The 134,097-nt window shown below is 53.7% G+C and overlaps 3 protein-coding genes and 1 long non-coding RNA gene across 4 annotated transcripts in view; all 4 read left to right on the forward strand.

Moving 5' to 3' along the window:
- The window catches only part of LOC144953336 (uncharacterized), a 16,718-nt gene extending 14,515 nt beyond the window's left edge, over positions 1 to 2,203 (forward strand). The window contains exons 4-5 of the mRNA XM_078883898.1: positions 405 to 493; positions 1,733 to 2,203. Of these exons, the coding sequence (XP_078740024.1) occupies positions 405 to 493; positions 1,733 to 2,172 (529 nt within the window). The 3' untranslated portion in view covers positions 2,173 to 2,203. The remainder of the gene's footprint in view (positions 1 to 404; positions 494 to 1,732) is intronic.
- Positions 2,204 to 42,158: 39,955 nt separating this feature from the next.
- Positions 42,159 to 102,010, forward strand: LOC144953337 (uncharacterized). Its single transcript, XM_078883900.1, has 25 exons — positions 42,159 to 42,443; positions 53,235 to 53,589; positions 57,521 to 57,691; positions 57,995 to 58,228; positions 58,783 to 60,243; positions 61,991 to 63,772; positions 64,253 to 65,259; positions 65,291 to 65,686; positions 69,905 to 70,592; positions 70,995 to 71,257; positions 74,171 to 75,427; positions 79,020 to 79,142; positions 79,685 to 79,830; positions 80,301 to 80,397; positions 82,573 to 83,142; positions 83,447 to 83,539; positions 84,946 to 85,433; positions 86,443 to 86,564; positions 90,103 to 90,159; positions 91,312 to 91,696; positions 92,136 to 92,344; positions 94,396 to 94,727; positions 95,464 to 95,629; positions 96,115 to 96,226; positions 100,936 to 102,010. Exons 2-25 carry the CDS (start codon positions 53,250 to 53,252, stop codon positions 101,729 to 101,731), a joined length of 11,295 nt encoding a protein of 3,764 aa, XP_078740026.1. The 5' UTR covers positions 42,159 to 42,443; positions 53,235 to 53,249; the 3' UTR covers positions 101,732 to 102,010.
- A 7,650-nt stretch (positions 102,011 to 109,660) lies between these two features.
- Positions 109,661 to 110,813, forward strand: LOC144953315 (uncharacterized). The gene is made up of 3 exons (XR_013640797.1): positions 109,661 to 109,733; positions 110,357 to 110,394; positions 110,724 to 110,813. It is a non-coding gene; the product is annotated as an uncharacterized LOC144953315 (long non-coding RNA).
- Positions 110,814 to 117,787: 6,974 nt separating this feature from the next.
- LOC144953350 (UV excision repair protein RAD23 homolog B-like) lies at positions 117,788 to 133,376 on the forward strand. The gene is given in 11 exon segments (XM_078883916.1): positions 117,788 to 118,111; positions 123,517 to 123,598; positions 124,176 to 124,255; positions 124,868 to 125,202; positions 125,620 to 125,666; positions 126,791 to 126,918; positions 127,695 to 127,935; positions 130,526 to 130,659; positions 132,683 to 132,736; positions 132,738 to 132,878; positions 133,224 to 133,376. Coding segments are annotated over 11 exon segments (1,425 nt in total). The 5' UTR covers positions 117,788 to 118,045; the 3' UTR covers positions 133,341 to 133,376.
- Positions 133,377 to 134,097: the final 721 nt, after the last annotated feature.

Genomic DNA, 134,097 nt, shown 5'->3' on the forward strand with positions numbered 1-134,097 from the left:
GGCACGGCCATCATAAACCCACCCACCAACACACAGAAACAGCATTCGTGAACCCACCACCCCCAGAGACACGGCCATCGTGAATCCACCCACCCACTCACAGAAATGGCCATTGTGACCCCAACCACCCACAGACATGGCCATCGTGAACTCAACACCCCACCCACAGACATGGCCATTGTGAACTCAACACCCCACCCACAGATACGGCCATTGTGAACCCACCCCCCTATGGACACGACCATCGGGAACCCACCGAACCACAAACACGGCCATCGTGAACCCACCCACCCTCACGCCCATTGTAAACGCCCACCCACTAAATGTGCCATTGAGAACCCCACTGAAACGGCCATCTTGAACCCCCTTGACATCGCCATTGTGATCCCCTCATTCCTCCCCAGGGCGTTCGTGGTGTCCGCTGGGTTTCCCTCAGCACAACACGCAAGGCTGAAGCGACGACCCCTGCCCTTCGATTACGAGATCGGAGAAAGTAACCCTCTCACCTACCTGCTCACCTACCTACTCACTTACCTGCTCACATACCCACCCTCACCTTCCTGCTCACTTATCTACCACTCACCTACCCACTCACCTCTCCAGGCTCTCCTACCTGCTCACCTACCAGTTCACCTACCTAACCGCTCACTGACCCACTCCACACCTACCCCTCACCTGCCTGCTAACCTACCAACCTGCTCAACTACCCACCCCTCACTTACCTGCTCACCAGCTATTGTTCACCTACCGACCAACCACTCACCTATGTGCTCACCTTCCTGCTCACCTATATACCCACTCAGCGACCAGTTCACCTACCTACCCACTCACCTACCCACCCTCACCTACCCCTCACCTACCTACCCACTCACCTACCTGCTTGCCTACCCGCTCACCTACCATCCAGCTCACCAACCCATTCCTCACCTACCTGCTCACCTACCTCCTGACCTTCCTACATTTTACCTAACTACCGCTTACCTACCTGCTCACCTACCCCTCAGCTACCTGCTCACCTACCCACCCACTCATCTACCCACCCTTCACCTACCTAAAGCTCACTTACAAAGCTCATTAATCTACCCACCTACCCACCTACCCACTCCTCACCTACCTGCTAACCTACCCACCCCTCACCTACCTGCTCACCATTTACTGTTCACCTACCTACCAACCACTCACCTACATGCTGACCTTCCTGCTCACCTTCCCCTCACCTACCTACCACTCACCTACCTGCTGCTCAGCTACCCACCCCTCACCGTGTCTCCATGTACCTCCCTGTACCTTCCCCTGCCTCCCATTGTCTCCCCGCATCTCCACGCGTCTTCCCGTGTCTCCCGGCATCTCCTCGTGTCTCCTGGCATCTCCCAACATCTCCTCCCTCGCATCTCACTTCACGAGAGTCAGCTACTTCCCCGCTCTTCTCCTTCTCAGCTTCCTGCCGTGTCTACCAGCGCCTCCCAGTGTCTCCCCGTGTCTCCACGCGTCTTCCCGCGTCTTCCGGCATCTTCTCGTGTCTCCCAGCATCTCCTCGTGTCTCCCGGCATCTTCCCAATGTCTCCTGCCCCGCATCTCACTTGACGAGAGTCGGCTACTTCCCCGCTCTCCTCCTTCTCAGCTTCCTGCCGTGTCTACCAGCGCCTCCCCGTGTCCCCCCGCGTCTGCCCCCACTTCTCACTTCACGAGATTCGGCGACCTCCTCCCTCACCTCCCCCCTTTCCTCCCCCAGCCGGCTCCCCACAGAAGCTTGTGCGCCGGATCTTCACGAACAGCCGCGAGCGCTGGCGCCAGCAGAACGTGAATGGGGCCTTCTCCGAGCTCCGTCGCCTGCTGCCCACACACCCCCCCGACCGCAAGCTCAGCAAGAATGAGATTCTGCGACTGGCCATGCGCTACATTGACTTCCTCGTCGCCTTGTTGCGTGACCAGTCCACCACCGGCTCGACCTCATCCACCACCACCTCATCCACCTCCTCGTCCACCTCCTCATCCATCTCCTCAACAACCTCCTCCTCCTCTTCATCGTCCACCATCAATGCGGTAGCGGCAGCAGCCGCGCTCGTGACATCGTCCACCACCTCGTGGAGGGGTGACGTCGCAGGAGGAAGAGGCGGAGGAGGTGGAGGAGGTCGCGCTGGGGATATGACCGTGGGCACTGGGTCACCATGACCTTCGAGGTGGTGGAGGAGGAGTTGGTAGAGTTGGCGGTGGAGGAGGTGGTGGAGAAGGTGGTGGAGGATCTGGTGATGGAGGAGGTGGAGGTGGTGGAGGTGGTGGAGGTGGTGGTAGAATTCGTGATGGAAGAGGTGGAGGAGGTTGTGCCTGGGCATTTTGTGTCATCAAACACTCCACCCCTCAACTCCCAATTGGTGATGGAGCAGTTGTGGAGAGAATGGAGAGGTTTCCATACCTGGGCAATGTGTTTATGCCCAGCTCCCGTGCAACAGAAGAGGTCTCACTCCGAATCTGTTAGGCGGAATTACCTTTTCATCGGCTGTGTAACGCTGTGTGGAAGCTTCCTAGTCTGTTGCTCCACATGAAGCGTTGGGTCTTCTCGTTCACGGTCATGCCCTCCCTTATCCATGCTTCTGTAATGTGGACCTCTATAATGGAACATCTGCACTGGTTAGAAACATTAAGGCTGGTTTGCCTATGATCCATCCTGAGGTTAACCAGACTGGATTGTGGGAGGAGTTCACAAATCCTTGACAGGTCTGGACTAAGTCCCATCAGTGAGCTCCTCTGGCAGGCTGCGTTGGCTGGGTCATGTAGTCCACATGCCCAGCCACTGCTTGCCTAAACAGTTTTTGTTCGGCTGGATAGAGGGGGCTAAATGGAAGTGGCATGGGCTAGAGAAGAGATAGAATGATGTGTTACGAGAAGATGTGGAGCTGGGTGTACTTGCCAATAACTTGCACCAGCAGTGGAGCGACGGTCACAACAACAAGTGGAGTACCGGGTGGATAAAACACAGCAAGTTGGCACAGTAGGGGGCACAGGTGGTGCATCGGCCAGTCATTTCAGTCAGTCAACCCATGGGACTTGCTGGGTCTCGTCCCACGACCTCCTGCCAGTGGGCCTGCGACACTTCACGTGTGTTTAAAGCACACTTAGACTGGCACAAGCGCAGTGGTCTTATCACCGCCACTTAGTGGTGAATGGCAGTTGTTGTTGGAAGTGGTGGTGGTGGATGAGGTGGTGGAGGAGGTGGTGGAGGAGGTGGTATGCCATGGACAATCGTGAGGAGACTTGGAGACAACGAGATTCAAGACGGAGACAGTGGGAGTGAGGGCATGGGGTTCACAATGGCCGTATTGATGGGTGGATTTCACAATGGCCGGGTCAGTGGGTGGGGTTCACGATGGCTGTGTTGGTGGGTGGGTTCACGATGGCCATGTTGGTGGTTTCATGATGGCCGTGTTGGTGGGTGGGTTCACGATGGACGTGTCGGTGGAGTTCACGATGGCCGGTGATATAACTGCTCGACCCGAGCCATAAATGCATTGATATTTGCATTGTCCTTGTAATGGTTGCCTTTTGTATGTTTGTACGTTGTGTGACTGTATGTTGTATGTCTGTATGTTGTATGTACATATGTTGTATGAATGTTGAACTTCTTTGGCACCGTACGTAGCCAAGCGTGCTAATCGCAGGTGCGGGGGATGAACAACAAACTAAACACAACAGCAAGAAGCAGCATGATAGCTCCCAGTGGCTTCCTCATATCGGAAGGAAGAGCGTTCCAGACGTCTGCAGAAGCAGCGCATCTGAAAGCGCCGCGCGACCACCGTCTTTGTTCGATGGCTGAGGGAAAAACCGTTGCTGCTGCCAGGATGAGCGGAGTTCGCGTGATGATGGTTTACATTCCTTGACGTGGAAATGCTATAACTGGCCGACAATGATTTAACTGCTCGACCCGAGCGTATGAATGCGTTCATGTTTGCATTGTCCTTGTTCCTGGTCGCATGTTGGGGCGTAGTTCTCTGGTCTAACGCCAGTGGTGAGAGATAGAGCCAAAGACTGGGGGGCTGTAGCTCTGTTACATGCCAATCAGGACCCTACCATTGAAACTCTCCGGCTTCTGCCTCCCACGCAGCCAAAGGTCGACCATCGACCGAATCCGGACTGGGGGTCGTGCGACCGATTCTGGGCCCGGTGTCGTGCAGCCGATGCGGCCAACTGATGCCACAAATGGGGCCATCAAAGATGAATCACCTTGTGAGCGTGCGGCCACAAATCCCAAACCATCGACCATCATTGTAATCACTTATCTGCTGTCTTCACTCCTTTAAAGGAGGAACAGGACGAGCTCCACTCTGCGTCTGAACAAATAATTCGAGTGGATAACAAACAAATATAAAATTACATCTTTAATCTCCATACAAAAACGGAAGGTCAATCAGTTACAAGGACAATGCCGTACATCATCATTATTATTATAATCACAGCTGTGTACGTTTGCATTGTTCCTGTTGCTGGTGGTCTTACAACAAGCGTGACGTGGGGTTAATTCAGACTGATTGAAGATGCCATGTAGTGATAGTCGGTGTCTATTCGGTGTTTGGATATCTTAACACTGTCTCTGTTTTCTTTTCGGAACGAGTAAATAAAGCCTATTCTGTTATTTTTCATAATCGTCTTGATATACCTTTCAAAATGTATATTTTGGGCCACCCTGTATATAACAATACCCTAATGTGTCCTGACTTTTGGAGCCACCCAGTATAACAATACCCTAATGTGTCCTGACTTTTGGAGTCACCCTGTATAACAATACCCTAATGTGTCCTGACTTTTGGAGCCACCCTGTATAACAATACCCTAATGTGTCCTGACTTTTGGAGCCACCCAGTATAACAATACCCTAATGTGTCCTGACTTTTGGAGCCACCCAGTATAACAATACCCTAATGTGTCCTGACTTTTGGAGTCACCCAGTATAACAATACCCTAATGTGTCCTGACTTTTGGAGCCACCCTGTATAACAATACCCTAATGTGTCCTGACTTTTGGGCCACCCAATATAACAATACCCTAATGTGTCCTGACTTTTGGGCCACCCAGTATAACAATACCCTAATGATAAGTTGGCGACACTCTTTGGTTCTTTCGGTAAAGTCACGTCGAAAGAAAATAAATAAATTTCAATTCAATAACAGATTATTAAATTTATTTTCTTTTTACGTGACTTTACCGAAAGAACCAAAGAGTAATTCCTGTAGTCACGAAAGCTTCAAATCTAAGTTGGTGGCAGACAATCCCCGGGAACAAACCAGGTCAAGGATGTGACCACGAAAAAGGGTGGGGGAATTAACACGCTGAGCTAAATTAACACAATTCAGGGTGGACAGAAACTCTCTGGAGAGAGCACATCCGGGTGAGTCTATGTGAATATTGAAATCACCCAAGAGTAATAACCTATCAGAGGCTGAACACAGCGTGGAAAGTAGCTCGGTTTGCTCCCCAATAAAAACACATTCCTGCGAAGGGAGCTGGTAGGAACGTTGGGTTGCTCGGTAAACGGCCAGGGTCAACGGCGGCGTGGTGTATTCCGCAAATATGCCCGACTGTGAGGGCGGGCACAAGCCGGCGTGAGTAGGTTAAACGTTGAGTTTTATAAGGGCACCACGGGGTGACCAGCCCCTCCCCACCCAGCCCCACCCTCCCACCTCCCACCCAGCCCCTCTCCCCACCCTCCCCACCCAGCCCATGACTTTCGGACCACCCAGTTCAATACACCTATATGTGTCCTGACTTTTGGGCCGCCCTGTACAATATCCCTGTGTTCTGACTTTTCGGCCATCCTGTATGGCAATTCCCCAATGTGTCCTGGATTTTAGGCCACCCTTTAATACACAAAACCTCTGTCCTCACTTTTGGGCCATCCAGTCCAATACTCATACGTATCCTGAATTTTGGGCCACCCCGTAAAATACCCATATGTGTATATACTTTTGGGCCACCTTAACAATACCTGTGTCCTAACTTTTGGGCCACCCTCTTCAATACTTGTGAAATGAAGTGACTTCGGAGACACGACTCGTAGAGGGTTCCTTGTCTATTTCTCAACACTTTACGGACAGGGTCACTGAGTAACATACACACTGGGCTACGTATAGCTGATCCACCCATACAGCTACATCGGCGACGTACAACTATATAGCTGACTTACTATCTAGCTACGACAACGATGAGGAACATATAGCGAGCGGATCGACTTTGCAGCGACAACGACGATGAAGAGATGGCAGTGAGGACAGTGATGGCAGCCAGGGCCCGTACCCCCACGTCAGCCCCAAACCCCCGGTTGCCTCTCCCTTATATATCCCCCAGCGTGGCCAAGCCCCGCCTCTGGACACGCCCCCTTCATGAACTTTCCTGCTGGTTCCAGGAGCTTCCTAATTGATCAATGCCTTGACCCTTGGCCCAGTTACGCCCCCCTTATGGTTGGCCGTTGTATAGCGCACCCATACCCGTAGTTAGCCCCCATGGTCAACAGATGGCACCGTGTCACTACACCAGCATGTGTGGCCACTTGTATATCCATACGCCCGTTTGTGCTGATTTTTGGGCCACCCAGTACAATCCCTTATGTATACTGAATTTTTGCCCACCCAGTATAACAAAACCTCTATGTGTCCTCAATTTTAAGCCACTCGATTCAATACTTCTATGTGTCCTGACTTTTAGGCCACCCAATATAACAATACCCCTATACCTATGTGTCTTAACTAATGGGTAAAACAGTGTCCTTTTGCGACATGAGCTTTGGAGGTTTCGGTCTATAACCGAAACCCTAGCTCTCAGTACTCGCACCGCTGTGGTTTAGTGTATGGTGGGGCCCCTGTTTCACACGACACACCCGATCACCATGTGCGGAGTATAACAAGGATCACTGCCAGTATATTTTCAAATAATGGCGTTTACTTTGAATAAAAAATTTCTATAATCATTCAATTGTTTAATGGTAACAAGTTTGCTACTACTCCGGGGGAGTCAAAATATCACTGACAATTATAGCAACCCAAATCACCATCATAACAGCAACAACAAACAATACAATAATACAACAACCTGACAATACCGGTTTCACGGATTTCTTCAAATATGAATGCTGACTGGATACAGCTGCGGAGCAACCATCCAGGGTTTGTATGAAGTGTGCCCCAGTTCTAGAACAGATTAAATAAAACGTTCCAAGGACAACTTGACAGTCCTCGGGTGGTCACCTCTCTTCTTCCTCGCGAGTGTCCCAGCTGCCGATGCCCCACAGCCTTCAGCATTTGCGGAGGGCTACTTTCACGGCAGCGGTGGGTGGTTTTCTGTGATGATCTACTCCTGGCTCCAAGACGAGGGTTGCTGGGATGACACACTGGCCAACAGACCAGCAGTCAACAGCAGAACCCCAGTTTCATAGGTAAGCAAGTTGTTTTCACCAACACTTCTGGCTACAAGATGATGGTTGCGAGGACGATACACCGTCATGGCTGACTCTCCTGCCGGGAACGAGGAGGCGTTTAACCGTGGTCGGCATGGTCTCAAGTCTCCAGCGCAGCGGACGCGTCAATCAAGATGAGGAGCGGAAGGGAACTCGGTTCTTGGCAGCCTCCGTGGCGGGTCCTTTTATTGAGTCACGGCCTTTGTTTATTATATCGGTAAGTACGGCGCGCTCATATGAGTCCAATCCATCATGCTCACGAGATGATCAAATCACACACCTGCAAACACTCGCACAATGCCGCCCCCTCCTTCCTCTCTGTCACCTGGTTCCATTTATCCAAGCTCCACCCCCTCTGTCAATCCTAACCCCTCCCCAATCAGGAGACACCCTGCCCCAACACGTTCCTTCGGAGTGGGCAGGTAGGAACTTGGTTGGACAGCGCATTCGTGCGATCCGTGTTGGTTACCGTAGTCGTGTTGGAAGTTGTAGCTGTTACTATTGTATCAGATGATGATTGTTGATTTATTGCTGTAGGTCTTTAAGTTAATGCAGCTGCTGCAGCAGGTCGCGCCTGTGCTGTGACGCCGCCTCCTGCGTGTACCACGCGCGCCAATCCACCTGACCTGGTCCTTGAACGGCCACGATGTTGTCGTAATGGCGCACCAGGTGCATGATGTTGAGCAGGGCGTAGACGCCGCAGTCGTAGCCGTTCGGTTGCTGCGGCACAAGCACCGTGGTGATTGCCACGGTGGTGATCGCCACCGGCGTGCTCACCGATTCGGCACGCACGACCCGGTCCACCACCGTGCTGGCGAAGGCCGCGATGTTTTTGGCGTTGCGTGACTGCCCGCATGCTGCCATTGAGTCTAACAGCATGGCAGTCGACCTTGGTGGGCAAGTGGCGTTGACGATGACCAAGATCTGCCAGTGCAACTGGTCGTGGATCGGTATGATCCACACCGGCCTGGAAGACACGCCATCGAAGACGCAATTCAAGTCGTCGAGATGGCCCGCCAAGAACTTTGTCTACAGGAACGTGTTGAACAGGTGGACGTATGCCGCTCGCGGCAGGCAGAAGAACTGCCCGAACAGGTTGATGATGGTGTCGTTCAACCACTGGCCAGGTTGTAAGCAGCGGAAGTCGCTCGGGAACAGCCTTCCGTACCCTGGAACGAAGACGACGTGTTCGACCGAGACAGGAGGCGGACAACGTGGAGTGACGCCGGGCGGAGGCGGGTTTGGTCGCCGCTTCACCGCCACAGCAGACTCTTGCGGCGTCGGAGCTGGCTCCTTCGGCCGCAACCGTTTCCCGCGCAGGACGAGTGGCTTGCGAGCCTGTGGTCCCGCGCGTGGTTGCCACATGCCGTTTTTGACAATGTCTTTTCCTCATTTCGTCGAATGTATATTCGGCCGCAACGTCTTGAGGTGTGCCTTCCGGAAGGAGGGCGCCAAAGGAAAACAACGGAATCGACACGCCTGCCGTACGCGGCTGAACATCACGTACAGAAACTCGAATGACAGATTCGGGCTGCCGCGACTTGGCTCCAGCAGGGCGATGATGTACGCGAACGTCGCGCCCTGGCATTTCCATGTGGTGATTGTGAACGACAGGTCGACCGCGTGCATCTCGTAGGCGACCGTGACCTTGCCGATCCGGATCGTCTTCGGCTTGTGTTGGATCAGTCCCGTCGGGATGTGGACCGCGTCGACACCACCGTCAGCATCGCGCGGGACGACGTTGAAATGACGCGGCCATGCGGCCACATCGACCCCATGCACGGAGACGATGATATGGTCAGGCGGCATCGGCACGTCAATGACACGGTGGACGCCGTCGTCGCCGCTGTCGCTTTGAGCACGTTTGGCGGCGATGGTGGCGTGGCGTTCGTCCGCATTGTCCCACGCGACGGATACCAGCATGCAGGGCGTGCCATTCGCGACATTGTAGACGACGTTGCCGTTGCCATTGTCGAGGATCTGGGCAGGGCAGCCAGCGACGAAGTACCCGAACAGCTCGGGATTGACCTTCTCCTGGTAGAGCAGTGACTGCAGCGAGACAGGAACGTCGCGCTTCAGGCGCCGACGCCACCGCAGAACGTGTCGACCCGTGGCGACAGCGACGTGTACAGCACGTGCAGCATTGATGACGGCCCGATCGCGATTGCTTGTCGTCAGGCACGTGGATTCCGTGAGCCAGGCCGAATCTGCGGCGATCTCGGTCTTGGTAATCGGTGACTTCAAGGCCATCGATTATGTCGTCGGTGATGGGGCGGAAGGTGTCGTCATCGTCGACGTGCGCATTCATTGCAGCGACGTCAGCGTCGTCATTGCAGATGGCGTCGTTCTCGATGGCGGCACCCTCCTTGTCCAGGCATCGGCGCATTTCAGAGGAATTGTCGATGGTAATGCCGTCGAATCGCGGATGCTTGACCCCGGTCCAGAACTCGAGCCACTGGTATGCTCCGGTGACGTCGATGTTGTACATGCCGCGAAAACGAGCCTGCGCCTTCCGCCAGGCATCACGCGGCCCGAGAAAGGTCACCTGCGGGCGTTGCACCGGGGAAACCCGGGGCAGCACGTTGGCCACCTCGACAGGACCGTCTTGCATGAAACAAATGGCGTTCCCCGTTGAGTGGTTCACCCTTATCAAGATGTCAATATTGAAGGCTCGGGCGGGTAAAATCGCGTTGAGCGTCGTGCTGTTCACTTTGGGCAGCGACCCCCGACGACCATAGTCGTGACCGTTGTAGAGGCTGAAGTCGTGATTGGCCGGATCCTTCACACAGGTCGAGCACAGGACGACGTTGTTGATGTCGGGCACGAGATCCCGATTGAGATGGTACCGGAGGTCGTTCACGCGCAGCACGGAGACGTGCCGTTAAATGAGATGCTCCGGCAGGGTACACTGCTCGGCGACTTGCTCATTGGTGAGGCGGAACGCAACGGGAAGCTGGTCGACGGGGCCGGCGTCGACGATGGTCTTCTTGGCCTCAAAGAGAAACTCATTGCACAACGCGCACACGGCGATGCGCCCCGTGCCGGGGTCGCTGGCAGCCGCACTGCGCTGACAGTGCACAGCGTCGTCGTGGCCTACCGCGCCGCCAATGGCTCGTAGGATCCGCTCGTAGACCGCGGGTCCGTTAGGCCCATGCAGGCTCTCATCATTGAAGACAAAGGCGTCGGGATGGTTTGCGCACAGGTGGAAGTACAGCAGCGCCAGACGCGGATCCTTCGCGAAATTTTGCGACTTTGCCAGGAACCTGACGGTCTCCTCACTAGGGTCCTGCTCAGCGAGAGCGGTCTCGGCCAGAGACGCCAGCATGGCGTCCTCAGTATCGACGCTGACGCGTCGCTTCTCGGCCTTCGCGACGCGCGCGCGCTCCAGTCGGGCAGCACGCTCTTCGGGCGTCTGGGGCGCGGCACGTCGGGCAGCCAACGAGACGTGCACACGCTCCAGTCGGGCAGCACGCTCTTCGGGCGTCTCGTCCTTTATTGTGCGCCCGCCGCCGTACTGTGGCCAGACGTCGCCGATGGTTGTGAACATCCCCACTTTCTCCACACCGCCGATGGTTGCACAGAACGTCTGCGATCGCGCCAGAAAACTTTTGCAGTCAAGCAAACTGCAATATGCCAAGACAGTCACAGTCACTGAACTGCGCAGAGTGCACGACAGACAAATATGCACGACAGACAGCCAAATAATCCCTGGTGGGCAGTGTGGAACCTGTTGTTCCTCCCTGTATAAGATTCAAATACTGTCAATAATAGCTGTATTATAATAAAATACTGTCAATAATCCTTTTTCACACTCACGATGTATGTGTAGTGGTGGTGTTGACATGCGCCGACAGTGATGGATTACGGGGCGGCGCGGGGTGCGGGGTTGGGCACGCATGTGGGCGTGGTGTGGACGCGCATGCCGGGAGTGAGTGAGTACGGGGCGGCGCGGCGTGGGGGATTGTGCGCGCTGACACGAGGTGAGAAAAGGGGATCGTGGGCAGCGCGCAGTGATTGGTCAAATGGGATGGGTGCTCTCAGCGACGTCCGCAGGATGGACATAAAAGAGGACGCGCGGGAGCACTCGTGGATGTTGTTAACCAGTTGAAGATTGAAGACGGAGTTGAAGAAGTAGTGCCCTGAGACCCCTAGTCCCGCTGTCTTTGTCAGGACCGGGGCCCTGTGTGGCTCGGAGGCGAGACTGTGGGACCCATGGTCCGACGCCCATGTGGGTCGGGACTGTGGGACCCAGAGTCGAGACGGACACCCCGGCTGGGTGTGTTCCGAGAGGCTACGGGGCGTAAGAGCCCGTGTTGGTGTAGCCAGGAGAACCCTGTGGGTTAGGCTGGTGTTAGCCACCCGTGTAACTAAGTGGGTGTTGGTCACCCAAGTAACTATAGCTGGTGTTAGTCGCCCGTGTAACTATAGTTGGTGGAATAAAAGAGTGTGCTACCCGTGAAGTCGTCTCCCGCCGAGTTACTACATTACAACTGGCGTCAGAAGTAAACCTGTCTTCAAAAGAAAAGAATGGATACTAGGAAGACTACCCGTACCCACGAGCGAGATCGGGAAGATGACGGCGTACCGGAGACACAAACCTCGGAAGGAGAGGACGAGGAGTTGCCGCCGATGCAGCACTTCGCGGCGATGGCCGACGCTCCGCTCGCCTCCGACACCAGCCTACAGGACGCACACTCCCGCCTGGCGGAGTTGCTGCTCGCCGCCGCTGCAATTTTGGCGGAAATCACCGTTTCAGCGGGCGGAGGGACGGCTGCGGGGTTGGAGGAGGGAGCGCGGCTGGAGGGATCCCGCCAGAAGGCGCTTCGCGCCAAAAGTTTTGAAGTTGGCGCCGTTTTTGAGGGTCCGCCATCGGTTGGCGGGAAGCGCGGACACCACGTGGGCGGAGATCTCCACTCAGCGCAGCCCGCGTCATCGGCGCGCGCCAGAGCTCTCCATCATGCGCCTGCAGACGGAGCCGACATTTTCTATAACCACAGCGGCGCGCGGGAAAATTATTCCTCGGAGGACGACGACCGGGTCTTCCAGCAACGATTGCCCGCGCTGACGGCGTTCAAGGCAGACGGGGGCGACTGGGGAGCCTTCCAACGAAGGTTCCTCGCACATCAAGAAATGTCGGGGTGGTCCGACACCACTGCCCTACGCGCGCTGCCAGCGACGCTCGACGACGACGCGCTTGCAGCCTTCACATCTGCCCCAAGGTCGTCCCGCTCAACGCTCCAGGCCGCGCTACATCTAATGGCTAAGGTGTTCGGCCCGCCCTCGACCTGTCGCCACCATTTCTACGAACGGCGCAAGGTGGTTGGAGAAACAACGCTCGCCTATCGCACGGCGCTGCTCGCCCTGGCGGACGCAGCTTTTCCCCGCATGGACAAGGAGGGGAAGGACGCCATGGTGACGGAGCAGCTGCTGGCGTTGGCTCACGACCTGGGAGTCCCCATCAATACGGCGGACGAAATGGACATCTGCTCCCTGGGGATTGCCACGAGTATTCACGCATACGAAGTCCTCAAGCGCAAGCGGACGGTCATCTGCGCATCGGCGGGGATCGCGGCACCTGCCGCCACGATCGCCGAGCCTCAGCCTGCTGCGGCTCGGGAGGAGGCCTTCACCGTATCAAGACCGGGGGAGTGGAGAACGGGAGGTCGTTCGCCCACACGTTCATCCCGCAAGCTGGAGCAACCGAAACCTACGACGTCCCTCGTCGTCTGCTACAATTGCGGCCTTCGGGGTCATGTCGCGTCCGGGTGCCGGGCTCCGCGTCAGCGCGCCACGGGACCACGTCCGGACGACGACCAGGGCCACAAGTCGTCCCAGCTAAACCCGGCAAGTCGCGGCACCTCACACGCTCGGTCCACATACACGGCACACTCGGGTCGCCGCTTCGCGGTGGGGGGACCGCGTATGGGTACCGGGGATTCGGTTCGGCGAGGGGGGTTCGTACACGGCCCGAAAGCAGTCGTATGGTCCAAATTGGCCCACAGGATGGTGGCTGCGTCGGCCGGGTCGTCCGTGGTAACGGGGTTTATTGACGGGGTTGAGGTCCGGGTGCTTGTGGACACGGGTGCGTCAGCCACTATCATTTTGGACCTTATTTATAACATCCTTCCCGTCCAATGTCGACCCCTTTTGCCGGTGGACGTACGATTTTACGCGGCGAACGGGGGATCCTTGGGGATCATCGGCCAGATTCGGGCGACTATTTGTATTGGCGATATCAAATTGGCGGGTCCTATTTTTGTATCATCATCGCTGGCAGTTCCTTGTTTACTGGGTACGGACTTTCTGGCTAAAATGCCCATCAAAATTCTCATAGATCAGGCCTGCATTGAGCTTCCATCGGGACGGCGGGTTGCATTTTTGACGAGTCCTACTAAAATACGCACGGTTTGTGCGACGGTGCAGGCGCTGGCAACCCAGACTGTACGGGTACCCCCGGGATCGCAAATGTTGGTGCCCCTTCGATTGAGGAAACCCCTCGGGGTGGATGCGGGGCGACAGGGAGTTCTGTTGGGGCCGTCAAACAGAGCTGTTGGGGGCCTCGGCTTAGCGGTGGCTCAGACCATGGTGCGGGCGGACAGTGAGCCGTTCGTTATGGTCCTGAATACAGGGTCGCGGCCAGCCGTAATTACACAGGGAACAGTGCTGGCTCACGCGGCGCCGCTACCCGTCGAGGAACAACTCGCTGCTCACGCGGATTCGAGAGTCGATACGCATCCTCAAATTGAGGAGGGGACAGAGTGGTTGGACTCGTTGTGTGCTGGGTCTAGTAACTTGTCTAGTGTGCAGTTGGGAGCGTTGAGGGGCTTGCTACTCGAATTCGCTGACGTGTTTAGCAGACACAAGTACGATATTGGCTGCACAGACCTGTTGCGCCACCACATAGCGACGGGGGACGCGGCCCCTATTCGACAGAATCCCTTCCGGCTCAGCCCAGCCGAGAAGGAGCATGTGCAGTCGGCGGTTAATGACATGTTGGCGGCCGACATCATTTCGCCCTCTTCCAGTCCGTGGGGTGCTCCCGTCGTCCTTGTTAAAAAACAGGACGGGTCCTTGCGGTTCTGTGTCGATTTCCGCCGCCTAAACAAGATTTCAATGGCCGACGCGTATCCACTCCCCAGGATGGATGAGTCACTGGATGCCTTGGCGGGAGCACAGTTTTTTTCGACGCTTGATCTGCTTTCGGGATTTTGGCAATTGCCCCTCGTTGACGAATCGAAACCAAAAACCGCTTTCCGGACACCGGGAGGCCTATTTGAATTCAACCGATTGCCCATGGGCTTACATTCCGGTCCCGCCACGTTCCAGAGGCTCATGGAATTGGTTTTGTCAGGACTCCAATGGGACACCTGTTTGATTTACCTCGATGATATCATCGTTTTCAGCCGGACTTTTGAGGAGCACCTCCAGCGACTGAGAGCGGTGTTCCTCAGGATGCGTTCCACTAAACTTAAATTTAAACCGGCTAAATGTTACCTGCTTCGGGAATCGGTCAGGTACTTGGGCCATATCGTTAGCCGTTCAGGGATCTCGACAGACCCTGCTAAGACGCAATGCGTCAGCTCATGGCCAACGCCAACCTCGGTCACTGAAGTCCGCAGCTTCATAGGATTCGCCTCCTACTACCGTCGTTTTGTCAAACAATTTGCCACCATAGCCAGGCCCCTGCACGCTCTGACGGCTAAAGGTGTGAGGTTTCACTGGGGGCCGGAAGAGGAGGCTGCGTTCTGCTCCCTTCGTGACGCCTTGGTGCGGGCTCCCCCCTTGTGTTACCCCGATTTCACGCAACCGTTTTTGCTCGACACGGATGCCAGTAACACGGGTATCGGGGGAGTGCTCTCACAGGTGGTCGGGGGGGTCGAACGGGTGGTCGCCTACGGTAGCAGAGTTCTGTCACCTGCGGAACAACGCTACTGCGTAACACGTCGTGAATTGCTGGCGATTGTTTTTTTTATACAGCAATTCAGGCCGTATCTTCACGGCCGTCCTTTTGTGGTTCGTACGGACCATGCGGCTCTCCAATACACTATGCGGGTGGCGCAACCCTCCGGCCAATTGTCCCGATGGTTGGAGGTCCTTCAGGACTACCAATTCACGACGATTCACCGTAAGGGATTGCGCCACTCGAATGCGGATGCCTTGTCGCGATTGCCACCGCGCACGGAATGCGCATGTCTGCTGGGATCGGCGCGATGTAAACCCCCTGTCGCCGCCCCCGCGGAAGTTTTGCTCACCGCCACTGACACTACGGGGGTCGACGCTCCCACGGGGACGGACTCGTTACTAGCGTTGCCTCTCATCGAGTGGGGCCGTCTCCAAATGGCCGACAGCTCCCTCCTCACGCTACGTCGGAAGGTTGATGCTCCCGGAGGGGGGGAAACGCGGGTCGGTTCCTGGGTGTGCAGACAGGGCCTCTTGATGAAGTGGGACAACATGTCTCGGCATCACGCGCTCGTTGTGCCATTTGCTATGCGGGGTAGGGTCGTTCTGGCTGCTCATGAACGACTCATGCATATGGGTTTTCACAAAACGCTCGCCCTAATCCAGCGAGACTATTATTGGCCGGGGATGGGCAACGACGTGGCGAACATCCTTAAGGGATGTGTAGGGTGCGCCCAAAGAAAACCGCCACCAATAGCGGCTAATCCACCGCTGCAATCCATTCAGGTTTCACGCAAAAACGAACTGGTTGCGCTCGACATCTTGGGGCCTTTTCCCGCTACACCTAGGGGTAATAAGTACCTGCTGGTTGGCGTAGAGTACTTCACCCGTTGGCCCATGGCATGGCCACTCGCCAACCAGTCGGCTGCGGCAGTGGCGGACGCCTTTGTCCAGGGCTATGTTTTGGACAAGGGCGCCCCCGAACGCTTGCTGACGGACCAAGGGAAACATTTTTCGAGCGTTTTGTTGCGCGAGGTGTGCGACCTGTTGGGTACAAAGAAAGTGCGTACCTCCCCATACCACCCGCAGACTGACGGAATGGTTGAACGTCTGAACAGGACGATTACTTCTATGCTGTGCCAACAGGTCTGCAATGATCAGGTTGATTGGGACTTACAGGTACCTGGGGTACTCGCGGCCTATCGAATGGCCCCTCATGCGGCGACGGGGTGTTCCCCATTTTTTCTCATGTATGGGCGGGAGGCCGATCCGGCCATGGACGTCCAACTGGGGATTTCCCAGCCACGCGAAAAATCTAAATTGGCAGACCACATCAAATTTAATATCGCCAAACTGGCTGAAGCGCGAGAGGCTGCGAGATTGAATTCGCGGTCTCGGCAGATCGTGAACAAAAAATTGCATGGACGAAGGGTGCATATGTAATGTAGTAACTCGGCGGGAGACGACTTCACGGGTAACACACTCTTTATTTTATCAAACTCGTTCACAGGTGACTAACACCTACTTTGTATCTCGGATGACAACCACCCACTTAGTATCTCGGGTGACAAACACCCACTTAGTATCTCGGGTGACAAACACCCACTTAGCTACTTGGCGACTAACGCCCACTGAGCTACTCGGATGACCAACATCCACTTAGTATCTCGGGTGACAAACACCCACTTAGCTACTCGGCGACTAACGCCACTGAGCTACTCGGATGACCAACATCCACTTAGCTACTCGGCGACTAATGCCACTGAGCTACTCGGGACACTCCCTGCCCGGGGTATCCGTCTCGACTGTGGGTCCCCAGCCCGACCCACGGGGGGCGTCGGACCCCGGGACCCACAGCCTCGCCTCCGAGCCACACAGGGCCCCGGTCCCCACAAGGACGGCGGGACTAGGGGTCTCGGGGCACTAGGTCTTCAGCTCCGTCTTCGGGTCTTCAACTGGGTCACTCTCCCCGAGTGCTCTCGCGCGTCCCCCTTTATACCCCACCTGCGGACGTCGCTGCGAGCACCCACTTATTCGACCAATCGCTGGGCGCTGGCTACGATCCTCTTTTCCCACATCTCATCGTGCCTCACCACCCACGCCGCGCCGCCCCGTCATCTGTCACTCCCGGCGCGCGCGTCCACACCACGCCCACAACGCGTGCCCAACCCCGCACCCCGCGCCGCCCCGTGATCCATCACTGTCACAGTCGGCGCACGTCAATACCACCACTACATCACCCCCTACCACATAGCTCGCAGCCGACCCGGCTGCTATAAAAATATACAAACCCCCTGTGTGCCCCGTAACACAACAGAACAACAAGAACAACAACTAACGTAACAACACAACACGACGCGAACACTACCATCCGCAACCATCAACCAATGCCACCGCGACAATAGAACAATATATACAAACCGGCGAGTGACAATAGCAATGTGTATGCAAAAAGGAAAATAAATGGAAATTTTTTTTTTTTTTTTCTTTCGACTCGTGCAGTGTCCCCTTCTTTTTCCGAGCGTCCCTACAACGGGACATTACCCCGGCAGAGGGGAACACCGGGCGAGCTCGGTGTAGAGAAAAAAACGTCTTCATGAAAATTGTTGAGCCCTAGCCCGAGTCCGCCTTGCCGGTCCGTCGTACGGCACCAGACGCGGTTGAACGTCCGGTGGTGCCGGCGGTTCAGGAAGACATCGGCCAGGCATCGAGGACCCGTGCGTGCCCCGGGGTTCAGGCTCTCGACGGTCAGCAGCCGTCAAGCCCGAGGCACCTGGGGGTGGGTCAGGTGGAGACACGTGAGGATCAGCCTGCGACACCTCCCTCCCCGAGTCGACGGTCACATCACACGCCCGGTCGTCACGGCACAGAACGGGGTCACACGGTGCCGCATAGGGCTTCAGTCGGGAGGGGTGCACGTACCAACGGCGTTTCCCCCATTTAATCTGTATACTCTGGGGTCGTGCAACCCGCACAATTTCCACCGGTCCCCTCCAAGGTCTCAACAACTTGGGGGACGTAGCCAACGGTGCATGTGGACAATGCAGCCAGGCCTTATCGCCTGGTTTCCAATCATGCGTATGCACCCTCCTTTCATGCAATTTCTCGTTCGCAATTTGCCGCGACCGCGAATTCAACCTTGCCGCCTCCCGTGCTTCAGTCAATTTGGCGATATTAAATTTGATGTGGTCTGCCAATTTAGATTTTGCACGTGGCTGGGAAATCCCCAGTTGGACGTCCATGGCCGGATCGGCCTCCCGCCCATACATAAGAAAAAATGGGGAAAACCCCGTCGCCGCATGAGGGGCCATTCGATAGGCCGCGAGTACCCCCGGCACCTGTAAGTCCCAATCAACCTGATCGTCGCAGACCTGTTGGCACAACATAGACGTAATCGTCCTGTTCAGACGCTCAACCATCCCGTCAGTCTGCGGGTGGTAGGGGGAAGTACGCACTTTCTTTGTACCCAACAGGTCGCACACCTCGCGCAACAAAACGCTCGAAAAATTCTTTCCTTGATCCGTCAGCAAGCGTTCGGGGGCGCCCTTGTCCAAAACATAACCCTGGACAAAGGCGTCCGCCACCGCCGCAGCCGACTGGTTGGCGAGCGGCCATGCCATAGGCCATCGGGTGAAGTATTCCACGCCAACCAGCAGGAACCTATTTCCCCTTGGTGTAGCCGGAAAGGGCCCCAAGATGTCCAACGCTACCAATTCGTTTATACGCGAAACCTGAATGGATTGCAGCGGTGGATTAGCTGCCAATGGTGGCGGTTTCCTTTTGGCGCACCCTACGCATCCCTTAAGAATATTCGCCACGTCGTTACCCATCCCCGGCCAATAATAGTCTCGCTGGATTAGGGCGAGCGTTTTGTGAAACCCCAGATGCATGAGCCGTTCATGAGCTGCCAGAACAACCCTACCCCGCATAGCAACAGGCACAACGAGCACGTGACGCCGGGACATGTTGTCCCACTTCATCAAAAGGCCCTGTCTGCACACCCAGGAACCGACCCGCGCCTCCCCTACCTCGGGAGCGCCAACTTTCCGACGTAGCGTAAGTAGGGAGCTGTCGGACATCTGGAGGCGGCCCCACTCAATGAGGGGCAACGACAACAGCGAATCCCTCCCCGTGTGGGCGTCCTCTCCCGGGGTGTCAGTGGCGGCGAGCGCAACTCCCGGGGTGCCGGCGACCGGGGGTTTGCACCGCGCCGATCCCAACAACCATGTGCAGTCTGTGCACGGAGGCAACCGCGACAAGGCGTCCGCATTTGAGTGTCGCAACCCCTTGCGGTAAATCGTCGTGAATTGGTAGTCTTGAAGGACCTCCAACCATCGGGACAATTGGCCCGATGGCTGTGCCACGCGCATAGCGTATTGTAGAGCCGCATGGTCCGTACGGACCGTAAAATGACGGCCGTAAAGATACGGCCTGAATTGCTGTGTAAAAAACACAATGGCTAACAATTCACGACGAGTTACGCAATAGCGTTGTTCGGCGGGGGAAAGAACTCTACTACCGTAGGCGACCACCCGTTCAACCCCCCCGACCACCTGTGAGAGCACCCCCCCGATACCCGTATTGCTGGCGTCCGTGTCAAGCAAAAACGGTTGTGTGAAATCGGGGTAACACAAGGGGGGAGCCTGCACCAAGGCGTCACGGAGGGAGCAGAACGCAGCCTCCTCTTCCGCCCCCCAGTGAAACCTCACACCCTTAGCCGTCAAAGCGTGCAGGGGCTTGGCTATGGTGGCAAATTGCTTGACAAAACGACGGTAATAGGAGGCGAAACCAATGAAACTACAAACCTCCGTGACCGAGGTTGGCGTTGGCCATGAGCTGACGCAATGCGTCTTAGCAGGGTCCGTCGAGATCCCTGAACGACTCACGATATGGCCCAAATACCTGACCGATTCCCGAAGCAGAAAACATTTAGCCGGTTTAAATTTAAGCTTAGCGGAACGCATCCTGAGGAACACCGCTCTCAGTCGCTGGAGGTGCTCCTCGAAAGTCCGACTAAAGACGATGATATCGTCGAGATAAATCAAACAGGTATCCCATTGGAGGCCCGACAAAACCAATTCCATGAGTCTCTGGAACGTGGCGGGAGCGGAATGTAAGCCCATGGGCAAACGGTTGAATTCAAATAGGCCCCCAGGTGTCCGGAAAGCAGTTTTAGGTTTAGACTCGTTATCGAGTGGCAATTGCCAAAATCCAGAAAGCAGATCGAGTGTGGAAAAAAACTGCGCTCCCGCCAAGGCGTCCAGCGACTCATCCATCCTGGGGAGCGGATACGCATCCGCCATCGAGATTTTGTTTAAGCGGCGGAAATCGACACAAAACCGCAAGGACCCGTCCTGTTTCTTTACTAGGACAATAGGAGCACCCCACGGATTAGAAGAGGGCGAAATGATATCGGCCACCAACATATCATTAACCGCCGATTGCACATGTTCCTTCTCGGCTGGGCTGAGCCGGAAGGGATTCTGATGAATAGGGGCCGCGTCCCCTGTAGCTATGTGGTGGCGCAACAGGTCAGTGCAACCGATATCGTACTTATGTTTGCTGAACACGTCAGCAAACTCGATTAGCAAACCCCTCAATGCTCCCAATTGCACCTCGGACAAGTTAGCAGAACCGGCACACAACGAGTCCAACCACTCAGTCCCCTCATCACTTGGAGGATGCGACTTAACAGTGAAATCCGCTTGAGCCACGAGCCGTTCCTCAACGGGTAGCGGCGCGGCGTGAGCCAGCACCGTTCCCTGCGCAATTACGGCCGGCCGCGACCCCGTATTCAGGACCATTACGAACGGCTCACTGTCCCCTCTCACCATGGTTTGAGCAACCGCTAAGTCGAGGCCCCTACTGGCTCTGTTAGACGGCCCCAACAGCACCCCCTGTGCCTCCGCACCCACCTCGAGTGGCTTCCTGAACCGAAGGGGTACTAACATTTGCGATCCCGGGGGCACCCGTACAGTGTGAGTCGCCAGCGCCTGCACCGTCGCACAAACCGTGCGCATTTTGGTAGGGCTCGACAAGAACGCAACCCGCCGACCTGACGGAAGCTCTATGCAGGCCTGATCTATAAGAATTTTGATGGGCATTTTGGACAAAAAGTCCGTACCTAGCAAACAGGGAACGGCCAGCGATGATGATACGAAAATAGGGCCCGCCAATTTGATGTCACCAATGCAAATAGTCGCCCGAATCTGGCCGATGATCCCCAGGGATCCCCCATTCGCCGCATAAAATGGCACGTCTACTGGCAGAAGGGGTCTACTTTGGACGGGAAGAATGTTATAAATAAGGTCCGAGATGATGGTGGCCGACGCACCCGTGTCAACAAGCACCCGGACCTCAACCCCGTCAATGAACCCCGTTACCACGGACGACCCGGCCGACGCAGCCACGATCCTGTGGGCCAATTCGGACCACTCGACTGCTTGCGGGCCGCGTACGGACCCCCCTCGCCGAAATGAACCCCCGGCACCCAGCCGCGAACCCCCCACCGCGAAGCGGCGACCCGAACGTGCCGTGTTTGTGGACCGAACGTGTGAGGTGCCGCGACTTGCCGGGTTTTGTTGGGATGACTTGTGGCCCTGGTCGTCGTCCCGACGTGGTCCTGTGGCGCGCTGACGCGGGGCCCGGCACCCGGCTGCGACGTGACCCCGAAGGCCGCAGTTGTAGCAGACGACGGACGTCGTAGGTTTTGGTTGCTCCAGCTTGCGGGGCGAACGTGTGGGCGAACGACCTCCCGTTCTCCACTCCCCCGGACGCGATGCAGCGAAGGCCTGCTCCTGCACTGCAGCTGGCTGAGGTTCGGCGATCGTGGCGGCCAGTGCCGCGTTCCCCGCCCATTTGCAGACGACCCCCGGCTTGCGTTTGAGGACCTCGTACGCGTGAATGCTCGTGGCGATCGCCAGGGAGCAGATATCCATCTCGTCCGCCACGTTGATGGGGACCCCCAACTCGTGGGCCAACACCAGCAGCTGCTCCGTCACCATGGCGTCCTTCCCCTCCTTATCCATGCGGGGAAAAGCTGCGTCCGCCAAGGCGAGTAGTGCCGTGCGATAGGCGAGCGTCGTTTCTCCAGCCACCTTCCGCCGATCGTAGAACTGGTGGCGACACGTGGAGGGCGGCCCGAACACCTTCGCCATCAGGTGTAGTGCGGCCTGGAGCGTAGAGCGGGACGACCTTGCAGCAGATGTGAAGGCTGCAAGCGCGTCGTCGTCAAGCATCGCTGGCAACGCACGCAGGGCAGTGGTGTCGGACCACCCCGACATCTCCTGATGAGCGAGGAACCTTCGTTGGAAGGCTCCCCAGTCGCCCCCATCCGCCTTGAACGCCGACAGCGCGGGCAATCTTTGCTGGAGGACCCGATCGTCGTCGACGTCGGAGAGATTTTCCCGCGCTCCGCTGTAGTTGTGTAAAATGTCGGCTCGGTTGTCAGGCGCAAAATGGAGGGCTCCGGCGCGCGCTGATGACGTGGGCTGCGCTGCGCGGAGGTGTCCGGCCACGTGGCGTCCGTCTTTCCCGCCAATCGGTGGCGGCCCCCCAAAAACGGCGGCAACTTCCAGACTTTTGGCGCGAAGCGCCTTTTGGCGGGAATCCTCCAACGTCGCTTCCTCCACGACCCCCGCAGCCGTTTTTCCGCTCGCCGGAACGGAGATGTCGGCCAAGACAGCGGCGGCGGCGAGTAGCAACTCCGCCAACCGGGAGTGCGCGTCCTGGAGGCTGGTGTCGGAGGCAAGCGGAGCGTCGGCCATCACCGCGAAGTGCTGCATCGGCGGCAACTCCTCGTCCTCTACTCCCGAGGTCGGTGTCCCCGGTACGCCGTCGTCGTCCCGACCTCGCTCGTGGGTACGGGTAGTCTTCCTTGTGTCCATACTTCTTGAAGACAGGTTTACTTCTGACGCCAGTTGTAATGTAGTAACTCGGCGGGAGACGACTTCACGGGTAACACACTCTTTATTTTATCAAACTCGTTCACAGGTGACTAACACCTACTTTGTATCTCGGATGACAACCACCCACTTAGTATCTCGGGTGACAAACACCCACTTAGTATCTCGGGTGACAAACACCCACTTAGCTACTTGGCGACTAACGCCCACTGAGCTACTCGGATGACCAACATCCACTTAGTATCTCGGGTGACAAACACCCACTTAGCTACTCGGCGACTAACGCCACTGAGCTACTCGGATGACCAACATCCACTTAGCTACTCGGCGACTAACGCCACTGAGCTACTCGGGGACACTCCCTGCCCGGGGTATCCGTCTCGACTGTGGGTCCCCAGCCCGACCCACGGGGGGCGTCGGACCCCGGGTCCCACAGCCTCGCCTCCGAGCCACACAGGGCCCCGGTCCCCACAAGGACGGCGGGACTAGGGGTCTCGGGGCACTAGGTCTTCAGCTCCGTCTTCGGGTCTTCAACTGGGTCACTCTCCCCGAGTGCTCTCGCGCGTCCCCCTTTATACCCCACCTGCGGACGTCGCTGCGAGCACCCACTTATTCGACCAATCGCTGGGCGCTGGCTACGATCCTCTTTTCCCACATCTCATCGTGCCTCACCACCCACGCCGCGCCGCCCCGTCATCTGTCACTCCCGGCGCGCGCGTCCACACCACGCCCACAACGCGTGCCCAACCCCGCACCCCGCGCCGCCCCGTGATCCATCACTGTCACAGTCGGCGCACGTCAATACCACCACTACACATACGCACGATTGGAAACCAGGCGAAAAGGCCTGGCTGCATTGTCCACATACACCGTTGGCTACGTCCCCTAAATTGTTGAGACCATGGAGGGGACCGGTGGAAATTGTGTGTGTTTCACGACCCCAGAGTATACAGATTAAATGGGAAAAACGCCGTTGGTACGTGCACGCCTCCCAACTGAAACCCTTCGCGGCACCGCGTGACCCCACTTTGTGCCGTGGCGACCGAGCGTGTGATGTGGCCGTCGACTCGGGGAGGGATGTGTCGCAGGCTGATCCTCACGTGTCTCCACCTGACCCACCCCCAGGTGTCTCGGACCTGACGGCTGTTGACCGTCGGGAACCGGAACCCCGCGGCACGCGCGGATCTCCGATGCCTGGCCCGTGCCTTCCTGGGCTGCCGGCACCACCGGATGGTCAAACGCGTCGGGTGCCGTACGACGGACCGGCAAGGCGGACTCGTGCTAGGACACAACACTTTTCATGAGAAAAAAAAAATAAGTCAGACCCGAGCTCGCCGCCGCGTTCCCCCTCTGCCGGGGTAATGTCCCGTTCAAGGGGCGCTCAGAAAGAATGGAACGCTGCACGAATCGGAATTTTTTTTTTTTTGCATACACCTTTATTGTTGTCACTCGCCGGATTGTACATATTGTTCTTGTTGTTGCAGTGGCATGTACTGATTTTTGCGAATGGGGGTGTTCTTGTTGTGTTGTTGTGATTGTTGTTGTGTTACGGGGCACACATGGGGGGGGGGGGGAGTAATACATTTTTATAGCAGCCGGGTCGGCTGCGAGCTATGTGGTAGGGGATGATGTAGTGGTGGTGTTGACATGCGCCGACAGTGATGGATTACGGGGCGGCGCGGGGTGCGGGGTTGGGCACGCATGTGGGCGTGGTGTGGACGCGCGCGCCGGGAGTGAGTGAGTACGGGGCGGCGCGGCATGGGGGATTGTGCGCTGACACGAGGTGAGAAAAGGGGATCGTGGGCAGCGCGCAGTGATTGGTCAAATGGGATGGGTGCTCTCAGCGACGTCCGCAGGATGGACATAAAAGAGGACGCGCGGGAGCACTCGTGGTTGTTGTTAACCAGTTGAAGATTGAAGACGGAGTTGAAGAAGTAGTGCCCTGAGACCCCTAGTCCCGCTGTCCTTGTCAGGACCGGGGCCCTGTGTGGCTCGGAGGCGAGACTGTGGGACCCGTGGTCCGACGCCCATGTGGGTCGGGACTGTGGGACCCAGAGTCGAGACGGACACCCCAGCTGGGTGTGTTCCGAGAGGCTACGGGGCGTAAGAGCCCGTGTTGGTGTAGCCAGGAGAACCGTGTGGGTTAGGCTGGTGTTAGCCACCCGTGTAACTAAGTGGGTGTTGGTCACCCGAGTAACTATAGCTGGTGTTAGTCGCCCGTGTAACTATAGTTGGTGGAATAAAAGAGTGTGCTACCCGTGAAGTCGTCTCCCGCCGAGTTACTACATTACATATGTATCATGTCAGAATAATTCATAAATAAGAAATGCCAAAGCTATTTTTTTCAAATTAAGAAATGGCAACCTCGTGTCTTACCCACAAATGTAGCAACTACCCAAAGCGTTGAGTAGGCACGTAAAATAAATTCATCAACTGAAATTGATTATGCTCTTGACAAATAAACAAGTCACGTGAGATTAGATTATTTACAATGCATGTACATTACATGCCAATGTTCATCATCATCAGCCATGCTCAATCTACTGCTGGGAGAAAAGGTTCCCCAATATTTTCCCCGATATTGTCACCATCCCTCATGATCTTGTGATCCACCCAGCTCATGCGCATGAGATGATCTCATTGCTTCATCTCTGTGGTGGTTATTTTCTCACACGTGTTTTCTCCATCGGTTGACATTCCATCCCAAGTTCTGTCCACTTGCTATTATCCCTTTTAGTCACGATGTGTCTTGGCCAAGCCTAATTAAAACTCTACTTGCATTTTTGCAATGTTGCATTGAGGAGAAAGTAAAGTAACCAAAAAATAACTGTATGAATTAAAATAGAGATGGTCAAAATGAAAAAAAAAAATGAAATAATGACTGTAAATCTATCACAATTAATTGAAAAACTGGAAAGTGTGCTGGGAGTGGGGGGGGGGCTCCAGTTGAATCGTAAACATGGCCACAGGCAGCCATTGCCACCATGCACACATGTCCAGATAGGGATGTTCATTGCATTTTTAAGGGTGTTGCGATAATTGCATGCACAAAAGCCTATAAAAAAAAAGCATCACCAATCTTCAGCACACCCACAATGACCGGAGTGAAATATGGTCAAAACAAGCTCAATGACTGACATGGCGTGGTTAAGCCTTCATCTAGCAGTGGCTTGACCAAGTGGTGTACGTTTATTATATTGTTTATATTGTATCTATAATGATCAGAACAATGATATTGCAACATGTGTCTGTAAAAATGCGTGCCATGCGCCGAGCAGTTTGATCAAGTACTCAAAAAGTAGATTATAGATTCCATGACTTAGGAATCAATACAATATTCCATAAGCAAACGGTACAAATCGATAATAAAAGTGCAGGAGATACAAAACACTGAGTACGCTTCGCCAGTACTCTAACTTACAATACGATATTATATGTGCATAGGCAGCTTATTCTGCGTCAAGAGATATGAGAAAAAAGCTTATCAATATACTCATGGTGTTTTTAGTGATAAAGCAAATATCTGTGGAGTCACGTACCGCCTTGAAAACTCTTAATAGAAGACTCTTAATATTTACGTTGAAGCCTATTCGCCATTGTTTGAAGCACCATCGGTGGGGGAGGGAGAGAGCACAGAGGTGGTGGGGTGGGAAAGGACTGGCACCAAGATGGCCTCGAGTGGCATGGGAGAGTTAACGCAGCGAATAAGATGCACGACAGACAAATAATCCCTGGTGGGCAGTGTGGAACCTGTTGTTCCTACCTGTATGTATAAAAAATAACTTGACTTTAGGTAGCCAGGCAGACAGCCCCCTTAACTATCGCCCCCCCTCCCTTTGGCCCCTCCCCTGACCCCCCTTCCCTTATGCCCCTCCCCTGAACACCCCCCCCCCCATATCCTTAGGCCCCTCCCCTGACCCCCCCTTAGGCCCCTCCCCTGACCCCCCCCTCCCTCAGGCCCCTCCGCTGACCCCCCCCCCCTCAGGCCCCTCTCCTGACTCCCCCCTTCCTTAGGCCCCTCCCCTGACCCTCCTCCCTTAGGCACCTCCCCTCTCCGTACCCGGAAGTAGGTCTCCACCAATCAAAGAGCTGTTTGTGTTATAGATTTATTTATGCACGACAAACAAACAGACAGTCAGACAGACAGACAATAAATCCCTGGTGGGCAGTGTGGAACCTGTTGTTCCTACCTGTATGTGTAGGGGTGTTACGGAGGGGCTGTTATATAATGGGATCAGATGGGAAAGAAACACAGTGGGCGTGGCTATGTCGGTGCACGGGAAGGTGCTCCCAGCGACGTCCGCATCGGGCAGCCTGGGGGGCTGACTTGGAGCTGGGATCCCCCGGGGCCCCACCCCTCAGCGGGGGTTTTGGTATAAAAGGGGATGAGCCGGAGGGCTCAGGGAGAGATGTTGAAGCTAACCAGTGAAGACTGAAGATCGTCGTAGATAGAGCCCTGGACTCCCCTGGATCGCCGCCCTTATCAGGGCCGAACAGGATCGAGCCAGCGGCGTGGTCCCGAGAGCCAGAGCCGGTGCTCTTGTAAGAACTGGTCTGGGACTCCGGGTACCGTGAGCCCGACTTACCAGTGTCGGGCTAGCTAGCCTCCCCTAGCCCGTTAGTGGAGGACCCAGAGGTAGGCTAGGCGTAGCTAGAGAGTGTATCCCTAGTTAGACGGGTGAGGGGGCCGATACCCCCTCCAGTGTTGTATGTCAGTGTTGTGCTGTACCGACACGGAATAAATACGTGTGTCTCCAACCCCGGCGTCCAAGTCTCCTGGAACACTATTACATATGTATAAAAATAACTTGACTTTAGGTAGCCAGGCAGACAGCCCCCTTAACTATCGCACCCCCCTCCCTTAGGCCCCTCCCCTGACCCCCCTTCCCTTATGCCCCTCCCCTGAACACCCCCCCCCCATATCCTTAGGCCCCTCCCCTGACCCCCCCCTTAGGCCCCTCCCCTGACCCCCCCTCCCTCAGGCCCCTCCGCTGACCCCCCTCAAGCCCCTCTCCTGACTCCCCCCTTCCTTAGGCCCCTCCCCTGACCCTCCTCCCTTAGGCACCTCCCCTCTCCGTACCCGGAAGTAGGTCTCCACCAATCAAAGAGCTGTTTATGTTATATATATATATTTATGCACGACAAACAAACAGACAGTCAGACAGACAGACAGACAATAAATCCCTGGTGGGCAGTGTGGAACATTGTTCCTACCTGTAAAAGCTATCCCTCTCTGACTGCGACAACGGGCCACCCAGTTCAAAATCTGTATGTGTCGTGACTTTAGGCCCACCCAGTTCAATAATCAAGGTGTCCTGACTTTTGGGCTACCCAATATAACAATACCCCTATGTGGCCTGATTTTTGGGCCACCCAGTAAAATATCTCTATGTGTCCTTACTTTTGGGCCATCCAGTTCAATACCTGTATGTGTCCAGACTTTTCGTCCACTCATATAGCTATACGCCTGTGTGTCCTGACTTTTGGGCCACCCATAACAATATCGCTACGTACTCTTTGGTTCTTTCGGTAAAGTCACGTAGTTAGGAATAAAATAAAATAAAACAAATCACAACGTTTCGATCGCAACACAAGCAGTCGTCATCAGGCAAAGAGGTCATCCTCTAAAGGCAAACTGTTCATAAGGGTTCATACTCTTTGGTTTTTTCGTTAAAGTCAAGTAGGTAAAAAATAAAATAAAATAAATGAAAACAACTAAATTAAATCACGACGTTTCGGAGGCAACACAAGCTTCCGTCTTCAGGTGGAACCATTACAGCCAAAATCACTGTAGTAAGTGACTTTACCGAAAAAACCAAAGAGTATGAATCCTTGCAGTCAAATCTAGAATGTTTATAAGGGTTTGGGGATGGGAGTAGCCCAAGTGTAACAACAACACCAGAAGGCACAGGCGGTGCACGAGTGCCAATGCAGCAACAATGCCAATAAAGCAACAATGCAAATGCAGCAACAATGCCAAACGCTGGGGATGGCGAGCGGGGGGGGGGAATTAACTATATTGTATATGAGTAAATATTGTTATTTCCGAGACCAAAGTACTCTGCAAACCTTCAGGCAACTATGCAAGGTTTGTTCATGAAGCCATCCAGATATATAAACATAGACATAAATTGAGCAATCATTGGAAGGATGTTATTAACCAGGTAAAACCTTAACTGTTTATGGTTGTTCCATCATATTTGCCGGATACTCGTCTATTTTTCCTAGTTAATCCCCCCCCCGCATCCCCAGCGTTTGGCATTGTTGCTGCATTGACATTGCTGCTACATTGGCATTGCTGCTACATTGGCATTGTTGCTGCATTGGCATTGTTGCTTCATTGGCATTGTTGCTTCATTGCCATTGTTGCTTCATTGGCATTGTTGCTGCATTGGCACTCGTGCACCACTTGGGGTACGCCCATTTCCAAACCCTTAAAAACAGTTTGCCTTTAGAGGCTGACCCCTTTGCCTGATGATGACCGCTTGTGTTACGATCGAAACATTGTAATTTGTTTATTTTATACCTATGTGACTTTATTTAAAGAACCAAAGAGTATGTATAACTATAACCCTGTGTACTAACTTTTTGGGCCACCCAGTACAATAAGCTTATGTATCCAGAATTTTGGGCCAACCAGTAAAATACCCCCATGTGTCCTTACTTTTGGGCCACCCAGTTCAATACCTGTGTAATGTAGTAGAACGACACTGCTGTGTTGGCTCGGTATGGGGGCTGTAGGCGGGTGTCACGGAGGTCGTGTCAGGCCGTGACACTGCGTGAACCCAATAGGACACGTGACCGGATAAAGGGGGGCCAAGGACCCCAGGGGGGTCACGTGGTTCGGGGTTCGGGCCTTCTCGAAGGATCGGGAAGGGGGGCGGGGCCTGGGGCGGAGCCGGCCACACCGGAGTGGTTATAAGTGGGGTGTGGACGGAGAGCCGGGCTGTTCTGCTGTGTCAAGTCTGGGATGAAGCCACCATCTACGATCCTCGGTCTCCAGCCCAGGAATGTAGTATCCCCATGTGTTAGCTAAGTTAGGAACGGTGGTTACCACCCTATGTTATCCTGTTAATGTTAAGAGTTACCCGTTGTGTTTAGCTAATAAAGTGTTGCCTCCAAAGTTCCAGCGTGCGCCTGAATGTAACCCACAACACCCGTATGTGTCCCAACAATTCCGACACTCGTATAGCCATACGCTTGGGTGTCTTGACTTTTGAACCATCGAGCTCAATATTGCTATGTGTTCTGACTTTTAGGCCACCCATTTCAATATCGCTATGTGTCCTGACTTTTAGGTCACCATGTACGATCCCCTATGTATCCTGGATTTTGGGCCACCCAGTATAACAAAATCCCTATGTGTCCTGAATTTCAGGCCACTCGATTCAATACCCCTAAGTGTCCTGAATGTTTCGCCACCCCTTACAATATCGCTTTGTGTCCTCACTTTTCAGCCACCCTGGAAAGCAATCTTATTTTTTCTTTCTTTCTCTAAAAATAAAAGTCTCTGCGTGCTAGTGAGGGATTTGGCTCTCGAACGGTGGGGTTTATGTCGAAAAAAAATTGCCAGCCAGCACGCCCCAAGCCCCGCGGTGGGAATAGGCTATTCCTTTTTCACGTCCGTCGCCTTTTAGTTAGTTGAATTAGCGTTTTTTGGCGATTTTGCATTCATTATTTATCTCCACGCCCCGCCCAAGCTGCAGGGGGGTTGCTTCGAGCAACGCACGCGCGTCATCGGTGGAGGGTGGGGGGGATTTCTCCTTCACGTTCAAAATGCACAAAAAATACACGCACCGCTGAGGTAAATTCATCCTATTGTCATGTCCTCTTCTCTCCCCCGTCACCCCAATGAGTGCACTTACTACTCTAGGGTCGGTACATACTAATTTTATAGCACTTTGATACTTTTCTTGTCGGATTATTGTCGCTCGGGCGGGGGGATGATGGGGGGGGGTAGCGGCCCAGCCCGCAGCCTGGCAACGTCTCACCTCCTCTGGCTCGCCAATCTAGGCGAGGCCGCGGGCTCTGCACGGGACTGGGAGTCACCACGCCAATTTTATTGAATCTTTTGCTAAGAACTCACGTTTATTTACTATTATTTAACAAATAAGTTTTAAAATATTACAAACATGTTTGTGTGCAGATAACAACTCTGCTTCATTGTTTACTATTATTAAACTAATAAGTTGGCTAATATTACAATTATAATGATTGTATGCAGAAAACTAACTTTTCATTATTAGGTTACTAAATATTTCCATTTTTGGTGCGTTTTTATGATGCTGCGACGGTGTACTGCCAGTCTGTGCTGTGGACTGCTGCCTGCTGATTCATTAACGTCAGTGCACTGCTACTCTATCTACACTGTAAAAAAAAAATTGCCCATTATGAGTGTATGCCAGTCTATAATCTGTTGCCTGCTTCTTTACCTCACTAATTGTACTGCCAGCCGTTCATGTCGACTGTATCCTGCTTTTTCAGCTGCTGCCTGTATTGCCAGCTTTTAATGTCCACTGTAGCAATGCTTATGTCATCGAGTTGGCGTACCCAAGTGTGCGTGTCAGTCCATGTGTGTGTATCAGTCGCTGTGTGTGTGTTCGTCGATGTGTGTGCATGGCTCTATGTCAGTGTGTAAGTCAATATGCGTTTATGTGTCTATGTGTTGTCAGTCAATGTGTGTGTGTACATCCATGTGTATGTGTGTGTCAGTCCATATGTGTGTGTAAGTCTATACATGTGTAGTGGTGATACGCGCTGGGGTAGGGATCGGGTGCCAGCGCGTAGTGATTGGCTGTGTGTGTGGTGACGCGCGCTGACGGTGAAGGATCAGGGGTCAGCGCGGGGTCGTGGGTTATGTGGTGCTGATTGGCTGTGTGCCGGTGACGCACTTGAGAGGGAGTGATCGGGTGGCAGCGCGGCGTGATTGGTTGAGTAGTGGAAACACACGCGCTGGGGGAAAACGGATCGTAGAAATAGCGCGTCGTGATTGGTTAACTAAGGAGCGATGCTCACGTCGAGGTCCGCATCCGCTCCGTCTCCCGTGAGCAGGGACTATATAAGGTGATGCACACAGGCGCACGGGGAGAGTGTAACCAGCGAAGACTGAAGACGGAGAGGAAGAGATAGGGCCCTGGGGTACCCAGTCCCGCTGTCCTGTGGGGACCGGGACTCTGTGTAACCCAGAGGCGGAGTGTAGGGTGAGCATGCAGTGTGAGCATGCAGTGTGTGTAGCCAGAGGCATAGGGTCTACACGAGACGAGTGATGCGTGTGTAGCCAGAGGCATAGGGTCTACACGAGACGAGTGATGCGTGTGTAGCCAGAGGCATAGGGTCTACACGAGACGAGTGATGCGTGTGTAGCCAGAGGCATAGTGTCTACACGAGACGAGTGATGCGGGTGTAGCCAGAGGCATAGAGTCTACACGAGCTAAGTGAAGTGTGCAGTCAGAGTAATAGAGGTCACACGTTGTATCGTGACAAGTGGTCAGAAGAATAGAAACCACACGTTGTATCGTGACAAGTAGTCAGAAGAATAGAGACCACACGTTGTATCGTGACAAGTCAAGATTTAATAAAAAGTGTGTTACCCGTCAAGGAGTTTCCTGCCGTCATTTCCAATACTTCACATGTGTGCGCCTCACTCGATGTGTGTGTATAAGTCAATGTGTGTGTGTGAGTTGATATGTGTGTGTAACTCCATGTGTGTGTATATAAAGTATATGTCTGTGTGTGAGAGTCCATATGTCTATGTGTGTGTACGCCAATGTGTGTGTCAGTCTATGTATGTGTGTGTGAGTCTATGTGTGTGTGTCAGTCCATGTGTGTGTGTGTTAGTCGCTGTGTGTACGTGGCTCCATGTTAGTCAATGTAAGTCCATTTCTTTGCGTGCCTGTAGGTCCATGTGTGCGTGTTAGTCCATGTGTGTGCTTTATTGACCTGCTCAAGGCCTATGATACCATCAGTAGGCCTGGCCTCTGGGTTGCTCTTTGTGCTTTCGGAGTCCCTGACCCTCTGCTCACGATCTTTAAGGACCTTCATGATAGTGAGCGGCCCCACGTCAAACTACGTGGCTGTGAGTCAAAGCCATTCCCTCTACACCTTGGGGTGCGACAGGGATGTCATCTGCCTCCCACATTCTTTTACATATATTTGGACCACGTAGTTCGTTAAGCCTTCAATGCCTGTACCGGAAGAATTCTCAGCTGATCGATGCCCAGGTGCGGTCAAGGGATGGCTGCTTATTGGTCAACCACGTTATGTATGCCGATGATCTGGTAATTAATGCTCACTCAAAAGAGGAGTTGCACGCGCTGCTGCTGAACCTGGAGCTTGCCACTAAGAGGTGAGGCCTTACCATCAGCCCCACCAAAACTAAGCACCTGCCTGGGTATTTTGTACCATCGGACAATCCACCCCCAAAACTCACAATTGGTGATGAGGCAGTTGTGGAGAGAGTGCAGAGTTTTCCATATTTGGCCAGTGTGCTCATGACCGGCTCCTGTTTAACACCTCCGAATCAGTCGAGCTGCATTATCTTTTCATCGGCTGCGTAACACTGTGTGGAAGCTACCTGGTCTCTGGCTCTGCACGAAGCTCCAGGTCTTCTCGCCCACGGTCATTCCCTCCCTTCTGTACACTTGCGAAACTTGGACCGCCCTAATGCAACATCTTCGCCGGTTAGAAACATTTTGGCTGGCCTGCCTACGATCCATCCCTGGGTTTAACCAGGCTGGATTGTGTGATGAGCTCACAAATCCTTTAAAGATCTGAACAAAGTCCCGTTGGCGACCTCCTACGGCAGGCAAGGCTGCAATGGCTGGGCCATGTAGCCCGTATGCCCAGCTACTGCATGCCTAAACAGCTTTTGTTCCGCCGGATCGAGGGGGCTAAACGGGCGCGGCAAAAGCTAGAGAAGAGATGAAGTGATGTGGTACAGGACGATGTGGAGCTGAGTGGACTTGTCTATGACTGGTACCAGCGGTGTCAAGATTGGCCTCTGTGGAGGAGCCTCGTGAAGGATGCTACTGGCCAGTTGGAGGCAGTCGTTCTCCAACAACAACGGAGGGCGGAGGAGCGACGCTCAGAACAATGAGCGGAGTACCGGGTGGCTAAAGCACAGCAAGTTAGCACGATAGAGGGCACAGGTGGTGCATCAGCCACTCATCTCAGTCAGTCGACCCGTGGCACCTGGGTCTGCCCCTTGACATCCTGCCAGCGGGCGTTCGACACTTCACGTGTCCTCAAGGTGCACATAGCCTGCCACAAGCGTCGTGGTAATGTCAACGCCATTTAGTGTCGAATGGCGGTTGTTGTTGTTGAGTCTATATATGTATTTGTGAGTCGATATGTGTGTGTAAGTCTACGTGTGTGTGTCAGTCGATTTGTGTGTTACTACTTGTGTGTCTCTAAAGTCGATGTCTGTGTGTGTGAGTCCATATGTGTTTGTGTGCATGTAAGCCGATGGGTTTTTATGTGTGTGGGTCGATGTCTGTGTGTAAGTCCATGTGTGTGCCTGCCTTTTTTCGCCCGGGCAACGCCGGGTACTTACTGCTAACCAATGTGTAGTGAGTTCAACTCAGTCGCAGACGTACTCTTGGAGGCAACACATTTATTTAACACCAACACACGGGGTAACTGCCCCTTAACAGAATAACAACCTATGGTGGCGACCACCAGGCTAACTACACTAATTACAACGTAACTAGCTACAACGGACTGGACCACAACTCGGGTCTAGGTCCAGGTGCTGGAGACTCGGTAGAACGTAGGACGTAGACGAAGGTTTCTTCAAGATTAAAAACAATGCCGGTCCCTTTGGGGGACCTGGCTTATATTCTCTGCGGCGTGGCTGGCCCCGCCCTTGACCACGACCACCTTCCAGAATCCTCGAGCAGAATCTGGACCCGGACCACGTGACCACCCCTAGCCCCCACTTGGGGCCCCTTTGTAGACTTAACTGGTCACGTGTCCTCTCGGGTCAACCAGAGTGCCATGGCCTTTAATAACCCCGGCACACTCACACTCTATCCTGTAGGGCTGGCACTGCACGCCAAGCATGGTGTCACCTAGCGCTATCAACCAGCGCTGACCGAGCCCCTCTAGTACTGGGACTACACCCACATCATAGTGGTGTCCGCGATGTCGTTACATCGCACGCCGTGCCTCTCTAGGGCCGGCACAGCACAGTGACATCCCGCGATGTCACTACAAATATAACAATACGCCAATGTTTCCTGACTAATGGGCCATCAAGCATAACAATACCCCTATTTGTCCCCACTTTTGGGCCACCCTGTTTTGCAATTCCCTTGTAAGTCCTTTGCCAGTACCAAAATATGACAATAGGTTTTCCCCATGATGTAGCTGCTCACCCCGAGCTCTCATTACTCTGATATTGCTTGTCTTTGTGCTGTACGGCTTTTGGCGTCCTCTGGTCTAACACCTTTTGAGACTAGGCTCCAAAGAAAACTGTCTCTGGTGTGGACCAATCAGTTTCAAAGAAAATGCATATATTATCAGAGTATGCTTTTTGTTTGCATTCTGACCACAAGTATTGTGGTTAATGCAGACATGATTCCTTGTAAAAGGTTTCAGTTTGGTGCTTTTAACATCTTAAGACCTGTTTTGTTGCCAGAAAAAAGGGGAAAACATATTCTCATATTTTGGTACTGGTAAAGGAGGTCCCATGATGTAACTGATAACTAATCTATTATATAATTACAATACCCCCCCTCCTCCGCCTCTGATCTCTGCACCTGATTGGGTTCAATGATGACATCGTCCTGCTCTATTTAAGACCGGAAGCAGGTGGATGGCTTCAATATTCTGGCAAATCGACCGATGATGCTGGATGTAATTACTAGCAAAATGTTGTACTGAAATTGTAAATGTTGTGGATTCACTTTTCAACACGCCGGTGGGCTGAAGTAATAACTATTTGTCGTTTTGTTTACGTGACAAATCCCTGACTGATTGGCCGCGTTGGGTGGTGGAGGGTTTCGACACATTTATACTTAGGTGATCTAACCCAAAAACCTTTATTATGACCTCTATGTGTCCTGACTTTTGAGCCACTCATTACAATATTGAATTTTGTCCTAAATTTTCAGCCACCCAGTATAATTCCCTATGTGTCCTGACTTTAATTCCACCCAGTTCAATACCCCTATGTATCCTGACTTTTGAGCCACCCAGTACAATATCGATGTGTGTCCTGAATTTTTGGCCACCCAGTACCATCCCCAATGTGTTCTGCCTTTTATGCCACCCTAGCAATGCCCCTACGTGTTATTAATTTTGGGCCACCCAATATAACATTACCTCTATGTGTCCCGACCCAGTATAACAAAACCCGTATGCATCCTGAATTGTCGGCCACTCAATTTAAACCCCTATGTGTCCTGACCTTTAGGCCACTCAATATAACAATACCCCTATGCATCTTGACTAATGGGCCACCCAGTGCAATTGTAGTGAGTTCAACTGAGTCACAGACGTAGACTTGGAGGCAACACATTTATTTAACTCCAACACACGGGGTAACTTCCCCTTAACAGAATAACAACCTATGGTGGTGACCACCAGGCTAACTACAATAGCTACAATGTAACTGCTACTACCGACTGGGATCAACAGCTCGGGTCCGGGTCCACGTGTTGGAAACTCGTTGAACAAAGAACGTAGACGAATGTTTCTTCCAGGATGAACAACAACCCTGGTCCCTCTCGGGACCCGGCTGATATTCTCTGCGGCGTTGCCGGCTCCGCCCTTTTCCACGCCCACCTTCCAGAATCCTCGGGAAGGATCTGGGTCCCAACCACGTGACCACCCCTAGCCCCCACTTGGAGCCCCTTTGTAGACTTAACTGGTCACGTGTCCTCCCGGGTCAACCAGAGTGCCATGGCCTTTAGTAACCTCATCCTTCGGCCGGCACTCCCACACCCTGTCCTGTAGGGTTGGCACAGCATGCCAAGCGTGGTGCCATCCAGCGCTATCAATCAGCGCTCACCGGGCCCCTCTAGGGCCGGCACTACACTCACACCATTGTGGTATCCACGATGTCGTTACATCGCACGCCGTGCCTCTCGAGGTCCGGCACTGCATGTTGATATCCTGCGATGTCACTACACAATACTCGTATGTATCCTGACTTTTTGGCAACCCTGTATAATATCCCTATTTGTCCTGAATTGTTGGCCATCCCATACACTATCGCTTTGTGTCCTGACTTTTCAGCCATCCTGTATAGCAATTCCCCAATGAGTTTTGATTTCTGGGCCACCCAGTGCAATCCCCTATGTGTCCTGACTTTTGGGCCACCCTGTTAAATATCCCTGTGTGTCCTCACTTTTGGGCCACCCAGTTCAATACTCCTATCTGTCCTGACTTTTGAGCCACCCTGTATAACAATACCCCATGTGTCCTCACGTTTGGGCCACCCCGTATAATAACAATAACCCCATGTGTCCTGGCTTGTGGGCTCCCCTGAGCGAGAGACACACAGAGCGTCGTGGAGAGAGGCAGAGAGAGAGACAGGCAGAGAGATGGAGGAGACAGTGAGAGAGAGAGGAGCTAGCAACAGAGAGATGAGATAGAGAGGAAGACAGAGAGGAGACAGGGATAGTCAGGGAGATTCAGAGAGGAGACAGTGACAGACAGAAGACAGAGCGCAACAGAGAAATGGAGGAGACCGGGTGGGCGAGAGGGAGAGAGTCACACAGAGAGAGATAAAGAGAGAGGAGACAGTGAGAGAGAGAGAGGGGAATGGAGGAGACTGAGTGAGCGAGAGGGAGAGAGAGAGAGGAGACCCGGAGAGAGGGAGGGAGGAGGGAGACTCAGGGAGGAGAAGGAGACGGGCGAGAGAGAGAGAAGGAGACACGGAGACAGTGAGAGAGAGAGACTCGGGCAGGAGGAGGAGGAGACATTGAGAGAGAGAGAGGAGAGACAGCGAGAGAGAGAGATGGAGGAGACACGGAGACAATGAGAGAGATACTCAGTGCGGAGACAGAGAGAAACAGAGAGAACCCCAGGAAGAGACTGAGAGAGCCAAGAGACAGAGACATTGAGAGACAGTGAGAGACTCAGAGACAGAGACTTAGAGAACTAGGAGACAGTGAGAGACAGAAAGAGCCTCAGAGTGAGACTCGGTGAACCAGGAGACAGAGACTCAGAGAGCCAGGAGCCAGACAGAGACTCAGAGAGCCAGAGACAGACAGAGACTCAGAGAGCCAGAGACAGACAGAGACTCAGAGAGCCAGAGACAGACAGAGACTCAGAGAGCCAGGAGACAGACAGAGACTCAGAGAGCCAGAGACAGAGACTCAGAGAGCCAGGAGACAGACAGACTCAGAGAGCCAGGAGACAGAGACTTAGAGAGCCAGAGACAGAGACTCAGGGAGCCAGGAGACAGAGACTCAGTGAGCTAGAGACAGACAGAGACTCAGAGAGCCAGGAGACAGACAGAGACTCAGGGAGCCAGAGACAGACAGAGACTCAGGGAGTCAGGAGACAGAGACTCAGAGAGCCAGAGACAGACAGAGACTCAGGGAGCCAGAGACAGAGACAGACTCAGAGAGCCAGAGACAGACAGAGACTCAGAGAGCCAGGAGACAGACAGAGACTCAGAGAGCCAGAGACAGACAGAGACTCAGATAGCCAGAGACAGACAGATACGCAGAGAGCCAGAGACAAACAGAGACTCAGGGAGCCAGAGACAGACAGAGACTCAGAGAGCCAGAGACAAACAGAGACTCAGAGAGCCAGAGGCAGAGACTCAGAGAGCCAGGAAACAGACAGACTCAGAGAGCCAGAGGCAGAGACTCAGGGAGCTAGGAGACAGAGACTCAGTGAGCCAGAGACAGACAGAGACTCAGAGAGCCAGGAGACAGACAGAGACTCAGGGAGCCAGAGACAGACAGAGACTCAGGGAGTCAGGAGACATAGACAGAGACTCAGAGAGCCAGAGACAGACAGAGACTCAGGGAGCCAGAGACAGACAGATACTCAGAAAGCCAGAGACAGACAGAGACTCAGAGAGCCAGGAGACAGACATAGACTCAGAGAGCCAGGAGACAGACAGAGACTAAGAGAGCCAGGAGACAGACATAGACTCAGAGAGCCAGCAGACAGACAGAGACTCAGAGAGCCAGGAGACAGACAGAGACTCAGAGAGCCAGAGACAGACAGATACTCAGAGAGCCAGGAGACAGACAGAGACTCAGATAGCCAGGAGACAGACAGAGACTCAGAAAGCCAGGAGACAGACAGAGACTCAGAGCGCCAGGAGACAGAGACTCAGAGAGCCAGGAGACAGACAGAGACTCAGATAGCCAGGAGACAGACAGAGACTCAGAGAGCCAGGATACGGACAGAGACTCAGAGCCAGGAGACAGACAGAGACTCAGAGAGCCAGGAGACAGACAGAGACTCAGAGAGCCAGAGACAGACAGAGACTCAGAGAGCCAGGAGACAGACAGAGACTCAGAGAGCCAGGAGACAGACAGAGACTAAGAGAGCCAGGAGACAGACAGAGACTCAGATAGCCAGGAGACAGACAGAGACTCAGAAAGCCAGGAGACAGACAGAGACTCAGAGAGCCAGGAGACAGACAGAGACTCAGAGAGCCAGAGACAGACAGAGACTCAGAGAGCCAGGAGACAGACAGAGACTCAGAGAGCCAGAGACAGACAGAGACTCAGAGAGCCAGGAGACAGACAGAGACTCAGAGAGCCAGGAGACATACAGAGACTCAGAGAGCCAGGAGACAGACAGAGACTCAGAGAGCCAGCAGACAGACAGAGACTCAGAGAGCCAGGAGACAGACAGAGACTCAGAGAGCCAGGAGACAGAGAGAGACTCAGAGAGCCAGGAGACAGACAGAGACTCAGAGAGCCAGCAGACAGACAGAGACTCAGAGAGCCAGAGACAGACAGAGACTCAGGGAGCCAGAGACAGAGACAGACTCAGAGAGCCAGAGACAGACAGAGACTCAGAGAGCCAGGAGACAGACAGAGACTCAGAGAGCCAGAGACAGACAGAGACTCAGATAGCCAGAGACAGACAGATACGCAGAGAGCCAGAGACAAACAGAGACTCAGGGAGCCAGAGACAGACAGAGACTCAGAGAGCCAGAGACAAACAGAGACTCAGAGAGCCAGAGGCAGAGACTCAGAGAGCCAGGAAACAGACAGACTCAGAGAGCCAGAGGCAGAGACTCAGGGAGCTAGGAGACAGAGACTCAGTGAGCCAGAGACAGACAGAGACTCAGAGAGCCAGGAGACAGACAGAGACTCAGGGAGCCAGAGACAGACAGAGACTCAGGGAGTCAGGAGACATAGACAGAGACTCAGAGAGCCAGAGACAGACAGAGACTCAGGGAGCCAGAGACAGACAGATACTCAGAGAGCCAGAGACAGACAGAGACTCAGAGAGCCAGGAGACAGACATAGACTCAGAGAGCCAGGAGACAGACAGAGACTAAGAGAGCCAGGAGACAGACATAGACTCAGAGAGCCAGCAGACAGACAGAGACTCAGAGAGCCAGGAGACAGACAGAGACTCAGAGAGCCAGAGACAGACAGATACTCAGAGAGCCAGGAGACAGACAGAGACTCAGATAGCCAGGAGACAGACAGAGACTCAGAAAGCCAGGAGACAGACAGAGACTCAGAGCGCCAGGAGACAGAGACTCAGAGAGCCAGGAGACAGACAGAGACTCAGATAGCCAGGAGACAGACAGAGACTCAGAGAGCCAGGATACGGACAGAGACTCAGAGAGCCAGGAGACATACAGAGACTCAGAGAGCCAGGAGACAGACAGAGACTCAGAGAGCCAGCAGACAGACAGAGACTCAGAGAGCCAGGAGACAGACAGAGACTCAGAGAGCCAGGAGACAGACAGAGACTAAGAGAGCCAGGAGACAGACAGAGACTCAGATAGCCAGGAGACAGACAGAGACTCAGAAAGCCAGGAGACAGACAGAGACTCAGAGAGCCAGGAGACAGACAGAGACTCAGAGAGCCAGAGACAGACAGAGACTCAGAGAGCCAGGAGACAGACAGAGACTCAGAGAGCCAGAGACAGACAGAGACTCAGAGAGCCAGGAGACAGACAGAGACTCAGAGAGCCAGGAGACATACAGAGACTCAGAGAGCCAGGAGACAGACAGAGACTCAGAGAGCCAGCAGACAGACAGAGACTCAGAGAGCCAGGAGACAGACAGAGACTCAGAGAGCCAGAGACAGACAGATACTCAGAGAGCCAGGAGACAGACAGAGACTCAGATAGCCAGGAGACAGACAGAGACTCAGAAAGCCAGGAGACAGACAGAGACTCAGAGCGCCAGGAGACAGAGACTCAGAGAGCCAGGAGACAGACAGAGACTCAGATAGCCAGGAGACAGACAGAGACTCAGAGAGCCAGGATACGGACAGAGACTCAGAGCCAGGAGACAGACAGAGACTCAGAGAGCCAGGAGACAGACAGAGACTCAGAGAGCCAGAGACAGACAGAGACTCAGAGAGCCAGGAGACAGACAGAGACTCAGAGAGCCAGGAGACAGACAGAGACTAAGAGAGCCAGGAGACAGACAGAGACTCAGATAGCCAGGAGACAGACAGAGACTCAGAAAGCCAGGAGACAGACAGAGACTCAGAGAGCCAGGAGACAGACAGAGACTCAGAGAGCCAGAGACAGACAGAGACTCAGAGAGCCAGGAGACAGACAGAGACTCAGAGAGCCAGGAGACATACAGAGACTCAGAGAGCCAGGAGACAGACAGAGACTCAGAGAGCCAGGAGACAGAGAGAGACTCAGAGAGCCAGGAGACAGACAGAGACTCAGAGAGCCAGGAGACAGACAGAGACTCAGAGAGCCAGGAGACAGACAGAGACTCAGAGAGCCAGGAGACAGACAGAGACTCAGAGAGCCAGGAGACAGACAGAGACTCAGAGAGCCAGGAGACAGAGAGAGACGGAACACGCGGAGGAGGTTCCACCGTGACGCTGACAACTGAGCTCCTCCTCCATCTCCTCCTCCATCTCCCTGCTGCTTCTGTCGCGGCTGCTGCTCCCCCTCGCCCTCTCTGCTGCTCCTCCTGCTGCTGCTCTCCCTGCTCGCCTCGACTCTTGGCCTCAGCAACAACAGTGGCGGCGGCGGCGGCAGCGGCGATAGCCTGGCCTTGGATTCTCACTCAAGGTGAGGCTATCTCTGCATCCTCACCCAGAAGACTGCTCATCACCACCAACATCACCACGAACATCACCGCCATCACCGTGAACTCCATTACCACCTCTATCATCATCATCACCACCAGCAGCAGCCATCATCATCAACCACAGTAACAACGGTAGCTTGGCCTAGATTCTCACTCAAGGTGAGGCTCTCGCTGCTGCTCTGCCAGAAGACTGCTTACCACCACCACCAACATCACCACCATCATCACCACCATCACCACCACCACCAACATCACCACCACCACCAACATCACCACCAACATCACCACCACCAACATCACCACCACCACCAACATCACCACCACCACCAACATCACCACCACCACCAACATCACCACTACCACCAACATCACCACCACCAACATCACCACCACCAACATCACCACCAGCATGTCCATCATCAGCATCTGCATCATCACCACCACCGCCACCATCATCACCACCAACCATCGTCATCAACAACAGTAACAGCGGTAGCCTGGGCCAGGATTCTCACTCAAGGTGAGGCTATCGCTGCTCCTCACCCAAAAGATTGCTCACCGCCATGATGACCTCCACCAACTTCATCATCAGCATCTCCAGCATCGCTTCCATCGTCACCACCACGACCAGCATCACCACGATCACCACTACCATCACCACCACGATCACCACTACCATCACCACCATCTACATCATCATCACCACCACCACAATCACCACCATCCGCTTCTCCATCAGCACCATCACCACCATTATCACCACCAACTTCATCATCACCATCATCACCACCACCTCCATCATCACGACCATCACCATCATCACCACCATTACAATCATCACCACCACCATCATCACCACCACCACCACGACCTCCATCATCACCATCATCATCACCACCATCATCAGCATCATCACCACCTCCATCATCACCAACATCACAATCATCACCATCATCACCACCATCATCACCAACATCATCATCACCACCACCGCCATTATCACCACCACTATTATCACTACCACCACAAATATCACCACCACCATCAGCATCACCATGATCAGCAACACTATAATTTTTAAGACCACCACTACCACCATCATCACTATCACCTCCACAATCATGACTATCACCTCCACCATCACAACCACTATCACCACCCCAACCACCATCATCACCACCATCATAATCATCATCACCACCATCACCATCGCTACCATCAGTACCACCATCCTTTTCACCATCACCATCACCCCAACCATCATCACCATCATCACCATCATTGTCACCACCACCACTATCATCATCACCATCATTACCACCATCACCACCATTATCACCACCACCTCCATCACCACCATTATTACCACCACCATAATCATCATCACCACCATAATTACCACCATCACCATCATTACCACTACCTCCATCATCACCACCACCTCCATCACCACCACCACCACCTCCATCATCACCACCACCACCATCATCATCACCACCACCATCATCATCACCACCATCATCATCACCACCACCAATCATCAACACCACCACCAACATCATCATCACCACCACCAACATCATCATCACCACCACCAATCATCAACACCACCAACATCAACACCACCACCAACATCATCACCACCATCATCATAAACACCACCACCATCATCAACACCATCATCACCACCATCAATCACCACCACCTCCATCATCATCACCACCACCATCAATCACCACCACCTCCATCATCATCACCACCACCACCTCCATCATCATCATCATCACCACCACCACCTCCATCATAACCAACCACCATCTTCACCACCATCATCATCACCACCATCTCCATCATCATCACCTCCATCACCATCATCACCATCAACACCACCACCATCATCAACATCACCACCATCTTCACCACCATCATCGTCACCACCATCTCCATCATCATCATCACCACCTCCATCATCATCATCATCACCACCACCATCATCATCAACACCACCACCACCTCCATCATCATAACCAACCACCATCTTCACCACCATCATCGTCACCACCATCTCCATCATCATCATCACCACCACCATCATCATCATCATCACCACCATCTCCATCATCATCATCACCACCACCACCACCATCAACACCACCACCATCATCAACATCACCACCATCATCAACATCACCACCATCTTCACCACCATCATCATCACCACCATCTCCATCATCATCATCACCACCATCTCCATCATCATCATCACCACCACCACCATCAACACCACCACCATCATCACCACCATCTTCACCACCATCATCATCACCACCATCTCCATCATCATCATCACCACCTCCATCATCATCATCACCACCACCATTATCATCATCACCACCACCACCATCATCAACACCAGCACTATTATCATCATCACCACCACCATCAATCACCACCACCACCATCAATCACCACCACCATCAACACCACCACCAACATCATCATCAACAACCCACCACCACCAACATCATCAACACCACCACCAACATCATCACCATCATCATCATCAACACCACCACCATCATCACCACCATCATCATCACCACCACCATCATCAACACCACCACCATCATCAACACCACTACCAACATCAACACCACCACCAACATCATCAACACCACCACCATCATCATCATCAACACCACCACCATCATCATCATCACCACCATCATCAACACCAGCACTATTATCATCATCATCATCACCACCACCTCCATCATCACCACCACCACCTTTATCATCATCACCACCACCACAATCTCCATCATCACCACCTCTATCATCACCACCTCCATCATCATCACCACCACCCCCATCACCCCCCCCATCACCCCCCCACCATCACACCATCTCCCCCCATCACCACCTCCATCACCCCCCCCCATCCCCCCCCATCACACCCCCCCATCACCCCCCCCCCATCACCCCCCCCCATCCTCCCCCATCACCCCCCCCATCACCCCCACCACCTCCATAGTCCCCGTGAGCTGCTGCTGGTGGTTGTGGCTGTCGTGGGGTCTGAGGGGTGCATCGCTGCACGCCTTGTGGAGGTTATTTTCGATGCCAACTCCACGGGCGGCGAAGCTCGCTGGGAGCTTGAGAATTTATGTTGTAATCGAGCTCGAGGTTAAAACATTTGTTGTTGCCCTGAAATGGTTTTAATGAAGAGATTGTAAAAAAATAAAAAAATAATCACCAAGAAGGAGTGGGGCGCGGCGGCCTAGCGCAGGCCTCGTCTAGGCGAGCAGAAGCCTGAGGCCTAGCGCCTCAGGCCTAGGCCGCGCGCCGATCCGTCGCTATAACGCGACAATAATAATGAATTTAAATTAGTGCTTTAGTTTGAGGGGAATTTGTCATTAATAATTTGATTATTTTTGTTGCGTGCGGTGTTTAATTTGTTTTAACTCCCTCTTTTAAAATCGCCAAGATGAGCGGAGTCTGAAGTTTCAGGTGAGAGGCGGTGATGGGGATGGTGATGATGGTGGGGTTGGTGATGATGGTGGTGGTGATGAGGATGGTGATGGGGGTGGTGGTGATGATGGGGGTGGTGATGGGGATCATGATGGGGGTGGTGATGGTCATGAGGGTGGTGATGGTGATGAGGATGGTGACTGGGATGGTGATGGCGGTGGTGATGGGGGGGTGGTGATGATGGGGGTGGTGATGGGGGTGGTGGTGATGATGGGGGTGGTTGTGATGGGGGTGGTGATGGTCATGAGGGTGGTGGTGGTGATGAGGATGGTGACTGGGATGGTGATGAGGGTGGTGATGATGATGGGGTTGGTTGTGATGGGGGTGGTGGTGATGATGATGGTGGTGGTGGTAGTGGTGATGGTGTTGAAGGGGGTAATGTGGGTGGTGAAGGTGGTGTTGATGGGGATGGTGATGGTGATAGTGATGGGGGTGGTGATGGGGATGGTGGTGATGGGGGTGGTAATGGTGGTGATTATGGTGGGGGTGATGGTGGTAGTGAGGATGATGGTGGTGATGGTGATGGTGGTGGGGGTGATGGGGGTGGGGATGGTGATGGGGGTGGTGGAGGTGATAGGGATGGTGGTGGTATGGATGGGGGTGGGGATGGTGATGGGGGTGGTGGAGGTGATAGGGATGGTGGTGGTATGGATGGGGGTGGTGATGGCGGTGGTGATGGAGCAGTTGTGGAGAAAGCGGAGAGTTTCCCCTACCTGGGCAGTGTGCTCATGACCGGCTCCGGTTTGACAGCAGAGGTGATGGGGGTGGTGGTGGAGATGCTGATGGGGGTGGTAATGGTGGTGGTGATGGTGATGAGAATGGTGACTGGGGTGGTGATGGGGGTGGTGGTGGTGATGGGGGTGGTGGTGATGGGGGTGGTGGTGATGGGGATGGTGGTGGTGGCGATGGGGGTGATGGCGGGGTGGTGGTGGTGGTGGTGATGGGGATGGGGGTGGTGATGGGGGTGGTGGTGGTGGTGGTGATGGGGGTGGTGGTGATGATGGTGGTGGGGGTGATGGTGATGATGGTGGTAGTGAAGATGATGGTGATGGTAGTATTGATGGTGTTGACGGGGGTAATGTGGATGGTGAAGGTGGTGGTGATGGGGATGGTGATGGAGGTTGTGATGGTGATGGGGGTGGTGATGGGGATGCTGTTGGGGGTGGTGATGGGGATGGTCGTGGTGGTGGTGGTGATGGCGGTGGTAATGGTGATGATGGTGGGGGTGATGGTGATTATGGTGGTAGTGATGATGATGGGGGTGGTGATGGTGATGGGGATGGTGGTGATGTTGATGGAGGTGATGATGGTGGTGTTGGTGATGGTGGTCGTGATGATGGTTGTGATATTGATGGGGGTGGTAGAGATGGTGGTGGTAATGGGGCAGTTCTGGAGAGAGTGGAGAGTTTCCGATACCTGAGCAGTGTGCTCATGACCGGCTCCCGTTTGACAGCAGAGGTGATGGGGTGGTCGTGATGGTGATGGTGGTGTGATGGGGATGGTGATGGGGGTGATGGTGATCGGGGTGGTGATGGTGGTGATTATGGGCGTGATGGGGTGGTTGTCGTGATGATGGTGGTGATGATAATGGTGGTGGTGATGGGGTTGATGATGGTGGGGGTGATGGTGGTGATGGGGGTGATGGTGGTGATAATAATGATGATGATTGTGATAGTGATGGGGTGGTGATGGTGTTTATGTTGATGGGGTGATGATGGGGGGCGGTGGGGATGGTGATGGTGATAACGATGGGGGTGGTTGATGGTGGTGGTGATGGGGCAGTTCTGGAGAGAGTGGAGAGTTTCCCATACCTGTGCAGTGTCCTCATGACCGGCTTCGGTTTGACAGCAGAGGTCTCACTCTGAATCAGTTGAAGCTTCCTGGTCTGTCGCTCCACACAAAGCTTCAGATCTTCTCTACGCTTGCGGAATGTGAACCCCCCTAATGGAACATCTTCGCCGGTTAGAAAAATTTAGGCTGGCCTGCCTGCAATCCATCCTGGGTTTAATTAGGCTGGGTTGTGTGAGGAGCTCACAAATCCTTGAAAAATCTGGACAAAGTCCCATCGATGAGCTCCTCCAACAGGCAAGGCTGCTTTGGCTGGGCCATGTAGCCCGCATGCCCAGCCACCGCATGCCTAACCAGATTTTGTTCGGCTGGATAGAGGGGGCTAAACGGGCGCAGCACGGGCTGGAGAAGAGAGGGAGTGATGTGGTACAGGATGATGTGGAGCTGAGTGGACTTGCCCATGACTGGTACCAGCGGTGTCAAGATCGGCATCTCTGTGGAAGAGGCTCGTGAAGGATGCTTTTGGGCATTTGGAGGCAGTCTCCCTCCAACAACAACGGAGGGGGGAGGAGCGACGCTCCCAACAACGAGCAGAGTGCCGGGTGGCCAAAGCACAGCAAGTTGGCACAGTAGGGGGCACAGGTGATGCATCAGCCACTCATCTCAGTCAGTCGACCCGTGGCACCTGGGTCTGCCCCGTGACCTCCTGCCAGCGGGCGTTCGACACTTCACGTGGCCTCAACGTGCACATAGCCTGGCACAAGCGCCGTGGTGATGTCACCACCACTAAGTGGTGGATGGCGGTTGTTGTTGGTGGTGGTTAATAGTGCTGGTGGGGATGGTAGTGATTGTGGTGATGGTGGTGATTGTGGTGATGGTGGTGATTGTGGTGATGGTGGTGATGGTGGTAGTGATGATGATGGTGATGCTGATGGTTGTGATGATGGTGGGGATGGAGATCGTGGTGGTTATGATGGTGGTGGTGATGGATGATGGGGCTGTTGGTACTGGTGAGGGGGGTGATGGTAGTGATGGTGGAGGTGATGATGGTGGTGATGGTTTTGATTGTGGTCGTGGTGATGATGATCATGGTGGTGATTGTGGTGATGATGGTGGTAGTGATGATGATGGTTCTGATGATGATGATGGTGGTGGTGATGCTGATGATGGTCATAATGGAGGTGGTGATGATGGTGATTATGGGGGTGATGATGGTGGTAGTGATGTTGATGATGTTAGGTCTCTTTTAGGTGAGTCTGTGGGTTTCTGTGTGGTGAGTCTGTGGGTTTTTGTCTTTTTGTGAGTCTATGGGTATATGTGTGGGGAGTTTTGGTCTCTGGTGAGTCTGGGTCTGGTGAGTGGGTCTTTGTGTGGTGTTTGTATGGTGAGTCTTTGGTTTTCTGTGTGGTTCGTCTGTGTGTATCTGTGTGGTGAGTCTGTGGCCCTCAGAGTGCATCTATGGGTCTCTGGTGATGGTATAGCTCTGTGGTAAGTCTATGGGTCTTTGTCTTTTGTTGAGTCTGTGGGTCTGCGTGGTGAGTCTATGGGTCTCTGTGTGAGTCTGTGGGTATTTTCTTTTGGTGAGTCTGGAGGTATCTGTGTAATGAGTTTGTTGGCCTCTGTATGGTGAGTCTATGGGTCTCTGCAGTGCATTTATGGCTCTCTATGTGGTGAGTATGGATCTTTGTCTTTTGGTGAGTCTATGGGTATCTGTGTGGTGAGTGTGTCTGTGTGTAATAAGTGGGTTTCTGTGTGATTAGTCTGTGGGTCTCTGTGCTTAGTCTGTGGATTTCTGTGTGATGAGTCTGGGTCTCTGTGTGATGAGTCTTCGTGGTATTTGTCTGGTGAGTCTATTCGTCTCTGTGTCGTGAGTGTATGGCCCTGTGTGGTGTGTCTAAGGGTCTCTGTTTGGTGAATCTATGGGTCTCTGGTGAATCTATGGGTCTCTGTTTGGTGAATCTATGGGTGTCTCTGGTGAGACTATGGCTCTGTGTGGTGAGTCTATGGGTCTCATTGTGGTGAGTCTATGGCTCTGTGGTGAATCTATGGGTCTCTGTGTGGTGAGTGTATGGCTCTGTGTGTTGAGTCTATGGGTTTCTGCGTGGTTGCGTCTGTGGGTCTCTGTGTGTCTCTCTGGTGAGTCTGTGGGTCTGTGTGGTGAGTCTGGGTATCTTGTGTGTCTGTGGGTCTCTCTGTTGAGTCTGTGGGTCTCTCTGTTGAGTCTGTGGGTCTCTGTGTGACTCTGTGTCTTTGTGAGTCTGTGGGTCTCTGTGTGATGAGTCTATGGATCTATGTAAGGCTTGGTGGTGAGTGGGACTGTGGGGTGAGTATTTTTTTGTGTGGTGAGTGTGAGATTTTGGGGTTGTGGTTGCTGTGATCGTTGTGATCGTTGTGATCATCGTGGTAGTGATCGTTGTGATCGTGGTGGTTGTTGTGGTTGTGATTTAATTTCTGGTTGTTGTGATAATTTTGGTGGTTTTATTGTTTTTGTGGTGGTTTTCATCGTTGTTGTGATGGTTGTTGTGGTTGTTGTAACCAGGTAAAACAACCCCCTACCTCTTGACTTAAAGCTTTAGTGACTGCAGGAATTCATATTATTTCCGTCTTTAGGTAAAGTCACATAGGTAGGTTCAAAGAAAATAACAAAAAACTACGACAATTCGATCGCAGCACAAGCGTTTGTCATCAGGAAGAAAAAAGAGGTGGGAAAGCTGCTGAGGCAGACTGTTTCAAATGTTTCAAATGGGTGTAGCCCAAGTGGGCCGGGCTAGTGATGTTAATGTGAGATATTAGCATGTTAATGTCAGATCGGAGGGCGATGTCCATGACGAGTTGCACAGGTGGCTATGTTAATGTGAGAGATTAGCATATTAATGGAAGATCGGAGGGCGATGTCCATGACGAGTTGCACAGGTGGCTATGTTAATGTGAGAGATTAGCATGTTAATGGGAGATCGCAGAGCAGCAACGTCGAGGTCTGCGGGCGAGGTGGCTGTGTTCATGTGGGAAATTTAACCCCCCCCCCCTTTTTCCTGATGACGACTGCTTGTGTTGCAATCGGAACGTCGTAGTTTTTTGTTATTTTGTTATTTTCTTTGAACCTATCTACGTGACTTTACCGAAAGACCCAATAATTTTTGAAATTTAACCTGTTAATGTAAAATCAGAGAGCCGAAATTAATAACTAACATCGGAAGGTGGTAGGATGGGAACATCACAGCCAGTTATGGATGGCTTCATGAATTAATCTTTGTTGATAGCCAGTGAAACACGTTAGGACCAATACCTCGGCCGTGGCTGATCATTGTTTTAATGCGGGTGGGCTCACACGAAATAGATTTTTCGAAGACGAAGTTACTTTGCAAACCACTGGCTATCAACAAAGATTTGTTCATGAAGCCATCCACATATACAGACACAGACACAACTTCAATTGTGAAGATGGGGATAATTCTGAGTAATCATTGGAAGGACGTTATCAACCAGTTTAAGTCGTAGCTGGCTGTGATGTTCCCCTCCTACCACCTCACTCACCGAGCTTGACGCTGCTACTCTGCGATCTCCAATTAACATGCTAACCTCTCACATTAACATAGCCATCTCCGCGCTCTCGTCGTGGACATCGCCCTCCGATCTTACATTAACATGATAAGTTCTCACAGTAACATAGCCATATCCGATTTAAAGCTTTCGTGACTGCAGGGATTCATATTGTTGGTTCTTTCGGTAAAGTCACGTAGAAGGGAAATAATATTATTTTATTATTTCCCTTCTACGTGAATTTACCGAAAGAACCAAGAATATGTTGAGTCACATCCGTGCCCTCGTCGTGGAGGCCGCTCTCCGATCTTACATTAACATGCTAATGTCTCACATTAACATCGCTAGCCCTGCACACTTCGTATATGACCCTTGGGCTACACCCATTTTAAACCTTTAAAACATCCTGCCTCAGCAGCTTTCCCCCTCTTTTTTCTTCCTATTGACAAATGCTTGTGTTGCGATCGAAACATCGTAGTTTTTTTTATTTAAAGCTTTCGTGACTGCAGGGATTCATCTTCTTGGTTCTTTCGGTAAAGTCACGTAGAAGGTAAATAATAAAATAATACAATTTTCACATAATAAAATACAACTCTCACGACGTTTCGGCCACAACGCAAGCAGCCGTCCTCAGGTGAAGAACAGGTCTGAGCAACCGTCCTCTTCAACGTAAGCAGGACGGCTGCTTACGCTGTGGCCGAAACGTCGTGAGAATTGTATTTGGTTATGTTTTATTTTTATTATTTTATTATTTACCTTCTATGTGACTTTACCGAAAGAACCAAGAAGATCATAGTTTTTTGTTATTTTTGATATTTTCTTTACGTGACGTTCCCGAAAGACCCAAAGAATATGAACCCCCCTACCTCCTCGGTGGTGCCGGATGGTCATTGTGGTGGATGTAAGCAAAGCCACGGAGAGAAGGCAAATTCAATCGACTGTTCCCCTCATGGCTCTCGTAGCCACCACAGTGGCCAACGGGGCTCTGGATGGGTGTGAGAGACTGGTAACACCTCCAACTTTAATTTAATGACCACAAAAACACGTGCAAAATATCGAACTAAGCTTGTGAGGGAGGCTCTGGGGGAAGCCACTAGACTCAATCTCCACCCTTGGGGTTCCTCCAAAAAAGGCAAAAAAAAAACACTGCGGGTGGATTTTTAGAACGCTCACTGCGGTGCAGAGACTGCTACTCCCCTGTTGGATGCTAGACCGGTACCGCCTGGATCTCTGTGGCATTACAGGAGGTCCGGTGGACTGACTGGCTCCAGTCACCATGAGGGGTGGACGGTCCTTTACTTGGGGCAGGAGACTGCCAAACAACAGGCAGTGGCTCTTCTGAACAAAACAATGAAGGGGGCGTGGGAGTATGGCGGTGAGGTGTGGGAGGCTGTAAGCCCCAGGCTTCTGTGGGCTCGCCTTCCCATCAATGGGAGGCGAGGAATGGTAGTGGTTGCTTATGGCTCCATCGAAGATGAACATCAGGCAAGCTCGATAAGTCAGAAGCATTCGAAAACTAAACTTTATATTTTAGCAGGTAAGGCTCACTGAGTTATTTAGCTTTTTTCCAGAAGCAACCTGGCCACAACAAAGTAGTTTACCATGTGGAAATGTATATCAACCAAGTACTCTTAAATGCACGTTTATAAATGTAGTGGGAAAAACCGGAGGACCTGGATAAAATTCCACTGGACTGCGGGCAGCACATGCAAACTCCAAATATTGAGACGTTGAGGTTGGGATCGAAACCACAATCTCCTGGTTACCAGGTGAGGTAGTTAACATCTCCGAGCCACCGTGCCACTAGCTAAAGTGGTGCCTCAGGATAGTTGTTGGTGTGATCGTTGTTGGTATGATTGTTGTTGTGATTGTGGTGATTGTTGTTGGTGTGGCTGTTGTTGTTGGAATGGCACCAGGACGCTGACTGAGTCATGCTGGACGATGACCCATCATGTGACCTGTCACATGACCCCACCTCGTCATCCACCACCACCACCTCCTCCTCCGCTCGCTCCACGCGAAGCTCACAGGAAGTGACATCACAGCGGCCACGGGGACAGGAAGTGACCTCACAGCTGCGCCGCTCACAGGAAGTAACATCGCATCGGCGGGGAAAGGAAGTGACATCACAACAGCGGGGACAGGAAGTGACATCACAGCGCGGACAAGAAGTGACCTCTCAGCGGCGCCAGGGACAGGAAGTGGCGTTCCTGGCGGGGAGAGAGGCGGAAGGGGAAGGGGAGGAGCCGTGCTTTTACGAAACGGTGGAAGGTGAGAGGGAGAGACGTAGAGAGAGAACCACAGACTCGCCACACAGAGACCCATAGACTCACCACACAGAGATCCATAGACTAACCACACAGATACCCATAGACTCACCACACAGACCCATAGATTTACCACACACACCCACAGACTCACCACACAGAGACCCCCACAGACTCACCACACAGACCCCAACTCACCACACAGACCCACAGACTCATCACACAGAGATCCATAGACTAACCACACATACCCATAGACTCGCCACACAGACCCATAGATTCACCACACACACCCACAGACTCGCCACACAGACCCACAGACTCACCACACAGAAACCCCAACTCACCACACAGACCCACAGACTCATCACACAGAGACCCATAGATTTACCACACAGAGACCCGCAGACTCACCACACAGACCCACAGACTCACCACACAGAGACTCCAGCTCACCACACAGAGACCCGTACTGTTCGAAGTGTGAGTGTGTTATCAGTGTCTATGTATTGGGTGTGTGTATGTGAGTGTGTTAGGAGTGTTAGTGTGTATGTGTGTTAGAGGGTACAAGAGGAGATCCGTTAGGGCGCCTGTGGGTTCGGAGTGTGTGGTTGTTATGAGGCTGTGTGTACATAGTGTGTATAGGAGTGTGTTAATATTGTCCTGGAGGCCCCCGGGGGGACAGATGTCGATGATGTTTCCTGGTCAAACGCCATTGGGCGGAGCCAGGAGACTGGACACCCACCCTCGGAGTTCCTCCAGAAACGGCAAAAAGCCACTGCGGCTGGCCACGTGGAATGTTCGCATGCTCACCCCGGAGGAGAGGCTGCCACTCCTCTGTCAGGAGCTGACCAGTACTGCCTGTATCTCTGTGGAATACAGGAGGTCTGGTGGACTGGTTCTGGCTCCATTCACCATTAGGGGTGGCTATTCATCTGAACAAAAGAATGAAGGTTGTGTTGTGGGAGCTGTAATACACAGGCTGCTGTGAGTTTCTTGCGCCTCCACCGGAGATCAACATCAGTGGAGGGATGCAGGCAAGGCCAGTGAGTCAGACACCTATGACCTCCTGTCCCAGGTGCTAGCTAAAGTGGCTCATCGGGATAGAGTCATGTTGGGTGACTTTAATCCTTGAGTTGGTCATGACGCTGGCACCTGGGCTGCAATGATTGAAAGGCATGAGCCAGATCACCTGGCCCATGCTGCTCGACATCTGTGCAAGCCATTGGCTTGTAATTACCAACACGATCTTCAAACATAGGCACATCGACACAAAATCATGGATGAACGCAGGGTCTAAAAACTAACATCTGTTGGACTATATAGTGACGGAACAGCGGATGATACGGGCCCATGTCCTTGACACCAGGACCTACCATGGAGCTGATCTGACCACTGACTATCGACATGTTATCGGTAAAATGCGCCTGCCACTCTTCCACTGTGGTGTTGGGTGTACACAAGGGACCCCATTCAAACCCTTAGTGGCCTGGTCTCTGCTAGCTGATGAAAGTTGCAAACGAGAATTGCATCATCACTTGTGGCTGGGTTTGGCATCGTCCCCCACTCCTGATGTCGAGGGGAAATGGGCAAGGTTTAGGACTGTGGTTCATGCAGCTGCAATGACTGCTTTGGGTACACGGTTCAGACCTCCCCAGAGACTCTGGCTGACACAGGAGGTGTTCAGGATGGTTGGGAAAAAGTGACAGTCCCACTCCGAATGTCTGCAGCCTTCGCTCAGAGGTTTGGAGAGGCCGTGCAGCACTGCGAGGATGAGTGCTGGGTGCGAGTTGCTGAGAAGATGGAATCTGCCTCAATAGCCCGCTATCACAAATGACTCTTTATTTCCATCAAAAAAGTAACTTTCAGTTTCTCACCTACAACCATCCATAAGAGAAAGAATGGTGATCTGATCTCTGACCCCAGGAATTGGTCTGCAGGTTTGCTGAGCATTTCTTTGAGGTCTTGGGGGAGGGGAAATCCCTCTGACTAGAAAACATCATGGGACAAAGTAGGGATGACCTTGCTGAGGCTGCGATACCTCAAATATTGGAATAAGTTGTCACCCCCCTGTAAGTGATTGGCTGAAGTGCCATCTATTGAGGAAGTACTGAAGGCGATCCAGAGTTTGAGACCAGGAAAAGTGCCAGGCAGAGATGATCTCCCAAGTGAACTGCTGAGCCAGGGTAGCCTCTATGTGCAGACTGCCCTACATGACATAATTACAGTCTGGACCACTGGACGGGTTCCGCAGGAATGTATGTATGTCCTGGTGTTCCCCCTCTTTAAGAAAGGGAACCTTAGAGACTGTTACAACTAAAAGGGCTTCTCCCTCCTCAGTATGCCGGGAAAGGTCCTGGAAAGGAGTATTCAACATCGCCTTGCCTGGAACGCTGAGGAGACGCTTGCAGAGATCCCAATGTTTTTTTAGGCTAGGGCGGTCCTTCACAGTTGCCATATTCTCTGTCAGTCTGTTTTCGCAGAGGTGTAACCTTGACCTGGGCAAGGCCTATGATACCATCAATAGCCCTGGGTTCTGGGTTGTTCTTCGTGCTTTCAAAATCCCTGACTTTGCTCACAATCGTTAAGGTCCTTCATGGTGATGGGCAGGCCTGGTTAAAACTGCTTGGTCGGGAGTCCGAGCCATTCCCTGTTTGTGTGCGAAAGGGATGTCGTCTGGCATCTACTTTATTTAACATATTTTTTTTATCACAGTTTGAGAAGCCTTCCTTGGCTGTACCGGAGGAATTTTCATTTGGCACAGATACAATGGGAGGCTGATCGATGCCCGGGTGCGGTCAAGGGTTGGCTCCCTATTGGTCAACCATATTATGTATGTTGATGATCTGGTGATTGTTGCTCACTCAGAGGAGGAGTTGGAGGTGCTGCCGTTTGACCTGGAATGTATTACTAAGAGGTGGGGCCTTACCATCAGCCCCTCTGAAAATAAGCACCTGCCTGGGTATTTTGTGGCATCAAACACTCCACCCCTCAAATCCCCATTGGTGATGGGGTAGTTTCTTGTAACCAGCTCCGGTTTGACAGCAGAGGTCTCACTCCAAATCACTCGAGCGGCTTCATCTTTAAATCGGCTTCGTAACGCTTAGTGAAAGCTACTTGTTCTGTCGCTCCACACAAAACTTCAGGTATTCTTGCCCACAGTCATTCCCTCCCTTCTCTATGCATGCGAAATCTGGACCCCTAAAATGGAATATCTGTGCCGTCTAGAAACATTCAGGCTGTCCTGTCTTGATCCATCTTGGGTTCCCTCAGGCTGGAATGTGTGAGGAGCTGACAAATACTTGAAAGATCTAGGCACTTTGCCATCGGTGAGCTCCTCCCACAGGCAAGACTGCATTGGCTGGGCCATGTAGGTCACATGCCTAGCCAACGCATGCCCAAGCAGCTTCTGTTTGGCAGGATAGAGGGGGATAAACAGGCATTACACGAGTTAGATAAGAGATGAACTGATACGGTACTGCAGGATGTGGATCTGACCAACGGTGTCAAGATCGGCCTCTGTGGAGAAGGCTCGTGAAGGACGCTACTAGCAGAGCGCGGGGTGGATAAAATGCAGAAAGTTGGCACAGTTGGTATATCTACTAGTCATCTCAGTCAGCCAACCCATTTCACCTGGATCTGTCCCATGACAGTCTGCCAGAGGGCTTTCGACACTTCACGTGGCCTTAAAGTGCACTTAACCTGGAACAAGCGCCATGGTGACGTCACCAGAATTTAGTGGCGAATGGCGGTTGTTGTGTTGTCACTGTGTGCGTGTACTGCACATGACTGGGCATGGTTCTGGACACCCACCCCCTCGTGTGCCACAGTGCCCCGGCCTTCACAGGCGCCACTACTAACAGCACTTGCCCCAACAGTCCGTGTTTAGGCTACGCAAGGGAACCTTTGCCTGTGTCTTTTGTGCGCGCCTGTAGGAGGAGTGCGCCTGTTCCGCTGCCGCCTGTGCCCCTACAGCAGCCCGCGGAGGTCGTACCTCCCCACGCACAACCTGACGCACACCCAGCAGAACCCCTTCTCCTGCAGCCTCTGTCCCTACGAGTGCAAGTCCAAGCAGCAGCTGGACACGCACGCCATGAAACACTCGGGTGAGACGAGGCTCCGGAAATGTTCACACTTTGAAGCGCTCGCCCGCTCGCACGGCTCACGCTCGCACGGCTCACGCTCGCACGGCTCACGCTCGCACGGCTCACGCTCGCACGGCTTACGGGCCCCCTACGGGTGAGGGACGATGAACAACGACGCAATGCTCAGAAACACCTTGACACAATCTTGATTTGAAGCTTGACACAGTTCTAACCAATACTCTGAACCACTTTTCTGAAACACTCACACCCTCACTCATACCGTCACTCACACTTGCTGTGAAAACTGCTCCCTCCCTCCCCCAGGCCTGCGCCCCTTCAAGTGCCCGCACTGCGAGTACGCGACGTTCGCCCGGAGCCACTTGCGCCAGCACCTCGCCCGCTTCCACCACCACCACCCCTCCCCCTCCCCCCCACTCTTGACCCTTTCCCGTAGGGGAGGGGCTCGGCGTGCCCGCTCCCGAGGTGGTGGGGGAGGAGCGGGGGGAGGGGCGGGGGAGTCCCTCGCCCTGCTCCAGCACGGCAGAGCCAGGGGCCACGGTGAGTGGGAGAGGGGAGGGGGAGGCAGGAGCCAATTACTGTGAAGTGAGAAGTGAGGGTGACTGGGAGCCACGGGGAGACACGCAGAGACTTCAGGAGTCACGTGGAGACACGGGGACCCACAGGGAGCCACGGGGAGCCACGGGGAGACACGGGGAGACACGGGGAGACACGTGGAGACGTGGGGAGCCACGGGGAGCCACGGGGGGGGGTGCACGGGGAGACACAGCGGGGCACGGGGAGACACGGGGGGGGGGCACGGGGAGACACGGGGGGGGCACGGGGAGACACAGGGAGACACGGGGAAACGTGGGGTTACTCGGGGAGATGTGGGGAGATGCCCGGAGACGCGAGGACACTCGGGGAGACCCGGTGCGCCACGAGGAGATGTCGGATGAAAGGAAGTAGCCAACCTCCCATGAGGAAGAAGTGAGCAGAGAGATGCTCAGAGGAGGGAGAAGGGGGGAGGAAGTGGAGATACAGACTGCTTAACCCCCTTCTCACCCCCCCTCCCTCCCCACCCCCCCCCCTTCTCCCCTCCCTCGACCCCCCAGGAGTAGTAGGAGGCATGAGCCCCCCACCAGCACCACAGCCACCCAGGCTGCCCCCCCGGGTCCTCTGCTGCTCCCGCTGCCCCTACCGCACCTCGCGGCGGGACCGACTCCTTCTGCACCAGACTCGTCGTCACGGCAACCACCACGACCACCCGACCACCATTACGACCGCCGCAACAACAGCAACAACCAACAATGACAGCAAATCCTCTGGAGGAGGTGGAGGAGATTTAGGAGGGAGATTTAGTGGAGGAGGAGGTGGAGGGGGTGGAGGAGGTGGTGGAGGGAGCTCCCTGCTCCGAGCTGCGCTAACCGCTGTCCCCTCGGCCGCCGCCTCCTCGCCTCTCCGTATTAACCTGGGATCACTGCTCAAAGGCAGGCGGGCACCCTCCATGGGTCGGGGCTCTCGGACGAGGCCACGGCCACCACCGCCGACGACCACGAGGAGGAGGAGGCCCTCGCAGGAGGAGGTAGAGGGCGATCTGGAGGACGTGGAGGGAGATCTGGGAGATCCGGAGGAGGTGGGTGTCCTGGACGATCTGGAGAAGGCGGAGGCCCAGGAAGATCTGGAAGGGGAGGAGGAGGCCCACGCTGACCGAGGAGATCTGGAGGACAACTCTCACAGTGACCTGGGGGAGGCGGATCACTTCAAGTCGCCAGGACACCTGGCCGCCGTGACATCGGAACCCCTCAACGGAGACTCTGGGACCACCGCCTCAACCACCACCGCCCTCTCAACCGATGCTGCCGACAGCGACCGCTGCTCCACCACCACCGCCACCTCTGCTAGTCCCGCATCACCACCGCCGCCACCACCACCTCAACCGCCACCACCGCCGCCGCCGCCTCAGTCGCCGGCGTTGGGCGGACGCAAGGTGCCCCCTTTGCGCCAAGCCAAGTCCCGGGCCTCCTTCAGCCGCCCGTCCCCGTTCCCTCCGCAGGCGGCCGAGGGCCCCGCCTTCCGGCGGGCCGCGGGAGGGCACTACCAGTGCCTGCAGTGTCCCTTCCTCACCGCCCACCGTCGCTCCATCTCACGCCACGTCCTCAACATCCACACGGGGGGCGCCCGACGTCAGCCCGGCGGTGGCGGAGGCGGCAGCGGCGGCGGGGGGCCGTCGGCATCGTCCGGCGCCGGCGGGCGTCGGAGGAGCAGGGGGGGTAAGGACGGCGGGCCAGATTTTAACACCCCGGGAACTCGGCCCGCCCAGGGCTTCTCCTGCCAGCGCTGTGACTTCCACTGCGCCACAGCCTACTCCTTCGTGCTGCACGTGCAGGCTCACCGGGGCAGCGGCGGGGGGGCAGGGACCGGCACAACGGGCGGCGGCGGCGGCGGAGGGACGGGGACGGGCCCCGGGACCCCCGTGGATGGAGGGGCGGACGACGGGGCCGGCGGGCGGAGGAAGACGTCGGCCCGGAGGTTGCGCTGCGCGTGCTGCGACTACCGGAGCCACTCGGTCAAGGGTGAGTGAGAGGGGAGCGAGCCTCTCTGTTGCGTCTCTCTCTGTTTCTCGCTTCCTGTCTTTCACTCTGTCTCTGTCTCCCCGCATCTCTCCGCGTCTACCTCACTTCTTGTTCACGAGAGTTGGCTGCTTCCACCTTTCTCTAAGGTTTCTCCCCCGTGTCTCTGCCCGCATCTCCCCACAACTCCCCGTGGCTCCCCGCGTCTTTGCGTTTCTTCCTCTCTTCATATTCACTAGTTCACCGTGGAGACATCTGCTTGAAAGTCCTGAGCTACTCATTAACAATCAAGTAATTCGAGCTGCTGCTGCTGCTTGTAAAAATAACGAACACCATGCGGGGGGCTTGCAATCGCTGTCTTCACCGCTGTCAGAATTATTTTCTGAGCTTTCGGTCTGATACACTGTGGGGTCACTTGGCTCTCACGATATCATCTGTGGTGACTTGAACTGTCTCGGGCCGACTGGGTTGTGGTAAAATTAACGGCGAGTTATCTCGGTGAGATCATCGATAGTTGCGTTTTTTTTAAACCATAGCGTTAGCGGCGCAACATGTTGCTCGGGAAATCTACCGGATCACATCCTCTCACATCCGCTGATGCCATAACTGTGACCGACGTTCAGATCACGGTCTCGTGATGAACAAAGTGGCTTTGCCGATTAATCCCCCACCCCCTTACAACTATATCACAATCTTGATTGGAAGTTCGTGACGGCAGGAATCCATACTCTTTGGTTCTTTCGGTGAAGTCACGTAGGTAGAAAAAGTAATAGATCACGAAGTTTCCATCGCAACACAAGCAATCATCATCAGGCGGAAGAAAGAGGAGGGAAGCTGCTGATGCAGGCTGCTTGTAAAGGTTAGAGATGGGCCTGGCCCCAGAGTCATAAACCAAGTGGGGGGGGGGGGCTAGTGATGTTAAAGTGATACATTTGCATGTGAATGTACTGTGTAAATGTGATTAGCATGTCAATGTAACCTCGCAGCGCGCCCTCTCATCGAGGACTGCATGTTAATGTAATATCGGATAAATGTGCATGTTAATGTCGTGTGTAAATGTGATTGACTATATCATACAGAGATGCTTTCCTTCAGAAGATCCGGTCATTGTCAGCACGTCTAAATCCTGCATCGACAGTTGATTCATTTTCAGCTCAATTAGAAAATTACATAACTGCTGTTGTTGATTGACTCATCCCCATCCTAATGCGCAGACTCTACAGTGCTCGCTGAGCTGCATTGGCTTCCACTTGCCGAACAAAAACATTTATAATGTCGCACCCATAACACACAAAGTGCTTGACCCAAATTAACCGCAATACCTCGCCGATCTTGTCAAGGAGCATAAACCATCATCACGCAACCTCCGGTCATCCTCGCAGCGGCTTTTTGCTGGCCATCGAACAAAGACGGTCACTGCATCGCGTGCTTTCAGATGCACTTGAAAGCAGCCATCCGGAATGCTCTTCCGGATGTGAGGAAGCCACTCAAGCTATGCACTTTTAAATCGTCCATATTTAGAAGTAATTTCTCAGATGTGTGTGTCCGATTAGCATGGTTGGCTATGTACGGTGCGAAAGAAGTTCCACCTGCGTCTGCCTGAGTCTCCCTGCGACTCCCTCGCTTCTCACTCACGGGAGTTGGCTGTTTCCTCCTTTCTCTAAGCTTCCTCCCCCGTGTCTGCCCATGTCTCCCCTTGCCCCCTCTCCCCCCCTCTTCTCCCTACCCCCCTCCCCCGCCTCCCCCTCAGGCCTCCGCGTTCACCAGCAACTGAAGCACGGACTGTGCGACTTCACGAAGGGTCTCCTCTACGACGAGGTGGAGGAGGAGGAGGAAGAGGACGGGGAGGCCGCGGGGAGGGGGCGGCGGCGGCTTCGCGGGTCCCCGGACGCCGCCAACCGCCCATCCCCCTCGTCGTCGTCCGGCAACAACAACAACAACAACGCCGCAACAGCAACAACAACAACGGCAAGAGGCGCCCAGGCGATTCCGTACCCCGAGCCGGGCGAGATCTGCACAGATGGAGACAGAGTTCACATCCACCTGGACGGAGAGGGTTTCGACGATGACGTGGAGGACGATGATGAGGACGACGAGGAGGACGATGATGAGGATGAAGACGATGACGAGTATGGGGAGGTGGAGGATGGCGAGGTGGAGGATGGCGAGGTGCTGGATGGGGAGGTGGAGGACGGCGAGGTGGAGGAGGAGGGGGAGCTGAGATGCTACGTGGACACGACGGCTCCGGGGAGACGCCGGAAATCGCTGTCCGGCGTCGTCTCCCGGCTGCTGCTGCCGCCACCGCCTCCCTTCCACGCAGAGCCGCCCGGCAGCAACAACGCCACCGCCGCCGCCGTGAGCCCCCTCAACACCACTGCCACGGAGCCTCCCGGCGCCTCTCCGTGGGGGGCTCACTCTGCCACCGCTCACCACCACCATGATGCTCACCACGACCACGCTCAGCACCCGGCGCAGCGAAAGCGTCCACGCATCGACGAGATTGCGAGCTCGCTGCACACGCGCATCCAGCGTCGCCACGTCCTGCTGGGCTCGCCGTCCTCCTCACCGCAGTCCTCCTCGCCGCCGTACTCCTCCTCCTCCTCGCCGTCGTCCCGCTACCACCACAGGCAGCACGGCTACGGCGGTGACGGCGGCGGCGGCGACGTCGGACGTAGGACGAGGAAGAGAAGCAGGAAGGGAGGAGGCGTGATCTGCGGCGATGGCGGCGACGGCGACGATGATGGTGGTGACGTCGACGGCGGTGAAGACGACGGCGGCGACGATGACGATGGTGGCGACGACGGTTACGACGACGGTTATGACGACGGTGGCGACGATGACGATGGGCGATGGTGGCATGACGACGGCGGCGGCGACGGCGGTGGCGGCGACGGCGGCTCTCCCTATCGACGGCAGCAGCAGCAGCTGTCCAACAACTCTGGCAGATCGTTTGGTGGTGGCGGCGGCGGTGGCGGCGTACCACGACCGTCCCCCGCATCATCCTCCACCGGGTCGACAACAACGACAACAACAACAGCGGCAGCAGCAACAACAGCGACGACGACGTTCCGCTGCAAGCACTGCGAGTATCACAGCGCGACGGCGCGGGGCGTGAGCACGCACTACCAGCGCATGCACCCCTACGTCAAGTTCAACTTCCGCTACATCCTGGACCCGCTCGACCGCTCGGAGACCTACCGCTGCCTCGAGTGCCCCCACGAGTCGCCCGCGCTGCCCGCGCTCAAGCGCCACTACTCGCGACGCCACCCGCAGGCGCTCTACGTGCACAGCCTGGAGCGGCCCGGCCGCTCGCTGTACCGCTGCGTCGCGTGCCCCTACACGAACGCCAACGTGCGCGGCATGATGCCGCACTACCAGAGGATGCACCCAGGCGTCGCCGTCACCAACGCGCTCATCTTCTCCAGCTTCGTGAGGCTGCCGGACGACGGTGGTGGCGGCGGAGATGGTGGTGGCGATGATGACGATGGCGGCGGCGGTGGTGATGGGGATGCAGCATCGTCCGTAGCCAGAGGTCAGTCTGGGGGTAAGGGGAGTGCGAGTCGTTCGGTGGGTCCACCCGCTCGCTCGTTCGCTCATTCGTTCGTCCACCCATTGATGTGTTCATTCACTCAACTCGGTCACCCGCTAATGCGGCCACCCACTCACTCACCCATTCACCCACTCACCCACTGACTTTCCAACCCACTCATCCACTCACTCATCCACTCACCCATTCATCCACCCACCTCCTCACCCACTCACCCACCCAATTACCCATGCACTCCATCATCCCATTCAACCACTTAATCATCCCATTCACCCGCTCACTCAACCACTCACCCACTTACTCATCCACTCACCCACCCACTCATTCACCCACTCACTTACCAACCCACTCACCCGCTCGCTCACCCACTCACTCATCCGGTCACTCACCCGCTCACTCATTCACTCACTCGCTCACCCACCCACTCACTTAACCACCCACCGACTCACCTACTCACCTGGTTAGGTGGAGGAGGAGGAGGCGTTGGAGGAGGCAAGTCACGTGGACACGGCGGCCCGTCTCCAGCGCCCGGTCGCTGGCAATCGCCGTCGCCCGACGCCACAGCAACCACAGCAACCACTGGACCCGCCGCTGGCCCGCCCCAACCGCAACCGCGGCCAACCACGGCCTACCAATGCGACCTGTGCACCTACACGCACCTCAACATCCACTCGGTCCTCATCCACTACCAGCGTGGTCACCGCGACGTCAAGGCCTCGTACTCACGCATACGCAAGGTGGCGCTGGGTCCCGACGGCGTTCCGCGGTCTCCCACCCTCGCCCGCCCCACCACCAACTCCCCCCCCTCCTCCTCGTCAGCTGGGGCGGCGGCAGGGGCGGCGGCGGCCCCTGCAGCAGCAGCGGCCCACGCAGCGGTCGCCCCGGGAGACCTGCTCTACTTTTGCCGCCACTGCACCTACTCCCACCGCAGCGTGGAGTCCGTGCTGGCGCACTACCGGCAGTCGCACCCGGACGTCGTGGTCACCGCCGGTTACATCCGTCGCGGCTACAGCCTCCTGCCTCGTCCCACCACCGGCACTGGCACCGCCGGCGCTGGCACCGCCGCCGCCGACGCGTCCGGAGCCCAGCGCGGCGCACTGCAGCCGCTCGGCGCCAGGGTGAAGGTGGGAGGGCTGGAGAAGGCGGAGCCCGCCGACCCGCTGACACTCTTCTACTGCCGGGTGTGCCCCTACGACAACCGCACCCTCAAGGGCGTGCTGGTGCACTACCAGAAGCGCCATGGCGAGGTGAAGATCACGGGGCTGGCGGTGAGGGAGCACACGGAGGTCGTGCGCCGTCGGATCCTCCTCATGCAGCAGAGTCAGCAGCAGCAGGACGGGAATCAGAATCAGTCGCGGAAGAAGATGGAGTTCCATGATGGAAATCAGCAGCAGCAACAGCATCATAAGATGGAATTGGATGACGGAAATTTGCTTAAGCATCAGCAGCAGCAGCAATCACCAGCAGGGCATGCTTAGCAGCCCATGGCAACAACCACTCTACCCTCTCTCTGAGAAAGGAAAGGAGATGATGATGATGATGGTGGTGGGCGGTGGTGGTGGTGGTGGTGGTAGTAGTAGTAGTGGTGGTGGTGCCAGGCTAGGTGCACCGGTCGTTTCAGCTTCGGCTGCGTTGGAAGCGGCTTCGGCAGCTCCTTGCGCGCCGGTCATGGCGGCCGTTATGGGCGGAGGAGGAGATGGCAGTGCAGCAAGGGGGAAGAGAGCGAGTGGAGGAGGTGTCGGTGGTGGAGGAGTTGGAGGAGGTGGAGGAGGAGCAGCGTCCAGAGCCGAGGCGCGGGCACTTCGGTTGGCACCGCCTGCCCTGTGGTGCAGATTCTGCGATCGGCGGGAGCGTTACATCCTGGATCTCCGCAGGCACTACGAGGAGGCTCACCCCAAGGTGAGGGGCGGGGTGGGTGGGTGAGTGGGGAGTTGCTCACCTACCTTATATATAAATCGTTTATTCACACACACTCGCCGTGGCCGAGTACATCATAAATACATGACAGATAATATATACATTTTTTCATAATTTATATTTTGGGTCAGATCGCGTTATTTATAAATGTGTCGTAACCCTCCACCACCCGACACGGCCAAACAGTAAAAAATGTGTCACGTTTTCAAAGGACAAATTAATTCACTTCTTTAGCCCACCGGTGTGCTGAAGAGAGAATCAACACCATTTTTAAATTTGAGTAGTACGACGTTTCGCTGATAATTACAATCAGCTTCATCGGGCAAGAATGGTGAAGCTCTCCTGTTGCTTCCGGTCTTAAATAGAGCAGCAGCAGGGTGACGTCATCATTTAATACTTATGTCGGGGAATGGTGGTAAGGGCTACGGCACATTGCCAAAGGGGGAGAAAGGGGTGGGGGTCAGATTAGTGCTGCTGTATACAATAATATGCGAACATAATTCATAAAGGTTTTTTGGGTTGGATCGCGTAAGTATAAATGTGTCGTAAACCCTCTACCACCCGACACAGCCAGTCGTGTTTGCCACGTAAATTAAACGTGCCAATTAGTCACTCCTTCAGCCCACCGGTGTGTTGGCAATTACATCTAGAATCACCGGGGGGCTGAATTAGTGACTAATTGGCACGTTTTCTTTACGTGACAAGCTTTACCGGCTGCGTTGTATGGTGGAGGTTTTCGACATACAGTCATACCTCGGTATACGACTGCTTTGGAATACGTCGAATTTTGTATACGTCGTGTTTTGACGAGAACATTTTTTCTTGGGATACGACGTCTTGCTTGGGAGACGACGCGCTTGCTAGAACTTGTATGGGTCGGGATGAGTCACCGCGTCCCCGCGTATACCCCTTTCACGACTTATCCCCTTCCTCACCACCATCCTCGTAGGCTATCAACCCCTCTCAGCAAGGTAAAGTGACGTTAAATTGTTTTTTTATTTAAATTTATTTATGCATTTATTTTAATTTATGTATGCATTTTAGTAATAAGTAGTGTCTAAATTATTTGATACAACCCCATTAATGTATAATATGCCACTTAAAATATAATTTCTTATACTCTGGAACGGATTATTTCCTTTCCCTTTATTTCTTATGGGAAAAATTCATTTGGTGTCCGTCATTTTCGGTGTAAGTCCTACCCTCTGTAACGAATTAACGACGTATACTGAGGTACCACTGTAATTATACTTAACACAATCTAACCCAAAACCTTTATTACGAATAATATTGGTCGCACAAGCCTGCGTGTTAAAATGCAATCGTCAACGGGTGTATCCACAATCAAGCAATCGAGATTAATAATAAAAATAAAGCATACGAACTATAAAGGGCCAGTCTCCTAGCAGAGGCGTCTTACGTGGCAGGGCACGGTTGTGCGGTCGCGAGTGGAGGGGATAATACGTTATTTTGATCTATAATATAGTTGTTTTTCGGTTAGATCATGTAAAAAAAAACCTATATTATGCATGATATTGGTCCTGAAAGCTTCCATGTTAAAGTTATTTTGATTTTCTGGGGCGGGGGGGGAGCAGATGGGTGTAGAATGTGGCCACAAATCTAGCTGCCGCCTGATGTTGGCAGTTGCAATTACTGGCGAAACGTCGAACTTGGATTGTAAATGTTGTGGCTCTTTAAAACACCGGTGTGCTGTACTAGTAACGAATTGACACGTTCTGTTCACGTGACACAAACTTTGCTAATTGGTTGTGTTGGGTGGTGGTGGGTTTAATGACATATTTACGCAATCTAACCCAAAAAAATCCCCCTATATTATGGACGATATTGGTCGTGAAAGCCTGCGTGTTAAAGTTCTTTTGATTTTGGGGAGGGGTGGGCGACAATTGGTGTAGAACGTGGCCATGGTGAGATTGAATAGAGGTGAAGATGGCCGAGTGGTCGGCTATGCAGGTCTCCTTAACGAGTGGCGTGCTGGCTGCGCAGAACCACCGCTCTTTTGCCTCGCCGTACAACTGACTTGAGCCGATCATGTTTAGCGGCGTTGGTAAATCCCCACCAGGCTGGAGGGCAGTTAGCTCATCCTCGTGATGAACTGGACTCATATGAGTGCGCAATATGAAATGTTCTTACTCTTACTTACTCGGTGATAATGGTTGAGGCTTAAACAGTATGAACGCACCATTGCGGCATTCCATACGCTCATAATATGTGCGAGGCATAAAAGTACGAGCACACGAGGCAACTATAGAGGCAATATTCTTGGTTCTTTCGGTAAAGTCATGTAGAAGGGAAATAATAAAATAATAAAAATAAAACAATAAAATTCTCACGACTGCCACTTTTTTCAAATTCTTGCTGTGCTTTTCACACCTGATGATGATTGCTTGTTGCAATCTAAACGTCATGAGAATTTTATTGTTTTAGATTTTTATTATTGTATTATTTCCCTTCTACGTGACTTTACCGAAAGAACCAAGAATATTAATCCCTGTACTCACGAAAGCTTTAAATCGAAATATAGAAGCAATGTCGGGGGCCGTTAATAAGTTACTGGTAATGACCACACCCAAAATTTTCATCACTGCCTCTCGATAAATTTAAGTGGAGGTTGATCAGGGGTAGTGGTTGATGTTGCGGGCTGCCTTGGTCTTCCCTTTGGCCCGACCATCAGTTCTGTGGACTTTTATTGATTGAGCGTGACGTTATTCCAAGTGGCCCATCTCTGAATGTGGCCGATTTATTCGGCAGTCGATGCAGAATTGGATTCTGGGATAAATGAAGAAGGTGTCTCCTGCGAATTTTAACGAGCACAATATGTCAGCGGTTGTCGGTTGTCGGCGGTAATGGCAAAGCCTGCAGGGCCAAGCGCTGACCCCTTGGATTACACCGGCATTGATCGTAGCATACTCGGAAGCCTTCATTGCAAACTTGGGGCAATGAGAATGGTTATTGATAAATGAGACCGTCCAGTGTCAAGATGTTGTCCTGACCGTTCATGATTGAGAGTTACTCAAAGTATACTCTTTGGTTCTTTCGGTAAAGTCACGTGCGTATAAAATACAAATACTGAAAGAACCAAAGAGTATGGATTCCTGCAGTCACGAAAGCTTCAAATCTAGAGTTTCTCGAGTGTAAACGAGCGTGACGGAGAGTTACATCATGAGGACTCTTGCCAGGAGCAAAATAGAATAATAGGTTTTTTTTTCCCCTTTTTTCTGGCAACAAAACTGAAACCTTTTTACGAGGAATCATGTTCACATTAACCATAATACCTGCACTATGGGAACCTCATTTGCCAGTAAAAATATGATCATTGGTTTTTAACCCTTCTATCTGGCAACAAAACTGACACCTTTTACACTCCTTGTAAAAAGGTGTCAGTTTTGTTGCCAGATAGAAGGGTAAAAAACCAATTATCATAATACCTGCAGTCAGAATGCAAACAAAAAAACATGCTGATAATGTATACATTGTCCTTGAAATTGATTGGTCCACACCAGAGACAGCTCCCCCTAGCCCTCATTACTCTGATAGTGTGTTGTCTTTGAGTTGTGCGCCTTTTGGCATCGTCTGGTCGAACACCGTATGAGACTAGGCTCTAAAGAAAGCTGTCTCTGGTGTGGACCAATCAATTTCGAGGACAATGCATACATTATCAGTGTGTTATTTTTGTTTGCATTCTGACTGCAGGTATTGTGGTTAATGTGAACATGATTCCTCGTAAAAAGGTTTCGGTTTTGTTGCCAGACAAAAAGAGTAAAAAACCTATTATGTGACGGAGAGTGTCGAGGGCTTTGCTGAAGTCCGAGCAGATGACAGGAATGTACTCGTTTGTGGTGAGCCATGTCAGCAACGCTGATGAGGGCAGCAGTGGTGGAGCCTGAAGGGTGGAAGGCAAATTGATCTGAGACATATTCTTGGTTCTTCCGGTAAAGTCACGTAGAAGGGAAATAATAAAATGATGAAAATAAAACATAATAAAATTCTCACGACGTTTCGACCACAAAGCAAGCAGCCGTCCTCAGATGAAGAACAGAGCTGTCGGAAAGACATTAGGACGCTTCTACCAGTAGCCAGCGGTGTTCCAGCAGCGCACCCACTCACTCACCCTCTCACCCACCCACTTACCCACTCACTCACCGACTCGCTCACCCACCCACCTCTCCGTGTACCCGCCAGGTTGCCGTCACGTCCGGCACGCTGCTGGCGTGGGCCTCCCAGGATGGCCAGGTGTCCCCTGGCTACCACTGCGAGCTCTGCGGCTTCCGCCACTCGCTGGCCAAGGGCCTGTACGCACACTACCAACACGGCCACCGCTCCCACGCCATCAACTACCAGTACGTCCTCACGCAGCTGTGCGTGCGGCCGCCGGACGACGCCACCGCCGCAGCAGCAGCACCACCTACCGGGACCAGGAGAGGTTCCCGGACAGAGCAGGACGACGAGGAGGAGGTCCAAAAGACCAAGGAGGAGGAGGAGGTTCATGAGGAGGAGGAGGTGGGGGAGGGGGGAAGCTCGCTCCATGCGTGCGTCAATTGCAGCTTCCGCAGTTCGACGCGAGGCGACCTTCTGGTTCACTACGAGGCCTTCCATCCCTGGCAGCAACCTCCCGTGCAGCCATCACAGCCTCAGCCTCATCAGCCTCTGGTGGAGGTGAAGGTAAAGGTGGAGGTGGAGGAGGAGTTGGAGGAGGAGGAGGAAGAGGAGGCGATGGATGGTGGTGATAACGGAGACGGATTTGCGACGAAGAAGAAAAAGAGGAGGAAAATTATGATGGTGATGCCATCGTTGCTGGGTGATGGTGGTGGTGATGGTGGTGATGGTGGTGATGGTGGTGATGGGGATGCAGCATTGTCCTTAGCCAGAGGTGAGTCATTCATTGAGTTACCCACTCATTCATTCGGCTGCTCATTCACACACTCATTTGTCCATTCACCCACCCACACCAACCCACCCACTCACCTACTTATCCACCCACCCTCTCACCCGCCCACACATTCACCCACCCTCACTCACCTACCCACCCACCTACTCATTCACCCAGCCACTCAGCCACTCACCCAGTCACTCATCCACCCACCCTCTCACTCACCCACTCACCCACCACCCACTCAGCCACTCACCGACCCGCTTGCCTACGCACTCACGCACCCACCCACTCACTCACCCACTCGCTCACCCACATACTCGGCTTCTCACCCACTCACCCAACCACTTCCCCACCCACTTACTGACCCTCTCACCCACCCTCTCACCCTCTCTCCCACAGGTGTATCCCCGGCGAGCACTAGCCCAGGCCGCATGGTCACCTACCATTGCAAGCACTGCAGCTTCTACTCGTGCACGAACCTCCACGGCCTGCTCACACACTATGGCAAGAAGCACCCCGAGGTGAAGGTCAAGATGTCGGACTTCCTGCGTCCCGAGGACCCCAAATACAACTCTGTGTACAAGTGTCGGCACTGCCCCTACACCAACACGCGCATCCACGGAGTGCTCACCCACTGCCAGAAGAGACATCCGGATGTCAAGGTAGGTGGGAGTTTTTGTGGGAGTGAGTGTGTGGGTGGATGGGAGAATGGGTGGGTGGGAGTGTGGGTGGGAGTATGGGTGGGAGTTGTGGGGGTTGCTGTGATGGATGTGAGCAATGCCATGGAGGGAATGGCCAATTCCAAAATCTGCTATACCCCTTCATAGTACTTTTAACCATCACAGTGGCCAAATGGGGTCTCTGGACGGGTGCGAGGGGCTGGTAACCTCTTCTCCATCTTTAATACAAGTGTAGTGACGTCGGGGATGTCACTGTATGGTGCCGGCCCGGAAGGGCCGTGCCGTTCGATGTTCCTACATCGTGGACAGCACCGTGTGGGTGGCTGTGTGTAACACCAGCCCAAGTGGGGCTTGGTAAGCACTGGGATAGTGCGGGCTCCATGCACAGCGTGTGGTGGGCGCTCCCACGAGGCGGAGTGGGTGAGTGTCAACCACACAAGGGGCCCCAGGTGGCGGGGGCTAGTGGGTGGTCACGTGTCCGGGGAGAGCTCTTGAGAAGGATCGAGAGAGAACGAGAATGGTCGAAGGCGGGCGGGGCCGAGGGCGGAGCAGCCCCGTCCGTAGGGGGATATAAGGCGGGTCCCTGAGCGGGACCAGAGTCGCTGCATTCTACAAGCTGGAAGCTCAACATCTACAAGCTGGAAGCTCAACATCTACAAGCTGGAAGCTCAACATCTACAAGCTGGAAGCTCAACATCTACAAGCTGGAAGCTCAACATCTACAAGCTGGAAGCTCAACATCTACAAGCTGGAAGCTCAACATCTACAAGCTGGAAGCTCAACGTCTACAAGCTTGGAAGCTCAACGTCTACAAGCTGGATTCTCAACGTCTACAAGCTGGAAGCTCAACATGTACAAGCTGAAGGCTCAACATCTACAAGCTGGAAGCTCAACATCTACAAGCTGGAAGCTCAACATCTACAAGCTGGAAGCTCAACATCTACAAGCTGGAAGCTCAACATCTACAAGCTGGAAGCTCAACATCTACAAGCTGGAAGCTCAACATCTACAAGCTGGAAGCTCAACATCTACAAGCTGGAAGCTCAACATCTACAAGCTGGAAGCTCAACATCTACAAGCTGGAAGCTCAACATCTACAAGCTGGAAGCTCAACATCTACAAGCTGGAAGCTCAACATCTACAAGCTGGAAGCTCAACATCTACAAGCTGGAAGCTCAACATCTACAAGCTGGAAGCTCTTCGTCCTACGAGGCAACCACGTGGTCGGAGACCCGAGTGAGGGTCCGACCCTTCGTAGCAGTAACTCCTCTGTATAGGGTAGTTAGCTGGGTGGTTACCACCCTAAGCTGTATCTGGTAAAGGGGCAATTTCCCCTTTGTGTTACGGCGTTACGATGAATGTGTTGCCTCTAAAAGGAACGTCTGTGACTCAGTTGTACTCACTACACAAGTACCACAATTTTTTTTTTTAATCGAGCAAAGCTTGTGCCGAAGGCCCCGGGGGGGACAGGCATCTATGAGGTCTCCTGGCCAAACCCCATTTGGCGGAGCCAGGAGACTGAATCCTTACCCTCGGGGTTCCTCCAGAAACAGCAAAAGCCATTGTGAGTGGCCACGTGTGGAATCTTCGAACGCTCACTGCGGAGGAGAGACTGCCACTCCTCTGTCGGGAGCTGGATCGGTACCGCCTGGATCACTGCGGTATTCCGGAGGTCTGGTGCACTGGTTCTTGCACCATGAGGGATGAATAGTCCCCTACTCAGGGCAGGAAACTGTCAAAAAAACAAGGAGTGGCTCTTAGAATGAAGGGGATGTGGGAGTGTGGCGGTGACGTATGGGAAGCTGTAAGCCCCAGGCTACTTTGGGCTCGCCTTCCCATCAACCAGAGGCGAGGAGTGGTGGTTGTGGTTACTTATGCCCCGACCAAAGATGAACATCAGTGGAGGGGATGCAGGCAAGGCCGATGAGTCAGATGCCTTCTATGACCTCCTGTCACAGGTGCTAGCTAAAGTGGCTCCTCGGGATAGTCATCCTGTTGGGTGACTTTAATGCCCGAGTTGGTCATGATGCTGGCACCTGTTCTGGAGTGATTGGAATGCATGGGCCAGATCAGCTCAATAACAAGAGGGGGAGGCTGCTAGACTTTTGTGTAGCACATGGGCTTATAATTACCAACACAACATCATCAATGCACGCCAGGTCCAAGCAAGAACATCTGCTGAACTATACAGTGACGGAACAGCGGATGCGGACCCATGTCCTTGACACCAGGACCTACCATGGAGCTGATCTGCTCACTGACCATCGGCTTGTCATCTGTAAGATGCGTCTGCCGTTCTTCCACTCCGGTGGTGGGTGTCCATCTAGTACCCCATTTATTTGGAAGCCACTGGAGTTATGCACTTTTCAATCTAGATTGAAAACTCATTTATTTCAGACTACTTTTTGTGTTGAATTTGTTGTTCTTCCCCCACACCTCCGATTAGCACGGTTGGCGATGTACGGTGCCAAAGAAGCCTTAGCAGACTGTTGGGGCAAGCGCTGTTAGTGAGCACCTATGAAGGCCGGCACGGCACACGAGGGGTTGGGTGGCCAGAACCACGCCCAGCCGCCTTTGTCTTCCCAGTGATGAAGGTTTACTACACACCACACACTCTTTTGAGGCCAAATCGACCGAGGAGAGGTCCATGACTGGATTTAGATAATCGTCACTGGTGTTGGTAGCCGTGAGTGGGAATCGAACTTGGGTCGCTACACCAACGCACCCCACATAGTTCAACACACACACTAACACTCACTAACATACACACTCATGAACACACGAACACTCACACACCCACAGTGGCCTGGTCTCAGCTGGCTTATATTTTAGTTTAACTACCCCCTTACCAACCCCCCACCACCCTCCACGACCCCCCCCCACCCGACCCCGCAGGTGACTGCGGACGACTTTCTGCGCGACGCCGAGTTCACCCCGAGCTGCGGGGTGTCCCCGTGCCCCTCCAGCCCCCTGTCCAAGCCCAGCTTCGGCGCCTACCGCTGCCCCGTGTGCCCCTACGCCCACTCCAGCCTGGACAAGCTGCGGGCGCACTGCCAGCGCCAGCACTCCCGCGCCAGCCTGGCCGCCGCCGCCGGCGCCTCCGGGGCTCACTCCTCCCTCTTCCTGCCACCGCTGCCGCCTCCTCACCACGCCGCCCAACAGCCCCACCGCCCCGTCGGCGTCTCGTCGTCGTCGTCGTCTCCCACGGTCGCCCCCCTCTCGGCATTCTTCGCCACCTCCTCATCGCTCTCCTCCCCCACCCTCGTGCCCCTCTCCTCCTCGTCCGCCCGCTTCCGTGCCAGCATTGCGGGAACGCTGCCGCCGCCCGCGTCCGGGATTCCCTCGTCCGGAACTCCGGTGGGGTCGGGTTTGGGGTCTGGGTCTGGGTTGGGGCCGTCCCAGCAGCAGCAGCGTCACCCCCACCACCGCTACTTGTCGCTGGCTTCGCCACTGCCGCCGCTACCGCCGGCAAAGTCTCCGTTGGCCACCGCCGGTGGAGCGCAGCAGCAGCAGCAGCAGCAGCAGCGGCAGCGCTCCGGCTCCCCCCTTGGAACGTTCCTCCAAATCTTCTCCTCCGCTGCGTCTCCCTCGGATCGCTCGGCGGATTCCTTCTCCTCCTCCTCCGGTGGTGGTGGTGGTACCGGTGGTGGTTCTGGTGGTGGTGGCAACACCGGCCGGAGGATGGTTTCCTCCTTCCCGGAGCCCGGGCGCGCCGTCTTCCGCTGCCGCCTGTGCCGCTACGCGTGCGGCACTCGCAAGGGCATCGCCCGCCACTACCGCCTCACCCACAGTGACGTGCGGGCACAGCCCGCCGGCGGCCTCAACCTGTTTGCGTGCACGCTGTGCGCCTACACCCACCCGCTGCGCAAGGGGCTCGCGTCGCACTACCAGAAGCGCCACGGGGACATCGAGGCGTACTACACCCACTGCCTGGCCGCCCTCTGGGACGTGACGCCCGAGGGGAAGGCCGTTCCCGTAGTGGGGGGAGCAGCGGGACTGGGACTGGGGGGAATGGGAGGAGAAGGGCTCGGAGCCGTGGGGCTGGGATCTGGCATCGGGAGACTGTCAGCCGGAGCTGCGGCCGGTTCCACGGCCGGAGTTGTGGGGCTGGGATCTGGCAGGAAGGCGGTGATTCTGGACGGCGCTGGGAAGGTAACCTTGGGGTGGTGGTCGTGGAGGTGGTGTGTGGTGGTGGAGAGTGGTGGTCGTGGAGGTGGTGGTGTTGTGGTGATGGTGGTGGTGGAGTTGTAGGTGGTGGTGGAGGTGGTGTGGTGGTGGTCTAGCAAAAAACAACCGCCGACCTCCTCGGTAGTGTCGGATGGTAACGATTTGGTGGATTCTCTTTGGTTCTTTCGGGTAAAGTCACGTAGGTAGAAATAAAACAAAAGAAATCGCGACATTTCGATCGTAACACAAGCGACCATCATCAGGCGGAACCGAAACAGCAGGACAACTGCTGATTTAGGAGAAAGATCTGCTAACAAGAGCTTATGAAGGGTTTTGGTGGGCTCAACCCCAGGGGTAAGTGGGCGGAGCTAGAGAAGGAAGAAAGGGGGGGGACTTTACCGAAAGAACCAAAGAGTATGGATTCCTGCAGTTACGAAAGCTTAAAATCAAGATTTGGTGGATGTGAGCAATGGCGTGGAGGAAAAGCCAATTCCAAAACCGGCTGTTCCCCCTCATCATGGTGCTTATAGCCACCACAGCGGCCAAATGGGGCCTCTGAATTTTAATGGCCACAGAAGCACGTAAACAATGTATAGCTAAGCTTGTGCCGGAGGCCCCGAGGAAACAGTCGTCTGTGACATCTCCTGGCCAAAACCCCATTTGGCGGAGCCAGGAGATTGAATCCTCACCCTCGGGGTTCCTCCAGGAACAGCAAAACGCCACGGCGAGTGGCCACATGGAATTTGTGGACACTCCAGAGGAGAGGCTGCCACTCCTCTGTTGGGAGCTGGACCGGTGCCGACTGGATCTCTGTGGCATTCAGGACGTCCGGTGAACCGGCTCTGGCTCCAGCCTCTGAGGGGTGGACAGCCCTCCACTCTGAACAAGAGAGTGAAGGGGGTGTGGGAGCGTGATTGTGAGGGGGTGGGAAGCTGTAAGCCCCAGGCTACTTGTGGGCTTGCCTTCCCTTGAACCAGAGGTGAGCATTGGTGGTTTCTTATGCCCCCACCGAAGATGAACATCAGTGGAGGGATGCAGGCAAGGCCAAAGAGTCAGATGCCTTCTATGACCTCCTGTCACAGGTGTTAGCTAAAGTGGGTGACGTCAATGCCCGAGTTGGTCATGATGCTGGCACCTGGTCTGGAGTGATTGGAAGGCATGGGCCAGATCAGCTCAATAACAAAGGTAGGAGGCTGCTAGACTTCTGTGCACCCCATGCGCTTGTAATTACCAACACGCTGTTCCGGCATCCACACATTATCGATGCATGCCGGGTCTCAGCAAGAACATCTGCTGGACTACGTAGTGACGGAACAGTGGATGCGGACTCATGTCCTTGACACCAGGATGTATCGTACAGCTGATCTGTTCACTGACCATCTGCTTGTCATCTGTAAGATGCCTGCCTTTCTTCCACTCCGGTATATCTTGGACCCCAATTAAACCCACAGTGGCCTGATCTCAGCTATCTGATGAAAATTGCAAGCGAGAATTTCAACATCACTTGCAGCTGCGGTTTGCACAATCCCCCTTCACTCCTCTTGATGTTGAGGAGAAATGGACATGGTTTAGGACTGTGGCTCATGCATCTACAATGGCTGCTTTGGGTACATGGTTCTAACCTCCCCAGAGACCCTGGCTAACGGAGGAGGTGTTCAGACTGGCAGAAAAAAAGCGACAGACCCACTTCCAACATCTACAGCATCCCACATCGGAGAATGAGGAGGCTTCGCTCTGAGTCTTTCCTAAGTAGCCCGCGATCATAAATCACTTCTTTAACTCCATCGAAAAAGTAACTTGCAGCACCACACCTATCCCAATCATTAGGGGAAAGAGAATTGCTGAGCGTTTCCGTGATGCCATCAATAGGCTCTGGGTTGTATCCTGACTACATGGCCAGGAGTCGGAGCCTTTCCCTGTTCACCTTGGGATGTGACAGGGATGTCCTCTGGCTTCCACATTATTTAATATGTTTTTCGACCACGTATTTCATGAAGCCTTCTATGGCTGTACTGGAGGAATTTCTATGTGGTACATATACTATGAGAGGCTGATTGATGCCCAGGTGCAGTCAAGGGATGGCTCCCTATTGGTCAACCATGTTATGTATGCTGATGATCTGGTGATTGCCACTAAGAGGTGGGGCCTTGCCCATCAGCCCCACCAAAACTAAGTACCTGCCTGGATATTTTGTGCGATCAAACACTCCACCCCTCAACTCCCCAATAGTGATGGGGCAGTTGTGGAGAGAGTGGAGTATTTTCCATACCTGGGCAGTGTGCTTACGAACAGCTCCGGTTTGACAGCAGAGGAGGTTTCACTCCGAATCAGTCGAGCGGCATTTTTTTATCGACTGCGTTACGCTGTGTGGAAGCTACCTGGTCTGTCGTTTCACACAAAGTTTCGGATCTTCTCAGTCAGTCATGCCCTCCCTTCTCTATGCTTGCAAAACGTGGACTCCCTCATGGAATATCTTCACCGGTTAGATACTTGTAGGCTGGCCTGCTTATGATCCATCCTGGGTTTAGCCAGGCGGGATTGTGTGAGGAGCTCACAAATCCTTGAAAGATCTGGTCAAAGTCCCATCAGTGAGCTCCTCTGGCAGGCAAGGCTGCGTTGGCTGGGTCATGTAGTCCGCATGCCCAGCCACCGCATGCCTAAACAGCTTTTGTTTGGTCGAATAGAGGAGGCTAAACGGGCGCGGCACGGGCTAGAGAAGAGATGGAGTAATGTGGTACAGGAGGACGTGGAGCTTATTGGACTTGCCAATGACTTTTGCCAGCGGTTTCAAGATGAGCCTTTGTGGAGGAGGCTTGTGAAGGATGCTCCTGGGCAGTTGGAGGCAATTGCCCTCCAACAACAACGGAGGGAAGAGGAGTGATGCTCACAACAACGAGCGGAGCGCCGGGTGGCTAAAGCACAGCAAGTTGGTACAGGAGGGTGCACAGGTGGTGCATCGGCCACTCGTTTCAGTCAGTCAACCCATGGCACCTGCTGCATCTGTCCCATAACCTCCTGCCAGCGGGCGATCGACACTTCACGTGGCTTTAACGTGCACATAGCCTGGCACAAGCGCCATGGTGATGACACTGTCAGTGGTAAATGGCTGTTGTTGTGGTGTAGAGCAGTAGAGTTTAGGGAATGTGGGGGTGTGTGGTGGGTGGCGGAGAAATACATTGAGCTGTGGGTCTGGGATCTGGCAGTAAGGCGGTGATTCTGGACTGCACTGGGAAAGGTGGTGGAGGTGGTGTGGTGGTGGTGGTGTGGTGGAGAAATGTATGATGTGGTGGAGGGGGTGGCGGTGTGTGGCGGAGGGGGAGGTGGGGTGGAGGTGGTGTCATGTGGTGGAGAGGATGGGGGTAGCTTCGTGGTGGTGGTGATGTAGTTTGTGAGGATGGCAATGATTATGATGTTGGTGATGGTTGTGATGATGATGGTGGTGATGTAGTTAGTGAAGATGGCAGCGATGGTGATGATGGTGGTGATGGTATTAATGATGGTTATGATGATGATGGTGGTGATGGTATTGATGATGATGGTATTAATGATGGTTATGATGATGATGGTGGTGATGTAGTCTGTGAGGATGGCAGCGATGGGTGAACTTCGGAGAGGACCGGAGCGGTGGTTGCCGTGGCGATGTTCATTCTGCGCCTTCCAGACGGAGACCAAGAAGGGCATCGTGTCTCACTACCTCAAGGTACTCGCTCACCTACTCACCTACTCACTCACCTACTCACTCACCTACTCACTCATCTACTCGCTCACCTACTCACCTACCCACTCACCTACCCACTCACCTACTCACTCACCTACTCACTCACCTACTCGCTCACCTACTCGCTCACCTACTCTCTCACCTACTCGCTCATCTCCTCCCTCACCTACTCACTAACCTACACACTCACCTACTCACTCACCTACTCACTCACCCACTCACTCACCTACACACTCACCTACTCACTCACCCGCCCACCGACTCGCTCACCTGCTCGCTGGCCTCGTTCACCTATACACTCACCTACTCACTCACCTACTCACTAACCCAATCACTCACCTACTCACTCACCTACACACTCACCTACCCACTCACCTACACACTCACCTACTCACTCACCCACTCACTCAACCACCCACTCGCCGGACCTCACGGAACCGCTGACCACCTCGCTCACATAACTTGCCCCAACTCTATGTTAAGGCTACACGGGGGGCCTTTGCCTTTATGTGTGCGGCATGCAGAAGCACCCAGGCATGTACCCTAAGAAGAAGTACTCCTCCAAGCTTCGCGAGTACTTCAGAGTTGTCTACGTGGAGAGTGCAGTAGCCACCACCACCGCCACCGCCACCGCAGCAGCAGCACCCACACCACAGCTCCCACCATATCGGTGAGTGGGTGGATGGGTGGGTGGGTGAGTGGGTGGGTGGGTGGGTGAGTGGGTGGGTGGATGAGTGGGTGGGTGGGTGAGTGGGTGGGTGGGTGAGTGGGTGGGTGAGTGGGTGGGTGGGTGAGTGGGTGGGTGGGTGGGTAGGTGAGTGGGTGGGTGAGTGAGTAGGTTGGTGGGTGTGTGAGTGGGTGATTGGGTGGGTTAGTGGCTGGGGAATGGATAGGTGGGTGGGTGAGTGGCTGGGTGAATGGATAGTTGGGTGGGTGAGTGGCTGGGTGGGTGGCTGAGTGAGTGGGTACTTTAAAGGAGTCTACCACTACCACCACGACTCCCAGGCATAGGGGGTGGCATGATCCTGATAACCACCACCACCATGGTCCTGATAACCACCACCACCACCCTTGCGGGCACCACTGCACTTGCCCCTGTGGCTAGCTGGAGGCTACCTGGGGTGCCGTTGCCTTGTGCAGGTGCGTGAGCTGCGCTGAGTCGGAGTTCGGGGACCTGGGGACTCTGGCGGCGCACTACACGGAGACTCACAGCCACCAGTTCCCGCGCGAGTTCTTGGTGAGTCCGGGGTGCAGATTATGGGCAGTTTCGAATCTATGGGCAGTGTTGAGTCTATGGGTAGTGTTGAGTCTATGGGCAGTGGTGAATCTATGGGCAGTGTTGAGTCTATGGGCAGTGTTGAGTCTATGGGCAGTGTTGAGTCTATGGGCAGTGCTGAGTCTATGGGCAGTGCTGAGTCTATGGGCAGTGTTGAGTCTATGGGCAGTGTTGAGTCTATGGTGCAGTGCTGAGTCTATGGGCAGTGTTGAGTCTATGGTGCAGTGCTGAGTCTATGGGCAGTGCTGAGTCTATGGGCAGTGTTGAGTCTATGGTGCAGTGTTGAGTCTATGGGCAGTGTTGAGTCTATGGTGCAGTGCTGAGTCTATGGGCAGTGCTGAGTCTATGGTGCAGTGCTGAGTCTATGGTGCAATGTTGAGTCTATGGGCAGTGCTGAGTCTATGTGCAGTGCTGAGTCTATGGTGCAGTGCTGAGTCTATGGTGCAGTATTGAGTCTATGGTAGGCCTCGGCAAGGTAAAAACAACGAGCCTACCTTTTACCTTACCACAATACAATCACTCTACCCTACCTTTTACCCTTCAGCAGGTAAGGTAAAAGGTAAAAAGCAACGAGCCTACTTTTTACCCTCCCTTTTACCCTTACCCCATACAAATTACCCGATTACAGGGTAATTACTAGGGAACTACACATCAACAAGGTTTATAACGATAAATGCTAGGTAGAGAGCTTAATTAATATAGAATACTCTCGATGATTCCAATTTTACACGCTTTCTATTAACTCACTATCTGTTGTTGTCGTCGTTGTATTCTCAAATCTTGCAACTCAATTTTTACCCACTTGCTAATGTGGTATCGACTGCAAACTTCTTATACTTATATCATACTGATGACAATACTATATTCTATCATTAAACAAATATATATTTCTTAACATTCTTTTTTATATGTTATGTTTCGGCTTGGGTCTAATTGTCCACGCTCAACTGAAGTTGGCTGTAAATCACCACAGTCCCTTACTTCATGGCAAGCTTCGGGGCCACTTCCTGGAGTCGTAGAGTTCTGCCATTACTAGGACATTTAATAAAAGCGTGTTTTTTAAAAAGTTTTTTTAAAAATATTACTTAATGAATGGAGGCCACGGACTGCGCCACGGAGCTTTTAGCGGTAAACAAGGCACCGTGTTTACCAGGTAATACTTCGCGCTACCTTTACCCTACCGGGTAATTCTTCCGAGCTACCTTTACCCTACGTTTTACCTTACCCCTTGGCATGTCGACACCTTTACCCTTTTACCCGGTAAAAAGGGTAAATTACCTTACCTTGCCGAGGCCTAGTCTATAGGTAGTGTTGAGTCTATGGGCAGTGCTGAGTCTATGGTGCAGTGTTGAGTCTATGGTGCAGTGTTGAGTCTATGGGCAGTGTTGAGTCTATGGTGCAGTGTTGAGTCTATGGGCAGTGCTGAGTCTATGGGCAGTGCTGAGTCTATGGTGCAGTGTTGAGTCTATGGTGCAGTGTTGAGTCTATGAACAGTGCTGAGTCTATGGTGCAGTGTTGAGTCTATGGGCAGTGCTGAGTCTATGGTGCAGTGCTGAGTCTATGGTGCAGTGCTGAGTCTATGGTGCAGTGTTGAGTCTATGGTGCAGTGTTGAGTCTATGGTGCAGTGTTGAGTCTATGAGCAGTGTTGAGTCTATGGTGCAGTGTTGAGTCTATGGGTAGTGTTGAGTCTATGGTGCAGTGCTGAGTCTATGGGCAGTGCTGAGTCTATGGTGCAGTGCTGAGTCTATGGGCAGTGGGCAGTGTTGAGTCTATGGTGCAGTGCTGAGTCTATGGTGCAGTGTTAGTCTATGGGTAGTGTTGAGTCTATGGTACAGTGCTGAGTCTATGGGCAGTGTTGAGTCTATGGCAGAGGTCGCTAACGGGTTTTGATTCCTTACCCGTACCCGGCCGCACCAGGGTCGCAAACGGGTACCCGTACCCGGCCGGGTACGGGTACCCGTTTGCGACCTCTAGTCTATGGGCAGTGCTGAGTCTATGGGCAGTGTTGAGTCTATGGGCAGTGTTGAGTCTATGGGCAGTGTTGAGTCTATGGTGCAGTGTTGAGTCTATGGGCAGTGTTACCCACATTGCACTGCTCTTGATCTCGGACCCCTCCCCCTTTTCCCTCTGCCCAGGTTCAGGAGGAGAGAGACACGGAGGGAGACACGGAGGGAGACACGGAGGGAGACACGGAGGGAGACATGGAGAGAGACATGGAGAGAGACACGGAGGGAGACACGGAGGGAGACACGGAGGGAGACACGGAGGGAGACACGGAGGGAGACACGGAGGGAGACAAGGCCGGAGATACGGAGGGAGCCAAGGAGGGAAACAAGGAGGGGGACACGGAGGGAGACACGGAGGGAGACACGGAGAGAGACACGGAGAGAGACACGGAGAGAGACACGGAGAGAGACACGGAGAGAGACACTGAGAGAGACACGGAGAGAGACACGGAGAGAGACACGGAGAGAGACAAGGACGGAGACACGGAGGGAGACACGGAGGGAGCCAAGGAGGGAAACAAGGAGGGGGACACGGAGGGGGCCGGCCGGCTATCGTGTCTCTCCTGTGGACTTATCGTCCGCTCTGTGGGGGACATGGGGAGACACCTGGAGCAGCACGGGGATGCGGGGAGACATGCCGGCGAGACCCGCGGGGGACAGGGAGACAATGCTGGGGGACAGGGAGACAACGCGGCTGAGGTGAGAGATGCGGGGAGACGCAGGGAGACTCGGGGAGACTTGGAGTGACTCAGAAACGTGGGGAGTCTAAGGGAGACGACACGGGGAGACTGGGAGACTCTGAGAAACTCTGGGAGACACGGGGAGACTCAACGTGGGGAGTCTCAGAGAAAGGACACGGGGAGATTCAGGGAGACTTGGGGAGACACGGGGAAACCCGGTGAGATGCAGGGAGACACGGGGAGACTTGGGGAGACTCGTGATGGTCAATGTTGTGGAGCCGGCTTGTCTAATCACCCCCCCACCCGCCTCCCCACCCCCGTAGCCCGAGTACAGTGAGATTGCGGGCTATCAGTGCCGCTTCTGTGGAGAAACTCACCACTCCATGAAGGCCATTGCCAACCACCTCCGCAAGCACGTGAGCCACTCACCACCCACCCACTCACCCACCTACTCACTCACCCACCCACCAACCCACCCACTCACTCTCCCACCCACACTCACCCACTCACTCACCCACCCACCCACTCACCCACCCACTCACTCACCCACTCACTCACTCACTCACCCACCCACTCACTCACTCACCCACCCACTCACCCACCCACCCACTCACTCACCCACCCACCCACTCACTCACCCACTCACCCACCCACTCACCCACTCACCCACCTACCCACTCACTCACCCACCCACTCACCCACTCACTCACCCACCCACCCACTCACTCTTCCACCCACCCACTCACTCACCCACTCACTCACCCACCCACCCACCCACTCACTCAATCACTCATTCACTCGCCCACCCACTCATTCACTCACCCACTCACTCACTCACTCACCCACTCACTCTCTCACTCACCCACCAACCCACCCACCAACCCACCCACTTACTCACCCACCCACTCAGTCACCCACCCACTCACTCACTCACCCTCTTAATTATTTATACACCCACCCACTCACTCATTCACTCACCCACCCACTCACTCATTCACTCACCCACCCACTCAGCCACCCACTCAATCATTCACTATTTTACTCACTTACCTACTCACCCACTCACCACTCCATGAAAGGCATTGCCAATAATCTCCACAAGCACATGAGCTAGATGCACTGTATTCCTCAATGTGCCCACTGTACAACCCCACAAACTGTACTCACTGTACACACTGTCACCCCCCCCCCCCAACTGTACTCGCTGTTCTTACTGGACAACCCTCCACGCACATACTGGATTCACTTTACTCGCTGTACCCGCAAATACAAATATCCCCTGTGTAGCCTTAAGAGACTGTAGGGCCAAGTGCTTTTATTAGCAAGTAGCAGCGCCTATGAAGTCTGGCACTTGTGACACACGAAATGGTGGGTGGTTAGCACCACGCCTGGCTGCCTTTGTCTCCCCAGTGGTTAAACATCGCACCAAGTAGTAATTTGAGACTGAGTCGATCTAGAGCAGGCCCAGGATCAGATGTTCACGTTATCGCTATCACTGTTGGTGGCCATGAGCAGGAATCGAACTCAGAATTTTGGGTTCGTAGCCCAGCGCTAACTGCTGCACTACCGCTCCACTGTACCCACTGAAATCCCACACTGTACTCGCATTGCACGCACGCTCACTGTACTTGTGTTGCACTCATCACACTGTACTCCTCACGATGCACCAATCACACCGTACTCACACTGTACCCCCTCACGGCATCCACCAACTGTACACACTGTATGTGCTGCCACTACACTTGCACGGCACTCCTCACACTGTACTCGCTGTACTCGTCACGCTGCACTCATCACACTGTACTCCTCGCTGTACTCCCAGCTCAACAAGCGCGCCTCCCAGCCGGTCTTGACGCCGGGTGGCGGAGGGCCCCACAACGCTCTCCCCGGCTCGACTCCGTCGCCCGCCGCCTCCTCGCCTCCACCCTCCTCATCGTTGTCATCGCGAGGACGGGGAGGAGGAGGCAGCGGTGGAGGCTACGGTGCCGATTTTCAGTCTCCGTGCGCGGCCGAACGGAGCTCCGGGGGAGTCGGGTCGACGGCTGCTGTAGCCGCGGGAATAAAGGTCCCCGCTCCGTCCCTCCAGGGCTGCGTGGGCAGCAGCAGTGGCTCCCCCGAGGGTAACAACAGGGGCTACCCCTGCTCCGACTGCCCCCTGCTCTTCCGCTCGCTGGCAGGCCTGCGCTCGCACGAGAAGAGCCACGCGGCTCACGCTGCCTCGTCGGCGGCCACCTCGGGCGTCCGCTACAGCCGCACGGAGGGGCGCTACAGCTGTGAAGTCTGCTCCTTCGCCACGGCCTTTAAGCACAAGTGAGAGACAGCCTGCACCACTACCACGTACAGCCTGTATCACTACCACGTACAGCTGGTATCACTACCACGTACAGCCTGTATCACTGTCACGTATAGCCTGTATCACTACCACGTACAGCCTGTATCACTACCACGTACAGCCTGCACCACTACCACGTACATCATGCACCACTACCACGTACAGCCTGTATCACTACCACGTACAGCCTGCACCACTATCACGTACAGCCTGCACCACTACCACGTACAGCCTGCATCACTGTCACGTACAGCATGTATCACTCTCACGTACAGCCTGCACCACTACCACGCACAGCCTGTATCACTGTCACGTACAGCCTGCACCACTACCACATACAGCCTGCACCACTACCACGTACGTCATGCACCACTACCACGTACAGCCTGTATCACTACCACGTACAGCCTGCACCACTACCATGTACAGCCTGTATCACTACCACGTACAGCCTGCATCACTACCACGTACAGCCTGTATCACTACCACGTACAGCCTGTATCACTACCATGTACAGCCTGCACCACTACCACATACAGCCTGCACCACTACCACGTACGTCATGCACCACTACCACGTACAGCCTGTATCACTACCACGTACAGCCTGCACCACTACCACGTACAGCCTGCACCACTACCACGTACAGCCTGTATCACTACCACGTACAGCCTGTATCACTACCACGTATAGCCTGTATCACTACCACGTACAGCCTGCACCACTACCACGTACAGCCTGTATCACTACCACGTACAGCCTGCATCACTACCACGTACAGCCTGTATCACTACCACATACAGCCTGTGTCACTACCACGTACAGCCTGTGTCACTACCACGTACAGCCTGTATCACGACCACTACCACGTACAGCCTGTATCACTACCACATACAGCCTGCATTACTACCACACTGGGTTGTTGGATGTTGATGTTTGAGTTGGCTCTGCCCTCACTCCCGCTCCCCCCCCCCCTCCTCCCCCCAGCATGTTGAGACATGTCCAGAACCGTCATGGCCACCACAAGCCGTACCGCTGTAAGCTCTGCTCCTTCCGCACGGGCTACAAGACTTGCCTCACCAGCCATGTGCAGCGTCTACACCCCACTAGTGAGTAACACAACCACCCTAACCTCTTGGTTCTTTCGGTAAAGTCACGTAGAAGGGAAATAATAAAATAATAAAAATTAAACATAATCAAATAATTCTCACGTCGTTTCGGCCACAACGCAAGCAGCCGTCCTCAGGTGAAGACCAGGTCTGTCGGGGAGACAGCATCTGACCCTAACCTCCACACTCACTACCACACTAACCACACTAACCACGACAACCACACAGAGAGACATGGATAGGCACACAGACAAACAACGCCTCTGAGAGGGGGGAGAGGGGGGGGGTAGAGAAATTTGCATGCCAATGAGAGATTTGGAGCTTTCGTGACAGCAGGAATCTATACCCTCTTGTTCTTTCGGTAAAGTCACATGGTTAGAAAAATAAAATAAAAAATAATCTATCACGACGTTTCGATCGCAACACAAGCGGTCGTCCTCAGGCGGAAAAAAATAATCCAGCAGTGGAACTGCTGAACCAGCGAGAGAGCTGTTACAACAAGAGGTTATGTATGTGGCGATGGGCAAGCAGGCGGGGTCTGAGCTGGAAAGAAATTCCATCCCTGGATGCAAGCATGTCATGTTAATGGGTGAAATTAGGGAGAGCGAGATTCGCATGAAAAGAGTTTCCGTCGCCGCATAAGAGTATCGTCCCCCACGCATATATGCACAACAGCAGTGTTAATGGGAGATTAATGATGGCAGTTATACCAAAATCAACAAAGATCCTACCAACCGCCTGGCTACAAAAAACAACAATATCATCACGAATTCCACTTCTCTAATCGAACAGACCAAGCAGCTCTCTCTAAAACCTTCGGCTGCTAGACCACCCAGATTCTATGGCCTTCCAAAAATCCATAAAGAAGGTACTCCACTCCGTCCTGTCGTTTCTACCATCAACTCACCTACCTACAAACTGGCCCAATTTCTGTCTGAGGTTGTTTCCATTCACGGGCAAGACCACCTCAGCAGTACTTAACCCAGCTCACTTGGTTTCTCTAATCAAGGACATTTCACTGTCTCCAGATGATTTGCTTGTCAGCTTCGATGTAGTATCTCTGTTCACCAAGGTACCTGTGCCTGATACCATAGCAATCATTGAAGACTTGGTCCAACAGGGCCTGAATCTTGATGTACCAACTTTGGTGAGGCACTGCCTTACCAACACTTACTTCACCAGGAATGGTACATTCTAAAAACAAAATGAAGGTACCCCTATGGGCTCTCCCTTATCACCAGCGATAGCAAATGTTTTCATGGAGAAATTTGAGACAGATGCCATCCTGACATCCACCCTATGTCCTTCATTGTGGAAGAGATAACATAGATGACACTTTCGTCATCTGGCCACATGGCCAGCCAGCACTGAACCAATTTCTCAACCACATAAATTCCATACACCCATCCATCAAATTCACCATGGAAGTGGAAAATGAAGGCAAGCTATCATTCCTGGATGTTTTGATTGAGAAGAGGCCTGATGGCTCGTTGGGACATTCCGTCTACAGGAAAGCCACCCATATGGATTCCTATCTAAAGTCTGACTCCCACCACCATCTGGCCCAGAAGAACTCCCTCATCAAAACACTACACCATAGGGCCCGTTGCATCTCCGACCAGCACCACCTGGCCAGTGAGTTGGAGCACGTACACCAAGCCCTCAGGATGAACGGATACTCAGACCGCACAATCTGCAAAGCTGTAGAATGGGTCCTCCATCTGAGGACCCATCAAAACCATCACCTTGCCATCCATAGCAGGTGTTACCAAAAAGATTTCCAAAATCTTAAACAAGAACGATCTAGGTCCGATTCAACACGGTACACAAAATCCGTGATTTGATCCCATCTGTGAAGGATGTCATTCTTGTGCAATACCCTGGTGTCTACAAACTAAGTTGTGTCTGTGGCAGCAGTTACATTGGGGAAACGAAACGATATGTCTCGGACCGTGTTCGCGAACACAAGGCAGATCTGAAACATGGCAGAACCAATACCTCTGCAGTGGCTGATCATTGTTATAACGCAGTGGGCTCGCACAATATAGTTTTTTTCCGAGACCAAGGAACTCTACAAGCCTTCGGGCTACCATCAAAGATTTGTCCATGAAGCCATCCAGATATATAAACACAGAGACAATTTCAACCGAGAAGATGGGCACAAGCTGAGCAATCATTGGAAGGATGTTACGAGTCAAGAGCCGCATGGCTCACAGGGTTATACCTAATAAATGAAATTAAATAAATTAAACTTAATTAATCAAACAATGTCGTAACTTGCTGTGGTGCTTCCATTTTTCTCTGCCTTTTGGCTGTTATCTCCGACTCTCTGAGTTGCATTGCCCTGTTGGGTGCCTCTGCATTAACGGGCTGGGGTCTCACTAACATGGCCACCTCTGCTCCCTTAGCCTCGATGTATCGATGGTTCTGGCTGTGTGATGGGCTGTGTGTCTCAATGGCGCGACCACCGTTGCGGTGGTTCTCTTGCGTGGACGCGCTTGCCTCACAGCGCAGTTGGCAGCACCGCAGCTTGTGTCACACACAGACGTGACATTAACTTACTAATCCCCCTAATCTCCCTCCCTAATCTCTCCCATCAACATAGTGCCAATCTCCCATTAACACTACTGTTGTGCGCATATGCGGGGACGATACTCTTACGCGGCGACGGAAGCTCATTTCATGCTAATCTCTCTCCCTAATCTCCCCCATTAACACAACTGAGGTGCTTGCGTCCGGGGATGGAATTCCTTTCCAGCTCAGACCCCGCCTGCTTGCCCATCACCACATATATAACGTCTTGTTGTAACAGCTCTCTCGCTGGTTCAGCAGTTCCCTGGCTGGATTATTTTTTCCGCCCGAGGACGACCGCTTGTGTTGCGATCGAAACGTCGTGATTTATTATTTTTTATTGTATTTTTCTACCCACGTGACTTTACCGAAAGAACCAAAGAGTACACAACAACCAGCTCACTAACCACAACAACCACTACACTAACCACCTCACTAACCACAACAACCACCACACTAACCACTACACTAACCACTACCACACTAACCATCACACTAACCACCACTACACTAACCACCACTACCACACTAACCACCACCACAACCACCATACTAACCACTACCACCACCACAAAACCAACCACCATAACACTAACCACCACCACACTAACCACCACAACCACGACACTAACCACCACTAACCACCACTAACCACCACTACCATACTCACCACCACGACACTAACCACCACCACTACCAACCACCATGTGTGGTGGTGGTGATTGTGATATAGGTGGTGAATGATGGTGGTGAATAGTTGCTGGTGAATCGTGGTAATGATGTTGATGGTGTTGATGGGTGTGATGTTGATGGTGGTGATGATGATGATGTTTATGGTGGTAATGTTGATGGCGGTTGTGATGATGATGAAGGTTGTGATGTTGATGATGGTTGTGATGATGATGATGATGGTGATGTTGGTTGTGGTAATGCAATTGTGATGTTGATGGTGGTGATCTTGATGCAGATGTATCCTCAGCACCATCACAGCTGAGAAGAGAAGTCTGCAACACAACTCCTGCAGGTACGGGGAGAGAGACACGGGGAGAGAGACACGGGGAGAGAGAGACACGGGGAGAGAGAGACACGGGGAGAGAGACACGGAGAGAGAGACACGGAGAGAGAGACACAGGGAGAGAGGGATACGGGGAGAGAGGGACACGGGGAGAAAGACACGGGGAGAGAGAGAGACACGGGGAGAGAGACACCTGGAGAGAGACACGGGGAGATCGACACGGAGAAAGACACGAAGAGTGAGAGATACACGGAGAGAGACATGGGTAAAGAGACATGGAGAGTGAGAGAGACACGGAGAAAAACACGGAGAAAGACGGGGAGAGAGAGCGAAACACAGAGTTAGAGTTACTTTAACACGGAGGCTTTCACGATGATTATCATTCATAATAGAGGTTTTTGAGTAAATATATAAACGTGTCGCTGAAACCCGCCACCACCCAACACAGTCAACTAGTAAGGGTTGTCACGTAAACAGAACATGGCCAATTCGTCACTAGTACAGCACGCCGGTGCGTTGGAGAGCCAAGCCGCAACATTTACAAACTGAGTACGACGTTTCACCTTATATAAGGAACGAAACAGTAAGACTTCTCCACAAATCTGGCTGTCGCCTGATGAAGCTAGTTGTAATTACTGGCGAAACATCGTGGGTTTACTCTCCAACACACAACAACTGGTTAGTGCTGTAGTGATAACTAATGATCACATTTTGTTTACTTGACACAAACCTTGCTGATTGGTTGTGTCGGGTGGTGGCAGGTTTAACGACACAGCATTTATATTTACGCGATATAACCCTTAAACCTCTCTTATGGATCTGTGTTTGTCTCTCTGTGTGTAGGTGTCTGTTTAATTAATTATTTGTGTCTCTCTCTGTCTCTATGCGTGATTCTCTCCCTCTGAGTCTCTCACCTCCCGTGTCTATTTCTGGGAGAGTGATTGAGTGGGTGGGTGAGGGAGTGGATGGATTAGTGGGCGATTGGGAAAGTGAGTGGGTGGGTGGGTCGGTGACTGGGCGGGTAAGTAGGTGAGTGAGTTGGGTGAGTAGGTGAATGAGTGGACGGGTGAGTGGATTGGTGAGTGGATGGGTGAGTTGGGAGAGTTGTTCAGAAGGTGAGTGACCCTCTCTCCCCCTCACCTTTCTGCTCACCTCTACCAGCCGATGGCTACCAAGAACCCAAGTACATCGAAGCTCAGATCATGCAGTACCACAACAGGATGGCGATGGCTTCAACATTCACCTCCACCACCACCTCTTCCTCCTCCAACACGTCCACCACCGCCGACAATGCCACAGATCCCAACAACCACAACAACCACAGCAACCAAAGCAACCACCTCAACCACAATCAGAGCCCCCACCACAACACCTCACCACCGTCGCAGTCGCTCACCAAGTCGCTCACCAAGTCGGTGGCTCTCCCCTGCGAGTTCTGCTCTTTTGTGAGCTCCCACGTCCAAAGCCTCAAGAGGCACTACCGGGACCGGCACAATGGGAAACGTCTGCGCTGCTGCACCCTCTGCACCTTCTACAGCGGCAGCAGGTAGGTGGGGTGGGTGGGTGGGTGAGTGGGTGGGTGGGTGAGTAAATTAGTGCGTGGGTGGGTGCATCAGTGGGTGATTGGGTGTGTTAGTGAATGAGGGGGTGGGTAGGTGGACAGATAGGTAGAATAATGGGTGGGTAGGTAGGTGGGTAGACAAGTGGGTGAGTTAGCGGGTGAGAGTGGATTGAAGATTGGGTATCATTAGTGAATGAGTTGGTGGGGGTGGGTAGGTTGGTAGGCATTTAGGTGCTTAAACTAGTGGGGGGGTGGGCAGGTGAGTGGGTGGGTAGCTAGATGAATGGGTGCGTGGGTGAGTCACTAAGAGTTTTGTCTCCCTCTACCCCCCCCCCCCACCGTGCCCCCCCCCCCACCGTGCCCCCCCCCCCCCCCCACCGTGCCCCCCCCCCACCGTGCTCTCCCACCGCCCCTCCCACCACAGGGAGGTGCTGGAGTCCCACGTCCGTGGGCAGCACGGAGGGGCGGGGCTCTCTGGCGGGGCGCCCCTCTCTGGGGGCGTGGGTCCCGCCGGGGTGGTGGGGGGAGGAGGGGGTGCGGGCTATCCCCCGAGGGCGGAGCTGCAGTGCCCCTTCTGCCTCTACAGCAGCCTGGACAAGGCGACCATGATCACTCACATCATACTACACGGAGGTACGTAGACACTCGCACGTAGACACATTCACACGTAGACACACAACAAGAACAACCGCCATTTTCCACTAAGTGGTGGTAACATCACCATGGTTCTTGTGCCAGGCTATGTGCACGTTAGACCACGTGAAGTGTCGAACGCCCACTGACAGGAGGTCACGGAACAGACCCAGGTGCCATGGGTTGACTGACTGAGATGACTGGCCGCTGCACCACCTGTGCCCCCTACTGTGCAAACTTGCTGTGTTTTTGCCACTCGGCGCTCCGCTCGTTGTTGTGAGCGTCGCTCCTGTGCCTTCCGTTGTGGCTGGAGGGCGGCTTCCTCCAACTCCTGGACCTTTCCCGACACACTGAGGAGTGAGATGCCCCTGTAGTTGTTACAGTCTGTGTGGTCCCCCTTCTTAAAGAGGGGGACCACCAAGGCATCCTTCCAATCCTGTGGAACCCCTCCTGTGGACCAGACAGTTGTGATAATGTCATGTAGGGCAGTGTGTAGACAAACACTACCCTCCCTCAACATTTCACTTGGGATATCATATCTGCTCGGCGCTTTTTCTGGTCTCAGACTCTAGATCGTCTTCTATACTTCCTCAACAGATGTCACCACAGCCAGCCACTTACAGGGGATGACAACTTCTTCCAATATTTGAGGCACTGCAGCCTGAGCAGGGTCATCCCCACTTTTCCACGTGATATTTTCCAGGCTGAGGGATTTCCCCTCCCTTAACACCTCAGAAATTCTCAGCATATTGACAATCCTCTTCCTGGGGGTAGGATATCGGATCGCCTTTCTTCCCCTTAATCATGGTGATAGGTGTGGTGCTGAAAGTTACTTTTTAATTGAGTTTTAGAGTGATTTGTGATCGTGGGCCACTGAGGCAGACCCCATCTCCTCAGCAACTTGCGACCACCACCGATCCTTGCAGTACCGCATGGCTCTCCGAACCTCCTAAACCTCTCGCCCATTTCCTCTCGGCATCACGAGGTGGGGTGGACAATGCCAACCCCAGCTGCCAGCAACGATGAAATTCTTGCTTGCAACTTTCATCATCTAACTGAGACCAGGCCACTGTGGGTTTGAATGGGGTCTTTGATGTACACCCAACACCGGAGTGGAAGAATGGCAGGCGCATCTTACGGATGACGTGCCGATGGTCAGTGGGTAGATGAGCTCCACAGTAGGTCCTGGTTTCAAGGACATGGGGCCCGCATCCGCTGTTCGTCACTTTGTAGTCCAGCAGATGTTCTTGCTTGGACCCAGCATGCATCCATGATGTGTGGATGCGTCGATGTTGGAACAACGTTGTGGTAATTATAAGTATATGGACTACACAGAAGTCTAACAGTCTCCTTATTGACCTGATCTGGCTCATGCCTTCCAATCACTCCAGCTCAGGTGCCAGCAGGGTGACTCTATCCCGAGGAGCCACTTTAGGAGGTCATGAAAGACATCTGACTCATCAGCCTTGCCTGCATCCCCTCACTGATGTTCATCTTCGGTAGGGGCATAAATAACCACGACCACCACTGTTCGCCTCTTGTTGATGGGAAGGGAAATCCACATTAGCGTGGGGCTTACAACTTCCCACACCTCACCGCCATGTTCCCACGTCCCCATCATGCTTTTGTTCAGAATAAGAGCAACATCCTCTTGTTTGGCAGTCTCCTGTCTCCAACATTCCACCATGGCCACTCGCAGTAGCTTTTTGATGTTTATGGAGGAACCCCGAGGGTAAGGATTCAGTCTCCTGGCTCCGCCAAATGGGTTTAACCAGTAGATGTCTTTGACGCCTGTCCCCCCGGGGCCTCCAGCACAAGCTTTCATCTATATTTTTCATTTAGTTTAGTGGTAGTTGATTTGAAGGTTGGAGGGGTTATCAGCCCCTCGTAACCATCCAGAGCCCCCATTTGGCCGCTGTCGCAGACACTCACGCAAACACTCAAGCAGACAATCACACAGACACTCATGGGGTGTGAATACTTTCCCCGATATTTGAGTCGCGGCAGCCCCGCATTTGTGTCTCCGTGTCTCTCTACCCGTGTCCGTCTAGATGAGCGTCTGCTGCCCGTAGAGACGCGCCGGTCCAAGCTGTCGCGCCATCTCCGTGGCCGAGTCTTCCGCTGCGCCCGCTGCACTTTCTCGAGCGCCAGCCGTGCCACTCTGCTGCTGCACGCCTCACACAAGCACGGCGGGGCGGGCACCGGGGCAGGGGGGCCCAGGGTGGGGGGCGCACCCCCCCACCACCACCCCAACCCGCCCCCACCACAGGAGGGGATACGCGGGGGGGAGGCCAGGGGGTTGGCGCTGTTTGGGTGCCGGCTCTGCACCCATGAAACGGAGCTCCTGGCCGAAATTCAGAGCCACCTGAGGAGCATTCACCGGGTGAGGGGCAGGGGGATGGGGGTGGGGGGGCACACGGGGGGGGGGGCACATGGGGGGCATGGTATGACTGAGTCGGGGAGACACGGCGACATGAGAAAGGAAGGGGAGGCAAGTAGACAGCGGAGGGGATGAGAAAGGAAGGGACTAGACAGGAAGGGGAGGGACTGGGCAGGTCGGGGATGATGCAGAGAGGAGACTAGACAGGAAGGGGAGGGGACTAGATAGGAAGGGGAGGGGACTAGATAGGAAGGGAAGGGACTAAACAGGAAGAAGAGGGACTGGGCAGGAAGGGGGGTGGCACTAGACATGAAGGAGGGGCACTAGACAGGAAGTGTAGAGGTACTCTACATGAAGGGGAGGGGTACTAGACAGGAAGAGGAGAGGACTAGACAGGAAGTGGAGGGGCACTAGACAGGAAGTGGAGGGGCACTAGACAGGAAGTGGAGGGGTACTAGACAGGAAGTGGAGAGGACTAGACAGGAAGTGGAGGGGCACTAGACAGGAAGTGGAGGGGCACTAGACAGGAAGTGGAGGGGTACTAGACAGGAAGGGGAGGGGCACTAGACAGGAAGTGGAGGGGCACTAGACAGGAAGTGGAGGGGCACTAGACAGGAAGTGGAGGGGTACTAGACAGGAAGTGGAGGGGTACTAGACAGGAAGGGGAGGGGCACTAGACAGGAAGGGGCGTGGCTAACCGCACCCCCACCTTATCTCCGACCGCTCTGACCCTGGACAGGTCCAGAGGAACATGGAGTTGGTGACGGAGGTGGTTGTTGCAGAGACGCTGGGTGGTGAGGGTGGTGAAGAGGATGGGGGTGAGGAGGATGGTGAGGAAGAGGGTGGTGAGGATGGGGGTGAGGATTGGGCGGGTGAGGATGATTTCAAGGTCTCCACTGGGGCAGGTGATGGCATCAGCATCACCATCATCAACATCACCATCTTCAACATCACCACCATGAGCACCATCAACATCATCATCATGATCAACATCATCAACATCCACCACCACCATCATTAACATCCACCACCACCATCATTAACATCCACCACCACCATCATCAATATCCACCACCATCAACATCCACCACCATCATTATCACCACCTTCAAGATAATCGTCATCATCAGCACTACCATCATCATGGGTGGGTGGGTGAGTTGGTGAGTGGGTTGGGTGAGTTATTAGTGAGTGGGTGAGAGGGATTTGTGTGGTTTTTGCCAAACTCTGGGAGGGAGGGAGTGGATGAGTAAGTGAGAGAGTGAGTAAGTGACACGCATTTGTGTGCGAGAGACACGTGTGTGTGTGTGTTTTTGCCAAACCCTTTGAGTCAGTGAGTGGGTGAGTAACACAACCACCCCCCCCCCCACTCTGTCCCTTCATATTGCAGAGAGTACAGGGAGTGCAGGGAGTGTGAATTCACGAAGATTCCCCTGTGAGTTCTGTGGCAGGGCATTTGCCTTCAGCGTTGACTGGGAGAGACATATCCAACGCCACCGCCTGTGAGTAGCCATTTCTCACCATTGTGGTCACCCACCCACACTCACCCAACCAACACTCACCCACCCACACTCACCCAACCACACTCACCCAACCAACACTCACCCAACCAACACTCACCCACCCACCCATTCACCCACCCACACTCACCCACCCATTCACCCACACTCACCCACCCACACTCACCCACCCACCCATTCACCCACCCACACTCACCCACCCACACTCACCCACACACTCCTCCCCCCGCTCGCCCCCCGCCCGCCCACTCGCCCACCCGCCCATCCGCCCACCCGCCCACTCGCCCACCCACCCACTCGCCCACCATAGACACTTACTACCCAGGAAAAAAAAAAAATTGTTACAGTGTAATGTAGTGTCGATGATGTGTTAGTGATGGTGCTGATGTTGATGGTGATGATGGTAGCAATGCTAGTTATAATGATGGTGGTGTTGATGGTTACGACGACATTGATGGTTGTGACGGGAGCATTGATTGTGATAATGATGGTGGTGATGTTAATGGTACTGCTGATGAGGTTGATGTGAATAAATGATGCTGATGTTAATAGTGGTGATGGTGGTGGTTGTTATGGAGAGAGTAGACGGTTTGTGTACTTATGACCAGTTCCGGTTTGATAGCAGAAATCTTACTCCGAATCAGCCGAGCGGCATTATCTTTCATTGGCTGCGTAACGCTGTGTGGAAGCTACCTGGTCTGTCGCTCCACACGAAGCCTCAGGTCTTCTCGGCCATGGTCATTCCCTCCCTTCTCCATGCTTGCGAAACATGGACCTCCCCCTAATGGAACATTTTGACTGGTTATAAACATTTATGTTGGCCTGCCTACAATCCATCCTGGGTTTAACCAGGCTGGATTGTGTGAGGAGCTCACATATTCTTGAAAGATGTGGACACATTCTTATCAGTGAGCTCCTCCGGCAAGCAAGGCTGCATTGGCTGGGTCATGTAGCCCGCATGTCCAGCCAACGCATGCCTAAGCAGCATCCCTTTGGCTGGATAGAGGGGGCTAAATGGGCACGACACGGGCTGGATAAGAGATGGACTGATGCAGTACGGGAGACTGTGGAACTGAGTTGACTTGTCAATGACTGGTACCAGCGGTGTCCAGATTGGCCTCTGTGGAGGAGGCTTGTGAAGATTCTCCACTTAGTGGTGAATGGTGGGTATTGGTGGTGGTGATTTTGATGATAATGGTAGTGTTTATGGTGATGGTAGTGTTGAGGTAAATGGTATGTTTATAATAATGGTGGTGATGGTGTTGATGATGTTGATGGTAGCAGAGATGCTCTTGATGGTGATGGTAGCGTTGATGGTGATCCTAGCGTTGATGGTGATGATGCTTGCGTTGATGTTCCTGGTGATGGTGGTGATTGTATTGTTCATGGTGATGATGCGAGCATTGATGTTGATGATGGCGATAATGGGATCGTCGATGTCAATGGGAGTTATGATGATGATGGTCGTGATTCACTCACTCCTCAGGCCGAGCGTAGATTCAGCAGCCAGTGTAATGGAATCTCGTACATGGGACCAGGCATGATCGACATCAACAATGTCCGGTGAGACGTGGAGGCTGCCAAGCGACACTCAACTGCCCTGAAGAATGTATCAGCAGTGTCATGGTTGTCCCCGAGTTTCTGGAAATCGTACTGCTTAATGTCTAAAGATGTATTGGGAAGTGGCAGGCAACTTGTGTGAAAACCAGGCAATGGTCGGTGTTAGCAGGTGCCCTCCACTCCAAGGAAAGCCCGGTGTGACTTACAGATGATGCTGTCTTTGATCAGGATATGATCTATTTCTTTGGTTGTGTGACCACCGTTGAAGATCCAAGTTTTTCCATGGATTTTGGGTCTACGATGATACCTTGAGCCGGCAACAGTGAGGCCCTCAGATGACCAGGACAGAAGTTTGACAGTGTTGCCACTGGGAATCCTGGAGCCACGAGGACCGATGACTGATTCGAAGCCGCTGCGGTCGGTGCTTGTAACGGCACTTAAGGATCACGATTTGTGTTGTTGCGCCTTGGGATATGAAGCAGCGAGCCACTTAATTGATCACAGAAGTGTTTTTTTTCGTCAGGGCTTGACTGTTCAGTTGGTGCATGTGTAATAGGTTCCGGAGCCACTTGTAGAGGTAACTTCTTTATTACGATACAACACTCCAATAGTCCTGATACTCTGTTACAGCCTAGGGACACAGCCTAGGGACACAGCCTCCTCCTAGCGTGCCTGACTCTGGCTACGCTCTGGAGTCCTCCGGCTACAATTACCCTAGGGGAGGCTACCTAACCCGACCCAGCCAAGGTGCGGGTCTAGATTCTGGCTTCCTCGGAACTCGCCCTTACAAGGACGTAGAGCCGGGAGTCCCAGAGTCCCACCACTGGCCCGCACAGCGTCCCGGCCCTTACAAGGACAAGCGGGACGAGGGGGTCCAGGGTCCTAAGCTGGCTGGTCTTGGGTCTTGAGCTGCGACTGGCCCCGATCGGCTAGGGAGCGGCCCTTTTATCCCTCTTGCCCATCGAGGGGTGGGGTTGTGTGGGATCCCAGATACCCCACAGCCCCCCGTTGGTGGTGCCACCGATGATGCCCGATACAGATGATATACGCGAAATGGCGATAGAGGCGGTGGGAGGCGATGAGTCCCCTAGATACGTGAGGTGAACTATCTAGCCGGGTGTCTGGGGTGCCGCAACTTGCTTGATTTTTTGTGCCGCGGCCGCCGTTGGAGAGATGGATGCCTCGGGCCCTGACAGTAGAGGGTCCGCTCCTGCATGCCCTGGTGATGTGTCCCAGTCGGCCGCAGCAACAGCAGGTGATGGGTGGGCTCCGCCGCGGAGCTACCGTCTCCCCTCGGCTCCCATCCCCGAGGTGGCTGGGCCCCGTCTACCCGCGGACCACTGCCACCACCTCCTCCCGTGGACCTCCACTTCCTTTCGCTACTGCCGCGATTACCGTGCCCTCGCCCTGTCGACACCTCTCGTCCTGCAGCCTGAGCATGAAGCACAGGCAACGGTCTCCGGGAATCCTACCCAGGCCACCACCCGGGCCACCACCTGGGCCACCACCCGGGTCCGTTAATTCATCTTTCTTCTGCCCGCAGACACCAGGCTACCCACAAGGGAGTCTGCACCTCCTTTTCTACTATAGGCAGCACCACGGCCATCTCGTGCACCAGCGTCAACATTTTATCCAAATCCAGGGAAGTCCAGCTCCGCTTCATCCAGCTGAGCATAGGCCACCTGGCCGACTGCCATCAGGGCACTGCGTTAGACGAGGGGCGACTCGGCTTCTCGCTTGCGCTGCTGGAATTTTCTCTTTGCATTCGAGGGTGAGTCGAATGCCTCTGCCCTCTCGTGGCAGGCTGCTTGGAACGTGGTCCTCTGCTCCGCCTGTATAGCCTTGAAGATGGCGAGAGCTTCGTCATTTAAGGTTGTAGGTAATGCCTTCAGCGCTTCGGCTTCTGACCAGTCTCAAGGCCTGATATACGGCCTCGAACCGTCGAGTGAAGGGCCCCCCCAGTCGCTACCCGCTGCTACAAACCCCTTTACTGGCCCCAGTCGGCGAGGTCGGTCGGCTGCTCTCTCTCTTGCCGCCGGGGCTGTCTCCACCGATGGTGCCCCGGCCGCCGCCGCTGCTCTGGGCATCTCTGGCTCCCCAGCCTCCACCAGCAATCGATCGGACGGCTCCGACCACCAGTTCTCCCGCCGCCATCTCTGCCGCTCCCGGTCTCCCCTCCTTCTCGGCGAGCTGTAATGCTAGCCAGGAGACCGCATCTACGAGACGGTCGATCCATCCCTCTAGCTGCTCCCATCCTTGGGTCGTGAGCGGCGCTCGGTTGAGTGGACGCTCCGGTTGCTGCGGCTGCACCTGCTCTGTTACCACTGGCGCCGCCGCAGCCTCCTCTCTCATGTCTCCGAGGTTGATCTCTGGGTCCTCTTCGCTTGGGATGTTCTGGATGAAGACGACCTCGTCGTCGGACATCGCCGGTAGGTTTTTTCATCGGCTTGGGTGCGACATTCTCCCCACTTTACTGACACCAGTTGTGGTGATGCCAACACGCGTTCACACTTGACTTTATTTGGACACAGCACTCTATCTAGGCCAGGGCTTCGGTTTTGGTGCTTGAACTATGTCTTCTCTCCAACCGTCCCCTCCCCATTTGCTATCCCCTTTTATATCCTTTCTGGAAACTTCACTCACCCCACTCCCTTCAGCCAATCATCGTCGTCCTCCCAACGGTCGTCAACCGACTCCCCTACAGTCCACCCACGTTTGAATCTCTCTTCCAATCCCTTGAAATCTCATCTCCTGACCAATCGTTTTTGAGGCCTCCCTGCACCAATCGGAGGCCTTGATTGACTTCCTGACTGTCCGTCCGCCCGTACGCTTGTGTCAGGTGAGTGGTCTATTGCTTTGGTCATTACCGGAGTGGAAACTCCACTGTATCCCTTACACGCACACTCATTGCTCGGGTTCCACCAGAGCGTGGGCGGGGGGGTGATGGACTTTTATAACCTGTGGTGGTGATGATGATGATGGATAGCTATGATGTTGATGACGTTGATGGTGGTGATGGAAGTGTTGTTGTTGACGATGGTGTTGGTGATGGGTAGCGACGATGTTGATTGTGGTGGTGGTGATGGGTAACTATGATGTTGATGTTGAGTCTCCTCTGCTCCACCTGACAGTGCCTTCAATGGTGGAGACCTTCCAGTCACCTCCAGCCCGGTCACAGACCACCACCAACAGCAGCACCACCAGCAGGATGAGGAGGTGGAGGAGGAGGTGGAGGACAACCACAGTCGCAACAACAATGTTGACAACGTGAATCCTGAAGACTCAGCGGAAGGTCCTGAGGAGGTGGATGAGGAAGTGGATGAGGATGATGAGGATGAGGAGGAGGATGAGGAAGATGATGAGGAGGATGAGGAGGATGAGGAGGATGAGGATGAGGAGGATGAAGAGGAGGACAGTCACGGGAACAACAGGAACAAGGTTGACGGTGTGCATCGTGAAGACGCAGCTGAGCGTCCTGAGGACGAGGTGGTGGAGGAGGAAGAGACCTCATTGGCTCAGAAGATCACCTTCAATAACCATCGTGATGGTGGTAGTGGAGATGGTGGTGATGGTGGAGCTGATGGTAAAGATGGCGATGGTAGTGGTGATGGTGGAGATGGCGATGTTGATAAGCGTGCAGATGGTGATGTCCAAGATGGAGGCATGGCCCACGGTGAAAAGGTGGAAGGAGGTGGTGGTGGTGGTGATGGTGGTGATGGTGATGATGTGGACAGGGATCTGTTGAGTTTCTTGCAGATGGAGTCCACTTGGCCCGCTGGGGGTGACTCGGCCACGGTCGCCGAGTCAACCTCGGCTAGCAGAGCTGAGTCACTCTCGGCAGCTGAGTCAGCAATAGCAGCAGCTGAGTCACCCTCAGCACCTGAGTCACTCTCAGCCCCTGAGTCAACCTCGACTAGCCAGAGCTGAGTCACTCTGAGCACCTGAGTCACTGCTTGCTACCAAGAACCAGAGCTGAGTCACTTTGAACTAGCCAGAGCCAGAGCTGAGTCACCATCAGGAGCTGAGTCACTCAGCTACCCAGAACCAGAGCTGAGTCACTCTGAGCACCTGAGTCACTCTCAGCTACCCAGAGCCAGAGCTGAGTCACACTGAGCTACCACAGATGAGTCACTCTGAGCAGTAGCCCCATCAAGGGTGCGTGGGTAGTTTGGTTGACAGGCGAATGGGTGGGTAGGCGAGTTGGTAGGCGGGTAGTTGGATGGGTGGGGGTGGGTAGGTGAGTGGGGGGGGGGTAGGTGAGTGGGGGGGGGTAGGTGAGTGGGGGGGGGGTGGATGGGCGAGTGGGTGGTGGGTAGGTGAGTGTGTAGGCAAGTAGGTGGGTGAGTCGTAAGTGGGTGGAGCAGCAATGGGAGCAGACTGCTGTGATGGTGATGGTAGTGATGATGCTGATGATGATTGTGATGATGATTGTGCTGATGATGCTGATGGTGGTGATGTTCACGATGCTGTGATATCGTTAGAGGAACCGTTGTATCGGTAGCGTGACCATGGTGGTATCAGTGGTGGTATCACTGGGGGGGAGGGGCATGGTGTCTCTGGGGGTATCGTGGTATAGTAGGAAGTATACAGTGGGGGGCCCATGGTATAAGTAAGGGTATGATAGTATCATGGTATCCGTGGGGGTCTCGTGGAATCATGGTATACTAGGGGTATGGTGGGATCATGGTATCATTGGGAGTATGATGAATTCATGGTATACTCGGGGTATGGTGATATCATGGTAATCGCGAGTAGCAGTAGTAATAATGATGATACTACGATGGTCGTGTTGTTTTTATATTCCCGTCGTCGATGTTGTCGATGTTGTTGATGTTGTGGTGGTGGTGGTGGTTGTTGTTGTTGACGGTTTTGGTGATGGGAGGGGATCGCGAGTGGGGGGGAGGACCCGTTGCGCAATCAGTAACCATAGCAACGCTCTCGCAATTATGAACTCGTTAGCGGGGGTGATGGTGGTGGTGGTGACGATTTGGTTGTGGTGCGTAGTAAACATCGCCACTGGGGAGACAAAGGCGGCCGGGCGTGGTGCTGACCACCCACCCCCTCGTGTGCCGTGCCGGCCTTCGTAGGTGCTGCTCCTTGCTAACGGCACTTGCCCCTAGAGTCTGTTACAGGCTATGGGGAGGGGGGGGGTTGGTGGTGGTCGTGGTGATGATGATGGTATTGGTGATGGTGGTGATGATGATGGTGGTGGTGATGGTGGTGCATTAGCATCCGCTACACCCCGCCTCCCACTACACAGCACACACACAGCACACGCACGCACACAAAGATCCCCCGTGTAGCCTGTAACAGACTGTAGGGGCAAGTGCTGTTAGCGAGTAGCACCTATGAAGGCCGGCACGACACACGAGGGGGTGGGTGGCCAACACCACACCCAGCCATCTTTGTCTCCCTCGTAGCGATGTCCACACACCGCACCAGGTACTCATTTGAGGCTGAGTCGACCAAGGGGAGGCCCAGGACCGGTTCAGATCATCGTCACTGGTGTTGGCCGTGAGCGGGAATCTAACTGGGGTCGCCGCGTTTGTAGCGCAGCGAACTGCTTCACCGCTCCCCATTCACTCCCCACTCACCTGTACACACACACACGACCCACACACTCACCCACTCGCTCGCCTACCCACTCACCCACCCACTCACCCACCCACTCACCCACCCACCTACTCACCCACAGTTTGGGCTCACCCCCGATGTTTGTACAGAAACTCTGCCAACTCATTAAACGATTTTGTTTCTTACTCAACGACTGAGTCTGTGTGTGGGACATGGGTACAGCATCATTCAGAGCCTCGCTCAGACTCGGAGACTCGCACATTTCGTATGATATTTTTGGTGATTGCACTCTGAGAACGATTGTTTAAGGGTGCATTATCAATTTAAATTATTATTGCAACAGATCACACACTGATGTCGAGATTTAAATATCGATTAGACTACCGCAGGAGTAGATGTGTATTTGCTTCAGATCGCCGTTGAATGATACGATTGGTTAGCCGTTAACGATATATTGCGTGGTCTGAGATGTGACACCAACACAGTCACACACTAGATTCTCTGCAGAGTGTCCGGATCAAGGAGGAACCAAGATCTTCCTCGATAGGTCAGATCCGGGTTGGAGGATTGTGGGGTCGCTGGTGATGGATTTCTGCCGCGGGTTGGTGTTTTCCCAGGGCTTCCCTCCATCGTGCTTCGATGGTCTTGTCATGGAGGTTCTTTGCATATTTCCAGAAAGGTGTTCTGGATTTGAGCCACCTTGTTTGGATTTCTGGTGGCCCTACGCTACTCCCTCGCGCAGCGGACGAGCTGCGCCTGAGCGATATTTGCGAGGAGCGGAAGCCGCAGGCACAGCAGTGTTGCTCTTCACCGTCCCTGAGATGATCCTCGTGGCTTCATTCGTAGCGTCAGAAATTCGTATACACACACCGCCTATGTGCACTTACCTGCAGTTACGGCCAGGGGTCTGTAGGGGGCGCCAACCTGTACAAGGGGTCATACTCTTAGGTTTTTTCGGTAAAGTCACGTAGATAAAAATAAATAGTAAAATTATAGATATAAAATTATAAATCACGACGTTTCGGAGGCAACATAAGTCTCTGTCATCAGGTGGGACCGTCACAGCTAGATTTACTGTATCAAGTGAGGGAAAATTCCAAGAGACAGGCCCTTATATACAAGTTAAGGGGGGGAGGAGGGGAGGGAGTTAAGGGGGGAGGAGTATTTAAGGGCCTGTCTCTTGGAATTTTGCCTCACTTGAGACAGTAAATCTAGCTGTGACGGTCCCACCTGATGACGGAGACATGTGTTGTCTCCGAAACGTGATTTATTATTTTATTTCTATTATTTTATTATTTATTTTTACCTACGTGACTTTACCGAAAAATACCTAAGAGTATGAATCCTTACAGTCACGAAAGCTTAAAATCTAGAACTGTACAAGGGGATGTAGAGAGAGCCGGACCATAGAGACGCCGGGTTCCCCTCTCCGACCCCAGGTGAGGGGCTGGGGGGGGGCCTTTCCAGGATCCCCTGGAAGGTTCCAGAAAGGGGGTGGTACCGGGGGCGGAGAGTCCGCGGGACAGGTATAAAAGGCGGCTCTCAGCTCGGCTCAAGGCAGTGCTACGAAGACCGAAGACCAGCTAGGCTAGGACCCCGGGACCCTGGGACCCGACTTCCTTGTAAGGGCCGGGGCTGAGTGTGGACCAGTGGTCAGGACCCGGGGTCGGGTTAGTCAGTCTCCCCTAGGTCATCCCTAACCAGAGGGCTCTAGGTTACCCCGAGTGATAGGGCACGCTAGCCCGGAGGCTGTACCTCCATAGAGAGCGGGGTACATTGTTATCCATAAAAGTATTGCCTCCAAGTTACGTCGCAAGTCTGGAACCCACTACACATTTACCTGCGGCGTATCCACTGGCTTCGTGTGCACGCTTTTGTTCCAGGCTGGGGCACAATATTCTGCGGCAAAGAAGACCCGGCGCTGTGCTGTGCTGGCCGTCCGGAGCGTCATTGAGTTTGCTCCACATGTTGTTCCGGCCGGTTTTGAAGCACCGAGATTAACTCGTGCGATTTTCTTTTTTACAGCAACATTGTTCTCCTCTCGAGAGTTGCACCAGAGGTATTTCGGGCTACTTGTGCTGGACCTCTTCGCCACAGAAAGTGATGACCGGTTTTCTGTCCGGCGTTTGCACTGTTCAGGTACAAACGATGCGGTGGCAGTTTTCTTGGGTTTGAGCAGAGCTTCCGATACTTGAAGCACATCTCGAGTTTCTTGAGGTCTTCGCACGCACAGCTTGTTTTGGACCTCATTTTGGGTCCTTCTTTGGACGGCAAGTAACAGGTCATCAGCGTCGCCAAATTTCCAGTCGTTGGTGACATGGAGGTCACTTGTGTATAGAATAGAACCCTTTTTCACGGCCATCCCTGTTAACGACTAATCACTTAACAGCGAGCCTCCATAGAGCCCAATGTGTAGTGTATAGTGTAGTGTATAGTAGTGTATTGCCTCCATAGAGGCCAATGTGTTTGTTTACCGACCGTCCGCCTGTTAACTATGGGCTGTAGTAGGTACAGTACATATTAATGCATTGATTAACCACGTTTATTTTGATGTTGTGCGTTTATATGTGTGTATCCTTATGTATTAATATCCATTGTTTAAATATTATAAAGTACAGATAGTCGCCGAGTTACGATGGTCCGACTTACGATATTTCGATCTTACGATGGCGATAGCGATATGACAAAATTGTTAAATATAAAAAAATTTGCGCGGTAGGCAAACGCAGCAGCGAACGATACGTTCAATGCATGTATGATACGTAGCTTTAGCGAATTCATTTTAGGGTTACCACGATACGATACGTTCAATGCATGTTAAAAGTTTTTTTTTATAACAGATAGGATTGTTTCCTGAAAAAACTTTCTATTAAATTGCAGTTCATGTAGGTAGGCTGGGAATTTACCTTGTTTTTTACTTTACATTTTACTGTGCAATACAATATTGTAATTAATAAATACATACAGTATATAGTTTATACAGTACGGTACTGTAAATTGCTGTTTTGCTAAATCATCACCATTCTTTAAGACTCCTGGGCAGGCTAGGCCATCTTCGACTTACGATATTTTTGACTTACGATGGGGTCGTCGTAACGCATCTCCATCATAAGTAGAGGACTACCTGTATTTTATTGGGTGAAAAAATTTAACTTGCAATGCTATCGGAACGATATTAAGCCTTTCACGTCCATTTCCTATGCTCGCTTAACCACCAAATCACTTAACGACCGGTTTCTTGGAACCAATTACCGTCGCTAAGAGGGGTTCTACTATATCGCTGTTAAAAAGTCCCGGTGCAAGTGCTGATCCTTGTGGGAGCCCGTCATGGAGTCGGCGTTTTTCGGTAACCTTCGACAGCTTTAGCACGAGGTCCTCCCCACCATACTGTGTCTTAGGCCGCTGATAGGTCTATGAAAGCGGCTCCTGCCATGTCCTTGAGCTGGAAGCCAGCTTCAATGTACTTACTCTGTGGTTCTTTCGGTAAAGTCACGTAGGTATAAAATAAAATAAATCACGACGTTTCGGGCACAACACAAGCGTCCATCATCAGGTGGGAAAGAACCAAAGAGTATGGATTCCTGCAGTCACGAAAGCTTCAAATCAAGATTCAATGTACTTGTTGAGTGCCAGCACCTGGTCGCATGTGCTGCTGCGGCTGGGTCAGAAAACCAGCACGCACAGTTGGTATCGCATTCTCGAAGATTGGTGACATTACGGGTCATTCGCATCCTCTTCAGGAGTTTGTACACCATACTAAGCAGAGATATGGGGCGGACGTTATTTGGATTTGTGGTTGATATTCCAGGCTTCGGAATGGCAACGACCATTTTTTCGGAATTTTGCCTGAAGCCATTATGTCCTAAAATATTCTGGCCAGCCAACGGCATCCTTTTTGGCCAAAGTGTTTCAGGAACTCCGGAAGAATCCCCATCTAACACTGCGGCCTTTCCTGATCTGGTGGCGTTTATGGCGTCATTGACCTCTTCTTTCAGTGAAAGGAGCAGGGACTTGCTTTGTCCACTCCAGCATGGTTGATATTAGACCTGGTGACCCTGTGAGATTTGTGAGCAGGCCGTTTTCAGCACAAGTTTGGTTCAAAACGTGTCGTAGTTTTCTGGCTTTGGTGGGCTCCGGGAGATGGTGCCGCTCGATGTCTTCAGTAAAAGATTCCCAAGTTGGCCTTTCTTAAATTATATTGTGGCACAAGCGGTGGACGTGATACAAAACCGGCATGTGCCGACCATTCAGGGAACTTGTCCACAACCATTCTGGAAGCGCAAGTGATTCACCCGAACTGGCACACGACACAGAGCTTAGGGTCAGAGGTCAGGGTTTGAATCCTTCCTCCAATGTGCAGAGTGGAAGGTGCCTCGATCTTTTGCGTCGAGCAGGAGGCACTGGTCACCAGTTGCTGCCCAGTCGATGATGGCCTATTGCTCTCCACAGGTTTCATCGGGTGCATAGCCGCAGGCCGTATAGACTCTCACTCATAGACTCACTCACTCATAGACTTCGTAACGATTCGATAATAGTTGCGGGGTTTATGGGGAGTGAGATTCCTTGGGGAGGGATATAATACACCAAACAGGTTGCTGTTTTGACACACTTTATAAATGCTACTTTCATGCACACTTATAGACAGAACCCCACAAGGATTGTGTAGCCCGCGTGACCAGCCACCGCATGCCTTAACAGCTTTTGTTCGGCCGGATCGAGGGGGCTAAACGGGCGCGGCACAGGCTAGAGAAGAGATGGAGTGATGTGTTACAGGAGGACGTGGAGCTGAGTGGACTTGCCGATGACTGGTACCAGCGGTGTCAAGATCAGCCTCTGTGGAGGAGGCTCGTGAAGGACGCTACTGGGCAGTTGGAGGCAGTCGCCCTCCAACAACAACGGAGGGCGGAGGAGCGACGCTCACAACAACGAGCGGAGCACCGGGTGGCTAAAGCACAGCAAGCTGGCACAGTCGGGGACACAAGTGGTGCATCAGTCAGTCATCTCAGTCAGTCGACCCGTGGCATCTGGGTCTGCCCTGTGATCTCCTGCCGGCGGGCATTCGCTTCAAGGTGCACATGGCCTGGCACAAGCGTCGTGGTGACGTCACCGCCACTTAGTGGCGAATGGCGGTAGTTGTTGTTGGCTGAGTGACGTCATCCCTCCCCCTCCCCTGTTAACTTGGGAGGGAAACCCCCCCATTCCCCCATACCCCTCCCCCTTCATTGAGATCAGTGACGTCACAATCCCGTCAAGTGTTCAATTATGGCGGGAAACCTCTCCCCATTGAATTTGCTCGACGAGTTTAGTGTCGGGATGGACGATTAATCGATTTCAAGTCGAAATCGCAATTTGAAACAATACGATTAGTAAATAGCAAAGGCTGCAATTGTTTTAGCGCTTTGAAAAGTTCTATTACTTTCTTATTGGAATGTGTTATACCTTTATTTATTGAACTTAACAATTGTTCTATGTTCGATCGTTCTATTTCAATTAAAACATTTGAATAAATGCATGTTGGAAGCAATCCACATCTTTTAAGTTCTCATCCTTGCATTAGAATATATAGAGTGGTTAATATTTTGATGGTACTATGTTTTAAATCTATTACATCGTGAATGTTGAACTGAAATTTAATCGCAAATCAAATCGCAATGTCAGAAAAATCGCAATTAGACGTCACCCCCAAACTGCCCCCTCCCCCCCCCCTTTGAAATTTTGGCGGGAAACCTCCCCCCATTGACTTTACTGGCGAGTTTAGTGACGTCAACCCCTAACCCATTGTTATTTGGCGGGAAACCTCCCAAATTGACTTTGCTGATGACATTAGTGACGTCACCCTTCCATCCCTGCTAATTTGGGGGGGGGGGACACCGCCATTGACTTTGCTGGCGAGATTAGTGACGTCACCCCCAACCCCCAACATTACATTTTGGCGGGACACTTCTTCCCATTGACTTTGCTCGCGAGATTGGTGACGTCAACCCCCGACCCCTCCTCACCCCCATAACCCCCGTCCCCCCGCTGACTTTGGTCGAGTTTAATGACGTCACCCCCCACTGTCCCCTCCAACCCCCACCCCTCCACCCCCGAAACTTCTTCCCATTGGCTTAGCTAACGATATTAGTGACGTCACCCCCCAAACCCCGCCCCTGTTAAATTGGGAGCCACGTGCGTTTCGCGTGTGGTGAATTCCCGGTGAGGATAATTTTCTTGCTTTTTTTACTTTTCCTCGCAATATAAAAGAAATACACGTTTAAACAACAATAATAACGACAGTAACAAGGACGACGACGGGAGCGATTGCGTTGTGTTTATTTTGGTGGGAAAGATAATCGACTCCGTCGCTACAACAATGGTAAGGCAAACAACATACTGCGTATCAACGATAAACAATTTATATTATGTGGGTCTTTCGATAAAGCCACGGAGATAGAAAAATAATATGACGATTGCTTGTGTTGCGATCGAAACGTCGTGATATTTTTTTATAATGTTTCTATCTACGTGGCTTTTACCGCAAGACCCAAAGAATATGAATTCCTGCAGTCACGAAAGTCAAAGCAACATTTAATTTATGGTTAAACTTGAAGTAAAACAAACTTGTTTTGCGTGTTTATTCAATGGCGTTTAAACTAAGCCACCCACCCACTAACCCACCCACTATAACCCACTCGCCTACCCACTCGCCTACCCACTCACCCACTCATCCACTCACTCATCCACCCACTCACCTATCCACCCACTCACCTATCCACCCACTCACCTATCCACCCACTCACCTATCCACCCACTCACCTATCCACCCACTCACCTATCCACCCACTCACCTATCCACCCACTCACCTATCCACCCACTCACCTATCCACCCACTCACCTATCCACCCACTCACCTATCCACCCACCCACTCACCCACCCACTCACCGTTGAATCAACGCGACCACCACGTGACCTCCCACCCTACCTCCACTCCCCTCAGGAGGCGCGAGGCAGAGTGGAGCACGCGCTGCAGAACCGGTACGAGGGGCGGGGCTGGGGGTGGTGATGGGAGGGGCTGGGGGGAATAAGGGGAGGGGGCTGAGAGGGGAGGGGGTTGAGGGGGGAGGGGCTGAGAGGGGAGGGGGCTGAGAGGGGAGGGGCTGAGAGGGGAGGGGGCTGAGGGGGGAGGGGCTGAGAGGGGCGGGGCTTGCGAAAGAATCGATTCGTGTGTCGTGAATTGTTACAGGGGGAATATCTCCCTCACCACGTCTCTCTCCCTCACGAACTCACCACGTCTCCCTCACGAACTCACCACGTCTCTCACCACCTCACCACGTCTCTCCCTCACCACCCCCACCACCACTAAGATGGACTCTGTGGTTCATGAAGAATGGGAAGGCTCGCCCATGGCACCTCAACCTGAGACCCATCATCAGCTTCAAATCCGTGGAGATGTTCTGGAGGTGATGGGGGTGGTGATGGGGGTGGTGATGGGGGTGGTGATGGGGGTAATGGTGGTGGTGATAGAGGTGATGGTGGTGGTGTTGATGATGGTTACAACGGTGGTGATGGGGGGATTGATAGAGTGTCTGGTTGAGTGAGTGAGTGGCTGGGTGAGTGAGTGAGTGGCTGGGTGAGTGAGTGAGTGAGTGGCTGGCTGGGTGAGTGAGTGGCTGGCTGGGTGAGTGAGTGGCTGGCTGGGTGAGTGAGTGGCTGGCTGGCTGGGTTAGTGAGTGGGTGAGTGAGTGGCTGGGTGAGTGGGTGAGTGGCTGGGTGAGTGAGTGAGTGGCTGGGTGAGTGAGTGAGTGGCTGGCTGGGTGAGTGAGTGGCTGGCTGGGTGAGTGAGTGGCTGGCTGGCTGGGTTAGTGAGTGGGTGAGTGAGTGGCTGGGTGAGTGGCTGGGTGGGTGAGTGAGTGTCTGGTTGAGTGAGTGAGTGGCTGGGTGAGTGAGTGAGTGGCTGGCTGGGTGAGTGAGTGGCTGGCTCGCTGGGTGAGTGAGTGGGTGAGTGACTGGGTGGGTGAGTGAGTGGCTGGGTGAGTGAGTGAGTGGCTGGGTGAGTGAGTGGGTGAGTGGCTGGGTGGCTAAGTGGCTGGGTGAGTGAATCTCTCTCTCCCCCCGTAGTCTCTACAACCACATCCAGCCAGCCAGCCGTCTCATAGCCGGCAGTGACTACGCAATGTTCAAGGTGACTCAGTCAATCACTCATCCAGTCACCGCCCGACTCAACCACCCACTCACCCAACCACTCACCAACTCACCCACCCACTCACTCGTCCACCCACCCACTTTCACCCAACCACTCACCCACCCTCTCACCCACTCACTCACCCACTCACCCACTCACTGACCCACCCACTCACCCCACCCACCCACTCACTGACTCATTTCACCCACTCACTCACCGACCCACTCACCCACCCACTCACCCACCCACTCACCCACCCACCCACCCACTCACCCACCCACCCACCCACTCACCCACCCACTCACTCACCCACCCACTCACTCACCCACTCATTCACTCACCCACTCACCCAGTTACTCACCCACCCACCCGCTGTGTTGTCTAGGAGGGGGTGACTCCAATGTGGGAAGACCCTGCGAACCTAGCTGGTGGACGATGGTTGATCTCACTCACAAAGCAGCAGCGCTACCTGGACCTGGATGCCCTGTGGCTGGAGACGGTGAGGAGTAGTTGTGGTGGTGAGCAGACGCTCACCCGGCCACTCACTCAGCCAGCCACTCACTCACTCACCCACTCAGCCACTCAGTCACTCAACCACCCAGTCACTCAGCCACTCACTCACTCGGCCACTCACCCACAAACACAATCACCCACTCAGCCACTCGCTCACTCAGCCACCCACTCACCCGGCCACTCACCCACTCAGCCACTCACCAAGCCACTCGCTCACTCAGCCGGCAACTCACCCACTCAGCCACTCACCGACTCTCAGCCACCTACTCTTAGCCATTCGCTCACAAAGCCGGCCACTCACCCACTCAGCCATTCGCTCACTCAGTCACCCGCTCACTCGGCCACCCGCTCACTCGGCCACCCACTCACTCGGCCACTTGCCCACTCATCCACTCACTCTCCCACTCACTCACCCACCACAGCTGCTGATGCTGGTTGGTGAGGCGCTCACCCCGTACGGTGAGCAGGTGTGTGGTGCCGTGGTGAGCGTGAGACGCAAGGGAGACCGCATCGCCCTGTGGACCTCCAACGCTGACAGCAGCGATGCCGTCATCACCATCGGGTGAGCGAGACGCTCACCTACTCACAAACTCACCTACTCACTCACCAACTCACCCACCTACTCACCCACCTCAGCCACCTACACACTCACCTACTCACTCACCCACTCACTCACCTACCCACTCATCTACTCACCCGCTCACTCACTCACCAACTAACCCACCTACTCACCCACCTACTCACCCACCTACTCACTCACCCACTCACTCACCAACTCACTCACCAACTCAGCCACTCATTCACTCACCTACTCATTCACCCACTCGCTCGCTCACCCACATGCTCGCTCACCTACTCGCTCAGTAACGCACTAACCCAGCCACTCACTTAGCCACTCACTCATCTACCTACTCTCACTTTCCCACTCACTCTGGCTGTGTCTTTGTCTCATCTCTCTGGCCGTGTCTCTCTGACCGTGTCTTTGTCTCTGTGTCTCTCTGACGGTGTCTGTCTGCGTCTCTCTCTCTATCTGTCTGCATCTCTCTGTCTGTGTCTCTGTCTCTCAATGTCTCTGTCTCACTCACTGTGTGTCTCTGTCTATCTAGGCGTGTGTACAAGCGCAGGCTGGGCTTGCCTGCCGACACGCTCATCGCTTACCAGGCGCACGGAGACAGCATGGTGAAGAGCGGACAGCCTTCGGCGGACAGTGCCCGGCAGACATCGGCGTGGTCGGACAGGGAGAGAGCAGGGGGCGGAGAGACAGCGGCACCAGCTGGAGGAGACACGGGGTGGTGAGACACGGGGAGAGTGAGACGCGAGGAGAGAGGGACACGGGGAGAGAGACACGGGGTGGTGAGACACGGGGAGAGTGAGACGCGAGGAGAGAGGGACACGTGGAGAGAGAGACACGGGGAGAGAGACACGGGGAGAGAGACACGAGGAGAGAGGGACACGGGGTGAGAGAGACACGGGGAGACAGACACGGGGAGAGAGGGACACGGGGAGAGAGGGACACGGGGAGAGAGGGACACGGGGAGAGAGGGACACGGGGAGAGAGGGACACGGGGAGAGAGGGACACGGGGAGAGAGGGACACGGGGAGAGAGGGACACGGGGAGAGAGGGACACGGGGAGAGAGGGACACGGGGAGAGAGAGACACGGGGAGAGAGACACGGGGGGGGCGAGGGTGAGGCACGGGGGGGGGAGGGTGAGACACGGGGGGGGGGGTGAGACACAGGAAGAGAGACACGGGGGGGGGAGGGTGAGACACGGGGGGGGGGGGGGGGTGAGACACAGGGAGAGAGACACGGGGGGGGGAGGGTGAGACACAGGGAGAGAGACACGGGGGGGGAGGGTGAGACACGGGGGGGGGTGAGACACGGGGGTGGGGAGGGTAAACACGGGGGGGGAGGGTGAGACACGGGGGGGGGGTGAGACACAGGGAGAGAGACACGGGGGTGGGGAGGGTAAACACGGGGGGGGGGGGGTGAGACACGGGAGGGTGAGACACGGGGGTGTGTGACACATGGGGGGGGTGAGACACGGGGAGTGATTTTCTGTGTTCACTAAAATAAATCTGCAGCCTCATGAGATGTGGTGCTGATCGTTATTTGAATGAGTGAGTTGGTGGGTGGGTGACTTGGTGGGTAGGTGATTTGGTGGGGGAGTGAGTGAGTTGGTGGGTGGTTGAGTGAGTGGGGGAGGAAGTGAGTTCGTGGGTGGCTGGGTGGGTGAGGTGGTGAGTGAGTGGGTGGGTGACTTGGTGGGTGGGTGACTTGGTGGGTAGGTGATTTGGTGAGGGAGTGAGTGAGTTGGTGGATGGTTGAGTGAGTGGGGGAGGAAGTGAGTTGGTGGGTGGCTGAGTGGGTATGTGGGAGGGTGAGGTGGTGAGTGAGTTGGTGGGTGGGTGAGTTGGTGAGTGAGTTGGTGGGTGGCTGAGTGGGTGGGTGGGTGAATGAGCGGGTGAATGAATGTGTGAGTGACTGACTGTCTGCGTGGGTGACTCACGCTCAGCAAGTCCAGGCCGGCAGGGTTCAGCGTCTTGACGGAGCTGCCCAGTGTGCTGCCCATCCACTTGGGGATAGACGTCTGGAAGTTGGGCAGAGCCTCCACGGGGAGAGAGACAGGGAGAGAGGGACACGGGGAGAGAGAGATGGGCAGTGTTGAGTCTATGGGCAGTGTTAGTCTATGGGCAGTGTTGAGTTTGTGGGCAGTGTTGAGTCTTTGGGCAGTGCTGAGTCTATGGTAATTCGACAGTACAGAGTCCAGAGTAGCTACGACCGTCTCACCGGAAGATGCGGGAGACACGGTACAGACTCCACAGTACAGAAACCACAGTACAGACTCCTGCACAGCGGCCTCCACGGCCACCGCTGCGGAGTGGCGGGGAGAGCCCAGCAGCACCTCGGGACGGGGGGGGGGGGCGCGGTACCACAGCGTCACCGCCTGGGGTGAGTGGCAGACAGATGGGGGAGGGGGGTGGGACAGATGAGGATGAGACACCGACAGAGAGAGACAGAGACAGGCAGAGAGAGTGAGTGAGTGGCTGGGTGAGAGACAGACATAGAGATGGAAACAGAGATATGCAGAGAGACATAGTGAGTGGGTGGGTGAGTGCTACAGATAGAGAGACAGAGAGATACAACAGAGAGATAGAGCGAGGAACAGCGAGAGAGACAGACAGACACAGAATGGGTGAGTGAGTGGATGAGTGTGTGTCTTTTGTGAGTCTGTGTGTGTATGAGTCTGTGTGTGCGAGTCTGGGCAAGATCTGGGCAAAGTCCCATCGGTGAGCTGGGGGGGGGTCAGACATTTGTGACGATGGGGGGGGGGGTGAGAAATGTGACGTCACTTGCAGCTATTGACATTCTCGTCGTTCTCGGCTTAACGAGTCCACGCACTCCCAACCGAGTCGACGCTGCTCACCCCCAGCTCTTGAAGTTGTCTCTCCCCACTCCAGCAGTAGAGACAGGACCCACACCTCTCCGTTTCATTTATTAGGTGTAGCCCTGTGAGCCATTCGGCTCTTGAATCGGGTGCACACGCAACAAGCAAACACATGAACGAGAACAAGAAAATATCTTAAAGTGAATTTCGATTTAAAGCTTTCGTGACTGCAGGGATTCATCTTCTTGGTTCTTTCGGTAAAGTCACGTAGAAGGGAAATAATAAAATAATAAAAATAAAACAATAAAATACAATTCTCACGACGTTTTGGCCACAACGCAAGCAGCCGTCCTCAGGTGAAGAACAGGGCTGTCGGAAAGACAGCGTCCTAATGACAGCCCTGTTCTTCACCTGAGGACGGCTGCTTGCGTTGTGGCCGAAACGTCGTGAAAATTGTATTTTATTATGTTTTATTTTTATTATTTCCCTTCTACGTGACTTTACCGAAAGAACCAAGAAGATCTTAAAGTGACCATGTGACTTAAGTGCAAACAGAAAATCCAGGAAAAGACAGCAAAATATTCCAGAAAAAAGCACCGCACACCAACGCTGCGTGCAAAAATCCCAGTGGGATGCAAGTCAAACAACAACAACCACAAGACAACTTAGATTAAGGCCATCAGTCTAACTCCATACTCCAACAAACAAACATGGCCAAACCAAAAAACGTTTTCGAAATCACCAAAATAAAGCCATAAAAGTAATGAAACAGTGATCATAGGAACTGTGACCGAATTTTCACAATAAACAACATGTGCCACCAAACCCTGCAGCCATCACAGCTGGCTGCATGAGTCACTCCACAACAGCGCACTCAGCCCCAGGTACGGCACTCACGGCGTCTCGGGCTGCACTGTTCGGCAGCGCTGCGCGTGGCTGCTCCACACTCCCACGATGGATGAGGCCTTGTGGCTCCACTCCCTTTCTCCTATTTCGTTGCCCCTATTATAGGCGGTACATTTGCACAATCGGGCTTCCCCACTCATCGGCATTCATCTTTAGTGGCTGATATTCGTTTCTGTATTTTAATGCAGCGTGCCAAAATCTCACTCGAATGTTTCGTTTTTGGTCGCGAAAGCCGACGGTGTTAAATATGCGAGCCTCCGCGGGTGAAAGGCAGTGACGTGCGGTCAGGGGAGGCAGGGGGAGGCAGAGCCTCACCTGCCATACTCCAATGAAATTAGCTGTTACGAAAAGTAAAAAATAATCAAATAAAATGTTTTATTTCCCCCCCCCCCCCCCCCACTGATCTGTGTTATAAATGTAATTTCTGTACGATTCTAATTATTTATAGTCAAAATCGCCAGATTTGCGGAGCTCCGCTGCAAATACAGGGAGAGAAGAGAGACGAGAGGTGAGGCAGCGACGAGCTCAGCCTCCCCTCTGATTGCGCAACCCCTCAGTAACTGGATGGAGCGCGGGCAATAAGCGCGTGCCCGCTACTATCTCTTTGTCATGATTGGAATCGTACAGGGATGACATCTATAGCACAGATCAGTGAAAAAAAATCAGAAATGTTTTATTTATTTATTTTTTCGTAACAGCGATTTTCATTGGAGTATGGCAGGTGAGGCACTGCCTCCCCCTGCCTCCCCTGACCGCACGTTCTTGGCTCAAGGGTAAAAGCAGGGCTCGGTGACCTGCGGCTCCAGAGCTGCATGCGTCTGAATGTTCTTTTTGCCAGGACACGTCTCGTCTCGTTCGTTGGTTTTCGTTCTCTTCGCAACAATTTTTTCCCCGCGATTCGCAACGCCCCCGTCAAACAATCTTGTGGCGGTGGTGGTGGTGGCGGGAGGGTGACACAGCGGGGAGGATGACACAGCGGGGAGGGTGACAAAGCGGGGAGAGTTTGACCCCGACTCGGCTAGCCGTGCGTGACGTCACCGCGCACGGTGTTTTCCGTGCGTGGTGACGTCACGCGATTTGCGCATTGACGTCATCCCGCTAGTCTTACGCTCTGACGTCACCGGGCAGCGTGGGGCCGATCCGCGCATGGCGACGTCACGCGCGTTGTACGCGCAGACGTCATCGCGCTCTGGCTCCTTCGCCAGCGATGACGTCACCGCGAGATTAATGGTGACGTCAACGCGCAAGCGACACTTCCGTTGGCGAGGCAGCATCGTGCGGGGGTCGTGACGTCACCGCGCACGGGCTCCCCCGGTTCCGCGGCGACGTCACGAGCGCGAGCGCGGAACGGTGAAGTCAGCGCGTATAACTAGCGTGATGACGTCACGGAAGAAGCGCGAGTGCGGAACGGTGACGTCAGCGCGTACGACTAGCGTGCGGACGTCATCTCGCACTGCCTCTTCCGTGCGCGTTGACGTCAGCGCGCGCTGAGTAATGGTGGCTGCGTGAAGGCCGCAACATCATCAGCAACATCATCATTATTAGCAACTACAACATCATCATCAGCGACAATATTATTATCAACAACATCATCAACATCAGCAACAACATCATCAACAACAGCAACATCAAGAACGCCATCACCACCATCATCACCACCATCATCACCACCATCACCACCACATCACTACCATCACGATGATCGTGACGCTGAAGACGCTCCAGCAGCAGACATTCCGTGTGGAGATCGAGGGGACGAGAACGGTGAGAGGATGGCATCGCTACATCCATCAACATCATTACCAACATCACCACCACCACCATCATAAACAACATCAATACCTACATCTTCAACACCATTAACATTATCACCATCAACACCATCACTGCCATCGCCATCATTATCTACATCACTACCATCACCTCCATCATCACCTACATCACCAACATCGTCAACACCATTACTACATACTGTACATAATCGCTATCACCAACATCACTACCTACAACAACACCTACACCATCACTACCCTCAACACCATCAACATCACCACCATCACCTTCACTACCATGACCTACATCATCATTACTACCATCATCAACACCTACATCATCACCATCAACATCACTACCATCTACATCATCAACATCACCAACATCATCACTGTCACCATTAACATCATCAACACCATCAACACCTACATCATCACCATCAACATCACTAACATCATCAACACCTACATCATCACCATCAACATCACTACCATCAACATCATCACCATCACTACCTACATCGACAGCATCACAAACACCACCATCACCTACATCAACACTAACACCATCACCACCATCATCACCTACATCATCACCTACATCATCATCATGACCATCACCTTCATCACAAACACCAACACCATCACCACCTACATCATCAACATCATCACCACCATCAATATCATCACCACCACTAACATCAATATCATCACTAGCAGCATAAACATTATCAGCAATAACATCGCCACCACTTACATCAACAGCACCACTAACATCAACATCACTATTGATGTAACTAACATAACTACGATCAGGATCACCATCAATACCATCACCAACAACATCAACAGCATCAACATAGTTCGAATCACGTGCGCAGTAATCATGCCTAACATCATCAGCCAAATATAGACACAGACACTCACACACTGACACAGATACTCACGCAGATACTCACACACAGACACTCTCACAGACACTCACACACTGACACAGATACTCATAGATACTCACACACAGACACTCACACACTGACACAGATACTCACACACTGACACTCACACACTGACACTCACTCACACAGACACTCACTGACACTCTCACAGACACTCGCACACTGACACAGACACTCACACACTGACACTCACTCTCACAGATACTCACACACAAACACTCACACACTGACACTCACTCTCACAGACACTCACACACTCACACACAGACACTCACACAAAGACACTCACTCACACACAGACACTCAAACACAGACACTCACACACTGACACCGATACTCATACAGATGCTCACACACAGACACTCACACACTGACACTCTCAGACACACACACTGACACAGATACTCACACAGACACTCACACACTGACACTAACACACTCAAACACAGACACTCACACACTGACACTCACACACTGACACTCACTCTCACAGACACTCACACACAGACACACACTCTCACAGACACTCACACAGACACTCACTCACACACAGACACTCACACACTTACACAGATACTCATACAGACACTCACACACTGACACTCACTCTCACAGACACTCACACACAGACACACACTCACAGACACTCACACAGACACTCACGCACTCACAGACACTCACACACTGACACAGATACTCACACAGACACTCAGACAACCGCCATTCGCCACTAAGTGGCGGTGACGTCACCACGACGCTTGTGCCAGGCCATGTGCACCTTGAGGCCACGTTAAGTGTCGAACGCCCGCTGGCAGGAGGTCACGGGGCAGACCCAGGTGCCACGGGTCGACTGACTGAGATGACTTGCTGATGCACCACCAGTGCCCCCTACTGTTCCAACTCGCTGTGCTTTAGCCACCCGGCGCTCCGCTCGTTGCTGTGAGCGTCGCTCCTCCGCCCTCCGTTGTTGTTGGAGGGCGACTGCCTCCAACTGCCCAGTAGCGTCCTTCACGAGCCTCCTCCACAGAGGCCGATCTTGACACCGCTGGTACCGGTCATCGGCAAGTCCACTCAGCTCCACGTCCTCCTGTATCACATCACTCCATCTCTTCTCTAGCCCGTGCCGCGCCCGTTTCTCCCCCTCGATCCGGCCGAAAAAAAGCTGTTTAGGCAAGTGTTGACTGGGCATGCGGACAACATGACTCAGTCAACGCAGTTGACTGAGTCTTGCCTGCCGGAGGAGTTCACCGATGGGACTTTAAAGGATTTGTAAGCTCTTCACACAATCCAGCCTGGTTAAACCCAGGATTGATCGTAGGCAGGCCAGCCTAAATGTTTCTAACCGGCGAAGATGTTCCATTAGGGGGGTCCACGTTTCGCAAGCGTAGAGAAGGCAGGGAATGACTGTGGCCGAGAAGACCCGAAACTTCGTGCGGTGCGACAGACCAGGTATCTTCTACACAGCGTTACGCAACCAATGAAAAGATAATGCCACTCGACTGATTCAGAGTGAGACCTCTGCTGGTAAACCGGAGCCGGTCATGAGCACACTGCCCAGGTATGGGAAACTCTCCACTCTCTCCACAACTGCTCCATCACAGATTGGGAGTTGTGGGGGTAGAGTGCCCGATGGTACAAAATACCCAGGCAGGTGCTTCGTTTTGGTGGGACTGATGGTAAGGCCCCACCTCTTAGTCGCACACTCCAGCTTCAGCAGCAGCGCCTCCAACTCCTCCTCTGAGTGAGCTGCAATTACCAGATTGTCGGCATACATAACGTGGTTAACCAATAGGGAGCCATCCCTTGACCGCACCCGGGCATCGATCAGCCTCCCATTGTATCTGTACCAGATGGAAATTCCCCCGGTACAGCTGCTGAAGGCTTCACGAACTCCGTAGTCGAAATAGATGTTAAATAATGTTGGAGCCAGAGGACATCCCTGTCGCACCCCAAGGTGTAAAGGGAATGGCTCTGACTCCCGGCCACGTAGTTTTACCCGAGCCTGCTCACCATCATGAAGGTCCTTTATGAGCGTGAGCAGAGGGTCAGGGACTCCAAAACCACAACGAACAACCCAGAGCACAGGCCTATTGATGGTATCATAGGCCTTGACCAGGTCAATGAAGCAGAGATGTAGGTCTTGTTGGAATTCCCTACACCTCTGCTGTAGCAGACGGACAGAAAATACGGCATCTGTGCAGGTCCGCCTTTTGCTGAAACCACATTGTGGCCCGCAAGCCTCTCCTCAGCGTGCCTAGCAAGGCGATGTTGAATAATCCTTGCCAGGACCTTTCCCGGCACACTGAGGAGTGAGATGCCCCTGTAGTTGTTACAGTTTGTGCGGTCCCCCTTCTTAAAGAGGGGGACCACCAGGGCATCCTTCCAATCCTGCGGAACCCGCCCAGTGGCCCAGACTGTCGGTATGATGTCATGTAGGGCAGTCTGTGCACAACCGCCACCCTCCCTCAGCATTTCACTTGGGAGATCAGCTCTACCCGGTGCCTTTCCTGGTCTCAGACTCTGGATCACCTTCAGTACTTCCTCAGCCAACCACTCACAGGGGGTGACTTCCTCCTCCAATATATGAGGCACCACAGCCTCAGCAGGGTCATCCCCACTTTGTCCCATGATGTTTTCCAGGCTGAGGGATTTCCCCTCCCCCAGGACCTCACAAATGCTCAGCAAATCTGCAAACCTGTTCCTGGGGGTCAGAGATTGAATGACCGTTTTTTCCCCTAATGATGGTAATAGGTGTGGTGCTGCAGGTAACTTTTTTGGTGGAGTTAAATAATGATTTGTGATCGCGGGCCACTGAAGCAGACTCCCATCTCTTCAGCAACCCGTGACCACCACCCATCCTTGCAGCGCCTCACGGCTCTCCGAACCTCCGAGCGAAGGCTGCGGTAAGCCTCCTCATTCTCTTTTGTGGGATGCTGTAGCCGATGAGAGTGGGCCTGTCGCTTTTTCTCAACTATCCTGAACACCTCCTCTGTTAGCCAGGGACTCTGGGGAGGTCTGGACCGCGTACCCAAAGCAGCCATTGCAGCTGCATGAATCACAGTCCTAAACCTCGCCCATTTCCCCTCGACATCAGGAGGAGTGGGGGACGATGCCAACCCCAGCCGCAAGCGATAATGAAATTCTCGCTTGCAACTTTCATCAGCTAACTGAGACCAGGCCACTTTAGGTTGGAATGGGGTCCTGGGTGTACACCCACCACCGGAGTGGAAGAATGGCAGGTGCATCTTACAGATGACTAGTCGATGGTTAGAGGGCAGATCAGCTCCACGGTAGGTCCTGGTGTCAAGGACATGGGCTCGCATCCGCTGGTCCGTCACTATGTAGTCCAGCAGATGTTCTTGCTTGGACCCAGCATGCATCCATGATGGTGTGTGGATGCGCCGATGCCGGAACAGCGTTTTGGTAACTACAAGCCCATGGGCTGCACAAAAATCTAGCAGCCTCCTACCGTTGTTATTGATCTGATCTGGCCCATGCCCTCCAATCACTCCAGACCAGGTGCCAGTTTCATGACCAACTCAGGCATTGAAGTCACCCAACAAGATGATTCTATCCCGAGGGGCCACTTTAGCCAGCACCTGTGACAGGAGGTCAAAGAAGGCATCTGACTCATCGGCTTTGCCTGCATCCCTCCACGGATGTTTGTCTTCGGTGGGGGCATAAGTAACCACGACCACTACTCCTCGCCTCCGGTTGATGGAAAGGCGAGCCCAAAGTAGCCTGGGGCTTACAGCTTCCCACACCTCACCGCCATGCTCCCATGCCTCCTTCATTCTTTTGTTCAAAAGAAGAGCCACACCCTGTTGTTAGGCAGTCTCCTGTCCCGAGTAGAGGACTGTCCACCCCTCATGGTGGCAGGAGTCAGAACCGGTCCACCAGACCCCATGAATGCCACAGAGATCCAGGCAGTACCGGTCCAGCTCCCGACAAAGGAGTGGCAGCCTCTCCTCCACAGTGAGCGTTCGAACATTCCACGTGGCCACACGAAGTGGTTTTTGTTTCTGGAGGAGCCCTGAGGGTAAAGATTCAATCTCCTGGCTCCGCCCATTGGGGTTTGGCCAGGAGGCATCATGGTCGCCTGTCCCCCCGGGGCCTCCGGCACAAGCTATAAGTTACATATTTAATTCGTGGTTTAGTGGTAATGAATTGAAGGTGGAGGGGTTACCAGCCCCTCGCACCCGTCCAGAGCCCCCGTTTAGCCACTGTGGTGGTCACAGACGCCATGAGGGGAGAGGCCAATGGGCATTGGCCCTCCCCCCACAGCACTGTCCACGACAGAGTTGCCCGTCCGGCACCGCGAGGAGGTAGGGGGTTGTTTTGCCGGAAACACACAGCCTGTACCACACACACACACACAGCCTGTACACACACACACAGAGACCCACATCCTCACCACTGCTCACCGTGCCCCTCCCCCCAGGTGCGGGAGCTCAAGGTGAGGATTGAGGAGGAGCGAGGCAGTGAGGCCTTCCCAGCCGACTCCCAGAAGCTCATCTACGCCGGTACTACCTACTCACCTACCTACTCACATACCTACTCACCTGCTCACCTACCTACTCACCTACCTACTCACCTACTCACCTACCTACTCACCTAGCTACTCACCTGCTCACTTACTTGGTCACCTACCTACTCACCTACCTACTCACCTACCTACTCACCTACCTACTCACCTACCTACTCACCTACCTACTCAACTACCTACTCGCCTACCTACTCACCTGCTCACATAATTGCTCACCTACTGACCTCCCTATTCACTTACTCACCTACCTATTCACCTACTAACCTCCCTATTCACCTACTCAGCTACCTATTCACCTACTTACTACCTTCTGCCTACTCACCTACATCCGTACTCACCCACTCGCTTACCCACTCGCTTACCCACTCACTTATCTACTCACCTCCCTCTGCACCTACGCACCAACCCACCCACTCACCTACCCACTCGCCTGTTCCCCCCTATTCGCCTCTAGCAGGCTGTTAGTGGCAGGTTCTGTAGTGAGACGCTGGCGGTGAGACACCGGCTCGTACCCCTGACGTGTGCTGTCTGTCTCTCTCTGTGTGTGACCCCAGGTAAGATTCTGAGCGATGAGTCTGCAGTCTGTGACTACAATATTGACGAGAAGAGCTTCGTGGTCGTCATGGTAACCAAGGTGAGATACCCATAGAAACCGGGGTGAGGTACCCATAGCAACTTGGAATGTGGGCCCATTAGCAACCGGGGTGTGGTACCCATAGCAACTGGGGTGAGATACCTATAGCAACCGGGGTGAGGTACCCATAGCAACCAGAATTTGGTCCCATTAGCAACTGGGGTGAGGCATCCATAGCAACCGAGGTGAGATACCCATAGCAACTTGAATGTGGGCCCATTAGCAACCTGGGTGTGGTACCCATAGCAACTGGGATGAGATACCCATAGCAATTGGGGTGAGGTACCCATAGCAACCAGAATGTGGTCCCATTAGCAACTGGGGTGAGGCACCCATAGCAACCGAGGTGAGATACCCATAGCAACCTAGGTGAGATACCCATTGCAACTTGACTGTGGGCCCATTAGCAACCGGGGTGTGGTCCTCATAGCAACCGGGGTGAGGCACCCATAGCAACCGGGGTGAGGTATGGCTAGAAGGTGTCCATGGTGATGTTGACCGTGATGTTGATATTGATGGTGATGGTCATGTTGATGTTGATGGTGGTGATGATGATGTTGATGTCTCCTATTCCCCCTCCCTCCCTTCTCCCCCCCTCTCCTCCCCCCTCAGCCCAAGCCAGCCCCTCCCCCCATCCCCCCGGCCCCCACCGAAGCCCCTCCCCCCATCCCCCCAGCCCCGGCAACCACCCCGGCAACCACCCCCCCGGCCACGCCCACCCCTGGGCCGGCCACGCCCACCACGCCCATACAAGGGCAGGCCACGCCTACCCCGGCCACACCCACCCCCACCCCAGCCATACCCCCCGCTACCCTCGAAGAAAAAGAGGCAGGGCCCGAAGTGGTGGAGGCCACGCCCACGGGGGAGGGGCCTGGGGTGGGGGAGGCCACGCCCCCAGGGGAGGAGGCCACGCCCCCAGGGGAGGAGGAGCAGGAGGTGGCTGGGAGGTGAGAGCTCATTACTATTCATGTGGGCGTGGTCAAGCTTCATTTATATTCATGAGGGTTTGGCGTGGTCAATTGTTATTCATATTCGTGAGGGTGGGAGTGTTGATGGTGATGTTTTTGGCGGTGATGTTGATGGTGATGTTGATGGTGATGTTTATGGTGGTGATGGTGATGTTGATGGTGATGTTTATGGTGATGTTGATGGTGATGTCGATGGTGATGTCGATGGTGATGTCGATGGTGATGTCGATGGTGATGTCGATGGTGATGTCGATGGTGATGTCGATGGTGATGTCGATGGTGATGTCGATGGTGATGTCGATGGTGATGTCGATGGTGATAGCGATCGTGTTTTTGATGGTAATGTTGTTAATGGTGATAGCGATTGTGATGTTGATGGTGATGTTGATGTTGCAGTGATATTGGAAATCAAAACCTGGCAAAGGAGGCTGCATCGGCTCTGGGTAAAATTAATAACACCACCATCATCAACATCACCACCATCATCACCACCACCATCAGCACCACCATCAACATCACCATCAACACCACCATCAACACCACCACCACCACCACCATCAACATCACCATCACCACCAACATCACCATCACCACCACCATCATCAAAATCACCATCAACGTCACCATCAACAACACCATCATCACCAACATCACCACCATGATCATCATCACCACCACCATCACTACTGTCTGTGTGTGTCTCTGGCTCTGTGAGTGTCTCTGTGCATTTCTTTGTGTGTCTCTGTGTGTTTGTGGCTCTAAGTGTCTCTGTGTGTTTGTGTCTCTGTCTGTCTGTGTGTGTCTCTGTATATCTGTGTGTCTGTCTCTGTGTATCTCTGTCTGTGTGTCTCTGTGTGTATGTGTGTCTCTGTGAGTGTCTCTGTGTGTCTGTGTGTGGCTCTGTAAGTGTCTCTGTGTGTCTCTGTGTGTCTGTGTGTCTCTGTGAATATATCTGTGTGTCTGTGTCCTTGTGGCTCTGTAAGTGTATCTGTGTGTCTCTGTGGCTATGTGAGTGTTTCTGTGTATCGCTTTGTGTCCGTGAGTGTCTCTGTGGCTTTGCGAGTGTCTCTGTGGGTCTGTGAGTGTCTCGGTGGGTCTCTGTGTCTGAGTGTATGTGTGTCTCTGTGGCTCTGTGAGTATCTGTGGCTCTGTGAGTATCGCTGTGTATCTCTATGTGTCTCTGTGTGTCTCTGTGAGTGTATGTGTGTGTCTGTGTGTCTCTGTGGCTCTGTGAGTGTCTATGTGTGTCTCTGTGTGTGTCTCTGGCTCTGTGAGTGTCTCTGTGTGTGTCTCTGTGTGTGTCTCTGGCTCTGTGAGTGTCTCTGTATCTCTGTGTGTCTCTGTGGCTCTGTGAGTGTCTCTGTGTGTCTGTGTATGTCTCGGCGAGTGTCTGCATGTCTCCGTGTGTCTCGATGTGTCTACATTTGTCTCTCTGTCTCTGCGAGTGTCTGTGTGCCTCCATGTGGCTCTGTGTGGCTCCGTGTGTCCCTGTGTGTCTCTGTGCATCTCTGTAAGTGTCTCTGTTTCTCTTTGCGAGTGTCTCTGTGTGTGTCTCTGTGTGTCTCAGTGACTGGCCAGGCCTATGAACAGATGGTACAAGAGATGGTGTCTATGGGATATGAAAGATCCAAAGTCGTGTCTGCTCTGAGGGCAAGCTACAACAACCCAGACAGAGCGGTGGAATACCTGCTTACGGTACTCACTCGCTCATAGACTCACTCACTCATCGACTCACTCATACACTCACTCATAGACTCACTCGCTCATAGACTCATTCATACACTCACTCGCTCATAGACTCACTCACTCATAGACTCACTCACTCATAGACTCACTCGCTCATAGACTCACTCATAGACTCACTCGCTCATAGACTCACTCATAGACTCACTCGCTCATAGACTCACTCATACACTCACTCGCTCATAGACTCACTCATAGACTCACTCACTCATAGACTCACTCATCGACTCGCTCATACACTCACTCGCTCATAGACTCACTCATAGACTCACTCGCTCATAGACTCACTCATAGACTCACTCATAGACTCACTCACTCATAGACTCATACACTCACTCGCTCATAGACTCACTCATAGACTCACTCACTCATAGATTCACTCACTCATAGACTCACTCATACACTCACTCACTCATAGACTCACTCATACACTCACTCACTCATAGACTCACTCACTCACAGACTCACTCGCTCATAGACTCACTCGCTCATAGACTCACTCATAGACTCACTCATAGACTCACTCACTCATAGAATCACTCATAGACTCACTCATAGACTCACTCACTCATAGAATCACTCACTCGCTGAGCTTCCTGTCTCTCCCTGAGTCTCCCCGTCTCTCCCCGAGTCTCCCCGCATCTCCCTAAGTCTCTCTGCGTCTCCCTGTGTCTCCTAATGTCTCCCCAAGACTCCCCGTGACTCCCTGATTCTCCTCGCGTCCGCAGGGCATCCCAGGTTCTTCGGGATCAGCTCCGGAATCCGTTCATGCTGTGGCTCCGTCTCTTACCGTGGATGTCCCCACGGATCCCACCACCACCTCCTCCACCTCCACTGCCACCACGACCACCTCCTCCTCAACCACCTCCTCACCTCCCTCAACCACCACCACCACCACCTCCTCAACCTCAACGCCTGCAGCAGCAGCAGCAGCTTCACAGCCTTTACCCCAGCGGAGACAGAACACAGGTGATGGTGGTGTTAATGTTGATGGTGTTGATAGTGGTGATGGTGGTGGTGATGTGTGTTTGGTGTCTTTGTGTGAGTGGTACAGGCAGTGTGTGTTTGTCCTTGACCCTCTGCTCACGATCATTCAAGATGGTAAGCAGACCCGGATTAAACTACGTGGCCGGGAGTCGGAGCCATTCCCTTTACACCTTGGGGTGCGACAGGGATGTCCTATTTTGACCACGTAGTTCGTCAAGCCTTCAATAGCTGTATCGGAGGAATTTCCATTTGGTACAGATACAATGGGAGGCTGATCGATGCCCGGGTGCGGTCAAGGGATGGCTCCCTATTGCTCAACCATGGTATGTATGCCGATGATCTGGTGATTGCTGCTCACTCAGAGCAGGAGTTGGAGGCCATTGCTGCTGAACCTGGAGCTTGCCACCAAAAGGTGGGGCCTTACCATCAGCCCCACCAAAACTAAGCACCTGCCTGGGTATTTTGTACCATCGGACACTCCATCCCATAACTCCCAATCGGTGATGGGGCAGTTGTGGAGAGAGTGGAGAGTTTCCCATACCTTGGCAGAGTGCTCATGACTGGCTCCGGTTTAACAGCAGAGGTCTCACTCCGAATCAGTCGAGCGGCATCTTTTCATCGGTCGCGCAACGCTGTGTGCAAGCTACCTGGTCTATCGCTCCGCATGAAGCTTCAGGTCTTCTCGGCCACGGTCATTCCCTCCCTTCTCTACGCTTGCGAAACGTGGACCCCCCTAATGGAACATCTTCGCCGGTTAGAAACATTTAGGCTGGTCTGCCTATGATCCATCCTGGGTTTGGCTCAAAAATCCTTGAAAGATCTGGGCAAAGTCCCATCGCTGAGCTCCTCCGGCAGGCAAGGCTGCGTTGGCTGGGTCACGTAGCCCACATGCCCAGCCACCGCATGCCTAAACAGCTTTTGTCGGCCGGATCGAAGGGGCTAAACGGGCGCGGCACGGGCTAGAGAAGAGATGGAGTGATGTGGTACAGGAGGACGTGGAGCTGAGTGGACTTGCCGATGGCTGGTACCAGCGGTGTCAAGATCGGCCTCTGGAGGAGGCTCGTGAAGGACGCTACTGGGCAGTTGGAGGCAGTTGCCCTCCAACAACAACGGAGGGCGGAGGAGCGACGCTCACAACAACGAGCGGAGCGCCGGGTGACTAAAGCACAACAAGTTGGCACAGTAGGGGGCACAGGTGGTGCATCAGCCAGTCGTCTCAGTCAGTCGACCTGTGGCATCTGGGTCTGCCCCGTGACCTCCTGCCAGCGGGCGTTCGACACTTCACGTGGCCTCAAGGTGCACATGGCCTGGCACAAGCGTCGTGGTGACGTCAACGCCACTTAGTGGCGAATGGCGGTTGTTGGGTGTGTTACACGCTGTGTGTGGTACAGGCTCTATGTAGGGAATTCCAACAGGACCTACATCTCTACTTTATTGACCTGGTCAAGGCTTATGATACCATCAGTAGATCTGGGCTCTGGGTTCTTCGTTCTTTCTGAGTCCCTGACTCTGCTCACAATCATTAAGAACCCTCATGATGGTAGGCAGGGCTGGGTAAAATTACGTGACCGGGAGTCGTAGTCATTTCCTGTTCACCTTTGGGTGTGACAGGGATGTCCTCTGGCTCCCACATTATTTAACATCTATTTTAACCACATTCGTTAAGCCTTCTATGTCTGTACCAGAGAAATTTCCATCTGGTACAGGTACAATCGGAGGCTGATCGATGCCCAGGTGCGGTCAAGGGATTGCTCCCTATTGGTCAGCCTCGCTGATTGTATGCTGATTATCTTGTGATTGCTGCATTGGAGGCTCTGCTGCTGATCCTGGAGCGTGCCACTAAGAGGCATTCCTACAATCCATTCTGGGTTTAACCAGGCTGGATTGTGTGAGGAGCCCACAAATCCTTGAAATATCTGGACACATTCCCATCATTCAGCTGCTCCGGCAGGCAAGGCTGCGTTGGCTGGGTCATGTAGCCCGCATGCCCAGCCACCGCATGCCCAAGCAGCTTTTGTTCGGCCGGATCGAGGGGGCTAAACGTGCACGGAACGGGCTAGAGAAGAGATGGAGTGATGTGGTACAGGAGGACGTGGAGCTGAGTGGACTTGCCGACGACTGGTACCAGCGGTGTCAAGATCGGCCTCTGTGGAGGAGGCTGGTGAAGGATGCTACTGGGCAGTGGGAGGCAGTCGCCCTTCAGCAACATCGGAGGGCAGATGAGCGACGCTCACAATAACGAGCAGAGCGCCGGGCGGCTAAAACACAGCAAGTTGGCACAGTAGGGAGCACAGCTGATGCATCTACCAGTCAGCTCACTCAGTCAACCCATGGCACCTGCAGCGTCTGTCCCGTGATCTCCTGTTACACTTCACGTGATGGTGATGATATCACCATCACTTAGTGGCGAATGGCGGGTATTGGTTGTGGTGGTGATGATAGTGGTGGTGTTGGTGATATTGATGTTGATGGTGGTGATGTTGAAGGTGGTGGTGATGGTGGTGTTGACAGTGATGGTGGTGGTGTTGGTGGTGATGTTGATTTTGGTGGTGGTCATGGTGTCCCACTACAGCCGCATCGAATCCTCTGGAGTTCCTGCGCTCCCAGCCCCAGTTTCAGCAGATGAGGGTGGTTCTGCAGCAGAATCCCTCCCTGCTCCCCGCTCTGCTGCAGCAGCTGGGACGGGAAAATCCCCAACTCCTGCAGGTACCCTGCCCCAGTCTCCCCGCATCTCTCCGTGTCTCCCCGCACCTCCTCACGTCGCCCCGCGTTTCCCCGAGTTTTCCCGAGTTTTCCCGAGTTTTCCCGTGTCTCCCCGTGTCTCCCCGAGTTTCCCCGTGTCTCCCTGCACCTCTCCGCCATAAAGGAGGAGGCTCTAGCTCTGTTGCATGCAAATCAGTTACAATGGCAATGCGTAGATCATCATCATTTATCTTCTATAGACATACGCTAAGAGACTTTTTTCTGTAACGCTCTGCCCTCTAATTGGCTGGTTGGTCGTGGTGACGTCAAGCGCTGCAACCAATCGGCGCTTTCGATGGGTCTCCTTAACGCAATTTTACTGAGCAACCATCGCACAGGCTGGCTGGCTCCTTGCTGAGTGTTCCGTCACGTAGCACACATGACCTGTGAACGCGGCGATACAAACTTATGATAATAAAATAATAGCGAGACGCCCTGTCCGTGCAATAATTAGTAACCCCCGTGCTGAAAATGCGACGTTATTTGCCACGCACCACCATCATCACTCATTACGAGCAGTCCCCACCTTACGAGCCGGTTCTGTTCCCGAGGCCCGTTCATTGGCCCAATGATCGTAAGTGGACAACACCCATTGGGCGAAAGCGCCGCCACTTACGACAACGTGGAGAAAACGCATCCCGTGCAAAAACAAACTGCGCCAATAAACAACTTGCAAACGCCTCCTCACACCGACGGAACGAACCGCCCAACTGCGATCCTGTAATGAGTCCTCACGTCACCGCTGGGACTGCGCATGTGTTGAGGGTGTGTGCACGTGTAGTGAGTCCAACTGAGTCACAGACGTTGGCTTGGGAGCAACACTTTATTTCACCAACTCAACACAACATAACACAACCTACACTTGGGTGTTGAACGCCCATCTAGCCACACTACGGCAGAACTAGACACGGTTCGCTATCCCGGCCCGGACCACGAGCTGGGTCCCGGACCGCGTGGCTGGAGGCTTCTTCAACCCGCCGTGGATCTTCTTCACCAGCGACACGAAGAACCCCGAGCCCCTCACGGGCCCCCCGTTATATCCCCCTGGGCTGGGGCTGGCTCCGCCCCTCGCCCCGCCCACCTTAGAGATCTCTCGAGCTCTTTCCCGAAGGCTCCTGAGAGCTCCTTTAGACCACGTGACCGCCCAGCGGCCCCCGTCCACCGGTGGCCCCCCTCCAATATCATCCGGTGACGTGTCGGCAGGTCAACCGGCGTATCGTGCCCCAATGTAACCTTGGCTGACGCTCCCTCTCGCTCCCTCACCGGGAGCCCGCACCGCACACTGCACGCGGTGCCTCCACGCTGACCAGCGCTCACCCAAGCCCCGCTAGGGCTGGTGGTACCACGCCCAGTAAGCGGGCTGCACGTAATGACAACGCATTATCTGCCGTGGCTTTGTGAGCCCGGCACCACACACAGTGACATTCACAGTCACTACATCTGTGTGTTTGTGATTTGTGTCTTGTGTGTCAGGAGCGGTAGTGCAGCGCTTAGCGCTACCGAGTTCGATTCCTCCTCGCGCCCAACCCCAGTGACGATTATCTTCACTGCTCCTGGGCTTCCCCTAGGTCGACTCAGCCTCAAATGAGTACCTGGTGTGGTGTGTAGTAAACATCGCTACTGGAGAGACAAAGGCATGGTCCTGGCCACCCACCCCCTCATGTGCTGTGCTGGCCTTCATTAGGAGCTGCTCGCTAACAGCGCTCGCCCCGACAGTCTGTTAAGGCGAAACGGGGGATCTTTGTCTGTGTGTGCGCGTGTGACAGTGAGTGTCTATGTGTGTGTGTATGTGTGTGTGTATGTGTGTGTCTGTGTGTGTGTGTATATGTCTTTGAAACAGAGACCCCCTTTGTAAAATCCTCACTGAAGTTCCACGGGTTCCTGCTCGTTATTATGATCATCACAGCGCGTGTTTGCATTGTCCTTGTACTGGACGCCACTCGGCGTAGTTCTCTGGTCTAACTCTCTCCGCTGTCCCCGCCCGTAGCAAATCTCCCAGCACCAGGAACAGTTCATCTCCATGCTGAACTCTCCCAGCGACGGGGGGCGGCGGTGATGGCGACGATGGCGACGATGGCGATGATGGCGGTGATGGCGATGGACTGGGAGGTGCGGCGGGGAGTGGAGGCGGTGGAGTGAATTACATCCAAGTCACGCCCCAGGAGAAAGCAGCGATAGAGAGGGTAAGAGACTTGCTGGTGAGACTTGGGGAGACTCGGGGATGGTGATGATGCTGATGATGCTGATGATGATGTTGCATACTTGACCTCTCCCTCTAGCTGCGGTGTAGGTCAGGCTACCTGGGTGAGTAATACCTTTACCTGTGTGGAATGGTGTGGTGTGTGTGGTGTGGTGCGGTGAGCAGCTGAAGGATCTGGGCTTCCCAAAGGGGCTCGTAGTCCAGGCGTACTTCACTCACTCTCTCTCTCCACCCGTGTGGTGTGTGGTGTGGTGTGGTGCGGTGTGTGTGGTGTGGTTGTGTGTGGTATTGTACGGTGTGGTGTGGTGCGGTGTGGTGCGGTGAGCAGCTGAAGGATCTGGGCTTCCCAGAGGGGCTCGTAGTCCAGGCGTACTTCGCCTGTGAGAAGAATGAGAACATGGCCGCCAATTTCCTGCTCCAGCAGCAGGGAGATGGGGATGACTAGGGGGGTGCTTAGGGGGGTGCTGAGGGGGGTGCTGAGAGGGTGCTGAGGGGATAGAGGGTGAGACTCAGGGTGCTAAGGGTACTTATGGGGGACTGGGGGGCGGAGGAGAGAGAGGGGGGGGGGGAGAATTACCCCCTCTAAAGACCCCTACAGAGACCCCTACAGCGACCCCTAAACTCCCCTACAGAGACCCCTACAGAAACCCCTATACTCCCCTACAGAAACCCCTATACTCCCCTACAAGAACCCCTACAGAAACCCCTATACTCCCCTACATAGACCCCTACAGAGACCCCTACAGCGACCCCTACAGAAACCCCTATACTCCCCTACAAGAACCCCTACAGAGACATCTATAGGGGAGCCCTATACTTACTTACAAGGACCCCTAAAGGGACCCCTAAGGACCCCCTAGAGTGATGCCCATGGATGATTTGAGACTCCTAGACCCCTGTAGATCTCCACAGGGACCCCTATGGATAACCCCATCACTGTGGTTACCCTCACTGTGGTTACCATCAACGTGGTTACCATCTCCATGGTTACCATTGACGTGGTTATCATAAGTGTGGTTATGTGTGGGGTCCTTGGATTGTTAATCACCATGACAACCACAACAATAACCACGACAACAAATACCATCACCACAACCACCAAAAACCACAACCACACCAACCACCAAAACTACCGCAGCCGCCACAACAATCACCACAACCACCAAAACCACAAGAACCCACCACCACAACCACGACTACAA

The sequence above is a fragment of the Lampetra fluviatilis genome, chromosome 74 (assembly GCF_964198595.1).
Source record: "Lampetra fluviatilis chromosome 74, kcLamFluv1.1, whole genome shotgun sequence".
Lineage (NCBI taxonomy): Eukaryota > Metazoa > Chordata > Hyperoartia > Petromyzontiformes > Petromyzontidae > Lampetra > Lampetra fluviatilis.

What these genes read in the sequence shown, in the direction of transcription:
- LOC144953337 (XM_078883900.1), top strand. Translation starts at nt 53,250, where the DNA reads ATGCTGGACGATGACCCATCATGTGACCTGTCACATGACCCCACCTCG. An exon ending in CTTTTACGAAACGGTGGAAG is followed by an intron (nt 53,590 to 57,520) that starts GTGAGAGGGAGA and finishes GCGCGCCTGTAG; the next exon opens with GAGGAGTGCGCCTGTTCCGC. An exon ending in AGCATTGTCCTTAGCCAGAG is followed by an intron (nt 70,593 to 70,994) that starts GTGAGTCATTCA and finishes TCTCTCCCACAG; the next exon opens with GTGTATCCCCGGCGAGCACT.